The sequence below is a fragment of the Onychomys torridus genome, chromosome 19, assembly GCF_903995425.1.
Source record: "Onychomys torridus chromosome 19, mOncTor1.1, whole genome shotgun sequence".
Taxonomy (NCBI): Eukaryota; Metazoa; Chordata; class Mammalia; order Rodentia; family Cricetidae; genus Onychomys; species Onychomys torridus.
Window position 1 is genome coordinate 30,916,985 of NC_050461.1, and position 141,892 is coordinate 31,058,876.

Here is a 141,892-nt window from a genome sequence, read left to right on the forward strand (position 1 = left end):
TATGCCTTCTTATACCATTTTATAACCTGTGTGCCAGACATTACACACATAGTTCTTTTTAAAGCAGGACCTCCATATCCTTAATCTGGGGAAATTTTCTGACATCTTCTATGCCCTTAGTTAACACATATTCAATGAACTAATTATGTCAATATTTTAATAAATATGGGGTGATTGGGTGTGTGATTTTCCTCTTTCACAGGAATGAAGTAAGAATCAGATAGGAATTCTGTCTGCTTAGATGAGTTACTGCTAATTTGAGATCACAGAAGAAAGGATATTCTAGTAGGTGTGTTCCATGAGCAGAGAATAGCATATATATATATTTGGTTTTTTGAGACAGGGTTTCTCTGTGTAGCTTTGCGCCTTTCCTGGAACTCACTCTGTAGACCAGGCTAGCCTCAAACTCACAGAGGTCCACCTACCTCTGCCTCCGAGTGCTGGGATTAAAGGTGCAAAGCAACACAGAGAAACCCTGTCTCAAAAAACCAATACATACATACATACATATATCACATATATCATACATACATACATACATACATACATACACACACACACACACATATATCTTACTCTTTGCTCATGGAAACAATTATTATTATATTTGTAATATACTCACATCTCTTGGAGACTTTTCCTAATTCACTCATTCTGAGTATGGTGACACACTTTAAGTTTCCACCACCCCCTCAGTTGTCACTTTGGATAGTTCACAGTATTCGTTATGCTTTACCAGAAGCTTTGGCTTCCATGTGCCTTAATACATCACAGAGGCCCAGAGTCTCTCACAAGGCTCCACCAGGGATACATCTTAATTGATGCTGTGTTTAGCATCAACTTCAAAGCATTATCCAACATGTAAATATTATACAGGGTTGATGGGGGGTGATTAAAGCATGGATAAAGACTGATGGGTTAGGAACAAGTGCTTCTGTCAATCATCCAGATGACAAGCCCATCACCAAAAGAATGTGCAAAATATTTTGAAATTCTAGATCAAATATCATTATCCATTTCCATGAATCCCTGGAACCTCCTTGCTACCACGTACACACACAAAACAAACAAACAAACAAACAAACAAACGTGTTTGAGCAGGCTCAGAAGCTCTTCAAAAAGCAAGCTAGAATCAACCATTCTGCTGCCACCCGGCAAAATATGTCAATCGATGGATTATTTGGGTATTTGAAGATAAATGCTTATCAAATATCACTTATGAAAGACTAAGTTCAGATGAGAGATATTAAAAATACCTTCAGGTATCTATTTTTACAATGGCTGCACAGATGTTCTCCAAGGGAAATATAAAATATGTCATTGGCGTCTAATATCCTAATAGTGAAGTCCAAAACAGCACACCATTGGATTTAGACAGATTAGTTGCTTTCAGGTGTCACATGACTTCCTCTTCACCCTATGAAGCTTCTAGCACCCTATGAAGCAAATGACATTTAGACACTGAGAAGAAACCTAGATTCTTAAAAAAAAAAGTGCATATGATTAAACCACAGTCTGCAATAGTATATTATGACTTTAACCTTATGATTATAAAACTAAATTTAGATATTCAACAATAATGTCCAGTACTTGAAGCCAATTGAATTGAATTTCTGAGAACTAAGAAAAATTAATGAAATAAAATGGGTCACTTTAAGAGAAATAACTTCTGCATCATAAAAGACAGCTGCTTTTTCAATTATACCAATTGGATTAGCATTTTGTTCTCTGCCTTATGAAGGTGGTTTCAGTTAAATATAGTAACCAGAATCTACAGTTTGGCTTTCCTGCCTAAGGCATTCTTAGGTTCAGTTACCACTATTTTTAGTTTTATACAGTTGTTCCAAGAACATACCTTTTCTCAAAAGCCAATATGCTCTCTACCTTCAAAGAGACAATTTAAGAAAAAGGTCAGCAAAAACAGACTCCTTAAAAATGTACTTAAATTGTTTCTCAGAATTTGTACACAACTGACTTTCTTTAGCTCAAACTATTTCGGGGAATCCAAGGAACAAAAGCCCCAGAGGAATCCATAGCTATAACTCCAAAATTTAACTCTTACAAACTATCAAACATAGACCATAATCTGCCAACCATTACATCTCTGCTGTTAACTACCTTGCTTGGTGTTTAACCTGTGCCTAGTCAATCATCTATGTATGTATGTATGTATGTATGTATGTATGTATGTATGTATGTATGTATCTATCTATCTATCTATCTATCTATCTATCTATCTATCATCTATCTATATCTCTCTCTCATCTCAGAGACCTACAATATCACCCAGGCTGTTCTGGAACTCATGATACATGATCCTTCCAAGTTAGTCTTCAAGTGCTAGGATTCTATAGATGTGATACCATGATTGGCCATTAGATATCTTGTAGTTCAAAGTAGTGTTGAGAGCCTAGATGACATTAGCCACAAAGACTCAGTTAATCCTTTGTGAGTCACTCTGATTTGAAACATTGGGAATTCAGCAGTGACATCCTAACTGTACAGTCTCCCTAGTAGGATTGGTTAGTATAAGATGTACTGGAAGGGTTTGTAGTAATCACATTGGTGCTATGTTATGGAGACAAGTTGAAAAAAAATATCAAGAAGTGAACACCTAGAATAACAAGAGGTCAAAGGTCATGATGCATAGGGACTTTCACTGGGGAACATTATTAAAACCAAAGTTGACTCTGGTGACGTCCATAAGTTTTGAATAGTTAAGATATTTGAAATTAATAGTAGAACAATACACGTTTTGTGGAATAGAAAAACTGATGAAATTTTCAAAGTTCTAATCTATGCCAAGATGTCAGCGGACACCACTATGTTGGATGGTGCAAATTCATAGGGTCTATGGACATGAAAAGTGGGCTGAGACGTGAGTGGAGTTTAAGGCAATGTAAGGTCACAAGGAAAAGGAGGCACGGGATAAAATAAGAGAAGGCTAAAGGAAGGAGAGGGGACCGAGGAGTGTGGCCAAGATTGTCGGGGCAAACTAAAATCTTAGAACACAAAATGGGAACTGTTAACCAGGTGTGCTGCAACTTATACCTGTAATGTCTTACTATAGTGTGCCTAAAATTCAGAAAATTTGAAATAAATATTGTTACTTGTGAAGTTTTACTTAGCTATTTTCAAACATTAGCACAAACCTCACCCCTCCACTCAGTGATCTCATCTAATCATCATCCATCTCCCAGAAATGGTTGTTCATGCTCCCTGTTTCCTCCTACAAACTTCTGGAACTTACCACCTGAATTATCATGTTGATTCAGAGCTCTGTCTCACTGGTTAAATGGCTACTGAACAAGGACACTTGCCATTCAAGTCCCCCAGTGCCTGAATTCTACCTCTAGATTTACATGGTCAAAGAAGAGAACTGACTTCCATAAATCATCCTCTGACCTCTTCATGCACACACATGAATGACCTCCCACAAATAAACAAATAAAAAATATTTAAATCCTCTAATCTATAATGCCATGTGCTTTTTAGTCAAGGGACTTTCCAATTCAGTTTTGTAACCCCCCAAATCCTAGAGCTTTGTAAGAACAAATAAGGATTTTAGGAATAAAAAAAATAATAAAGTGAAACCTGCTAATCAGGTAGATAGACTGAGAGGAAAATCAATTTTATCATCGTAGCATTTACAATATAACTTTAATGGTTTGTGGATCATTAAATACATGACATTAGATACATGGCACTTCATACATGAGCCTTTCCATGGCCTTTGCATGGTTGTGTTGCTAGTCATTATTTCCTATGAGTCTAAGTACACCAGCACTGAGGCTGATATTCCTTTTTTATGCCTATCAACGGCCTAGTGCCCACTATGGAGAGTGAGAATCTAGAAAGGGTTTGATAAAGGAATTAGAACTAGAAGGAGGATGGGGAAGAATAGGAGAGAGGAGGAAATCAATATTAAAATTTGAGACTGTGGTAAAGAAAATATTATTAAAATGTCTTGGGATATGTTGATGGAGTTGAAAGTATCTAGGTCAAATAAGGCTCCCAGACGTGTGTTTCCATGTTGACAGTGAAGGAGCCAAGTGAGACGCTGATCCTTCCTGGTCTCCCTGTTAGTCCTCAGGTGCCACATACGCATCTGACTGGCGTCAAAACAGAAAGCTGGATTCCTCCTCTAAAAATGTTCTGGCAGGCGATCTGGGTGACCTTTAAGAATCAATCATTCCAAATGGGCATTTAAGCACAGGGAGTGACCGTGGGCAGCTTCTCTTCCACAGATGCTGGCAAGGAGGCAGACGTCCAGTTACAAGCACATTTTTTTTGTTTTGTTTTGTTTTCAGACTGCCTGCCCAAACCTTCCAGTATTTTCCATAGACTTACTGCAGAAAATAACTCCAGCCTCAATCTGAACAGGATGTGAAAACTCTCCCTCCCTCCCAGGCTACAGCTCGGGCTATTGGCCTCCTTTACTCAGCCCTGTGTGATTTGCGTAAATTGTTTTAGCAGCCAGGTATCAAGAGCAAATACTGGCCTGTCTTCTTCCTGTGTCAGTGAGTTACTCCTTTACCCCAGTGCAGCTGGCACAGGACCGCAGTGGGAGCTGGTCCCTACCTCTTGCTTATTGGCTCACTGTGGGTAAACACAGCTGACCATCTTCTGTCCTTACTCAGTCTTTTTTTTTTTAAACTGTTCCCAAATTAGGGTCCAACTGCCTATGCTTTGGTGGTTCATTGGAGACCATGTGGAATGGGGGGTTGTAAATACAGAACCTCTGTGGATTTTCAGAGCTAAATTGAAACTATGATTCCAGGATAGGATACCACTTTGGTATTTCTGAAAGCTCCTATAGGTGAAATGTCAAGGTTTTCCTTTTGAAGATTAGTGGGAATAGCTTTTATTTGTGCGCACACCAGCACAGGTGCACACCCACACACCTGCACACACACATACACCCTCACACTCTTTCCTTGTGGATTGCTTATTTGGAACAGAGGAAGGAGGTCAGGAGAGGCTGTTGCTTTCTTTATGGTACACAGTATGTGTGTGTGTGTGTGTGTGTGTGTGTGTGTGTGTGTGTGTACAATTAAGGATTTTTTTGTAAACTCACACTTGCACACAATGCATTAGGATTACATTCACTTCCCATTGCCCTCTGTCCTCTCCCTCCCGCTCTAGTCCATACCTTTCTTCTTCCTCTTCCTGATTTAATGTGCCCTCATTTCTTTTCTCAGGCCCCATGCAGCAATGGAAGCTGCATGTGCTTGTGAGTGTCACATCCATGCTGTATCCAGAGCACAGTGCACCAATGCACCCCCATCTTGGTCCCCTAGCCCTCCCACCTCATCTTCCACGATGTTCCTTGAACATCAGAAGGGCTGGCAGAGATGTCGAATCTGGGGCCAAGAGGAGTACACAATTTTTAAGGTTAAAAAAAAAAAAAAAGCCTGTTGTGTTGGCTTTCCAAAGCCACAGTGTCTGAAAATGTCACCATCTAACCAGTGTTCTGACCCTCCAGGACGCTTTGTCACAGTCTACCTGATGTTTACATAGTACTCAGTGGTGAAACTAGTTCTATATGAAAGACTACTGGTCAAAAGGTCTTTTTCCATTTGAATACATCAGTAGACTATTAATACATGAACTACTCATTTATACCTAGAATGTACTTATGCAAATGCCTTTGGACAGAATTCTTCCAGTATTGTTTCAGAATGACCTGTTTATTGGCAACACTTGGTCATTATATCATATGGGAATAAAACTGGGGGAGCCTTAATGTTTGCTCTTTCTTAATAGTTCTATGTTTTGCCAAGCACTTGAGATCCTTTACCTGGTGTTCATCTGGCTTCTCCCTTTATGTGAACCCCTGGACTCTGGCCTCATATGATGGTGGCACACACATTGAGGTTGGGTCTTGCCACTTCAGTTCACCTAATCTAGTTACCCCTCACAAACATACTCAGATGCTTGTCTCTTTGGTAATCTGAGATCCTGTCAAGCAAACATTATGAACCCTCCTGTATGTCGTTTGGGATTCCACTAATCCTCAAATCCTCACTCAACCATAAAACAGTATTTATGCCCTTCTTTTTTTATACATACTATATATATTTTAGGTTATATATAAAATATACAAACCATACATAGTGTGGTATCATGTGACTTTTGAGTCATGTAACACCTATATTAAGTCAGATTAAGTGTATTAATCTCAAATATTATTTTATAATTTATAGTGGAACATCCTGAATCTATTCTTATTTTTAAAGATGTACATGTAAAGATGTATATCTTAAGTCACCCTATTTTGCAATTGCACACTAGAAATTCTTGCTCCTTCTTTCCCTATAGTCTATGATCCTTTGATCAAGTCTTATTTTACTAAAGAAAGTCAGGATTGATTCCACGCATCTGTCATTCTCTTTGCAAAGTAATAGATCTACCACAAGAGGGCACCGTGCTCACCGTTCACTCAAAACGAACCTAAATTCTCACTAGCTTAGAGCCATCCTGGATCTTTCCAGAAAGTTCCAGGTATTGCAAAAGACAGCTCTTGCGCCTGTCTCTTGTATTGGGACGAAGTTGAAACAGAAGAACCCATTTTGAGCTGGCTCGAGAGTTCTAACAGTAAGAATACAAATGTGACCATTGGTTAAGAGAGTCATTTTTGTCAAAGCCACACGATGGCGCCTCGTCCTCAATTACAGCTGCGCGGTAGCAGGGAGCCAGTGTTCAGTTTTTTATTTTTCCTCAGAACCCTCATTTTGAAAACAGAATATTTCTTCAAAGAAGATACTTTTTAAACCTTGCAACTTTTAGTTTTGTCTTGTTTTCTTAACTAATCACAGAGATCTGTTACCTCTAGAGAATGTTCCGCTAGCAATGACCAAATGTTTCAAGTTAAATTGAGAAACTGTTCCCATTTTAACTTTGGGATCTTCACCACATCATGGGCAGGCGCCACTCCGTGTAACAGTGTTGATTTCCGGCGGTCACGTGTGTCCTGTGCCTCTTTATTCTCTTAATAAAAGTGAAAATCCATCAACCATAATTCATCTACCTAACCATGAAAAAGATGTTTGTTGTTGAAAACCTAATGTATAATGGTGCACACCTTTAATCCTATGATAAAAGTCTTGGATAGGTTAGGGACACAAGAGACTTGCCTCAATATACTAAGGCAGTTTACAGCAAGCCCACAACCAACATCTAAACAGAAACTCAAAACATTTACACTAAAATGAGGAACAAGACAAGAATGTCCACTCTCTCCATAACTTATCTGTATAGTACTTAGAATTTCAGCTGGAGAAATCAAACAATTCAAGATCAAGGGAATGCAAACAGGAAAGGAAGAAGCCAAAGTAGCATCTCTACTTATAAGTGAAATAATTTTATACATAAATGACCCTAAAAACGCCACCAGGAAACTTGTGCAGCTGATAATCACTTTCAGGAAAGTAGACACAAAATTAACACACAAAAATTAGTAGCCTTCCTATATACAAATGACAAACAGACCAAAAAAGAAATCAGGGAAACAACATCCTTCACAATAGCCTCAAAAAAAAAAAAAAATCTTGGCATAACTCTAACCAAGCAAGTGAAAGATTGTATATAAAAAGCTTTAAGACATTAAAGAAATAAAATTGAAGAAGGTATCAGAAGCTGAAAAGATCTCCCATGCTCGTGAATCCATAGAATTAATATAGTGAAAATGGCCATTCTACCAAAAGCAATCTACAGATTCGATGCAATCCCCATCAAAATCCAATGCAATTCTTCACAGGAAAGAACGATTTCTAGCTTCATATGGAAACACACACATGTATGCACACACACACACACACACACACACACACACACACACCAGCAAAAAGCAACAACAACAAAAACAAAAACTGAAGACAGAAACCACGATAGCTAAAACAATTCAGAATGATAAAAGAACTGCTAGAGATACCAAAATTCCTAACCTCAAGTTGTCCTACAGAGCTATAGTAATAAAAGCATCATGGTATTGAATAAAAGCAGACATGTTAATCAATGTATTTTAATTGAAGACCCAGATGTAAGTCCACACACCTAGGGATGACTGATTAACGACAAAGAAGCTAGAAATACACAGTGGTTAAAGGAGAGCATCTTTAGCATATGGTGCTGTTCAGACTGGATGGCTTCATATAGAAGAATACAAAGATATTCATAATTATTATCTTCCACAAAACTCAACTCCAAATGGATCAAGGATCTCAATGTAAGGCCAGATACATCAGACATAATAGTAGAGAAAGTGGAAGGAAAATAGTCTTGAACTCATTGACACAGGAAAAGATTTTGTGACTAGGATACTAATAGCACAGGCACCAAGAACAACTAATAAACAAGACCTCATAAATTTAAAGCTTTTGCATGGCAAAGAACACCATCGTTTGGACAAAATAACTGGTTAAAGAATGGGAGATGATATTTACAAATTGCACATCTGATAGAGGGTTAATATCTAAAGTATATAAAGAAATAAAAATCAAGACATTTAAGGAATTGTTCAACATCCTAAGTCATCAGGGAAATGCAAATCAAAATGACTCTAAGATACCATCTTACACCTGTCAGAATGGATAAGATCAAAAACACTGATGATAGCTTATATTGGAGAGGATGTGGAGCAAGGGGAACACTCTTCCACTGTTGGTGGGAATACAAAATTGTACAGCCACTTTGGAAATCAGTATGACGGTTTCTCAGAAAATTGGCAATCAATCTACCTTAAGACCCAGCAATACCACTCTTGGGCATATCCCCAAGGGATGCTCCATCATACCACAAGGATACTTGCTCAACTATGTTCATAGCAGCTTTATTCATATTAGCCAGAACCTAGAAATAACCTAGATGCCCCTCCATTGAAGGATGGATGAAGAAAATGCGATATATATAGGAGTACTACTCAGCAGTGAAAACCAATGACATCATGAAATTCGCAGGCAAATGGATGTAACTAGAAACTATCATCCTGAGTGAGGTAACCCAGACTCAGAAGGACAAACATGGTATGTACCCACTTATAAGTGGATACTAGATGTTAAGCAAAGGATAACCAGACTACAATCCAGAGAAGCTAACTATCAAGGAGGACCCTAAAAGGGACACATGGATCACCCTGGGAAGGGGAAATAGATGAGATCTCCTGAGTAAACTGGAAGTGAGGGAGGAGCAATAGAGAGTAGGGGATGGTGGATGAGAACATAAGGGAATGGGATGGTTGAGCTGGAACAGGGATGGAGTGGGAGAGCAATGAAAAAGAAATCTTGATAGAGGGAGACATCATGGGGATAGGAAGAAACCTGGTGCTAGGGAAGTTCTCAGGAATCCACATGGATGACCCAGCTTAGACTACGAGCAATAGTGGAGAGGGTGCCTGAGTTGGCTTACCCCAGTAATCAGATTGGTGAACACCCTAACTGTTATCATAGAGCCTTCATCTAGTAACTGATGGAAGTGGATGCAGAGATCTACAGCCAAGCACCAGGCTGAGCTCCAGGAATCCAGTCAAAGAGAAGGAAGAGGGATTCTATGAGAAAATGGCCTCAAGATTAACATGGGGAAATTTACAGAGACAACCAAACCAAGCTAGTGGGAACTCATGAACTTTAGACTCATGCTGTGGAGCCTGCAAGGTACAGGACAAACACCTCTGCATAAGCAAGACAGTTGTGTAGCTTGGTCTATTTAAGGGGCCCCTGGCAGTGGGATCAGGATCTATCCCTGGTGCATGAGGTGGCTTTCTGGAGCCCATTACCTATGGTGGGACACCTTGCATAGCCTTGATGCATCAGGAAGGGACTTGAACCTGCCTTAACTGAATGTACCAGGATTTGCTGACTCACCATGGCAGGCCTTACCTTTTTGGAGGAAGGAATAGGGGGTGGGTTTGGAGGGAAAAGGCTTGGGGAAGCAGGAGAGTTGAGAGGTGGATCTGTGGTTGGTATATAAAATGAGCAAAAAAATTTCTTATTAAAGAAAACAATACAATTAGAAAATGGGGTACAGATCTAAACAAAGTTCTCAAATGATGAAGCGTAAAGAACTGAGAAACACTTAAAAAATGTTCAACATACTTAGTCATCAGGGAAATTCAAATTAAAACTTCTTTGAGATTTCCTCTTATACCATCAGAATGGTCAAAGTTAATTAAACAAGAACATCTTATGCTGGCAAGGATGTAGAGTAAGGGGAACACTCATACAATGCTGTTGGGAGTGCAAGCTTGTACAGCCACTATGAAAATCAGAGTGACAGGTCCTCAGGAAGCTGATAATCAGTCTATCCTAAGATCCAGCTAGACCACTCTTGGAGTACACCCAAAGGACACTTCATCCTACTACAGAGACACTTGCTCAACCGTTTTCATTGCTTCTCTGTTCATAATAGCCAGAAACTGCAAACAGCCTAGGTGTCCATCAATGGAAGAAAGAATCAGGAAAAATGTACATTTATATGATGTCATATTAGACATGCGCTTAAAAAAACAAACATAAAATTAAAAGGTAAATGGATAGAATTAGAAAAATAAAATCATCCTGAGTGAGGTAACCCAGATCCAGAAAGACAAATATGGGTGGTATTCCCTTGTATATGGTTGTTAGCTTTTAAGCCTTTGATTGTCATGCTACTATCTGAGTAACCACAGAAGTTAGGTATAGAGTAAGGAACTAGGGCAGAAGGGAAGGATCTCCCAAGGAAGGGGAAATAGAATATATAGTTATTATATATTCTATAGGAGGGCTGGAATTGGAGGATTAAAAGAAGAGGCTGAGAAGGGAATGTGAAGAGGGACAACTAGTATTCAGGGTTATTTGAGGGGTCAGATGGAAACTTACTATAGTAGAAGCTTCCTAAAATCTATCCATATATGAAAGACATCTAAGCACAATCACCAAATAACAGGGTACACAGAACCTAACTAATCATCTCTCACTACTAAGTGAAACCTCCAGTGCCAGGAATGGGCTACATCGATTAGAGTTGTTGGCCAAAAGACCCCATGGAAACACCCAAACATCTCAGGCTATTGCCAAGGCTATTGGTTGCCTTCCACAAACTAATGGTCAAGCCCTATTGTTGAAGACAACCCTTACATATCTCCTTGAACATGGAGAAGTTGTCCTGGTGCCTAAGTAGAGTCTTCATGCTCACTGACTAGTGCCCATGGTACTGGAAGGTACTCTGCACCTTACCAGAGGAGAAAGGTAGACACCAACCCTGCTACAAATCCTTCAGTCTATAGTGATGACCTTCCTGGATGATATGCTAGTGCAATAGTGGCATAAAGTTGTGCACATAACCAACCACTATCTGTTTAGAGTAAGGCTCACTTCATGAGATGGAATACATGCTTGACACTGCTAGTGTGGCCAAGGGTTTGAGACTAGACAGATCATGGGTGTAGAGAAAAACCAAATATTACTGTTCTGCTAAAGGAGTGTAGCAATGGAATGACTCCTAACAACACCCTGTTACACCCACAAATCAGGATCTCACTCAGCCATCAGAGAAGATTCCTCCTGCTGCAGATGGGAACTGATACAGAGATCCACAACTGGACAATGTAAAGTGAAAGAATTTGAACACCCAGTCCTAATGGGATGTCTTCTTCAACTTCCCCCTCCCCTGGGACCCAGGGAGATATGTGGAGAGGAGGCAGAAATATTGTAAGAGGCAGAAGGGATGGATGATACCAATAAAACAGTGTCTGAGACGCAACAGGACTGATGCACATGTGAACTAAGGCCATGGCAGGATGCACAGGGCTTGCATGTGTCCAAACCAGATGGTGTCACTGTGCAGAGAAGGGGAAATAGACATGAGCTCCCATCCCCAACCAGGAAACTACCTCTAATTAACAACCTCTTGCAAAGGAAAAATTAATTTCTCCAATGGAGTTTCACTGGGTATACAAACCACACTTAAAAACAGGCTCTCCACAGTAAATGGCCAACACAGAATGAACTCAATTTTTGAGACATTTTTTTGTCTTGTGTTGCTTTGTTTGGAGTTTTTTTAAACTTTACTGGTATTTTGTTTATATATTATAGTTACTGACTTTGAGGTTTTATGAGTTGTGTGTGAATGTATATGTATGTATTTGTGTGTGTGTGTCCTCATGTGTGTGTGTCATTGTGTGTGTGTGTCCTCGTGTGTGTGTGTGTGTGTGTGTGTGTGTGTGTGTGTGTTCCATGTGTCTGTATCCACATGTATATCTGATGAATATTTAAAATGTAGTTGTGGATTATGCTGGTTTAGTGAAGTGGTGGTTGTTAGTTCTACATGACTTCACCAGCCCTGGATAGTTGGCTAGGCTTCCAGTACCAGGCTTTGTTTTGCTCTTGTTGAGAAAGTCTTATGTCTAATTAGAGAGCTATTGGTTTCTGCCAAGATATGTGTGGCATGACTGCATCTTTAGTGTTTTTGAACCATGCTGTTCATTGTTGTGGTTCATGGGCATCATAGCTAAGTAGGACTGTTGGGTGCTTCCTTCCTTTGGAAGCTTGAATGGCATCTTCTGGTACCATGAAAGCTAATTCTCAGGGAGGATTTTTCCAGCTGAGGGGTTTCTGGACCCTGCATCTGAAATATATGATGTCTTTAGCAATAGGGACTTACTTACCTTTCACCTCTGATCTTCCTTTGATGTAAACACTCTCCCCTCATCCTGTTTGCCTGGTATCTTTCCCTGTTTGTAGTTATTAGGCAATCATTTTTACTGAGAAAGATTATTTGGAAATGTCTGTTTTTCTAGGCATACCCTAATGATTGAAGGCAACTTATGAAGAAGTCCAAGTTATGTACAGACATAAATCAAATATGCAAGAAAAAAAGCTCACAGAGAAATAAAAGAGGAAAATGTAAAGCAACCACTATAAAAATAAATCAGACAAAAGACAACGGGTATACTGGTTCTATTTAACTCTCAAGTTTTAGTATTGTTAATGAGATTGGACTCCTTACAAGAGGACAAAGAGAGCAAAGGGTGGTACATATTTTCTTCTCAGGTGCATGAGACCTAAAATGCACAGAGCCAATCATTAAATACTCTCTTGAAAGTGATGGTCAAATTCCCTTGGACCTGATATTTATTATTGTCATTGGCTCTGCAATTTTCACTTAGCTTCTTTCAACCCATAGGTTGAAAAGGTATTAGGACTTAAGTCTCTCTCCCTTTATCACTACAGTTCAACATGCCATATGCTGTGTTTTTCTTGTATAAACACTCATTTAGAAAAGCAGTGTTAATGTTAAATGAGAAACAATGAAAAATCACTTTGTGGATTCTGAAATATTCTACACATATATGTTACTTTGGTGGCAATGAGTAATGAGTTATTGGAGAAATTGATTTAGTTCACATTTGTTCCCTCTGTCTGTAGAATATCCTCCCCAGTATCTATTTGTTTTTTGTATTACATCTTCTCTTTTTCAAATAGTGGAGAAAGTGGGACCCAAATGATTTCACTAAATAAATCTTAAGCAGAGGCCACAAAGTCCTCTGGGCATGGTTAATTAAAAGACAATTAGTGGAATTCTAACCAAGCAATGATCATCAATGGCTACAGCAGGGCTTCCTTATGGTAAACTGATTCAGCTACTCACTGTCAGGTGAACCACTGGAAACATTTTGCTCTAAGTGATGGAAGACTGACAAAATGTCAAAAGGAAGAACAAGTGAAAGAATTGCTTAAAATAGATGTCCAGGCATCTGTTTCCTAATATTCCCCTTCCACTGTTGGGAAATAATGCATAATTTTAAAATACAACTTTCTCTTGGGAACTAAGATTAATCAGTGAATGAAATCAGTCTACTCTCTACATGTTTTAGCCATATTTGTCAAATTTCTTGATACCCCATTAATATCATATAATTGCTAATATGCATTCTTCTTAAAATATTCTTTGTTGCCCGGCAGTAGTGGCACATGCCTTTAATCCCAGCACTCGGGAGGCAGAACCAGGCAGATCTCTATGAGTTCGAGGCCAGCCTGGTCTCCAAAGCGAGCTCCAGGGAAGGTGCAAAGCTACACAGAGAAACCCTGTGTCAAAAAACCAAAAAGAAAAAGAAAAATTTCTTTGTTGTTTTCAGACATGTATATGTACACAATGTATTTAGATCATACCACCTGCCTCTGGACACTCTCCCTCCAACTTCTCTAAGTTATTTGTGGTGATAGTGTGTACCACAATATATTGTGCACCCTAATAAATTTATCTGGGGTCAGAGAACAGAACAGCCACTAGACAGACATAGAGGCCAGAAAATGGTGGCACACATGCCTTTAATCCCATCACTTGGGAGGCAGAGATCCATCTGGATCTCTATGACTTCAAGGCTACACTGGAAACAGCCAGGCATGGTGGCACAGACTTTTAATCCTAGAACTTGAGATCTCACGTCTTGCTTGGGAAAGACACACGCCTTTAATCCCAGGAAGTGATGGCAGGAAGCAGAAAAGTTTATAAGGTATGAGGACCAGGAACCAGAGGCTTTTAAGCTTTTAGGCTTTTAGCAGCAGTTCAGCTGAGATCCATTTGGGTGAGGAGCCCGAGGCTTCCAGTTTGAGGAAACAGGATCGGCTGAGAGGTTGGCGAGGTGAGGTTAGCTATGGCTTGTTCTGTCTCTCTGATCTTTCAGAATTCACCCCAATACCTGTCTCCTGAGGTTTTTTTCTTTTAATTAATAAGACCTTTTAAGAAGCGTCTTACAGTGATTCATCTTTGTCTGCTTAAATCCTCTTCCTCCGTCTCCGTTTCCTTCTTTTATCCCATCAAATCCAATTATATGCAGCCTACAATGGGCCACAGCCCTGAAGAAAAGTGCCTCTCCCTCCCTAGCAGCCATCAATGCCAATAGCTATTCAACTATGGGTGGGGGGCATCTTGAGTTGCTCTTTGATCCATACCAGAATCTTCGTGGGCAGGCAAAAGGGGTTGTTGTGAGTATAATGGCTCTGTCACGTCTAGAAGACAGTATTTTACAAGGGTCCTCTCCAAACTCTGGTTCTTATAATATTTCTGCCCTCTCTTCCTGAATATTTATTGAACTTTGGGGAGAGAAGATATGATGTAGATGCGAATTTTAGGGTTGAGCATTCCATTGGTCGCTTATTTTCAGCACTGTTACCAGCTGTGAAACACTGTATTAACTACCATCCACTGCAAAAAGACTGAGGGCTAGCACTGTACTAATTGATGAACATAGGGATAGATGTTAGAAGGCAGCTTGACACCATGCCAATTTAACTGAGTAATAATAGTATGTTCTCCCTTTGGGACCATGAGTTCCCAGATGTAAGTTTTTGGATAGATTACAGCACAAGGCAAGAGTTCTGTGCTTTGGAGCAGACTTTAAATCCCTATATGTTGGTATCCCTGTGACATTCTTTATTAGAAGGTCAAGTCTTTTCTTTATTTCTGTAAATCACACCACTCTAAATTAATAAACAATAGGTTATTTAACAATTGATAAAACAGAGTGGCAAAGAACCAGCTTAAAAAGTTGTGTCCCAGAGAGTGTTCCTTTACAAATGTCTTACTGCCATTGACACATTGGCCAGTGAGTCTGGGAGACCTTTCATACCAGACAAATTCTCTTGGATTTCAAAGGCACAATTAGATATTCAGGAATTCTATAATCAGTGTGTTGTACTTGGCATCAATTTCTGCCCTTCTTATTTTCCATAGAGCATAGCCCTCACCTGAGCAGTAACAGATTCTTCCATGAGTCTGTTTGATTGAGAATTTTCTGCTCATAATGTATCAATTTGACTCTGTTGGATTTGGACTGCCAATCAAGATCTTTGCAGGGTATGGGTGAAGATGAAAACGATATCAATCAATTGAATAGTTGAAATCATCTTTGGAAAAATTAATTGTCCCTAATGATGAAGTAGACTGTTCCAAAAGCTGTGTTTATTTAATTTAAAGGACTCACATCTGTTCTGAATCTATCCATTTTCAGAAATGAGCTGTTCATGGTAAGTTTTGATTTACTCAGTTATGAGCTTCACCATGAAACTCTGCTTCTCATCATGGTACAGACAATGCCTGATTTTGCTCATGTTTTAAATGCAACACTCATTGAGCATCTATATCTAAGTAGGCATTTAATGCAATTAACAATAACTATTATTTCTCTTGGCTACTATTTTGCAAAATGTGCAGTTGATATACTCTGGTAGTTATCTCTAGAACTCAAAAATCTCAGAATTACCAGACTAGATAAAAATAATTTTGCCAATATGTATACTGCACCCATGGAGTCTTTCCATCAGGCATCATCATTGTCAAAGTACCAGAGATCATATTCTTCACCAGTCTTCACATTCCAATGAGGCTGCATGACTAATTTTAATGAATAAAGTGCAAATGGAGTGACTTATGTCCCTTCTTGGTAGCCTTTCTCCAATATTAGCTTGGATGCAGAGTACCCTTGGGTGCTAAGGATGACAAAACCACAGGATTCTAGGGCCTTACCTCTGCCCAAGAAGGACAGAAAATCACAAAAATGGGCCATGCCCACTAAACTATTGAATACAAAGTAAACTTTTTGCAACTAAACTGGAAATATTTTGAATTTATTCTGTATTTTAGTGTTCCTTCACATTTCTATGAACATCTACATATGGATACACACAAATACATACCTTCCTGGACATATAGTAGAGGCATGTACATCTGAAAGTTAGAAGTGGTATTACCTAGCCAAGTATCACCACATTTTCTGTTTTTCCCCAGTAGATAGGCACTGCCACACATTAGATATACAAGCAAAGGGAAGCCTTTGCTGTGTTTCCTTTGTAATGATCCTTAGGTGTAATTCTTCCTTCATCTTTGCTCTTGGGACTCTTCCTCTCTCTTGATTATTGTTCCCATCTCCCACTGTGAATTTAGAAACTGGTAACAGACTTATTTAGTGACAACCGGGAAAACTGGAAGTCAGAAGTCATCTCTCCTTCTTCCTTGTGCATCAGGGCACAAAGACTAGACACAGCCTTTGTTATCAGTTGTGAGTCTGATTTAGCAAACTGTACAAACTCTTTCTTTGTCACCCCCAAATGTAGAGCTACTATATAGGGCAGAGGGTCCACTTGAGTGTCTGTGCCTTGGATCAAGTCAACATTAGCTGTTTTATTCTCTCCTTTCCATTCTCTCCTTCTCATTCTGAAATATCTTCAAACAAAAATCATTGCAAGAATAATACAATGAACCTCCTTCTAGCTCCTTAATTGTTACCCTTTCATTATGCTTAAATAATGTATTCTCCCTGTAAATAGAAGATAAATAGGATGATGTAAAAAAAAATTGAAGAAAAGTTAAAGACAATTTTCAATATTCATCAGCATTCATGGAAATGCATGTGATTATTTCCCTAATTCCTCATATATTGGTCAGTTGTAGAGACATGCTCAGAGGTATGAGAATTCTTCTTATAAGAAACTTAATGATACTCATCATACAGAAAACCAGAAATGGTCTACATGCTGAGTAGTGAATTTGATTAAAGCAAACTGCACAACATGATTATTTCTGCTTCCAAATGTTCTTTCACTGGTGTCTACAGCTGTTAGAATCAGGGTCAGGTCAAAGCTGCTCAATATATTTGCCTCTGCTGAGTGCATTGGTCTTATCAGTGCTAGGACGTTGCCTGGACCCTTTCAGAAAAGCATGACTATCCAAGCCTCCTGCCCCCCAACCTTGGTGAATTCTGAATTTCACCATACATATCTCCCTTACATGCCCTGCAGAGGTTATCGCATTTGTTTGGATTCCATTTTTCCTCAAATGTTAGGCTTCTCTGCCTGACAGCCTTAGGAAGCAGCTAATGTGTTGACTTAGTCCAAGGCAGCATCACAAAGACCATGAAGAAGAAGTGCAGGCAGTATAAGAAGGTCTACTTCATATCAGATCAAACAACTTAGGATGTAATGAGCTCTGTGCAGAATTCTCACTACATAATCTCTCCTATTACCAGCATATATGTGATTGCTCAAAGCCGTGTGTAGTCATAAAAGACCCTAGCAGAACAACAATGCCAGCTTTGTGGCCAGCAATGCCGGTGGAAAGAGGTCTCCTGGGTGGGCTCCTCACATGCCAGCTTCCAAAGCTCTTCACTCTTTTATGGTTGGGTGTGCTCATGTTTCTTACAGAGAACAATGACAGTAAATGTAGTACTGTTTCATTTACAATGGAAATAATTTGGTTTTGATACCTCAGATCCAGAAATTCTGAAGTAAAATTATGCATAAAATTTCAAATAGGGGTTATCTGAGGTGATCATATTTCTTATGCCAATAACTGAATGGAAAAAGCACTGATATAAAACATTCACACAAATAAAAATAAGTAATATCAGCCACAGAATATATCAATATTTTCAAAATGGAAAATTCTTTAAATCAAGAAGCAAACACTCTAAAACATAATATTTATTCAAATGACAATATAGTTTATGTTTGCAAGACACAAAGGGCTTAGGGTGGAAAAAATACAGTTTCCCAGCTGATTTTATTGACATCAGTATACAATTACTTAATTCTCTCAAGGGCCACATAAGATACTATACAAAAACTTTAATTCCATTAAGTTTATTAATATGATCCGAACATGGAATATATGAATAAAGATAGGACATAAAACAAAATTTAACTAGCTAATCCAAAGAGAACCAGAAGTATGATAAGATTTTCAGTTGGTGGGAATACTATATTGGAAGTCAGTTTATTAACTCATATAAAAATAAATCTATCATAGAAATATGACTCAGGGGGAGGCGGCTTGAAACACCCAGTGGTGAGGAACATCACAGACCCATGGCTTCCTGCCTGCTCACACTGTGGGGGGGGGGAGCTCTGCTTTGGAATTTCATCTCATCTAGGACCCTTCACAGCAAAGGGTTTGCAGCCATCTGCATTGTTTTTCTCAGCCTACAATCAGCAACCACCATCTCTGCATTTATCATAATCTCTTTCTTTTCTTTTTGAGCTGAGGATTGAACCCAGGGCCTTGCACTTGCTAGGCAAGTGCTCTGCCACTGAGCTAAATCCCCAACCAAAATCTCTTTCTTTTAAGAGAGTGACAGAGCTTAATAAAAAAAAAAAAAAAAAAAAAAAAAAAAAAAAAAAAGTCAGCTGAACAGTCCTGAGGAAACAGGGAAATACTTTGATCTGGGTTTTAGACGCAGACTATCGAGGAAATCCAAGAGGTACCACCGAAAAGCACTGAGGTCAGAGGTCATAGAAAACCCAGGGACTGGGCAATGTCAGAGAGAGTAGGGCTATGCTCACACTTGCAAGTTACACCTATGAAGGAAAATGGAGTGGAAAGTCATCCCTGTGATGTTGTGTGTGAAAAGAAGGAGGGGTGTCAGGTTGAACAGTGGACATTGAGTAACACAGAATATAGAAAACAATTAAACATTCTTTTCTTTCTGCTTGTCCAACTTTCAAAGTGGTTAAGTCAGGTCCATTTTATTTTACTAATCATAGGCACAGAACATGAATTTTTTAAGGAAACTCTTGAGAACCCCAGTGACATAGCTCAGGAACACTGGGGAGCAGAATAGAGGGTGTGAGTGAAATTGAAGTTTCCATGCTCGTCACACCCATCTCTTCAGGCCCAACATGAACACAGACAGTCTTTAACCTGACTTTAAAGGACAGTCTCAGATTCCAGACTCCAGTGTCACTAAGTACAGCGGTCACAAGCCCTGGGTGCTCAGCATGCTTCCAAGAAGCAGAGAGTACACGAGCAACCTGAGGGAGAAAACGGCATGCGGAGGAGAGGAAGCTGGCGTCCCACACACCAAAGGTTCTGCTCTATAAGGCCTTTTGATATCAGGAGGTAATGCTGTCATCCCTTGAATCTGAAAAAGAGAAAGGCAGTTCCTGTGAGTAGCTGTGTTAGGGCTGTGGCTTTGCTCGCTTCAGGGGCTTGAAAGAGAATGGCCCCCACAGCTCATATATTGGAATACTTGGTCCCCCATTGGTGAAGCTGTTTGGGAAGGGCTAGAAAGTGTGGTTTTGTTGTAGTCTGTATCAATGGAAGTAGGCTTTGAGGTTTCAAAAGCCCAGGCCATTCCTAGTTAACTCTCTCTCTCTCTCTCTCTCTCTCTCTCTCTCTCTCTCTCTCTCTCTCTCTCACCTATTTCCCCCATAGGCTGGTATGTTTGAGTACTTGGTCCCCAGTTGGTAGAACTGCTTGGGAAGGATTAGGAGGTGTGGTTTTGTTGGAGTGTGTGTTACTGGGAGTAGGATTTGAAGTTTCAAAAGCCTGTGCTATTCTCAGTTAGCTCTTTCTCTCTTTCTGTTTCTCTCTGTCTCTCTTTGTGTCCTCCCTCTGTGTGTCTTTACTCTTTATCCCTCTATCCCTCTGTTTCTCTCTCTCTCCCCTTCTTGGATAAGAATGTAAACTCTCAGCTACTGCTCTATTACCATGCCTGACAGCCTGCTGCCAGGTTCCCCACCATGATGGTCATTGGCTCACCCTCAGGAACTGTAAGCCCCCAATAAACTATTTGTTCTATGAGTTGCTATAGAAGTGGCGTCTTATCACAGCCATAAAAAAAGTAACTAAGACACTTGCCGATCCACCTCCACTTCTGGTGGAGATTAGGGGATAGACTGTACTTGCTGAAGAAGCCAAGCATCAAAAGATGCAGAAACTTTAGCTCTGGACAGGAGGGAGGGGGAAAAGGACTAGACACTACTTGGAAGGTGCTACAAGCAGGTCCCCATGGTTTCTAAGCTGCCCATCTATTCCACTTCATCACAACTAAAGTTTGAGAGAAAAAAAAAATTTCTCTTCAAACAGAGTTCTCAGGAATCTGAGGTTGGTTGTCTGCCAACTCCAATGATCACCAAACAAGATCCATGACCAAACATGGAAGCACACTCAGACCAGTGATGGATGGGTGGCTACCTGAAGCTTAGAATTTCCTCTTTGGGATTCAGGTGTGACAACCAGGTTCCTAGAAGATGAAAAGCAGGGCTTACCGACCACTCTGCATTGTCTGTCTTGGAACATCTCACATTCACGGGCAGGCTGAGGACAAGCTTATTGAAGGATAGCCCTTCTTTTCTTAGTCCACTTAAACTTGTTCATTGCATCCATGAAAGAAAGGTTTCTATATTGCTTCGGGCTTTTGATAATGAAAGGCCATGTCCTGAAATTAAATAATCACAATTACATTTAGTACCTCACATTGCAGTATATTACATTTCATATTTCCTGCAATTTTCAACATTCTAACATAGACTTCATGCAATTATTATAAAAATAATTCCATATAAGGCATTTACGGACTCATTAGTTGTTACTGGAAATCTTCTCCAAATAAGGAGTCTTCCTCTTTCTTTCCTTTGACACTTATTTACTTTATGTGTATGAGTGTTTTGACTGCCTTTATGTATGTGTCCCCCATGCATGCCTTGTACCAAGGGAGACCCAAAGAAGAAATCAAATTCTTTGAACTTGGACAGTTATGGATGGTAGTGAACTGCCATTTGTGTGCTGAGAACTAACCCTGGATTCTCTGTAAGAACAAGTACTCTTCACTGCTGGATGATCTCTCCAGCTAACAAGTAAGGAGGCTCTTAAAGGAATGATTCATCTTCTTTAGATGCAAGTGGTTATTACTTTAATTTTTACTGCTTTAGTTGAAATCATAGTTAACCTTTATTTATACTTTTCAGTTCCATACACTGATCAAATTTTGTTGCTGGGTGGTTTGTTTTGTTTTCAGAGAGATTCTCTTCATTCAAATTCTCTTTGTTCTTGAGAATTTCATACACATATACAACAAAATATGACCATATAAATACATGGTCACACCCATGCCCCCAACACACTCCCTCCCAATTTCATGTCTTTTCCTTTTCTTTTTTTGTAACCCACCAAGTCCAGTTAGGGCCGTGCATATGAACACAAGTGTGGGGCTATCCATCAAAGCATAGGACCTGGCCAGTGGTTATTAACTTTTAGACAAATAATTTTGCTTCAGAACTCTTTCCCAGGGTTTGAAAGTTCCAGTTAACATTATCACATAACTGGTAAGTATTAATGTCTGAACTGGACGATGCTAAAGAACACTGCGGGTTCTTGAAAGTTACTGTAACAGGTGTAAACTTCAGAGTGTCCTGTGGAAAAGCCACCCCAGAGTGTCCTGCTCTGGTTGCTTAAGAGGATAAACACTAAAGATTTAGAACTGAATCGGTGGCTTAAGATGACACTGAAGCTGTATATGGTGGTCTCTGCTAATAACCCTAGCACTCAGGAGACAGAGAGGTGGATAAAAAGTTCAAGGCCAACTTTTGCGACCCAGTGAGTTCAAGAATAGCCTTGGTTACACGTAACTCTGTCTTAAAAAATCAGTTTACTGAAAAATTATATTTCACACTTAATATACTCAGCTTCCATGGGCACCCTTTTAAAATAAGACATGTGAATTTAAATGCCAAAGAAAGAAGAGATAACCCAAATGTGTCTTAGTCAGCTTGAAAGGAGACTGCTTCCCCCAATGCTGTATATTATTGATTTCTAAAAAAAGAAAGGTATAACCATTTACATGTCCAAAACTTGACATTAACTAATTCGTAGTTGTTATACAAGATTATCATGAGTGACCAACAGCCTGTGACAGCCCCAAATGATGATTTAGTGATTGCCAGTAGTCACAGCCCAGCTGCTGAATCCACAGTTTCAATGCTGGGTCCTCACATCTGTTCATTGGCTTTTTTCTTTCTCTCTGTAACCTGGGCAGCCCACTTAGGCACCCTGGATATTATCTTTTTAAACAAGATACACAAACCATAAATCTGAGGGGCGGGAGGTTATAAAAGTAATGTTTTCATGACAAAGTTGAAAATTATTTTTCATCTGTTCTTAGAACTGAGAAAATAAGAAAAGTGGGTACTATTTTAGTAGGCTTCGGTCCTTCAGCCCCAATCTCTCCCTCTCATTCAAGTCAATATAACTTTGTGGAGTCTTAAATATACTATTTCACACAAGCTCTAATGTTGAGTGCTGTAATAGGAGCAGTCAGCATCACATTACGTTAAATGTGCCGTGCAGTTTTCTAAAATCTATAGCGTTTTCTAACCAAATTGTGGTGACTTATGGATATGACCCAGAATTGCCATAGAGCAAAACTTGACTAGAAATAAGCCTGTTAAATTTGCATATTCTGCCATTTAAAACTTGCTGCTAGTTTTTTTATATGTAGGGTAGTTTATATTCACTATTAAAATAACATTTACCTTTACAGAGACAAGGTGTCTATACTGAAAAAAGAAAGAAAGAGAGAGGGAGGGAGGGAGGGAGGGAGAGAGAGAGAGAGAGAGAGAGAGAGAGAGAGAGAGAGAGAGAGAGAGAGAGAGAGAGAGAGAGAGAGAAAGAAAGAAAGAAAGAAAGAAAGAAAGAAAGAAAGAAAGAAAGAAAGAAAAAAGAAAAACCAACTTTGTAAATGGAAATGGAGGCGGTTCAGGGGTTGTATGGGAAGTATCTACATGCAATCTCCTGAAACACCACCAGGCGTCGCCTGGACTTTTACCTAAGGGGTTCAGTGTGATTAATGTGGTGGTCAATGTGACCTTTGTGCAGCTTTGCTGGCCAAAGTGAACACTGTAAGCATTCTGCAGAGCTGACTCTAAAAGCTTTGATACTATAATAAGCCAGTAAGTTAATATTTATGGAGAATTCACAGCAAAAAAAAAGTGAAAGCTGTAACTACGTGTGTTGGTAGGGCAGCCAGGAGTCGAGAGCCAACCAAATGGCCCGTGTATTGGAGACAGGGCTAGAGGATTGGGAACCTGAAAATGCAGTACCGGCCCCTCTGAGCCTCTCTGCTTCATACTCTGTCTCTTTCGACCCTTCATAATAAATGTCCCTTTTGTCTCCTCTAACCAAAAACCTTCCAAGTTTTCTAACAACACAGCTCAGATTACTCCCTGGAGAACTGAGGAGAGAGGACAGAAGCATTGCAAAAGCAAATGTGCTAATTATTCATTTGAGAAGGACTAAGCTTTCCATCAGAAACAGTGGCAGGATTAAATAAATTAATTAAATTAACATAAATTAATTAATCAAAATAACAAGTAACCTTGCTGTTATTGGGACTAGGGTTCAGTTGGAGGAATTTAGAATGTTATAGAAGCTAAAGCAGTATATTTCCAGTGTGCCTATGCAGACATACATATAAATAAAATGATATTATAAATAATCACTGTGGTTGATTTGAACAAATTGTGTTAATATCATGCTTTAATACTGATGGATAATTTTTCTTTGCAAATCAAATTTAAACTCTGAGATACATTTTTCTTATAACCCAGCAAAATATACCCACTACCCAAAGTAGCATAGAGTGTATTTTAATTTTCTTTGCAAAAAATAAGCAATTTCATCTGTAAATTCAGTTCATCCAATGAATCATTTCACATGTAATGACTTTAGACATGGCTCTCCTGCTCTGTATAATGTAAAACCAGATGGAAGAAAGTAACTTGTAGTTGTTAGACCTAGTATCTGCCTGGAACCCCATGGCTGTTTCAAAGTCATTGCTGCTAGGGTCATTCTTGGGAACAGGAAGAGGTGTGGGGAGGAGGAAAGAAAGTAGGTAACTTCAGCCAAGAAGCAGGGCCAGGTCCATACAGTGGAGTGAATAGCTTTACAGATTCAACCTCTATCACACAAATAAACATATGGTTAAAAATTAGTAAATCAAACAACATGCTCCTTAACGGACTTTTACTCCCGGCCATGAGGAGTAACAGACACCAACTTACTGTGATAAATGCCAACATCATTAACAAAGCTGTACAGAGCATCTGGGATAGGAGAGTGGAAAACAGGCAGGAAAAAACTATGACCCCAAAGGAAATGAACACAGGTCATATTTGAACACTGTGTTCACCCCAGAGTTCTGCCTGTGAGCACGCCCTGGGTCACAATGCCGAAAAGGAGAATTTCCGAGCCATAAAATGACCATCACAATGAATTAATGAGACAAGAGTCTGAATTAAGGGAGTCTGAAGTTCTGCAAGTTGCAAAGTAGAGTGCTACAGAGGAATAGATCACAGACAAAGAGAGCTCTTTAAGTCTGTAGGAGGGGTAACTAAATACGCACTTGATTAATGAGTCAAATAGATTTAAGATAAAATGGCACAAAGTTAGGCAAAGAGTAACTGGGAACTATTAAAAAAACAGAAACAAACAAATAAACAAACAAACAAAAACTACGATTCTGAGAGCTAGGCTGGTACACATTCAAGTTCCAAATAGCCAGAGCAGAGAGTCTTTGCTGATGGCACAGGCATTCAGTGACATCTAGGAGATCCATCTTGGAGACCTGAGAGTGGACCAGGCCTTAACAGTAAAGATCAGTGGCCCTAAACCTTTATTCTAGAGTCACACTGACAGGGATATTAAAGCATTAGGGACAGTGTAGTGATCATCAACACAAAATACATACATACAGCCAAAAAATGACTAAGCACATGAACAAGTATGTAAAGATGAACCCTAACCTACAGACAAACTGGAGAAACTCCAAGATCTGGAAATTGCTGAGAGACAGATTACAAAATTAACACACAAAAGGTATTAAAAAATAAAAGATAAATATTATTAATAAAACAGGTGAAAACATCTATACTAAAAACTATAAAGAAAACCACACTAAAACCTACTGAAGAGAAGGAGAATATGTTTTCATGAGTGACACATTCTATGTTCATGGAGTAGATTGACTATGGTTAACATGTCAGTTCTTTCTAGTTGATACAGGGACTCCATATCACCCATATAAATCTCATTTTGTCCTGATGGTTTTTAAACTTCTTGTCCAGGGATGGAAACAGGGGCTGTTATATTGCTAATTGGGGTTGTCTAGTTTTTATTTGGTGGCTAAAGGGTTACTTCTGCATGCCCTGAGCTTTCTGTAGCATTTCCAGTCATATTATCTTAGGTTTTTTTGTTTGGGTATTTGTTTTAAGAAACTGACAATTTGTCTTAATCTTATATGTGAAAATATAACGAGCCTAGATGATCAAATTAATTTGGGAAAAGGTAACAAGAAGTGGGACATTACAGACTGTGTTTTGCTATTTAGTCTTCCTCCAGGATTACACAAATCAAGTGTGTACCAAAGTAAACCTAGGTATATAGCCATAAACAGAGTCCAGCCATAAAAAGGCAATTTTCAGGCCTGCAAGATGGCTCAGCAATAGATGCCACCGACAATCTATATTCTATCCCTTGGGACCACATGGTGGAAGGTAATAGCTCACTCCTGTAAGTTGTCCTAAACACACACACACACACACACACACACACACACACACCACATATACACACACACCACACCACACACATACACATACACATACACACACACCATACACACACACCCACACACCACACTACCCCACACACACACACCCCACACACACCCCACACCACACACACACCCCACACACACCACACCACACACATACACATACACATACACACACACCATACACACACACCCACACACCACACTACCCCACACACACACACCCCACACACACCCCACACCACACACACACCCCACACACACCACACCACACACACACACACCCACACATACACACACACACACACTACACATATACACACCACACACACACACACACACAAACACACATATTAATAATATAAAAAAAAATTTAAAGGCAGTGATCTTTAAGCAAATTGTTCTTGATATGTATTTAGAAAACCAATGAGCTTTGGATTTGTCTTGTGCTACAAGAAAAATCTATTCAAAACGAATCATCAATCTAAACATTAAAGTTCCAGAGGGGAAAATATTCACAATGTATAGTTTCCAAAGATTCCTTGGAGGGGATTTCAAAAGTCAAAACAAAGACAAAATGACAGAAGGAACCTCAGGCAACAGTGAAACAATGAAAATCAAGCTATAGATTGAGAGAAATTATCCATGGCTCAGTATCATCAGGGGATGAATATCGATAATATAAAGAGCTCTTACCATTCAGTGAGAAAATAAGTGACACCGTTTGATAATATATGAAATGTGTGTAAAAGTAAAAAGGAATCCCACAGACACACTCACAGATAACATAAGGGAAGTTCTTTGCTGTCATTCTGAAGATTAACTGTAGAGTGTTCTGGGAATGCAAAATGCCAAATGGAGGGATTTACTGGAAATGTCAGGGTTGGTCCTAGTACCCCTTGCAGTGGTCTGAATGTTTGCATCTCCCTGAAGCTCTATTTCCATAGGGATGAGCCTATAGGAAGTGGGTCTACCCAGGGGAACATTGCTCAGCGAGAAAAAGGCATTGAATGAAACAGCCACAAATACAAATGAATTCTAGCATCATTACTAATGAAAGAGCCAGACACAGAAGCACATGCAACAGCCACACTTATTTTAAAATTCAGGAAAGAAAAAAATTAACATAGAGTGACATGTAGCAAATTTCCAGTTTCCCGGAACTTTATGGAGGAGGTGAGGTTGCCATGCCTGGTTATGTTCTGATTGTGTAGGATAGATGTGGCATTGATGGAATTTTCCAAAGATCTCATTAAAGATAGGTACACTTAACTTGAAATTATGACCCAAGCAATTGACATAAAGGTGAACACAGCAGCTGGAAGCAGATCATCAAGAAGAAAACAAAACAAAATGTAAGATGATGTTGTAACCTTCTGATTGTTAATGAAGGACAATGAGGAATCTGTCTCAGTAAAGCACAACCCTGATGAAGTACTGGAAGGAACCCAGCCAGATGGAGTCTCATAGACAGAAGGTCGTCTCCAGGGTGGCAAGAGACTGGACATCCCCTTCCAAAGCTGACACATTCCTCCATGAAAGTAACTCAGCCCTCCAGAGAGAAGGTGGCTTCTGACAGCAGTAATAAATCCAAGGCAGGAACAACACACACATTATACCAGGGAGCATCCAGTCTCACTCTACAGCCCTTTCCTCTCAAAATATGTGTGCAGAAAATGACTCATCTAATCCTCCAGCTGTGGTGTGGCAAGAAGAAAGCCTAGGTTCAAATATGTGTGATGAGGTTTTGGACAGAAGCCCTCAGAATAAGCAAGAAATGAGATGGGACCCGTGAAACCACAAGGCTAAAGACAATCACATGGTGCAACTTGTAAAATACTTATAAAATATGAATCAAAGGAGGTTGTAGAGATTTCTAAGTGGTCAAGAGCATTTATTGCTCTTCCAAGAGGACCCAAGTTCAATTCCCAGCACCCACACCTGGCAGCTCCCTACTGCCTATAGCTCCAGCTCCAGGGTATCTGACACCTGTGACCTCTGTGAGCACATACAGTCATGTGCACATACCCACCCCTATACACATAATTAAACATAATAGAAATATCTTTAAAAATATAGGAAAACTGAGTTCAGACGAAAATAGCAATAAATGAAACTGGGAAAAGTTATAGAAATTGTTTCCTCTTGGAGTTTATTATTATATGAGTTTAATAATACAGATTTAATTAATTTAATTTAATGATTAAAATCTCAAGTTCCACCTGGCGGTGGTGGCACATGTCTTTAATCCCAGCACTCGGGAGGCAGAGGCAGGCAGATCTCTGTGAGTTCGAGGCCAGCCTGGGCTACCAAGTGAGTTCCAGGAAAAAGGCGCAAAGCTACACAGAGAAACCCTGTCTCAAAAAACAAAAAACAAACAAACAAACAAGAAAAACCCCTCAAGTTCAAGGTAATAAAGCAGTAGAATAAGATGAGAGGCAGACTACAGAGCAAAGGAAATAAAGACAAAATAAATTAAAGTGTGGAAGATGAATACTGAGAAGTGTCAACGTTGAGAGAAAATATTTGAAGCCAGGTGTGGAGGTTCACCCCTATAATTCCACTACTTGAAAAACTGAGGCAGGAGAATTGTCATGGGTATGTGGTCAGTCTGGAAAACACTCTGTTTCAGCCCCTGCCTCTTAAAAAGAAAATATTTTCTTAAATAAAAAAGAAGAAAACAAAGCCGGGAGGTCGTGGCGCACACCTATAATCCCAGCACTCAGGAGGCAGAGGCAGGTGGATCTCTGTGAGTTCGAGGACAGCCTGGTCTACAGAGTGAGTTCCAGGACAGCCTCCAAAGCTACAGAGAAACCCTGTCTCAAAAAAAAAAAAAAGAATAAGGGGTTGGGGATTTAGCTCAGTGGTAGAGCGCTTGCCTAGCAAGCACAAGGCCCTGGGTTCGATCCTCAGCTCCAAAAAAGAAAAAAAGGAAGTAATTGTTTGGGGGCGGGAGAGATGGCTCAGAGGTTAAGAGCGCTGACTGCTCTTCCAGAGGTCCTGAGTTCAATTCTCAGCAACCACATGGTGGTTCACAACCATCTGTAATGAGATCTGGTGCCCTCTTCTGGTCTGCAGTCAAACATGTGTATACATAATAAATAATTTTTTTTTTAAAAAAAAGCTTTAAAAAAAAGAATAATAATAATGATAATAAGGAGAAGGAGGAGGAGGAGGAGGAGGAGGAGGAGGAGGAGGAGGAGGAGAAGAAGAAGAAGAAGAAGAAGAAGAAGAAGAAGAAGAAGAAGAAGAAGAAGAAGAAGAAGAAGAAAACATCTGGGGAAAATTCTAAATAGATTAGAAAAATTATACAGCTATAATAAAAGAAAACAAAATACTCTTTTTCTGGGTAATGAGAGCCCACAGTTAACCTAGTTTTGGAAATCAGTTCTTCCTGTCGTCCCAAGTGATGAAGGCACAAATGTAGCATTTCCTGGGAAGATAGAAATTAAGGACACTGGCAAAGCCCATCAGGCAGTGAGAGGAATCTGTAGAGATGCCCAGCCCAGTCCATGGTGATCATAAGGGATGAAGCAAGGTACATCTATTCATTTGTAAACATACAGCCATTTGCTAATAATCACACAATTAGGAAATTTCCTGTCTGGGGTGTAGAATATATTCTAAAGAGGAAAATCTCCTTGAAGTAAGGCACAATATGATAGGAATATTTGGGAAGCTAGAGGTATAACTCAAGGGTACATCACTTGCCTGCCATGTGCCAGGCTCCAAGTTTGTTCTCCAGCATTGCAATACACAAGCATGCATGCATGAACACATACAAAGACATACACACACATATGTGCCAAAATCCAACCATCCAAATATTCAAACATGTCATACCCTTATGTTTCCAGGAGTTGAACTTAGGTCCTCACCTGCCTGGTAACAAGTGCTTTTTCCCACTGAGTCTCCTCATTGTGCCCTGTCCTAGTATTTTTTTTAGAATTACATTTTATGTATTGTTTTGGTGTCTATTAATAGTTTATTAACCCTGTGTACTTTTGTCTAATCACATCATACTTTCATTTTAAAAGGTCTGAACTTCTGGAAAATTCTTCCATGTGTAGGTTGTGAAGAGGATCTTGGATTGTGAACCCTAATTTTCCCATTTATGATATACTGTGTGGTGTCAAGCAGTTTCCTAAATCTTAGTTTCTGTTTCCTCCCCTATAGAACTGAAGTCCCACTCCCTGTTCTCCCAACTGGGATGATGTGCAAGAAGGTTAAACTAACTCATGGATGTGAATAGACTTAGTAACTGCTGCTCAGTTCACGTAAGTGTTTTGTGATCAGTATTTAGTGATGACTAGACGATGCTTTCTGCACTCATGGTCACAGCAGGGCTTAGAAAGGAGCAGAGGAAAGCATATATACACACGATGAACAAGAAAGCACTTAGTTTACAATTTCTAATTCTTGGGTTATTTGGAACATAAATTATTATATGTTTTCTTTTGACTATCCACATTTTATCATGTCTTCATTAAATGGTTTTTTTTTATCCTATTCTTAAAAGCACTCTCAAAAATCTCTGTATATGTTTGTCCAATTACATCAGTCTTTTTCATTTTGTAAATTCTTAATTATCAGAAAGATCTTCCTGTTAAGACACATTAAATCATACATAAATTTCTGCCAACCATCCTTACGCTTTGTGCCACTGTTCCTGAGAACATAAACTCTTTTTCAGCATCTCCCATAACGCATCCTTAGCATGATGTCATGCCTAGGTCCAAGGTGCCCTTGGCTTTCAGTGGACAATCACAGTAATTTCCTGATCAGTACTCTTTCCCCATCTTATCCTCCTGTGGTCCTTCCTTCTCACCCTCGCCAAACTGACTTTGCCACTATCCCATGGTGACTTCTTTTCATAATACTCATAATGGCCTCTGTGGTCCAATCTACTTCGGACACCACATCCTCACACATTGGTCTCTGCCAATCTCCACTCTGCCCTAGCCAAAGGCATCCTCTTGTTCGTTCTCAAACCCAGCAGGATCATGACATACACACACATCACTCTCTTTTCTCTGCATACAACATCTTTCCATCGCTGGCTCTTCAGTCTGTAGGTCCCTGCTCAAATGTTACTTCCCAGAAAGGTTTTGAGTCTTCTGCTGGCAACAGTTACTCACTTCCTTATTTTTTTTCACTGTTTTTTATTATTATTTTCACTGTTTTATAACAACCACTACTATTTAATGCCCATCTGTTTGTCTATTAACCCCTTAAACTCTAGAATATAACCCTAAGAGGAGAAGAAAAAAAATCATTGTATCTAATTATACTAGTTTCTATGATATACAATCATACAGTGTTTACAAAATAGGTCTGAAACTGCTCTACATAAAATGCTTGATTCTTACCTGAACATGGAGGCACATAACCAGAATCCTAGCACCTGGGAGGCAGAGGCAGGAGGATCGAAACTTGGAAGTCAACCCAAATCATGCAGGAAGACCCTGTCTAAAGCCTGACCACACGGTTCACTTTTGGTTAGCAACTTAAATAGTTGACAGTTTCTTAGATTGGTATAAAACTTCCTCTAAATGATCAAAAGGCTCAGCACTATAGTCAATATGCTTTGTGCTGAACACTTGCTTTCTATTGGCAAGTCTGCAAATTGGGCATGCATTAGGCAGACAGCCCTACAGGAGCATCTCCAGTAAAAAGCCCAGGCATATCTGCTCTATGGAGCTTATATAGGAGACCTCCATAGAGACATTATCACAATTGGATGGGTATTCTGTATGGCTACCTGGAGATGCCTCTGGGAGCTTGGGTGCTCTGAACTCTGCCTTTTCGTTTGTTGATTTCCCTTTGTATCCTTTCCTGGTAATAACTTTATCCAAGAGTACAGCTAATGGCTAGATCCTTTATGTCTTCCCAGCCATCAATGATCCCAAGGGTATTTTGGAGGAACTTGGACATAGCAACCAAGACGCTTACTTGGTCTCCTGAGTTACAAGCAATTAAAAAGAGCAGTACATAAAATAGCCCATAATGCCTCAGTATGGAGATAAGACCCACTCTGGGATGTCTATAATTCACTGCCACTCACGTGACGGGTCTGTAGATCTCCTTCACACCAATGAACTGTAGCTGTTCCATGATGTCTGGGATGCTGGCGCACCGGGTCAGGTTAATTCTTGGGTAATAAAGAAGGTAGGAGAGACACATTTCGTTTCTGGTGCTTAATCCTCCCTGAAAATAGAGATGTTTTATTTTGCAAAGTTTCCCCCAGCTCTCACACACATAATACAAAGCCAAAAGTATCATGCAGATCCCCAGTTCTGAAAGATATTTGGTCTTTATCATTTGTAAGTAACAGCTTATGATTATTTCTTATGGTCCCAAGGATCAAATCCAAGTCTCAGAGTTGGTGGACAAACCACTACCACTAAGCTCTAGCCCGAGCCTCTCTTTAAAATGCTTTAATACTGAGTCTCACTAAGTTACTAGGGTTGGCCTTGAACTCACAATCCTATTGCTTCTGCCTCTTTTGAAAATTATTAACTTAAAGGACTCTTAACTTTCAAAAAATATTGAAACATTAAAAATTAATATTATTTATATCTCTTTAAAGGGTGCCTTTCTAACACAAACAAAACAAAACAAAAAAGGGGTGCCTTTCTTAGATAACCTATTAAAATCCTGAAGGGTTCTATTGATCTGATATAAATTTGTGTCACAGTAGACATTTCAGAGGTTCCTGGTGATGTTTGCATGTTACAAATCACTTTGTTGGAATCACTCAGGGTTATGAGGGTGAGAGAGAGTCTCATGGAGCTCAAGCTGTTTTTGAATTCCTTAGCCTCTTGCCTCTCCCTCCCATGGACTTTTGGAGTGTTTTTTCAGCTGACCTGAATTTTCTATATTATTTTTAGGTCTATAAATATCAGTAGCTATGTGCTACGGTGGCAATGCGCAACACCTTTTAACTATAAGCAGGTAATATTCCACTGTATCTGAGTAATCTAGAGTTGCTTCAACAATTTTCACTGCCCAGTTTTCAAACAAAAATTATTAAGGAAACAGTGAACTGTTAATTTTACTCAAGAAAAAAATGTCACTAGTCACAAACTGAGAGGATACAGATGTGGATGAACAAAGGCTGTAGAAGTCAAGCAATTAAAGGCAAATATGATCAAAATGTGGGAAGAGTTTAGGAGTGGCAAAAGAAAGAGAAAACCCAGAAAATGGATGTTTAAGAGCTGAAAGTCCACAAGATGGCCTAGGGAAGAATTAATAAATTTTAAAACTGATTGATAGAAATGATCCAAATAACAGAAAGGGGGAAAGTTATAAAAAGACAAATTTATTTTTCTCATTATAAGCAGTCGATCAGGTCAGCATTAAATAAAAACACCCACAACGCCTCACTTATCCGAATGCCCTGACTTATCCACAACCACATTTCCAGATGTAGGATGCATAGGTTTGTTGCTGGAACTCTAACTGTGGACCCAAACCACCCTGGATTAGTTGCCACAGCTGTAAAGTAAGGTTTGATTTAGCTCACTTCCCATCTGACTCTCGTTAGCAATCTTTCCTATTCTTGACCCTTTGATCCTCCAAGTATATTTTGGATGCATGTAAAAACTAAAACAGCAAACACCTTTACAAAAATGAAGAAAGAGAAGCTCTTAGTGGTGACTAGGCAAAGGTTTATTAATTAGCATACCAAACTCCCCAAATCATGAAATTTCCCTAAATTTCTTTTACTGGAATCACATACATTTATAGACCACTATAAGTAGTGATAGATAATTACATGTCCACGTGGTTGGGCTTGCCCGGCGGACCGCCTAACTATTTCCGGTTCAGAATAGCCATCTCCAGGTCAGACATCTCTCAGGACGGGACTCTGTGGCTTTACATGGTTGCGTAAAGCGCGCCTGCAGCCATGTAATCTACGCGCATGCGTGGAGTACCCACAAGAGTTCCTGTACACATGCACGGCCCAACCTTTAAAAGCCAGTGCCATCTTGCATGAATCTCTTAGTCTCTCTCTCTCCCCCACGTGTGTTTCACACAGGCCTGTCATCTCTATCCTCTTTAATAAAACTCTTCTGTGGTCTTGTCATGTTCGGGACGTGTTCCTAGCGCCAAATAAATACTAACAAGTAGGTTTTTCTTCATTTTACTAAGTTTTTCCTTTTTTGGTCTCATTGATTTTTTTTTCATTGCTATATATTAAGTTATAGACAATACTGGATTCAGTAGGGATCTTTTATATAAATGTGTAGTATACTTTGAGCATTCTATACATAAAGACAGTTTCCTAGTGAGAACTTACTCAGGGTCTGAGAATTTGAGCTTGCTTTACCAAGCAGGGCTGCATAAGGGGATGATTTGACCACGAGCAAGCTTACCAGGTATTTGGAAGGGTCTGCACTTGGCTGTGTGGTGTGCTTTGATCTAGCAAGAGGGAGGTCATTGCACCAGAACTAGGGACTTGGGTGCAGAAGAAGTAAGTGAGAGTACAGAAATACCATGGGAAGAAGTTGGACATGTCTGGTTTTGTATTAAGGTTAAGGCTATGGTATTTTATTCTTTGTGAGCAAAAACTATATAAAAAAATTAGGTTGCAGCAAGTATCTATCCCTGTTTCTCTCTCTCTCTCTCTCTCTCTCTCTCTCTCTCTCTCTCTCTCTCTTTTATCTCTCAAATTAGGTGAAAATATAGGGTTTAGGTATAGGAATATTATGTAGGAAGAAACTTAGGGTAAGAATAGAATTTCCCTAGTGCTGGACCTGAAAATAGCATCCAGGAATAAAGACCCACCACAGACTTAGAAGTCTGAGAAAGAAAAGCTGCTATAGGACAGGGAAATAGTAATCAGATGCTTGTAGAAAGTTTGAAAACTAGGGGAGTTAAGGTAGAATTGTAACAAGTACAGAGGTTCCTGGAGTTCAAAGAGGAATTGTTTCCTTGGTTTTCCAACTATGGGACTCTGGACACAGACTCCTGAGAGAGAATTGGAGCCAAAATGCAAAAATATTATGAGGAACATGGGCTAGAAAAGATTCCTGTGGAAGCTTTTGGCCTGTTGGCATTAATTCAGGACAGCTTAGATCTAATCCCTGAGCAGCAGGGGGTAATTTTCCCTGAGGTGGACATGAACAGAAGAAAACCTTCTGCTCTACTGGAATTGCCACTAGATGAAAACACTTTTACAACATTGTTCAATCAGAGTCAGTTCCCTCTTGGCCATCAAGTTTAAGGAACCAAAGTCTTGGGATGAGACAAGGGAGGAACTAACATGCTTGAAAAATTTAGTAATTTCCCTTTCTCAAACACTGGATACACTTCAAGTTTCTCCTTCCCAGATCTCATTTTCTTCTGTAGGGGTGGATTAGACTCACCTAGGGGTCATCTGTGAGAATGGAAAGGTCACCCATAATTGCCCTGGCCCAAAAACCTCCCAGAACATGGCAAATCCTCACTGCTAGCACTGTGCCTCCTCTTCAGGACAGTATTTGGGAGGCAGCTAGCAGAAGGAAGAGGTGCAAGGCTTTCGAATGTTCCCTGTAATTGAGCAGCAAGTCACCCAGGGAAATATCATGTGAATGCATGGTCCAATTAATTTTAAACAGTTTAAGGAGTTAAAAACAGACCCAATTGTCACTTTTTCCAAAAGCTTTGTTAGAAAGCTTAAAAATCTTACGTCCTGGGGACTGGAAATGGATGACCAGGGTTACCTGTCAGGAGGCAATTAAAATGCTAATGCCACTTGTCAGGCTGCTTTGAGACCCTTTAGAAATCAGGGCTAAGTTGCTTTGGGTGTGGAAAAAGCTTAAGGGCAAATAAAGAACCTGGGTTGAGCCTGAGATGCAAAAGAGAGAAACATAGGGCTAATAAAAGTCTATCAAGGATAAGGCATCATTGAGAGAGCTCATGGCAGCCTTAAGATGTAGCTTCAAAAAAAATTAAGAGGGGGGAATTGTACCCTCAGTCACCAAATTAAGCTTGATGGCTGCCTGAGCACTTGGTGCAGTGCATGGAACAGAGGAATTGCCAGTCAGCTCTGATGACACTGTAGCTGATGACACTCCCCCAGAGGATTTGGAGTGAAAGCAGCCAAACTGGTATTCCTGACATATTAATGTTCCATCCTGCAATGTAGGGAAAGTAGGAGGCTAAGGGGTGATATGAATTCACAACATGCCCCCATGGCTGGGCATGCCCAGCAGACTTAGACACTTCCGCCTAGCCATTTCTGGGTCAAAATAGCCATTTCCAGGTCAAAACGTCTTGTGTGACCAGGACCCCGTGGCTTTGCATGGTTGTGTAAAGCATGCAGTACAACCATGTGATCTATGCGCATGTGTGGAGTAGCCACATGAGCCTGTGTGTGAAGGCATGGCCCAGCCTTTATAAGCTGGCGCCACATTCCCTGGCTTCTCTCTTGATTCACATGTGTTTTTCGCAGGCCTGTTCACCACTGTCTCTCTGTTTCCTATCTTAATAAAACTCTTGTTAGTGGATTCTGTCGTGTTTTGTGACATTTCCTCACAGGGTAAGAGTGCCGCCAAAATAACTAACCAGGGTGTCCCCCAGACTTCTGAGAAGGAGTTTGGGACAAAGGTTTTGTCACTATTTGGTATTCAAGGACTGAGACTGTAAAAGCTGGAATGAAACAGAGCCCAGAGCCACACAGCTTCTGATTGCTAGTGGCAAATCAGTGCATGGTTCCTTTAAGAGACAGTTCTTGACTCTTACTAGCTGAGCAGAAAGGCAGCTCAGTATGATAATTCCACCTTTGCTCTAGGGCAGCTCTCCTAGGAAAATGCCTCTGTAGTTGGAAGTGAAAATATCAGCACCATTTATTTGAACTTAGTTGAAGTGTTACATTCAGGGGAACTGCAATGAATTTGGGTAAAGGGACTGAGCTAATGACCATCTACCACTGGGCACACTTCCACTGGCTCCAGAATGGCTGGGAGGGCCCAGCAGAGAAGGTGGCTGGGAAATGGTGGGGAAGAGCAGTGGTAACCTGAGTGTTACAGCCCCCTAGCAGTGGCACTCTCTGAATACCAGGGTTGAGGGAGCTGTATTCAAAGACTCTAGAGCCGCTGACAAATTAGCCTCTAATTTCAAACTTTCAGGGGAACTACAAGACGGTTATTAGAACTGACTTTCTGAACTTTGAACTTCAGAAATGAAACAGTTTTGAGTTCACTTACAATTCTAACTGTGGTGACTCACGATTCATGTATTCTTTGTCTTGTTGGAAGAAAATGTAAATGTTCTGTTAAGAGATCTCTTTTAGATGTTTGCTAAAGTTTGTAAAATGTAAATAGTCCTATACAGAGTTTGTTTTTAATATAAGTTTGTAAGAATTGTAAATATGTATAGTAATCTTCATGCTACATGTAATGTGTATAGTAATAGTCATACTAGAATTATGTTAATCTGTTGATATTAATGAACCATGTTTTGGTGAAGCTAAGGGAATCTTTAAGTTTGCATCAGGAGTTTATTGATTTATTTGATGTGTTTGCATCAAGAGTTTATTGATTTAAAAAAGAGCTTGGCACAGCTTAGATCCATTCAAAAAGGAAATTCCATCGTGGTCATTCTCTACTCCTTTATTGGTCAGTGTGGCAGTCCTAGGGATTACTGTGGTTGTTCCAACTATTTGCAAGCTCTTAGTAGGGACCTGGCTCAGAGCTCAGTTAAGCCCTGTAACTCCCCCCTACCAGAGGCTGGTAGTCAGGGATGAATAATGTTCTTCTTGCTAGCTGCCAACTAAGGCAGAGTATACTTGATGGAAAGCACATCTCCATGACAAATAAGGCTAATTAGGGAAGAAAGACAACTTAAGACAGACATAGTCTATCTGAGGAGTCTGAGAGGCTCTTCAATACATTAAGAAGGGAGAGCTGTAGAGACCCACAGAGGTTTCCTAGTGAGAACTTACTCAAAGTCCGAGAATCTGAGCTTGCTTTATTCAGCAGGTCTGCATAAGAGGATGATTTAACCACAGGCATGGTTACCAAGTGTTTAAAAGGGTCTACATTTGGCTCTGTGGTGATCTAGAAAAGGGGAGGTCTTTTGCCCTGCCCGTTGGCATTGTTATAAAAAGCTCTTTTAAAGAGGGACCATTGGATTTTGATACAGGTCCTCCCAAAGCTATCCTGTTTCTGTCTTTCTCCTCTCTGCTATCTTTCTATCTAAAAGTTTCTTACCCCTCTCACCTCCTCATAGAAACCCTTTAAAAGGTGGGAGCTGGCCTCCCACAACAGTGTCTATTAAATTCTCTAGCTGATATTTATTGTCTCACACAAATATTTATATTTTTATCTACAAGATTAACCATGTCTAATGTTGGATTTTATTTCTAGATAACTTCTTATTTTCAATTATTTAACTTCAAGATTACTCTTTGATGTTAAACTGCAATTACTTTAAAATATAAACTTGGGGAGGTTTGGATGTATTTTACTCTTCACCTTTTCCTTCTTGATATTTATAATTCTTTTTTCATTCTTTTACAGTAAGACAGAATGAAGTTTCATCACAACACCCAATAAAGACAGTGATAAAAAACGTCCCTACATTCTTTACAAATTCAAAGAAATATTTTAAACATTTGATTTATTATTAGCTACAGATTTGACCATAGCTAACTTTGAAATAGGTAAGGCAGTTCCCTCCTATTCCTTACTACTGCCTTTTTCCTCCCCTTATGATAGTCTTAAATTTTAGGGGGTTTTCTCTGCCGCTTCTAGATAAGTTGTATCTTTTTCCTTCAACCTCTTAATTAGCAGGATATATTTTCTGACTTTTCAGATTTATATATCTCAACTCTAACTGGTTTTAACACATTTACATATAAAAGAGGAGGCAATCTGTCAATAATTTGCCAAAAGTGCATATTGGCCTACTTCATGCCTTGTGCACAGTTTTAGAGTAAAGATTGTCTTCTCTTAATAAAATAGGCTGGTGGGAAATGACCTCTTTTTGTGTTCTTAGCAAAGACTGAGCAAGGCATGAAATACCTATTTCTTGAGAGTTTGGCAGAAGTCCCCAGTAATTCTGTTGGGACCAGATTTCCTTTTGGGTCTGAAGCTCTGAGTTCATGTACTTCATTTTTCCTTTTGAAGTGGATTTAACTAAGTAAACACCCAGGCAGACCCAAGTAATGTGGAGACAAGCTAATTCCTTGTCTATCTGGTGAGGACAAAGATAAGGAAGGGTAGATTTCCTGAAGCACCAATAAATTACAAGCATAGTCAGTACTGCAGTTCCATCAGGGTTTTGATGTCTGATAAAACACTAACACAGCTCTTGCTTCACATCATGCTGAAGACTTTCAGAGTTTTGTTTCAACATAGGAGCGGACTTTGCCTTTTAGTTTTGGTCTTTAAAGGCAAAGGTTATTTCTTCTTCTCTTTAAATGAAGTTTAAGAATAATATTTTCTTACCCAAGTCATCCCAGATCTGTCCTTGGTGTTGTACCGACATTCAGTGATCAGGTTATCTCCCTAAAACAAAAGCAAAAGCCTTCAGGTTAGAGTTTGAGGTCATTTTGTTTATCTAACACATCATTAGACCAGCAGTTTGTAGTTCTTGCATTAGGAAAGCACCAGGCAGTTGGATTCAGAAAACTTGGATTTGCTTAACTCCAGTGTGTTAACATAATCAGCAAGCAAGCAAACAAGAGGGCTAAGTTCACATCAGACTACAGTAGTCTGCACCTATGACACCTAGGTAAGAAATTGAACAATTCCGAACACAATTTGTTCATCTGAGCATAGTGATTAAAAAACAACACTCTGCACAGCTCTTATGAGGAGATTTAATGACATAATTAGTATTCATTCTTTAGTAGAAATGAATTATTTAATGAAACATTAGTCAAAATCCTACTGTGATTACTTAGGCACCCATGATTATCCTTAAAGCTCTTTAGTTATGTTCTTATTTCCTTATAAATTAATAGTAATTATTTGTTGTAGTGCTTTCCAACTTTCTGAATGTTACAGCAGACATGAAGAAAGATGGTATTTTTTTTTTAGCTTTCCACCATGTAGATAACATATTTCTGCTGGTGTCATTTCACAAATTGCATAAGAATCTAACTTTTGAGAGCAGATTTAAAGGGCCAGTGAGCTGTTTCAATGGATAAAGGTTCATGCTATCAAATGTAACAGCTTAAGTTTGATTCTCAGGGCCCAGGAGAAGAAGGAGAAGAAGAAGCATCCTATTGAGTGCATAGAACAACTCTTCATGGGCTGGAGTCTAGCATCCCTGGCACTAGCCCCCAGGTTTTCCTCCCTGCACCTGAAGATCAGTATCTCAGCTTGCATATGGCCCTAATCACAGCACACCCATTAGAAAGTGATGCACTAGTAGTATAGAAAGAATCACAACAAACTACTTTTTCTCAAAATATCTTATGTCTGTCAAGGTGTATAAAAATTTCTAAAAGGAATAATGAGTCAGAGCTATGAGTAAAGTGTGATCATTAAAAAATAGGCCCCCTTTCTCTTCATTTATTACTTCTTTTTTTAAATTTTCTTCCAACAGTTTATCATTTTCCTGACAGTTCACTCCATCTAAAACATTCTACTGCAAGCCTCACTCACCTAGAGAAAACTCATATGCCACTGTCACTTCACAAACTGTATAAACACTTAATTTTTAGTGGTCTATTTAAGGATAGGAAATTGTGTGACTACTGAGCCTGACAGGCATTGGACAATATTTGAAGGGAGACAATGCATCATAAAAATTAAAGAAAAATGAAAGGTTTCACTACTGTAAGACATATAATTCTCTTCTTCCACCCTAATCCCAAGAGCTGATATAAGTTGGCTCATAAAGCAAAGAATAATTAACTATGTCTAATACCTTTTCTTGGGTTTGTGTGTGTGACATGTGTGCATCTGTCCTCCAACTCCCAGCTCTGTTCCCCAACATGCCAGCCATAGGCATGCAAGGCTACTTCCAGTTTCTACAAGGTTGCTGAGGACTTGAAGGCAAGTCCTCAGGATTGCACAACAAGACTCTTAACCACTGAGCCATTTCTCCAGCCCTACTCTTCTGGTTGAAGAATTATCCTGGGTTCATTTTTCACAAAAAGGAAAGCAGTAAAATGTGTTCCTTCTACAAGAGAACATATCATAACATGCAATTTCACCATTATCATAATTGCAACCCAAAGAATCACTAGTCAGTGATCTGAACATGTGCTCTTCCGTTGTTTTGTTTTGTTTTTTCTTTCTTTCTTTAATCAAGACCTTGCATTGCCTCCAGGGGACGGTAGGAAAAGTGAGTTTCCAGTTTGGGAAGCAGATCAAACGCATTCCCTCTGATGTATGCAACACCCACAGTGGGTGGCTTTTAGACTATGAACTTGATGAGCAATTCTCTTGGCTAGCAGGATCCCTACTGCATCCTGGGAGATAAACTTCAAGACACAACAGTCCCTGAAAAAGACCATGCATGCATACTGGTAAGATTGTTTGTTCTTCCTTCAGATATTGAAACTCCTGGAAATTGAAGTCGAAATCATCATCGTAAGCCAGCAACTGCAATTCCTCCCCATTTCGAAAATGACGCAGCCTGACGCCTCTGCCTGCTAGGTGAGCGTGGAGAAGAACCGCAAACACGTGGATTCCATTTGGCCTCTCAGCTCCCAGGGCCTGTGGGACAGAGAGGAGGACCCGATTAGCCCATCAAAGGCATGCTCAGACAGTTCAGGCATACTTGAAGTATAACTGACAAAAATAGATGAAGCAGTGTAAGTGAAAGCCTGAGCTGCCAAATACTTCTAATTTGGATAGTTGACGTTTTTGGGCTCATCATTTGCCAGGAGAAGGAAGAGAAAGGTACCAGGCCACGGTGAACTTGGCTTTCTCTTCCCTTCTATTGAGAGGTGAAGAGTCAAACAGTGGTCCCGTGAAAAGACTACAGCAGCAGGTCAATAAGGGGAAAATGCAAACTCTCAAGAGGAAAACCTGTCCCCACTTTCCCAGATAGAAAGGGACATTGTCTCCAGTGGAATTAAATGATTCACCCTGGTTCTACAACTGATACATGTTGTCATGGTGATTTGAATCAGGGTCTCAATGACTCAGCAGAATATAATCATTCCACTTTGCTAGTGAACAATCACAGAATCCTGTATTTCAGAAATAACATGATCCACATTGAAATACTTTGATTCAAGAGAAAAACTGTTAATGAGAGTGGTCATGAAATGCCTACAGTTTCCGGTTTCCTTTCGGCACCATCTATTTCACATTGCTTGTTTGTATTAAAGGAAGACTACAAAGCAGAGGAAAAGAGAAAAGCCAAAGTGAAGAATAGAAAAGTACAGAAATAACAGGTAAAATGGTAATAAGAAAAAGAAACTACACAAATGGAAAAAAAGACATCAAGTGCCCAAAGGAAGTAGGAACAAAAACAGCCAAGAAAGGAGAAGATGCCTCAGTAATTCTGCCCACCCCATCATTCTTCTCCTGCCTTTGAGAGTTAAGAGAGGCAGTCAAAGGTCCTACTGGAATTACACCAACAGCTTTACAAGATGCTGTTAGTGAACGCATCATAAACATGCAAGGAAACTTTGACAACACAATATCTAAGACCATGTGCTAATCTGAGAGGGCAGCTCCTGAGTTGTGACACAGCTTACCTCCTCCAGGCACTCCAGAGCACAGTGACCCTCAGAACGAAACTCGGGCATCCCTGGAGGGATTGTATGGAAGAGGCTCACCCAGAGGCCAGCCTCAATCACTCCTGCGTCATATTTTCTAATATCGGTGGTATGGAAAAACCTCAGCCCAGAACTGTCTATTAAACCTGTGACAACAGCAAATAACAAAGAGTGAATTGGAATACTTTTAAAAAAGCTTTCACATTCCTCTGAAATGGGCCATTCATGGGTTGATTTAATGGAAATTAAAATCTCATGAGGAAAAGGAACACAAGCAGCAATGATGAAAGACAAAAGTAAGCTTTGTGAAGAGAAGTCACCATATTGTCTGTGATCATTGTAGACCCATACAACATGCTATGGAGGATATATTTGAGTTATCTGGTGGGGATGTTTCACAATTATCTAACACAATGGCAGAAAAAAAGGTTTAAGTCATTCATTATAAGATTGAATAACATAGAAATTTTATTTCATATTGTTTGGGGGTGACATTTTCCTCTTACAGGCATAAACCATTCACCTTAGAAATCATCTATGGATAGAGGAAACTACTAAAAGTTAACTCTAGACAGTCTATTAACATTCTCTTCATCCATAACAAACTCATCAGATGGTTCAGGGTTGATACAGGAAAAGTTATGTGGTGGGCATTGTGGGGTTAAAAGACAAATAACACATTCTTTGCCATGACGTGTTACCGAAGGGAGGGAGAACATGTGACCCAGATACTATAAACCTGTAATTAATTTGATTAATTTAAACCTTTCCCAGAGGTACCTCGACATATATCTTTGAAGAATCTGTTTTTACAAGGAAAACTTTATAGACTTCCACCACATCCATCTGACTTAATTGGGTCAACAATGAAATACTCTCATACTGCCAGATCCATCCCTTTTGTATCAACTGGCAGAAACATATAATGTTATTTCAATTGTTTCCCTTGCCTGCTAGACTGTAACTTTGGTTTGTGTCATGTTGTTTTGTTTTGAGTTGGGGTCTCACTATGTAGACCAAACTGGCTTTGAACTGCTGATTTTTTTCTCCCAGGCCCCAAGTGTTGGGATTAGAGGCATGCACTACTATACACAGCTAAGACTATAACTTCTACAAATCAGAGAGTATCTTTTTCACTAGTATTAATCTTTAAGCACAGATCAAGCACATAGTTGATATTCGGTGTTTGCAGAAACGTTGTGGATTAAAATAATTAAGATTGCTTTCATTGGAGAACTCACATTGACTCTACTAAGTGTTTCAGAGGGTTAGTCCATGCCTGTCCCAGTAGAGAGCATGGTGACAGGCAGGAGAGCAATAGCTGAGAGCTTGCATGTTGAGACAAAAACCATGAGAAAAAGAGCTAACTGGGCTTCTAAAGCTCCAAAGTCCACCCACCTCCAGGGACACACCTCCTCCAACATGCAACAACTCCTAATCCTTTCCAAATAATTCCACCACCTGGGGACCATGTATTTAAATGAGCCTATGGGTGCCATTCTCATTTAAACCCCCACATCCTGTTGCAAAAAATGAGGTGGAGGGCAATTGAGGAAGACACCCAAAATGGATCTCTTGCCTGCATACGAGAGGGAAACGGGGGAGGGAGGAACAGAGGGAGGGAGGGAAAATTATTTTAAGCACCACATATAATTGGAACTAATTTATATCACAAAAGGTACTTCCATTTTCCTACTTCCTGGTGGGAAATAAGAGAATGTATTCTTAGGATATGTGACCATATGTGTCCGTTTGTCTAGACGCCGCTAGGCCATGGTTACTGTCCTAGTGTAATTCTGAATGGCAGAATTCCTGTTTTTCTTCAAAAAGCATCTTCATTTGGATGGTTAAGACTTTCTAATATCAAGCTTCATATTTCACTTCAACTATGTTACAGACAATAGTCACAGGACATTTGACAACTGGCAGTTGAAAACAAAGAAAGAACTTACCTTTCTTATGTGTGGGATTATCATAATGGACTTCTAAAAGAACATAATGAGGATCCAGTGGCATGCCCAGGGATAATCCAACATGAGGTGGATAGGTAAAGCCCTAAATATGGAAAAAACAAAACAAAACAAAAAAAACCTTAGGGGATGATAACCTGTGGAAGTCCCTAAGAGTTCTGGTTCTCAAACCCAACCACTTCCACAAAACACTTCATGTTTGAACAATACCATTCATCAAGCACAGATGAAATATAGTTATTTAAAAGAAGAATCCTTTCCTATAAAAGCATAAATACAAGTCAATCTTTATGTATTCTTGTGTGACAGTGGTGTTTTTCTACTACAACCATAAATGTAGGAGAAGCACAATCAAATAACTGGATATAAATTGTTCAGCAGCAGCAGCAGCAGCAGCAGCATTACCTCTCCGCCAATGGCCCAGGCAAAAATCACAGTTTCACAGGTCAGGAAGGCGTCAGGCATATTTGGGTGGTAGCACTCGTGGCCGTAGTCCAGAACACTGTCATTAAAGTTGCTGCTACATTGATAGAGCAGAATATGATGGACCAGGCCCTCATGGCCCCTTTCTATCACTGGTTCAACCTACATAAATACAAGTAAGAGGGAGCGTCTCATAAACGGCAGCACCTTACAACATTCCAGAGCGAGCAGGAAAACAACATCAATGATTGCTCAGTCTTCAAAGGAATATCCCTCTCTGTTACATAAAGGGCACCGAGACCCAAGTTAGCTTCGTCCGGAAGATGATGGTGATGGTGGTGATGCTAGATGGAAGGATGGATAACAACAAAGATGAGACAATCATGTATTTCAAAAGTTGCCGGGACTTCACCAATTTTCTCTTTTCATCATGTTTAACTCATGTCTACATCCATTCTGTAATAAAGCTTACTGTCTCCCAGGCCCCTCACTTTGCATTGTTATTATTCCTTCATATGTTTCCCCTCACAGAGAAAGTATATATCATGGCTACTGGTACAAACTCTCTGTCTCCCTCCTCTCCGCCTCAAATTGTTATTCTTACCTTACCGGAAGTAACAGATGATATCTTAGTAATTTCTATATATACATGGGCTGGGCATGAAATGGGGGCTCAATAATAGATACTTTTATTTTAATGATAAAGGTTGCATTCTAACAACAATTTGGTAGGCTAGAATTTGGGAGTCAAAAACCCCAACTATTAGTGATGGACTACTATGACATTTTTTGAGTTGTGAGGGGGAATCTGAAGCCGGTTAAAATGGAAAAAACAATTGGAACTGATGGTGAACATGCTCCTTTCCATCGGCTTCTTTGTAAGTCTCCAAAGCACTTGTGTCCTTCAAGATACTTGTGTCCGTTTCATCCAGGAACATGTGAACCCAACCAGAACAAGTCATCAGGTCACCCTTGCAGAGATTCCCCACACTCAGATGAAACAGGAGCTTGGACTGTGGGTGTGGGCATCAGCTCCAGAGGGCTTGTGATGCTCCAGGAGTTCTGGCATCCTCAGAGCTCAGCAATACTTCTGCTTTTCTTCTCAGTCCTCATGTGCAGGCACTGCATTCAGAAACCTTTGCTCTCCACTTCAGAATGCAGATGTGGATGAAGCATCTTTATCCTTTTTCTTCTAGGGCATTGCATGTGTTATTTCTGTAGATTTTCTCCATTTGGTAGGAAGATCTGAGCAGCTAAAGGGGCAGGGGATGTAGTGGGTAGGGATTTGAAGTAAGCTGCTACTAGAGCCAACCTTTCAAATTAGATTCTGTTTGGTATTACCCACTTGCCCACTGATGGCCCACATTTATGGCAACAAGTTAGCACGTGGCTTTGTTTGGGCTTATCTTTAAAGGCCACAAGACCTGAAGTCATAGACTATTTTTTCATTTGCTTGAAAATGACAGTTATGGTTTAAGCATGATACAAAATTAGCCATGATTTCACAGAAGTCTACTTTAGAACTTCTATCAAACTTTTGTTTCCATATCTAGTCTGAACTGTCTCTTTTTTTGAGCTGAGGATCGAAGCCTGAGGATTGAATCCAGGGCCTTGTGCTTGCTAGGCAAGCGCTCTACCACTGAGCTAAATCCCCAACCCGCCTGAACTGTCTTGTAATACTATAGACTTACTTGGATGCTTCGGTCCAACCACAAAGACAAAACAAGGATCTCAACAGCCATATATTCAAATCCATGTAAGGTTTCTGTTATATGCCTTGGAAAAGTTCAAGCAGAGCCTGGAGTCTGCATAGAATTCTGCAAAATGGAACTCAGAAGGGGCCACAAGGACAGGGAAGAGTTGGCTATCACCAAGACAGCTCCATCAAGGCCTAGTGAGAGGGGCTAAGAGTATGTGATGGAGGGTGATGGTTGAGTTTAGGGAGCTCTAAATACCTCTTAAAAATCTTTTAGGAGCAAATCTTCATTGTTGCAGGAAGCATTGAAACACATACCAAGCTTCTAGATTACAATGCCTTCTTGGAATAACAATATCTCTCCTTTATCCAGCAACTGCCATGGATCACTCTTTGTTTCTGTATCTGGTCTACACACTTAATATTAATTGCATAGCTATATGCTTACTGTCTCCACCTCATCAATGAGAAAACTGAGATTCTGAGAGAGTAAGCAACAAGCCACAAATACTGCAGTTATGGAGTGGGAGATAAAGATGAGAAGCCCGACTGCTCTGACTCCAAAGTCTCTTCTGATGAGAACATGCTGTGGCGGGAAGGTGTGTTGGAAAGTCACCAATGCTACAAGCCACTACCAGTGGGACAGAGATGAAAGGCTACAGTAAGCCTAGCTGGAGACAGCTGGTAGGAGAGAAATGGCACCACAGCTTAACGCCAGGAGGTTCTTTGGGGCACAACTAACAAGAGGCACCACCCAAAGCTCCCATCAGAGAAGCTCTATCAGGCCAGAAGTCTTATGCTGGGGTCTACTGATCTTCTTACTGCCCATCCCCTGGCCTATTAATATATTCTTTTCTTAAAGAACAGAAGGCAACATGTCTGCAGTGAACCTGCCAGAGCTTCAAGGAGAAATTGATTATGATTCCATCTATACATTACAAATTGAAGGTACAACCTAAAAAAAAATTAAATAAGGATTTTTTTTTGAGGAGTAAAAACTACTTATAAAACAGAAAGGAAACTTGATGCAGACCTAGGTACTGACTGTGAGGAAAAACAAAAAGAAGTTTGGAAGGAGCAAAATCCTTTGGAACATAAAGGGGTGAGAGAGAGAAGGGAGAAAGAGAAAGAAGCATTCTAGCCCTGCCCCCACCTTGAGCTAGGATAGAATGTCCTTGTGGTTTCAAGATGGCCTGCTTGCAACTATTTATTCTAGCATCCCAGAGAGCTGATACATCACCTGTTCTAAACTTTGTACCATAAATTAACAATTTTTCAGGTCTGTACGTTTATATAGCGGCCGTGACTGCCCCTGCAATTGTTTGGAACACAGAGAGCACGAGGATACACGTGTCCCTTGTGACTAACACTACCTTTATCTAAAGCTAAACCTTTGTGTATTTTGCCTTAGTTTTAATGTGGCAGTAAAAAAAGGGAGAAGTACCTTTCTTGTCCTATGGGACTGGGCTAAGCATAACCACAGGGCACTGGTGACTCTAGCTCTTTGGAGCGGATTTCCATTTTCTCATTCTTCCAAGGTATCTGCCCCAGATGTGGTTCCTTGCTTGCTGGAACATGAGTAGAGGAGTGGAATGAAGCTGTCCAAAAACAACTTGCGATTCAATAAATTAAAGTTTAAAACCAAGGGGAGAGGCGATGGGAGGAATCTGGGATGAGCTGGAATTTGTGTAAACCCCTATCGCCTTTCTTCTTGTTCCTGGCGCTCCCTACATGTATCCCTCTCCCCACCCAGCCCCAAGTTAGTGTCCATGGGAAAGTCCATAAACTCTCTGGCTCTGACAAAGGGCATCCAGAGGTTAGCTGGCTCTTAAAGTGGTGCTACCTCTGAGGTCCCCAGCAGAACTAGCACTGTCGGTAGGTCTCTGCATGATCTCATTGACATGCTCATCTGAAGATGGTAGGAGAAATGTCTACCCTCACCTGCCCTGGCCTTGCCCTCCTCTCTGCAATGGATGGCATGAGCATAACAATGTATTCAACCGGATTGAGTATGGGAATGGAGTCTTCTTACCACAAGTATTCCACTGTGAAAGCAAGTCAGGGATCAAAGCAAAGCATGAACTGATGTGGCTTCTAAGACCCAACAAGAATGAACTTGGCGGCTAAAGGAGGTGACAATAAGAAGGGGTCAAACTGGGGGTAGACATGGGGAAAAAAAGAATGAAGAGACAAAAGTAGGGAGAGGAGAATTCTGGGAAATCATTCACTCCCTATTGCAGTCCAGAATTCTCATGAGAATTACCATCTTTTTTTTCCTTTATTATTATTATTATTATTATTATTATTATTATTATTATTATATTTGTGTTTTAATTTTACACATTAGCCATGGGTTCCCCTGTCCTCCCCCCTCCCACCCCCACCTCCACCTCCTTCTCCTCATCCCCTCCCCTCCATTCCCATCTCCTCCAGGGCCAAGACTCCCCTGGGGATTCATCTAAACCTGGTAGATTCAGTACAGGCAGGTCCAGTCCCCTCCTTCCAGGCTGAGCAAAGCAGCCCTGTGTAAGCCCAAGGTTCCAAACAGCCACCTCATGAACTAAGGACAGGTCCCAGTCCCACAGCCTGGGTGCCTCCCAAACAGTTCAAGCTATTCAATTGTCTCACTTATCCAGAGGGCCTGATCCAGCTGGGGGCTCCACAGCCTTTGGTTCATAATTCATGTGCTTCCATTCATTTGGCTATTTGTCCCTGTGCTTTTTCCAATCTTGGTCTTAACAATTCATGCTCTTACAGTCCCTCCTCTTTCTCGACAATTGGACACCTGGAGTTCCACCTGGGGCCTGGCTGAGGATCTCTGCATCCACTTCCATCAGTTATTGGATGAGAGTTCCAGCTCTACTGTTAGGGTGTTTGGCCATCTGATCACCAGACTAGGTCAGATCAGGCTTTCTCTCGACCATTGCCAGCAGTCTACAGAGGATGTATCATTGTGGATTTTTGGGGACCTCTCCAGCACTCTGCCTATTCCTGTTCTCATGTGGTCTTCATTTATCATGGTCTGTTATTCCTCATTCTCCCTTTCTGTTCTTGATCCAGGTGGGATCTCCTGCTCCCCTAAGCTCTCTTTCCCTCAAATCTTGCCCTTCATTACTCCCACTTTCGTCAAGGTTGTTCATGTAGATCCCATCCATTTCTCTGTCATTGGGTGGTCCCTGTGTCTTTCCTAGGAGAATTACCATCTTATACATACCACAACTGACCAGTTCAGATCTGTCTATCCTTGTTTTCTTTTGAACTATAAGAAACAATCTGCTCCCCTTAAAAGATGGTCAGTATGAGGTCAGCAGATACCACAAGTTATGTGCTTCTGCACGTGGGAAGAAGCCCCAGTGCAGTTGGTACCACAAAGTCAGCACATAGAGAAGAGATGGACCCAGGGAAGCTTTACTATCTAAGGCTTCTGAATTCAGTTCCTTCTCTGCCATTCAGAGGTTTAGTCACCTTTCCTCCTAAGCTGATATATTCCTTTTCCTCCCAAGCTGGTTCACTTTGTTGTTGTTGTTGTTGTTTTGCTTTTTTTGTTTGTTTGTTTGTTTGTTTGTTTTTTGACACTGGCAATCAAAAGCTCTCAAAACATGAATATAAATCACCAATTCTCTGTGTAAGATGAATCTTAAAAGGTCTTATTAATAAAAACAAACCCACAGTATTGGAGTGAATGCTGAATGATCAAAGAAACAGAACAAGCCACAGCCACCTCACCTTGACAATTCCTCAGCTGATCCTGTTTCCTCAAACTGAAAGCCTCTCTGCCCTTATCAAAATGGATCTCAGCTGAACTGCTGCTAAAAGCTTAATAAGGCTCTAGTTCCTGGTTCTCACACCTTATATACCTTTCTGCTTTCTGCCACCACTTCCTGGGATTAAAGGCATGTGTCACCATGCCTAGCTGTTTCCAGTATGGCTTTGAACTCACAGAGATCTGGATGGATCTCTGCCTCCAGAATGCTAGGATTAAAGGTGTGTGTGCCAACATTTTCTGGCCTCTATGTCTCTCTAGTGGCTGTTCTGTCCTCTGACCCCAGATTAGAGCACACAATATATTGGGGGACACAATATCACCACATCCATGTGTCCTGCACACATCACCTTGAAGTTGTCTTTTTTCTTATCTTAGAAATACTGGCACCTAAAGTTGTTCTTATTTACTATTTTAACTAGATCTGGGCAAGTTATCAGTTATTTCAGTGAATTCCCTGTAAAAGCTGTAAGAGAGAGAGAAAATAAAACGCAGTCTCTTGCTGTGGGATGTCTTTCTGTATGCTGTGAATATGTGTAGCTTCCATTGGATAATAAATAAAGCTGTTTTGGCCTATGACAAGAAAGCTTACAGCCAGGCAGGAAATTCAAGCAGAGATACAGATAGAAGAATGGTGGAATTGAGAGACATCAGCTGCTGCCAAAGGAGCAACAAGATGCCAACAGACCAGTAATGCCACGGCCACATGGCAACATACAGATTAATAAGAATGGGTTAATTTAAGATGAAAGAGCTAGCTAGCCAGAAGCTGAAGCCTCAGGCCATACAATTTGTAATAATATAAGCTTCTGATTGATTATAAGCATCTGAGGGACTGAGGGTGAGAGAGATTTATCCAGACTGCAGGGCCAGGCAGGACTGAGAAACATTCTGGCTACAGCTTCTACTGTACAGATCTTTATCTTTTGCCTACTGGATCCTGAGTTCCCACACAGGCTCTAGCATTTAAACTGTTTCACTTGATGAACATGCAAGTTCCCTTCAGAAAGGTAATGCATTGCAACCAATAGCCATTTATATCCGAAGGCAATCAAAAAACCTTATTAAATAAAACAATGAATATTGAGAACATACTGAGAGACATCTTCAGAAGGTCTTTCATGTTTCTTTGCAATCAATTATCCAAGCCCACACTTTCCATGCACACATACAGAGCAAGGATCTCCTGTGAAAGCAGGGAGCAACCCTGAGCAGTTATCAGTGCCAATATTTGGTTTTCAAATACAACTTTCCTATATTGACAGTACATGTCTTGGAAGTTTGATGTGATAGTTCAACTCATGTGTACAACACAACACTGACCAAATCTAGGGAGTCAGGAGGTCCCCCTCTTTATCATTCATGTTTGGACCCACCAGGGGCCAACCTTCCAGATCTTCACATTAGTGCCTTTATTTTGGACTTCCCAAAGGCCAGAATGATAGTCAAACTTACGTTCTTTATAAATTCCAAGGTCTGAAGTATTTTGTTATAGCAGCATAAGCAATCTAAGGCAGATATTTGGACACCTGCCCTCTGACAGCACTCCAGGTACTAGCTGGTCTCCCCAGGACAGCACTTTGCACATGGCAATCTGAACCATATCTGGCAGCTGATCAGAGGAGCATTCTTTTCTGATATTCATGGCCTTCTTTCCTTAACTAGCTGCACATTACCCACACGGTCCTATTAACACAATTGTCCAGGCATTGAAATTTCTTCTTACACACATCTATTCTTGCCACGATAACCCATTCCTTCACTCCCCACTCCGTCCCATCAGTCTCCTTTATTCAACTTACTAACATCTTACTCCTTTTTGGGACCCATTTTGTTTCTTTGGATGTCTCCTCTGAATCTGGATCATATTTGTCACGTTTCTCTTAGTTTATCTAAGGATGCAGTACTGTGTTCACAGACTGATGCCAAAGTCTGAGTTTTGAATCCTAGGTCTGCCACTCACAGGGTTTGTGATCTGATGCCCCTTTCTTTACCTTGGCAAAACTCAGTCTTCTTTTTTAAGAGTAGAAATCCAAATCCAATTTTAGTCTATTATAAAAACTGAAGGAGAATTGCCTCCAACACATAGCTTACAGTAAATACTAGTAAAAACTGTTCTGAGTTCAGTCCAACTTAGCAGATTAGCTACATTTCTTTCATTGAATGCACTTATTTCACAAGTTTTTTTCCTCCCTTAGAGGAGCAACTCACTGTTTTGCTCATGCTGCCAATGGAACAGAGATTTACAAAACTTCGTGTGTGTGTGTGTGTGTGTGTGTGTGTGTGCAAGAGAGTTAACAAAATACATCATGGAGACAAACTTCTGCACACACATGTACACACATCCATACTAACAAGTATGTACAACACACAGAGAGACACATATACACAAAGAACAAGCTAGATGTTCTCTGACATGATATTACTTAAGTCCTTATAAGTGTGCATAGTTTTTGAAAGATGTATTTTTTTGGTATGCTCCAGACTCTGACAAAAATAACATTTCAAATGCTGAGAACTTACAGAGCTAACTGTGTATACAGTTCACATATATGTGGTTTGAATCTTTCATGCTATAATAAAAATGGTTTAGAGAACATTCAAAGAATTTTATTTTAAACAATATATGGTCTTTGGTGCAGCAATAAGTCAAAGGGATGAATATAGCTAGATTTATGATGGACCTACCCAGAATGGATAGACAGACATGGATCAACTTGGTATATGGTTCTTGAACACTGTAGAAACAGGGATCCTTTTCCATAACTACCTATCACTGAGTGCCAGGGAAGTCATAGCTATGCAATGACATGCATGCATATACCAGCTTTATTTATTTGTCCCACTCCCCATCCTGGAGAAGAAAATGAAATGTAGCAGAAGAAAGAATTGGAAGCAGCGCTCCACTGAGCAAAGATAAGTAAAATAATGGAGAATGTATTTGCAAATCTGTGCCAAAGAGAGGGTGCGAACCTTACTATAAAATAATGACAAGTCAAGTGGACAAATTACATGAACTCAACGTTTATGTAACCACATCTCTGGTTACAGAGAAAAAAAGAGGTCACAACTGAGTCATGATTAAGTATATGCAAATGAGAACAAAATAACATGTTCATTTACCTACCAGAGTAGAAACACTTAGCTATGTTAACTGGTAATGTTGGCACAAAAGAATGTAATGACAAAAACCTAGAAATCACTTCAGGGAGTTAATCAAATTAAAGTAAATTCGGATTAACAGATATACTCATAAAAATGAGATATATCTCGGTTTAGAATGTAACACTTTAGGTGACACTTCTAAATTTAAAAGGCAAGCATCAAATACTCTATCAGAGTCTGTGTTAGTCAAAGTGTTCGTGACTGCTACAGAACACCCAAGGAAAGAACCTAGGTGAGGGAAGATCGCTATTTACTCATGACTTCAGTCAGCAGTGAGTGAGTGGCTTCTGTGCTCCAGACCTGCAATGAGTATTTTGTGACAGACAGGTGCGATGTAGATAGAGTTCCTCAACTCATGACAGCCAGGAGGAGAGAGTCACTGGAAGGGGTACATTGACAGGATATGGCACAACCAATGACCTCTCTCTAATTAGTCACCCCTCTCTCCCACAACTCCAACACATCCCAATAAATCTTTTCAAATGCTGAGTCTGCCAAGGGATTAAATTGTTCATTAGGTCAGAGCCCTCCTGACGTAGGCTTCTCTGGAAAACCCTCATAGACACACCAAGAGACAGTATAGATACCTCTCTGCTCTGATAATTGATAACCAAGATTAACTAAAGTCTAAAAGCCAAGGGGAAAAAAAAGTGTGTGTGTGTGTGTGTGTGTGTGTGTGTGTGTGTGTGTATGTGTGTATGTATGTAAAGAGCAAAAAATATCATATAGATATAGATACATAGAAAGAAGTTTTTTTGAGAAATACAAAAAGATATTAGTGACGTTTTGTGAAGAGCTTGGGCAGCAGAATTCAGGGTATTTTGCTGTTTACTTTAACAATTTGGTTTTGCTGCTCAGAAAATATTAATTCGCAGTACATGTTTAAAATTCCAATTTCGTCACAGAATGCCTATGACGTTTCTTAACATTATGATTCTCCATTTCCTATCTCGTAAGATGGTCATGAAGACATGCTGAATTAGAAATATCCTACAGTAGAGAGTGGACACCAAAGCATCAACCCAGCATTAATGTTCATATTTCTCCCCATAACTTATTTCTTTGAAAATTAAATTGTATGTATTACTGGCTACCATAGTTAATTAGGAAGAGTCTGTATAAACCTTCAAAAATAGTTATGTCTATCCACCAAACTCCCCACATGCTAATTTACAGTTTGATAGAAGCAGGTTGTGGTGTGCTATGGCACAGAAGGACTACAGGAAATAATAGGCATTGTATCTCTCAAGAACTTAAAAGAAAAGATTTCAAATGTCTTCAGCATAAAAAAAAAATGAGCAGTTTTGAGGAGACAGGCATATGTATTCTGATTTCAACATTATTCAACATGTACATATGCACTGAGTCATTACGTGGTCTTCATATATGCACAATTTTTATGTTTTTACATACCAGCTAAACTTTCTAACTTAAATGTTGTAGATATTTACTTTCCAAATACTGAGTTAATACAACAGAATTAATCTCATTTTATAATTATTATTTAAATTTTATCTTTAGAATTAATTACAGTAGATTTGGAGATAGGCTTGTCAAACAATGTATACATTACTTTTGAAGACTCAGATACGGCCCCTGAGGCTTTTGTCTCTTAAAATATCCAACACAGTTTTCTTATTCAAGCCTGGTGTCAAACCTTCCCAATCCAAATGTGCCGATTCCTTGACAGCTTTATCCCCCATGAGAGGAGGCCAGCATGTCTCCTGGATGCTACATTGCATATTTTCTCATTTCTGAGCTATCATTCACTTCCAGGTATCCTTTGAAGATCAGCCTATTGGGCTCCATCTTTGCTGTTGTTGGGGGTATATCTTTATTCTATTTTATTATTTTTTAAATGTATGATTTCAGGGTCTTAATGCCAGTCATGATGGAATAGAACTTAACAGATGACTCTCATGATAAAAATGTCAAAGCTCCAAATTAGAAGTGGAAAAAGATTTTCATTTAGTCCAATCTAACTTATAAACAAAACCAAATTGAATGTATCAATTAAATTTTTCGTCTTTTAAGTCTTGTTTTAACTTCCTTGTAATATATATATATATATATATGTATATATATGTATATATATAAAACAAATAAATATGTATATAGAAATATATATTCCTTGTAATATTTTATATATATATATATATATATATATATATATATATATATATATATATATAACTTTTCCTCCTGGAACTTCAATTCCTATATTAAAATAATGCATCATAATAATTTTGGAAGTTTTAAATAAAATATACTATTTTAGTATTTATTCATCATAATTTAACAATGAATTTATTTGCTGAGGAATTCAATAACTGAGGTGTCTTGTTTTATTTTCTGAGAACAGGGAAATAATACAATGGCAGATTTTATTCCTTCAGACATAATCTATAGATTAGATCTAATTGTACCCAATACAAATTAGGAACATTGCTTCATGCAGAATTCTGTGCTGGATTTTATCCCCAAACCCCAGAATTCCTTATTCTTTTAAAGGCTTTCAAAGTAAATTCTGTTTTATCAGTAACAAAAGCAGGACACTGATGTTGTTTTTCTCTAAGATTCAAAATAAACTTGCTTTAGACCTGATAACAAACTGGCTCATTGACTATTAGTTTGCTTTCCTGAACTTTGGTTTCATCTGTGAAGTGTCTGTAAGCAGTGCAACACAGCTCATCTGGCCAGCCTTTCAGTTAAACACAGACTCCTCCTCAGATATAGGTCACCCCTTTAAAGTTCATTCATTCTAAAGAGAAAACAGATGTGCTGAACATTGTTAGAACTCACCATCACTTACTCCACGCAGTCTAGATCTAAGTCATTGATTCTACAAAGATTTACTAAGCTCTTGGGACCTGTGCCCAGTGCTGAAGATCAAAGATGGTATGACAGTTATCCCAGGACTAAAGGTTAAGACAGAGATGCTACGATGATGATCGTCATTTGTGCATTGGTACACATACACACACACACACACACACACACACACACACACACCACTCCACATGTTTTATCTGCATTATCTCATTTAATTTCATGTAATATGTATGCAACATCAAGATTTGTATTTACTATTTTCCCTTTATAAACAAAGAAACTGAGGACCAGTTAAGTAATGTGAACACATTGACACAGCTTCTAAGTTCTGACCTGAATTTGCTCTTGGAGGTTACTGGCTTCGGTCTCATTTTGAAGACGATACAGCTCTTACCTGTCCAGGCTGCTGGGGAAGAGCAGAGCGAGGAGTGAGGTCAGGAAAGGATATAGAGTGGGACCCAAAACAACTTTGTATTCCAGCACTATTTCAAAAAGTCATTTTAGTTTATGGGATATTTTTTGGCTGAAAAGGGGAAATACTTTTAATTAGGGAGGTCCTATTGTCTTTTTTATTAATTTGTGGTTCATCATTCCTAGAATGGAGATGGACAGTGTAGGAGTGGGGAGATGGTCTAGTGGGTAAAGTGCCTGCTGTATGAGCATGTTGACCTGCGTTTGAATGCCCAGCATGCAGGCAAAAGCTGCATGCACGAGTGTGAGTCTCTAACCCCAGCTGTGGGGATGTGAGGAGAAGAAGATCCCAGGTGCCTGCTGGCCAGCCAGTCTATCCCAAACACGACAAACTCTGGGTTCACTGAAAGACTCTTTGCCTCAAAAAATTACGTGGAGAGCAATTGAGGAGGACACCCAGTATGGATGTCTAACCTCCATACCTACACACATACACACACACACACACACACACACACACACACAGGTCTTTGGGATTTTATAAAAGTCGATAAGGTGATAGATTTTTGTTGCTATGACTTTATGTGTTTAAACAGAAGATACCCATTAAATATGTCACCATCCATAGGACAATTACCTAAAAAGGAGAAAATAACAACCTCAGTCATCTGAGATCATGACTGGGTTAAACACTGGTGTCACTGCCTGTGGGTGACTCTCCTCTCTAGATAGTCAATTCCCACTCTAGTAAGTCTGTCTGTCTTCATAAAAAGGCCCACACTGAATTTGCCTTCTCAAAGCATTTAGGGGTCCTGCTGCTTTTCAGGTATGCGAATATTAGTCTTTTCCCATAGATGTCAATGTTCTGAGAGCATGGCAAATGTCTTATTAGTCTTTGCAGTTGTTTGCTTGCATTATAGTTAATAAACTAGTGCATAGAGAAAGTATTTTTAGCATTCCTCACATAGCAACTTCCTGAAGTGAATTCACACTTTGTAATGTTTATTTAATCCCTCATCACCCCCACTGAATCCAGCAAATTTCTGCATTCCCTCCAGGTACTTCCAGTGATAAACCCACTTATCACTATGAGTCTCAAGCACAAACTTGAGTTCATTAGTCTCAATAGATCTAATCTTTTTTCCCCTAAACATATCGCCTCCTTTTTAAATAAAGCAAATGTAATGGCTTTGCCAGAATTCAAATATTCTTAGAGTGTGAGCCATAGAAATTGCATTGAGAACTGGATCCAGTTACAAATGAAACCTAATAAAATGGGTGATTTATTCTATATTCGGGTATTTTCCCAGGCAGATAAAAGCCACAGTCCATTTAAAGTTTGCAACTCAGAGTCTCCTTAGGTGCTCAAAGAAAAGGTTTCCAGTCTTAGAAATGCGGTTGGTCTCTTTTGTTGGCAGAGGAGGAAGAGATCTGGGGAGCTGATGAATTGAGTTATAGCCATCATTCTAAGAAAGAAGTTACCGTCCCTTATCCCCTTCAAACCATGACTTCATTTTAGATGTTCATTACAACCCTATCACCTAACACTGAATGAAGTGATACACCAGCCTCCTCCTCTCCAACAGCTCTCCTGGGCATCTCTCCTGGTCCTCAAGGCTGCTTCCTTCCTCTAACCCTGCCCTGTCCTGATACCTCTGGCTGAACTCCTAGAACTGGAGATCCGAACTCTAAAGTCTACAGCACATCACTCCATTTCTCAGTCCAAACACAGTAGTTCTGGCTAGGGAAATGACTCAGTAGGGAACGTGCTTGACTACTAAGTATGAGGACCCCAGTTTACTGCACGGTACCCAAGAAAAGACTGGGTGCAGGAACACATGCCACACCCATCATCCCAATACTTGGAAAGCAGGCAGGAGGAGTCCCAGTCTTGCTGGCCTGGCAGTCTGGACAAGTCTTTGAGCTCCAGGTTCAGTGAAAGACCCTTTCTCAAAAAATCAGGTGGAAAACCGATGGATTCTGCTTGCTGAACTTTTCCTCCACAGTCTCATGTTTGTACACATGTGCTCACACAGATGTGCTTGGTTTTTGCTCCAGAAAAACTCATTTCAGAGACTGGGGAGATGTCTCAGGGGTTAAATGTGCTTGTTCTGCAAGCATGAGGGTATGAATTTGAATCCCATGCTCCATCTAAAAAGCGAGACATGCCTGAGTGTGCTTATAGACCCAGCATTGGAAGACAGCAACAGGCAGATACTAACAGATCCCCCAAAAGGTTATGTGTCTGGCTCAGTAAGAGACCCTGTCTCAAGGCAATAAGCAGAGAGCTATAGAAGACCTCCAATGCTCTGTATGTATGCATGGGGATACATATGCCCACACATTTACATGCAACACACTCATACATGTACAGAGAGGGGAAGAGGTGGGGAGAGAAACACACACATACACCTCTCTCTCACCCCCACCCTAAAATACAGACTTTATTTTATGGCCTATCATGCATTATCTTTCTGGTCCTTTTACAAACCCTTCAAATACTCCCCAAACTACCTTTTCCTCTATGCCTTTGGCCATGTCTTTCTAATCTTCTAAATCCCAAGTCTGAGAAAATGAAGTTGGAGCCCCTTAAAACTTAAGCTTCTGACAGAAGGATGTTTTCTGAACATCCCTTACAGCTATCCATGTTTTTAGCCATCATTTGGCAATGACCAACATACTCAGTGATAAAAGGATGTGGTGATATATTGTGTACCCCAATAAAGCTTGCCTGAGGATCAGATTAGACATAGAGGCCAGGCAGTGATGGCACACACCCTTAATCCTATCACTCAGGAGGCAGAGATCCATCTAGATCTCTGTGAGTTCAAGGCCACACTGGGAACAGAGCCAGGCAGTGGTGGCTCACAACTTTAATCTCAGGAAGTGATGGTAGGGTGGAGAAAGGTATATAAAACATGAGGAAATAGGAGCTAAAGCCGTTCAGCTGAGACCATTTCAGGTGAAGACTCAGGATTTCAGTCAGAAGATTTGTGGAGTTGGTGAGGTAATAGATGGTGGCTGTGGCTTGCTGTACTTCTCTGATCTTTCAGCTTTCATCCTGATATCTGGCTCTGGTTTTTTTTATTAAAAGACCACCTAAGATTTGAACAACAGAGAAGAGAGTCTCACGTCCTGCTGGAAATGTGAGAGATGTGTTAGAACCTGACCTGATAAGTATATTTAAATGCATAATGTCTACACCCTTGACCCAGTGCATCTTGTAGTCCAACCTACAGAAATGAAACGATCAATGCTTAAGGTTATGCTTATAACAGCAAGAAACTCAGGTCACTTTGACCGTTTGTCAGGGAGAGATGATTCCAGAAACACGACTTAAAAAGAATAGAGGAATAAGTTAGGAAGTAAAAGCTGTTATATTTTAATCTGTAAAAAAGAAGGGTGGAGCTGGAGAGATGGCTCAACAGTTAAGAGCACTGGCTATTGTTCCAAACCTGGGTTCAATTTCCAGCACCTACATGGCAACTTACAACTCTCTGTAACTCCAGTTCCAGGAGATATGACACCCCTACAGACATATGCGCAGGAAAACACCAATGCACATAAAATACAGTAAGTAAGTAAGTAAGTAAGTAAGTAAGTAAGTAAGTAAGTAAGTAAGTAAATAAATAAATAAATAAATAAATAAATAAAAGTGTGGTAATTTTATTCAAATTTCAAAGTAACTTTACAAAAAAAAATGGGAATTAAACCAATAAAAATCCGGATAATATTGTAAGTATTTCTTTGAGTATAAAATTATAAAGAATACACACACATGTTATCATTGGTCAATTTCCTCCTGGAAGTGGAAACAGGAGAAAGACCTCACTAATTTTTTTTAAATGCTTCTCACACTTACTTGTTTTAACAAGTATATAGACTTTGGATTTGGTTAATTTTGGTGTGTTATTCTTTTGTTTGCAAGCTTTTTGTATTAAATTAATGAAATTAAAACACAAACTGGAAAATATTTGAGGAATTAAAATAAAAACAAGTTATCATTGCGTTGGAGATGAAGCAAGCCCAAGCAGAGAGTATTCTCAGGCTGGAAAATAGAGTACTGAATTAAGAGCTGAGGACATGCTCATTCATCCTTCCAGTGGGGAGTGATCAGAGTAAGATTGCTTTGACCTCTTTTCAAGACCTTCAAAGGCCAATGCAGGAGAACACGGTGTGACATGGGGAAGATTTCCCATTATTAACTCAAGCTGAAGATATAAATTATTTCATAAATGCTAACTTTTGGCACCTCAGTCAATAGTATTTGGAAATATGTGACCACATCACCAAACTGTTGGAAAATTTTAATAGCTATATAAGTGGAAAACATTTCTCAGAGAACTGCCATTCCCTGTTTATCGTTAACAAAGATGAGCTTAGTTCTCTGATCTCGTAAGTTTAGTTTGGTTGTAAATCTTACAAACCAAACCTATCCCAGGAGAGAGCTTCCCCAATAAAGTGTGTTGGCAGTCATCTCTAATGTTTAGAATGGAGGAATGAAAAGCAAAGATAGTCAAAATACTGAATTCCAAGACATAAAGGAATTGACACATCTTATGGAATCCATCAGCTGTAAACAAATACATTTCAATTTTCTAGTCTGAAATGTCTCGAAACAGTCAATGAAATCAAAGCGAAATTCCGACTGCTTTGAATTATTGGATAATTACACCCAAGCAATTAGAGCTTTTTCAAAAGCTCTGAAAATTCTTTAATTGTAGGTTATTAAAAGATGACCCAGTAGAAAAGACTATAAATATTCCATATATATGTATATCATCTGGAAATTCTTTTAAATTTCACATGTTAAAAAAGAGACACAGATGAGCAAGTAACAGCAATGTATGACTTAAATTTAAATCCTAGTCTAATTAACAGGTTGAGGAAGTTTTGTTTTGTTTTTTTCTTTCTCTCACTAGACTTCTTCACTTTTAACAACCATGAGATAAAATGCTGACAAAAGCAGACTGCTAGTTTAGACTGTCAGAGGAACAAAGGTGACAGTATTCCATCTATCAGCCTCGGGTGCTCTCTAAGGATTTTCAAACAAGTTCCAAGATCATCTTGTAAACAGGTGTCATACTTGTTTTGCCAATACAGAAACCAAGACTCAGAGAAGTTACTGAAGGTCAAGGGTAGGGCAAGCATTTTAAGCCATCTCTGTGAGCTGCAAGTCAAGGCCCTTCAACCTCAGCTAAACTAAATAAAATTAAACAGATTCAGTTCTTGGGGTTCATTATGCTCATATTACCTATGGATAGAAGTATGAATATAAGGAGACCTGAGTATTAAACTCTGACAGTCTTCCTATCCTGCCTCCATCTCTGTGACTTGGGAAAAGATGCCTATCATATCTGAGCTTTGCTTTGTTCTTTTGGAAAATTCCTGGTGGTTAAGTAAAACAGTGTCTAAGGATACAATGAGCAATCATAAGTGTGTATTCTCTAAAACTCAGCCCTTTTTATGCATTTGCATTTATGTATGGATATGCACACTAATATCATGGTCATGACTGTTAAAGGAAAAGCACAATGGCGCTTTGCCCCCATGGGCTGTTGCAGCCACTGCCGTGATAAGAAACTTGTGTTGAACTTCCCCCGAAAAGGGATGAATTTTACCTTGAAGTCATGGGTCAAAAATCAACTACTTTGGATATAATAACCAGTTTCATAGTGGAAGTGATTATAGAAAAAAGATGAAAGGGACTGGGGATATGGTTTAGCAGTTGAAGTACTTGATGCAAAAGCAGGATGGCCGAAGTTCAGATCCCCAGAATCCATGCAAACATAAGTAGGCATGGGCTTCATTTGTAACTCCAGCCTAAGAAGGCAGAAACAGGGCACCCCTGAAGTATACTGGCTTGAGAGATAACTGTATGGGTTAGCTCGAAGGCTGATGTTTCAACTCAAAGGATAAGGAGGGAGAATGGCCAAAGAAGATTCCTGAAGCCAACCTCAAGCTTCCATATACCAAGGGCACACACACACACACACACAAACACACACACACGGAAACGTACATGCACATGTGTACATATACCACACAGTTATACACGCGTGAAATGAAAAAAAAATACATGGAGGGTTTAATATTTAAGAGAATCAAATGTATATTTCAGATAGGTGTCTTTAACATGATAAATTTTCTTTTTCTTTTTTGAGACAGAGATTTGCTACAATATCAAGGGCTGCTTTCAAACTCATGATCCTCTTGCCTCAGCCTCCAGAGTGCCAAGGTTATAGAAGTACACCAGCATGTCTGGTTAAAGCAATATTTTTTCTTAAATGTTGGACAAAAAGCAAATAAATAAATCACCTTGGCATCATTTTAGGTTCGCATGTCAATAAAACAGAAAGCTGAATTATACAAACATCTTCTGCACAGAAGCCCACAGGTATCGTACATATTTAAACTGTTATGAAAGGGTGAACAAGACTGAGATGGGAACAGACATTACTCCAATAAACTCAAGTTGTAATAGCCAAAGAAGATCCCTTCATTTCCATGAGAATCGAAGGGCTATTACCCGAATCTTAGGAACAGTCACAGCTTCACTTCTGATAGTTATATGCATGTGCATGTGATTACAGGGTAGCCTTGATATCTGTTATGGAAAGTATGATGCAATTTGCCAAAATTTTAACACTAAATGAAGTTGTGAAACTCACACAATGATATCATTCAAAACAAAAATTTGTAATTCCATTTAGGTATGAAAGGCCACAGTATGCAGCCCCTTTCAATATTTTACAATTTTGTCTTGCACGGTTAGGGCATTCGATGATTAAAAAAAAAAAAAAATGTGGCTTCCCTGACAAGAATTCACTGTGCATTCAAATTTGACATATTTAGACTAAGAATCTGAAACTTAGCCAGCAGCTGCTTGCTCCTTGGCTCTGGTACAAGCAGATGCTGGTTATAGCATCAATGCTTCTTTGCCACATGTGGAACCAAATGGAGCTTCCTCCATATTGATGTGTAATGTTTCAGAATGCTAAGGACAAAGCAAAGGCCTTAGGTTTTAGGCAACAGGTGCTGTTTTCTACAGATACAGAAGTCCTACTTAAGGCTAAAGCAGCCACAGTGCTGTTCACAGTTGCTTTTACAATGACAGTCTTCCTCAAGGGAGAGGAATCCAAGAGGAGAACGATCAGCCACAGGCAAGTTACTTAACTTGTTGGGCTACAGTTTCCCACCTGTGAAATGAGGTGACATTGTCTCCTTTGTGGGTTTTTATGTGAGGATGGACAAGAGCTCTCAGTGAGTCTTGAAACTTATGATTTTATGTTGATACCAAGTCTGTCCCAGACAGCTTGCTTCTAGTCATTCACAGTATATCACCACTTCTTCCTACTTGAAGTCTGTCTCCTTTGTATCATCTCCAAATTAGTGTTTCCATAGGACATAGAACTGTACCCTGCTATGGAATAATCCTTCTGTATGTTGTGAATATGTACTACTCTCATTGGTTAATAATAAAGCTGACTGGCCAATAGCAAGGCAGGATAAAGTTAGGCAGGACAATCAAACTCAGGACTGGGAAAGAACAGCAAAATCAGAGAGATGTGAGTCAGTTGCCCAAAAAAAGCAAGATGCTAGAGGACAAGTAAAGTCAGGAGCCACGTGGCAATATATAGATCAATAGAAATGGGTTAATTTAAATGTAAGAGCTAGTTAGTAATAAGCCTGAGCATTCAGCTGATCATTTATAAGTAACATAAGCCTCTGAGTGGTTATTTGGGAATTGGAGGGCAGGACAGGAAATGTCTATTTTACAGTATTCAAACTCTATTGCTCTTCTTCTTTTACTTCTTCTACCATGAAGTTGAGCACAAAGGTCTACTAGTTAGTTGTATGTATGGGCTCTCTTAACTTCTGAATATGTACATTTTCTCCTTATAGGAGCTATGAGTTCCTTCATGTAGATGGCTATTACATTACATGACTTTTATGGATAAAAAGACAGGGCACTGAATACTGTCTGAAGTAGACACTCCATAGGCACTCACTTATCCCTTGCAATTTAAAGGTGTCAGATGAAAACATGGTTCTGGTAGTTGAGATATGTACTGGGCTAGTAAGCATGTATCTAGATTGTACTGTTAATTAATGTTGCATATATTTCAGGGCTTCTTCAAGCTGAGAAACTATAGATATCAAGCACATGCTAAAAGCTATTGCCAGGTGATGGTGGTATACACTTTTAATCCCCACTCTTGGGAGGCAGAGTCAAGAATATCTCTGAGTTCTGAGTTCAAAGCCAACCTGGTTTACAGAGCTAGTTCTAGGATAGCCAGGGGCGATACAGAGAAACCCTGTCTCAAAAAACCAAAAGAAGTTATTTATTTAGTCTTGCTTTTACTTAACATTTAAAATACAGATACAGTGATTCAGTGAGAATTTGGTTTCAGTGATGAAACAGTTTCTCTAAGATTTGGTGAGATTTTTGTGTGATGAAATGATTTAAAGAAATTCACCTCTTAAAAGTCTGCTAGGCAGCCTTCAGTATTGTTTCTAGAATATAATTACATTATAAACATTACTGTCTCCACATAATGTCAGTACATCATTTTCACTAGAACATAAGACTTTTTTCTTCATGAACAAAAGCATCCTCGAGCTCTGAAGTGGCTCAGGTTTTATAATGGAGTGCAGCTGTGGCTCCAGGAAGCAGCTGGGTTTCCAGCTTCTCTATTTCTGCAAATAAATATACAATACACCAAGGAATAAATGATGCCAATACCATAGAATTATAAGATTTGTTTTTAATATTGCTATGTGTATGTCTGTGCCTGCCTGAGTTCATATTTCCTTCATCATCCCATGTGTGTGCCATCCCACAGAGGGCAGACAATAGCACTGGATCCCCTAAGCTGAAGTTAGATGGCATTGTGAGCCACCATGTGGATACTGGAAATAAAACCTGGGCCCCCTCCAAGAGCATCAAGTGCGGCCACCTGAGTTCCCCTTGACCAGCAGACTACAGCATTCTGATAGTAGATGTTCAACATGTGCTCAACCTTCCATTTTACTACTATAAAATGGACTCTTAGTGTTACTATGAAACACACCTTACTGAGTGCTAGAAAATATTAATATAACAAGTGCCATCTGAGAATTTTAAATAAGTACAAAACAGTAATTCTCAAAGAGTAGGCTGGCATCAGGGTTAGTTGGGGAACTTTTCCCAACAACATCAACAATCACCCCTTCACACAGGAGTTGGCACCATCCATAAAGGTCTAACTTAAATGATTTTTAAGCTGTCCCCTAAGGATATGAACTAAGCAGAGCAATAGTTACTCAAAAGAGCAAGATGTATCCATAAGGTTTTTAAATTTGGTGTGATTTCCCCTTTCTAAAATAGTTATATTATTAAGCTTTTATTTTGACTTTTTGGTGAGTAAATAACCTTAATAGTGTCTCAATTCAGCTTTGAGAATGTAATTTACAAAGTTGTGAAATATAGTCAATTCATGAACAAACTTGAATTTCAAATATCTCACTTATTAAAAGTCAGTTTTTTTTACTAATTTTTACTAATTGTTAAAATTTCCAACTATAAAATCTATAATAATTTGACATCAGTTGGGTATGATGTATACTAATATGATTATTTACACTGAAGATTGTAATATAATCTGTTTTAGGAACACACAAAAGTTATCTGCATTACTTTTGTAATTTTAAGATAATTTTGTATTACAACATAATTTACAAAATATGTAAAGAAGCACTTACAAATGTAGGTATTTATAAATGCCCAGGTTTGCCAATTACACTACTTAGTGAATGAAGGCACACCATTCTTAAGGATTAATAATAACGTGGAACCACTTCTCAACATCACAGATTTACAGTGTTTTGGGTAACATGAATTTCATCTCCTAGAGGCACCATGGTATTGGTTTTCAAGTGGCCTGTGGTTGGGGTAGGATTAGAATCTAGGATCCCAGTGGTTCTTAGGCAACTCTGAGATGTCAGTTTTCCCAGCTTTCTTCCCAGTGTGTCCTTTTCTTGGTTTACAAGTACTACAGGGGTTTATAAGGCCATACGCAAATTTTAGTATTTCATCTCAGGGGTCACTTTATATAAACCACTGTCAGGATGGGAATAAAATGGCCCATTATCATTATTTTCATTTCTGAGGAAGACTTTTAACTCAGCCAAAAAGCTGCAGACTTGTTTCCAAGGACCTTATGCTACAGTGTATGCCCAATAAGATTAGAGCTCATCACCTTCTTGTCATTTAAATTATTGCTAATTCTTTTCCCCCAGCATCATCTCAGATTCAACATTCTGTCCCTTTCTATAGCCATATGTATAATCTTTAGTCTAAATATCTTAACTCTAAACTTAAACAACTTCCTAAATCATTCACGAAGCTTTATATGTATCATTAATCATTGGTAGTTTTCATGTGGAGCATTGAAACTCCAGGCCTCTGTGTACTCAGATGCCACACAATGTCTGCCAGTTCCCAGGATCTTTAAGCTGAAGTTTCTGAAGTTTCTGGTTGGGATCACCTTATGTAGCCTGAGAAATATGTTTACATTCTATGGAACTTAAAAGCATCCTTGCCCAATATGGTTCTGTATACTTCAAAGTTTGTTAAAATGCCACAACTCATGTTAAGTGTTCTTACTTCAACAAAAGGAAAGCAACATTAGCAAACTTTGGGAAGTGGTGAAAATGTCTTTTACCTTGGCTTTGGAAATAAGGTCAGGGGGATTTACATGTGTTCAAGCTCATCAAATAGGGCACATTAAACATGTACAGTTCTTTATATACCATATGTCTCAGTAAAGCTGTCAATAACAGAAACTAAACTAGCCTGAGCTCTGAGAAGTCTACTGAAAAAACTTGGGCTGAATGTGTGCTATCAGACATTCCCCACATGGATCTTTTTTTTTCATTGTAATACAAATATCTTGTGTATGTTGGGGCCAGGGATTTGGAGTCAAAAGGCATGAGTTAGTAAGACTATACAGAGAAAGGTCTGTTAGTTTTTCACTGAGGATCTATGCTCAAATCTTGGCTCTGTTTCATATGCATTGTACATTGTTGACTATGTTACTTTGACCTTGCCTGACACCAGAAAGTTGTAGAAAGTGAGTTTGTCTTGTAAGGAAATATGAAATCCTGATGAGATGATATATCTAAGTAGCAAAAATAAGCAAAGGTTTTACCTAAATACTTCCTTGTGTCAAGGTAGTCATTCATATCTCAATATCACCAACATCTACTAATCTGGCTGGACCACCCATACCTAGAATTCAATATAAATTTTTGTGCTCTATCCATAAAAGTGATGATAGAGTCTTTTGCCAATTTTACAGACATTAACTTCCATTATATGTGCCAATGCTTTATCATGTTTTCATCCAACCTCTGGCACTACCTGAAATAGATCCACTAGATAGGTGGTAGAACATGAACCGAGGAAAATAAGTATCCAATGTCTGTCGAAAATGTCATTATTTAAAGTCAGCATATGCAAGACTAATGGGAGAGCTAAGAATGTCCAAGAATGTCCCAGAGGAGAGTCACCAGCTGGATTTTGTCCTTACTTAGACAAGAGTAGGGGAGAGTAGCTTACATTTCACTTGGCTTAGAGTAATGGGAGCAAGCAATGAAATCTAACTCGTCGGGAATCTTTCTTTCAAAATAAAATAATGACTTACTGCCTACCCTGTCCTCTGTGCAGCCTATGAGAAAATACTAGAAGTCAGTTTTTGTCATCCCATCGCTATAATCCCCTTCGAGGGAAGAAAACAAGCAGTTACGAGCTTGTTATGCAACAGGTGGTTTCACTTGTCTTTATTTAATCTTCACTGAGAATGACTTTTCCTACTTTACGACTGAAGAGGCAAGCTCTGATAGTTTACCTTGCCCAAGGGCACTTAGCTAATGAAAAGCAGAATCAGGATGCAGTCACTGTGAACTGTTCCAGCCCATTTCAGGAAAGCCTTGCCTCTGTCTTATCCGAAGATTTAAGAGGTTTGAAAACCATGGTAAATTGGTAACATGACTTAGCCCGTATTAAGCCAATCTATGTGAGACATGTAAACACTCATTTGATAATGACAACCAACAATTGAGACAAGCTCTTTTACTAGCCCTGTTTGTAAAAGGTAGCCTAAGACTTAAAGAAGTGAAGTAACTTGCCTGGGATCAACATCTAGTGGCTAAGGAGCCAAGATTTGAATCAAAGACTCTGCTTGAGCCAGTACATAATAGAGACTGTAAATGTGTGTGATTTCATTGTTTCATTTAATGTAAAACCTTTATATGTTCATAAGAAATTGTTATAGAAATGAAGTAGTCATTGAATAATAATAGCAGCAAGTTCAGTAAGTTATAGGTATGAGGATTAAAAGGTGAACAGTTGATAGCCCAGACAGAATGAAGTCTCCTGATCTCTTTTTTACAAATTGAGTCTTTCTGTTAACATACTAGACTGCCACAATTGTGTCTACACTTCCCAGAGTCTTCTGGTGGAATGCCCAGGAGAGGATTGAGATACATCAAAATCTATGGTAAAGGAACCCCTACAAGGTCTTTTAACTTCAGGGGGAGGCATTTGCACTCTGGACTGCTGCAGGGTTGTGAGAAGCCAGAGTATGGGAATCTCAGACCACGGGACATCTGGTCTCCCACACAGACTTCAGCTTTTGTTTTCAGCAAGTCATAGATATTTAGAACCAGAAAGAGCCAATTGAGATCATCTGGTCAAATCTCTTTATCTGACTGGGGAGGAATTTGAGGAGCAGGCAAGGTTAAGTGTTTTCTCTAGGGTCGGAAAGCTAATTAGCAGCAGAGCAATAAATCATGCTCACGAACAGACATGCTTTCAGAGTGAACTCAATAACTTGTACTCTGTGTGACCATGAAGAACACCCAGGTAGCTAGACAAATCCCCAATGTAGCTGTGACACAGATGTATCTATGACATATACATAGATCTGTGACATAGAGGATACAGAGCAAAGTCTTTAAAACCGAGCACTCATATCAAAAATACTTATGTGCTACTTCGAGTCACATAAGCAGGGCTGGTGTTGCTGCTAACATCTTTCCATCCAAACTTTTAGGTTTAGCCATAGTAAATACTCTAGTCCTTTCATCTCTTTCTTCACACACACACACACACACACACACACACACACACACACACACACACACACACACACACACACACACACATTCCTGTTTATATAAAATCAGATTACTTAAATATTAGGGATATAATTATCTTACACCAATAATCTTTGTGACACAAATTGTCAAAATGTGGATTTTTGAAATTTTATATTGACAGCATTAACTTTTACTAGAATAGTTAGTGTTGCAAAGTTTTTAAAAGGAGTGAAAGGTGTTTTCACATGAGGCTTATTGTGAAAGTTCATTTGTCTCAACTTGTTAAACAGATCCATCTAAAGATCCAAAGATTTGCCTCCAGGGACTATGGTAAGAGCCAGGGATGAAAGGGAGACAGCGGTGAGCAAAAACCATCTTCCAGGATCAGAGAAGATCTGGGAAAAGCACAAACAACCATTGAGTCAGAAGTCGATAGCAAACATCGAGTTTCCCACAGGAGAAAATGAAACAGGAGGTGGACACATGAAAAGGAAGCAAAGCATGGAGACATCCTGATAACAAGATCAAAACCGTTTCCATGAGGAGGAAAGCCAACATCAATTAAGATGTCATTTCAGGGGGAAAACAGGAATGAGATGTCCTGTGAGAAAAAAGCTGATTCTGCAGCTCACAAAAACAAGTCATTTTATACCAATCATGCTCAAATTCTCATGATTACTAATATTTACTCCAAAAGTTTACCTATTACCACATCTGGTGTTTTTGACATGCTTTAATGATGAAGTTCTCCATACAACAACATCCTTTTATTTTAGGAAAAGTGTGAACGCAATAGGGAAACTGGTCAGCTGCATATATTTAATAGAGGATATGAGGACAAATATTTAAGCTATATGCCCAGGGCAGGGGATCCACTTTCTAGTAACTCTTTATCATTATACAGTATTCAGCTTTCAAGGACTCTTCATGCCTCTTTAATGGCAGTTATGCTCATGTTTTCCTAGGAAGCATTCTCCACAATCCATCATGTGGATTTAGCAGCAATATTGTCCGAAAAGCTCAGAAGTATGTCTAATCGCATGGAAGGAACTGTGCTTTGTTCAGGAACACACACAGAGCATAGATTTTCCTCCCAGGGTTTATTGAAGATGACAGTGTTTCCTTTTACCTCAACATTTTTTTAGTGCATTCTCTAAAGCACACATTTTTCAAGGTGATCTTTCGAAATGAAGTGACTGATAATCTAGGGACTCATTGTTGTTGTGTAGTGCATGTGTTCATGCAGAGGTCAGAGGTCCACACTGGATGTCTTCCTCAATGGCTCTCGCATTGAACCTGGAGTTCAAATTCAGCTATACTGTTTAGCAAGCCCCATGGGTCCTCCTATGTTGGTTTCTCTGGAACTGAAACTACAGGCATTTTACATGGGTGCTGGAGATCAAACTCAGTTCTTCACGCCTACTCAGAAAGCACTTTACTGACTGAGTTATCTCCCAGGCTCAATTATGTAGGTTTTATTTAAATCCCTGAATATCTAAAAAGGCTAATGGAAAACCTCTCAGCAACTCAGACACCTAACAAGATGTTCATCAAACTAGCAGCTGTTTGTTGCAAATGATGTATTATTTGACAGACTAGGTGTCAGTTTAGTCATGGTTCTAAATATTAAACCCATTTGATTCATTCCTTTGTCATAGTAACATTGTTAATAATATCTACCCCCCAATTTCTAGGAGGGGAAATTAGTAGAGAAAGGTAAACAGTTTATCATTAGTCAAAGCAACCCTATCTTAAACCTCAGCTCTGGTTAAACTTTTAGCATGGCACTTGTCCTTTCTTGGGCTTTCAGTAAATATAGTTTTCAGTGAAAAGTCATTCCAGGAGAAACCTAAACCTAAATTGCCCAATAACAACAGTCAGGTTGATGAAGAGTTTCTGTGTCTGATGTTGTGCTGAGAAAAAAAAAATCAAACTGCCCAAACTCTAGTTTAACTCTCAGTTTTAACAACTCCTGAGGTAGGTATTGTTTCCATTTAGTGAAGACTGGGATGTGAAATAGCCAACACCTTTACCAAAGACACGTTGCCAGGGTTCAGGTTCAGTAAGGCTTGTGGCTCCCTGTAGGAAACCAGTAAAGACAGGCTTTGAGGAGATGCAGGAACCATGATTATTCTGAGCTACACATAGACTATTTTCTTCTCTAATAGAGCCAGCTATCAATGAATACGTGTTGGTTAAATGATATTGTGAGATATTTGATCTCACCGCGAAACTCCAAGAGTGTGTTAATAAAATTAGCCTTGGATCAGGGGCGAAGCCAGGGACTAGTTGACAGGAATTAGCCATAGAGAGGATGGAGGACCAGGGAGATGGATAGAGAGATGCACAGGAAGTAGTAGGGAGGGACTTAGAGATTTGAGGTCTTTTTTGGTCTGGGACCTATGGAGTGATGCACTTGCTGGGTCTCAGGTAAAAAAAAAAAAAAAAGGATAGACCAGCTGGTCGCTGCTCTCACCACCTCTTTGATCTAACAGGTTTCCACTCCCAAGTCTTTATTGGTAATAGAACAACTCAGATAAAAACAACAAAATGATGTACCTGTTTGAACAGAAAAATTCAAGGTGCAGATTACCCGTGAAGAGAATTCCCCGATGACCTGATGATAAAAAACCTTAAGGGATACTGTATTAAACCAACTAACTCCAGCTTCTAATGCAACATGTTTAAGTGTTATTTGTCATGACAATTTTTTTTTTTTTTTTTTTTTTTTTTTTTTTGCTGTTGAGCAAACCACATGAAGAAATCATTTATTAAAAGGAATTCCAAGCTGAAGGTAAGGACACAATGTGGAAAAGCTAAATAAAGCAGCCCACGCTGAACTGTGGCAAGATGGGCTGGAACATGGGTTACCAGTGTGGGGAGCAGATGATGTGAACAGATGATCCCAAGCAAGAAGAGTGGGCTTAATAGAAATTACCAAAAACTTTCTACAATTTCCACAGTCACTTGCAAGAATGAAATGCTGTCATCTAACACACACATTTTTAAAGTCCTAGTATTTTACAAGTAACCCAGGCTTGCCTTGAAGGGACATTCCTCCAGCCTTAGCCTCCTGAGTGCTTGTAATACAGGGATACCATTATGCCAAGTTTCAATTCACAGTTCAACCACTGTTTTTCAATAATCAAATCAAAATCACTATATTGAAGTCATAAGAGAATTTTAACAAATAATTTTTGTTATAATCCCATCTTGCTCCAGAAAAATTACTTATTTTGTGATTTTAGTAATTTTCAATATCAATTTACCTTATCATTTCATAATCCTTATAATAAATCATTTTACATGTTAAGGTTAAAATTTTAAATTTAAATAATGTTATTAACTTTAGTCACTCCCATAAATTAATTCATGATTGGGCCACTGATATGATTTATCTGTTTAGTTTTGTTACTGTTTACAGCCATAAAATATATAGCCTCAACATTTAAGCTACAAATAAGAAACTTTCTTTGAATTATAGTGAAATTTTTATCTTACAAAAATCAATCTATAGTCAATATTTTAAAAACTCAGTATAAATCACATACTTGATAATCCAAAAACTATCTTCCGTAAAAGTACTTTGTATCAGAGAAGGACCAAGGCCTAAATTTTCTTTTAATATTTTGTGCTGGATAGTTTATATCAACTTGACTAGGCTCAAGTCATCTGAGAGGAGGAAATTTCAATTAAGAAAATGCCTTTATAAGATCAGACTGTAGGCGGGCTTGTAGAATATTTTCTTAACTAGTGATTGATGTAGTAGGGCTAAATCCCTCGTGGGTAGAGACACCTCTGGGATGGTGGTCTTGAGTTCTATAAGAAAGCAGGCTGAGCAAGTAATGAGGTACAAGCCAATAATTCCTCCATGTCCTCTGCATCAGCACTTGCCTCTAGGTTCCTGCCCTGCTTGAATTCCTGTTCTGACTTCCTCCAATGATGAACAGATGTGGAAGCATCGTCAAATAAACCATTTCCTCTCTACTTTGCTTTTGGTCATGGTGTTTCATTACAGAAATAGTAACCCTAACCAAGACATATTTGTTTGTTTATTTTGTGTGTGTTTGGGAGGCATGTGCAGGCACCACAGAGGAATGCATAAATCACATATAGAACTTAAAGAACAACTTGTGAGAGTTGGTTCTCCCCTTTGACTGTGTGTGTTTCAGGTTGTCAGGCTTCCCAGCCAGTGCCCTTACCTGTAGAGCCATCTCTCCAGCATGGTGGAGCCCTGTTAACACATTTCATTGTTGGGCAAGATGCTAGGGAAAATGGGAAACACCCCCACTTGTGACTTTTCAAACAAAGCAGGAAACTTTGTTTCTATGGGAAGATTACATATTGCCCTTAAAGTATTAGAGATCATCTCTTCCAGGACAAAGAGGCTGGAAAGTAGATGATATCTCTAGGAAAGTTCCAGACCTTTGAATTTTTTGTCAGAAGCTTATTAGAATTTTATTATAGCATTTAGTAAAAATAAAACAGCTTTTGAAATATGGTCTGTAAACAACTTTTACAGCACAAATATTTTGACCCTGTTCCCAGTAGGGCTTGATTCTTTGTATGTTGTCTTAGTTGGATGATTGTGCTCCAACTAAGTGAACTTTACTTTGGGGGCTGTGAGATAAGATCAGAAATCGATCCTGTGAGGGATACTGTGAACTGATTAATAGAATTTGAAGTGCTGTCACTAAAAGTCTTCTCATTCACAAACTTGACAGGAATGGCCTTCTACTTGGTGACCCTCTTTCAAACTCTGTCTTACTCAAAGTAAAGATTGATTGGGTTTTAGTAGAACTGCAAATACTACAATTGTGTGTGTGTGTGTGTGTGTGTGTGTGTGTGTGTGTGTGTGTGTTTGTATACATATGTATGCATAGAGTCTTTCATGCAATTGATTTTTCTTGCTACAAACATGTAGTAAAGGCATCAATGGGTATCTTACTTCAAGGCTCTCTTATCTGTGTGTTACCTTGAGAGGCTTGTGACAGAAAAGCTACCTAAGAATTCTCAGTGAGGTGTTAAGCAAATGAAAGCCATATTAACATTCCACAGACAGACACGATTTTCTTTATTTCATTCAATTCAATCTTTAGCATTAACGATGGTAAGAATAAAGTATGTGAGTGGAAGCAGTTAAGGATTTTACCATCTATCAAGGTTTAAGATGAATGAAGGACCTATTTTGTGAAATGTTTGTTTTCATTTTGGGACCTAGTTTTACATATGTTTCTTAAGCCAGAAGCTTGTAAATGGTGCACAGTGTTCCTGAATATTCTGTTCACTGACACGAGTAAAGAGCTCTGGCCCTGCATTAAGTACATATTTGAATCCACCTTCTGCTTACACATGCATGAAGTAAAAAATGGCTTCTTTTAGAGGCAAGCAATGCATTTACTGTTGTGTGGTTGCTAAGACAACTGTTGGCAAAATACACCCTGTAAATGTTTGGGACTATCTATTAACTCATACATTCCCCACACCCTACACAGCTGTGAAGCATCCTAGAAGCAAAGACAGATCTGGGCAACTGGATGAATACATTAGAAATCAACATATATAAGTCACTCTGGAGGGTATGAGAATTTCCTTATCTCAGCTTAAATGCTCTGAGCTTGGTAGGGGAATGTTATGATCAAGACTGTTTACAGCAGAGAAAATTGAGGCTACAGCATATTCAGAGTCATTTACCCAAGCATACAATATTAATGAATGGAAGAACCAGTTTAAACTTATGTGTCATCTAGAGGCCAGAATCTAGCCATGTGCTCCTCTTTTACATCCATACTGTTTTCATTACACAATCTGGGTGCCAACAACAGGTAGCAACATCGGGCGTTCTAAGGGTTCACTTAGTTGGCGATATTTTACTCTACCTTATTCTGTAATAGCCCTGTGGGGTTTTGGAGAGCATATAGCCTAATTTTCAATCTCCTTGGAACTGCCAATAATTGCCAGAGCCAGAGGTCTGTTCATTCATCAGTTGGATGTTCAAGTTTTGGGAGACCCAGTCTCTGGGAATGGGAAGAGAGAACTACATGTCAAGGGCAACTCGAGCTTCTCCATGTTTTGAGCTTTGTCCAATTTTTCATTTTCATCAATTCAGTAGCAATCACTAATTATCTTTTTTCCTTTCTTCAAGCAAACACCACAGTCTTTTTTTTATGACAACATCTAGTATTTTGAATGAAGCAGATATTCTCAAACAACATAAGTGGGAAATGTCAATTTCCTGCTTAGGGTTTATCAATATGTAAACACACTATTTAAAATAGCAATTCCTACTACAGCAATATTGCCTGCTTACTTTAGATGTGTAAAACTGGAAGATACCTGAAATACTAACTGTAACCCAAACTTTCAATATCTGAAAACATTGTGTGGATCAGATAAAATAGTTTCTTCTTTCTCACTAACTTCCTTATACTTAGAAATCATTTCTATATTTTTTACTATTTTCCAATTTATGAAAATTTTTTTCTTCATTCACATCAATGAAATTTGGCCCACATGAAAGTCACATACCTTTATTACATGATGCTTTTCCTGGAATGCAGGAATCTTAAACATTTGGCACCAGTATGTTGTGCCTTTATTTGGAATGGGGACCTGTCTTAAGAAGAAGGAGAAGAAAATAAAAAGTCACATTCAGTTGACATGGCATTAAACTTAATAAGATAAGTAAACAGTCTCTCATAAACTTCCAGTTAACTCATCTCTTTGTTGAAAAAAGAGAAGAGGAAAGAAGAAACTTACGTCTTGATTTACCAGATCAAAGTATGGTGAGGCTGCAGACAGCACACTGGCTTTCTCAGGGTTCAGCAACCGCAGACTCCTTGTGCCTCGATTTGAGTCATGGTACTTGGGACCAGATTCTCCGGGATCTTCGTGGTGGTATGCCCAGATAACTCTCACTGTGCTGTCCTGTTAATCAGACATAGGTACATTATGTCACATAATGGCACTTTCCTTGCCGTTGAGTTATGTTTAAATAAGTTAACTTAAAGCAGTGTATAAGAATGAAGAACTGAGAATAAAGATATATAAAGTATCCAAAGAGTTGATTCTAATCTCTCCTAAAGAACCCTAAAATGATCTAATTCTAGCCAAACTAATCAAAATACAAAGCAAGAATATTCAATTTAACAAAATTGGAGATTATGAGGGGGAATGTTATCAAGATATAATACAGAAACTCAGTAGAGAACCCCTTGAAAACTGATATTCGAATAAAATGGAAAATTAGAAGAAATGGTAAATTCCTAGATATACATGTGTTGTGTAGAAATTTCCTCTAGAATAAAATCTTCCATCTTTGAGGGACACTCACTAATCTACAGGATGTTATAAAGTGAGGTGATACATTCTGTCCTGGAAGTAACCTTCTTCAACTCAAAAAGTAAACAATTCAACAGCTTCAGGAAGTCCCTGAAATTGACCAGATACTCCAAGCTCCTCCTTCCCCAAGTGTATATAAGCACTAAGGACTTCTGAGAGACACACTCAGACAAAGGGAGGCTCTGAGAATACTTTCTGACCAGCTGAGCTATTTAAAAGATTCAGACAAGCTGAGCTGTCTAGAATAGGCTCAGTTCCCATCTGCCTATGTAATTGAAAGAAGCAGAGAGCAGTTGAGCTGCTTAGAAGATAGAGTCCAACCTGTCCAGCTGCCTGCAAGTTGTAGAGTGTGCCCCAGGTTTCCAGCTTTCATGGGTCATACTGTGACCCATGCTGAGGTGAGCTTTTGGGAACGCAGCTGCCTGAACAACCTCTCACCCATCCTCCTGTTAGTAATCCCAAGTTTGACTTTGATACTATCTTTACTTTGACTTGTTGCTAGTTTTTTATCAGGGTGAGTAGATGTTTGCTCATGCCTACCCATGACTATGTCACAACCATATAACCTACCCGAATTAAACTAAGAGGCTATAATCAACTTAAACAGATGTGTAACAATCAACAAGACTGAACAGTAATACAAAGTCTCACAACAAAGAAAAGTGTATGACTAGATGAATTCCTTGCCAAATTCTAACAATTCAATTTCAATATGAATATGCAGGCAAAACTTCTCATTAAAATACTAGCAAACCAAACTCAAGAGCATAATAAAAAGATCATACTCCATGACTAACTTTATCTCATTCCAGGGTTTTGAGGTTGGCTCAACATACACAAGTCAGTAAATATAATACAGCATGTGGACTTAAGAAAAGAAATCACCTAATGATGTCAACAAATTCAGCATAGGCTTTCTAAAAAGTTCAGTATCCCTTTGTGATAAAAATCCCTGAAGAAACCAGGAATAAAGACCATAAATGACAAAACTGTAACTAAATTCAGAATATAGTGAAAATCTAAGAACATGTTCTCTAAAGTTTAGAATGAGATAAGGGTGCTTCTCAACTTTTATTCACTGTAGTGATTGAACTCTTAGAGTACTAAAAAAGGAGGAGGAAATAGTTATACAAATAAGAGAGAAAAAAAATCAACTTACTGCAATTTGCTATTGACATGATTCTACCTCTTAAAGACCCTAAAGATTCCACCAGGAAATTCTTACACCTGATAAACACATGGGGTAAAATAGCAGGATATAAAATTCATTTACATAAATCAATAGCTTTTTTATAGATCAATCAACTTGTTCTGTGTGAAATTGGGGAAAATATCATTTGCATGGCTTCAAACCAATAAAATGCCCAAGAATAACACTAAACAAGGACATGGAAGAGTTCTACAATCAAAACTTTAAGACACTGAAGAAAGAAAATGAAGATAGTCACTAGAAGATGGAAAGATAATCCATACTCACAGTTGGCAGAATTAATATGAAGCAGATAGGTAGGTCAATAGAATATGATAGAGGGCCTATAAATAAATCCAGGAAGCTACTGACAGCTACTTTTCAACAATGTCCTCAAAGCACACCTTGAAGAAGAGACAGTGTCTTCAATAAACAGTTCTGGGGAAACTGGATTTCCACATGAAGAAAAAGAAAGCTAATATTTTACCCTGAACAAAAATTGACCCAAAATGGATCAAATAGACTTTAATGTAAGACCTAAAACTTTGAAACTGCTAAGGGAAAACACAAGGGAAACACTTCAAGAAGTAGACATAGGTGAGGACTGTTTTTTAAATAGAACTGAAATAATCCCAAGATTTGAGAAATGGGATGACGGACAGTATCTGCATATCAAAAGAAACAATCGCCAGGGTAAAGAGACAGCCTGACTACACCATGGAATATGTCTTTCCCACCAGCTCAACAGAAAGGAGAATATTATCTGTGGTACATAAGGAATTACAAAAATTAGTTACCAAAATTCCAAATCATCTAGTCAACAAATGGGCTATTGGACAGAATGATCTATTCTCAAAATAAATACAAGTGACCAATAAATATAAATAAGTGTTTTAAATCCTTTGCCATTACAGAATTTCAAATTAAGCTTCAAGATCTTCGGGGTTCGCTTGGCAACCCTTTGGCTAACAAATCAACTAAATGAGATCCAGTCCTGGTAATGAAGGTTTCACTTGGTGGCATAAGATGTCCACTTGAGCTTTTATCCCCCACTGTTTGGTACCTCCATTTCCACTTCTTTTATACATGTATATATTTTCAGAAGCTTCTACAGTAGTAGGTTTCCATATTGTCCTTTAAATGGCTCTTAATGCCTGTTGTCTTTCTCCATATTCCCTTCCTCACCCTTCTCTTCTCCTCCTTTTAGTCGTGAGATTCCATTTCTCCTCAGTCAGAATAGCCATTGCCAAGAAAACAAATAACAACAAATTCAGGTGATTGTGTAGGAAAATTCACCCTTAATTCACTGCTGCTGGGAGTGTAATCATGTGCAACTACTATAGAAATTAATGTGGCATTTCTGCAAAAAGTGAAAAAATACAAGCATATAATCCAGCTACTCCACTTCCGGACATATCTCAAAGGACTCCATATCCTACTACCAAGATACTTGTATATCCATGCTCATTTACAGCCTACTATACAAAATAGTTAGAAGATGAAATCACCTTAGATGTCTATCAACTGCTGGACAGATAATGGAAATGTAGTATATCCAGACAATGGAACAGTGCATAGCTATTTATAAGAGGAAATTGTGATATTTTAAGGAAAATGGATCCAAATGAAAATCACCATGATAAACAAAATAAGCCAGACTCAGAAAGCATCTGTATGTCTTCTTTTTTAAATGAACCTAGAGTTTAAATCATATGTATGGGTGAATTTATGACTGTGTGTGTGTTTGTAGGTCCTGAAACTAGAATGGGCATCATGAGAGAGCTAGAAGAGATCTCCAAGAAGAGAGAAAGACAGACAAGAAAGTGGGGAAAAAAAACTATCATGAGAAAGAAAGGCACCAGCCAGAAAGATCTGGAGGCGCAGAAGAGGGCTATCGTGGAAGGGAGCAAATAAGACAAAATATAATGGCCTATTTGTATGAAAATGCTATAATGAAGTCCACTACTTTGTAGGCTAACTTAAAAATATTTTAAAAATAAAAAATACTGTTTTAAAAAACATTAAATTACTCTACGGCTGTTTCCCCCACCCCCACCCCCACAACAGATTTTGCTCTAGGCACTAACTCAGTTATGGGCTTACAGAAGAAGGCAGTTCTATGTCTGGGCTTGTTTATTTTATAACTCAAAGCTGTACTCAGTATAGGAATACAAGGAATTTCCAAGGGGGAAGTGAGCGAAACTGGCTTTGACTGAGCCACAGAGGAAGACTGCCTGAGGGGCTGTGGGATGGAAGAAGTTTGCAGGAGTATAGAAAAAAATGACTGAATCCTTCTACAGATAAGGGTGTTTTTCCAGCTCCATGGAATAAGAACTCGGATTGTAAATAATTTAGAAGAGCTACTTGTATTAAATGTTCTCTTTGCTCTGTTCTTTGCATGGCTGATGATGACAGCAGTATTCCAACTGAATTATCATTGTACTGTGTGCTACATGAAAAGTGATGCTGGTCTGTTTCTGTGTGTTCTTCCTCCTTCACGCCTTAGGCTGAAGGGTAATCAGAATGACTTCAGAGCTTTTACATTCTCTTTTTGGAAGCTTTAGTGGGTTGAATAAAAAGGACAATTTTATTGGTCTATACAAAAATGAAATGGTAAAAAGCAAACATGGAAGCGCCACAGGAGTGTATTTCCTCTAAATGTTTAATTTGCATATTCATGAAGATAATTTTGTGTGAAATCTGAAAATAAGAAACCTCGTATAACTTGCCAATAGGTGATTATAATCAACTGACTATTCATCTGGATTTCAGAAATTTACAAAGCCAAATCATTTACAAATCAGATGAATTACGCCTTCATATTCAGCATTATGACTGTCTTTTGTGTAATACATTTCTTTAGACGTTTATTATTTATTTTCAAATTTTATAAGGAAAAGGCTAAGATGTACTTTTGTTTTTTTTAAATCTACTGACTTAAAAGAGAGCTTCCAAATGTTATATTTGCATAAAAATACCTTCAATGAAATTTATGGTTTTAAAACTGTGGGAGTTTGCAAAGAAGAATTTTTAAAAATTCCCAAGGATTGTGTGTCTTTGCCAGTACCGATCATTTTCAGTGTCTCCTCCTTTGACTCTATCAGCTGCTTCATATGTGTAAACACACGTTACCCATGAGAGTGTTCATGCTCACGCTCATCCTTCTTACCGTGATTCTCTTGTCGTTGGCATCACACGTGTGCAGGTCTCTGGTAAACTCAATTACCGTGTGTGTGCTGTTTTCCATGGCATAGTCTAGGTGGTAGTCTTGCTGGGCGTCTTTTTCCAATCCTCTATTTGCATTTGTGAAATAGTCCTGTCACAAAAGGGAAAAACAAAGATCAGGATATTCTAAAAAGCAGAAAGAAAATAACATAAGAGAACGTAGGGGAAGTTCCGAAGTCCATTTTTGGTTTGTTCACAGTAAAACCCTTTTATATAAACCAATTTATGAATCTTGGGATGTTCCAATGGACTGGATTATTACAAGTCAAGAGTTGGTTATCTAGGAAACTGGTCAACGTTTACACAATTGGTCCTTTTGGGGAAAAGCAGTAAAGCTTTACACTGTTCACTGACAGTCATTCATGAATGACTATTTGAGGTTACTGAGTGGATTTCTTCTGGTGTACAAATGAAAAGGGGGAGACCAACACCATGCGATGGCTTGTCCCCACAAGAGCCAGACAGACATCTATTGCTTACAGCATCCCTTCACTCATGAAGTCAGAACACCGAGGAGAGTCACAGGTAATTCCAATAGAAGCTTTAACAGCACATGCTTATTACAATGAAATGCAGTGAGAAAATAAGCAAAGAAATGAAATCACTAAATTATACAATACTGACCGACTGAGAAAATTCTGGTTTTGTAGATCATTTCTGGGAGGTGGGCAAGAGCAGTGTGGTGAGCTTGGGCTTGAAACCAGGTGCCTAGATCCTGACCCTCAGCTGTCTGGTAAATGGCTTTGTAGGATATTAGAGATCACATTTTGAGATCTTCTATTTGGACACTAGCAAAATGGGGGTAGCATGTATTTCTGTTGTTGATTTCTAAATAGTATTTTGCTTACTACACTGAAAAGGATGAAATTGAAGGTGTTCATTTTTTGTCACAAAAATATCAAATTTTATACACAGTTTGTTTTTCAATATCTAATGTACTTTATTTTTGAAAAAAATTATACTGTGTTAGAATGTACATACCAGAACATAATTATAATTATTATAACCAATGTTAAATTATACTTAAAGCATTGGTTGCTGTGCTGGCCTCAGAACACACAAGAAAAGTCTTTAACCATGTACGAGAGCAACACTTGAGTGACATTTGGCAGTTTTATTCTTAGTATACTTTAACACAATTATCAAATATGTACGAATTCAACATCCAAGGTCTAGATATTTTCAGTACAAGAAAGCCTCAGATTACTGACAGCACACAGAGCCTAACTAACCTATCTCTACCCTGGTAATAACAATTGCAACCTATATGTATATTATGCCCTAGGCACTGGTGCAGTGTGGTACATGTACTCACTCCTTCACTATATGTCAAATCGATGAGATGGAACCATTTTTCCATTTGCAAACAATGCTGAAGCAATGGATGCCAGATAATGCAGTTGGAAATGGGAACAGCAACATTCAGATGCTGTAGCCCGAGCCCACAGTCTGTATCCTTCTTCACTGTGGTGACTGCTGCTGGGATGTGCGTCTTTTTTCTTTTCCCTGCCTGTAGAAACTCACTGCATTAACTTTTACATAAAATATTACCAGTATGTGCTAAACACGAGGGCTGACCATTTATTCTGAGAACTAAGTTATAAAAGTGAAAGCAATTTAAATAACATATCCTGTGATGACACCTATATGTCTACTGGTTTCTATCATCATATAGATTTGAATCCTCCAGTGAGGTCCCACCACCTATGGGAAGAAGGAATAGGGACCAACTGTGCCTTCACACTCAGCTCCTATTTCATTACATCAGCCATACAATTCATTTCATACAAAATGAATACAGTATAAAATATAATCGGTTCAAAGCACAGAATGATTATCCTGATCTTGCAAATGTTTCCCAAACCCATAGCTGCATAAAATATCTCACTTGCTTGCCAAATTTCCATTCATCTTACTCCTGCTCACCGAAACTAATTCCTACCAGCTACTTTTCTCTGGCTTTTCAGAGAACTTAGCTACAAGAAATTGGGAGAAGCTTCACTTAGCTACTACTCTGGATCCCTTCACTCTTCTGTCATAAATAAGTCAATAAGGACTATTTATGTGTTCATGGACATATAATGAATTTTGTGGTACCACATGTTAGGCAAGCACTCTACTATGGAATTATGTCCCTGGGCCTTTTTTTTTTTTTTTTTTTTTTTTTTTTTAACATTATTTATTTATTTATTTTGCAACAGAGTTTTACTAAGATGCCAAGGCTGACTTTGAATTTTTCCTATAGCCCAGGATGGAATTTGAATTTGTAATCCTCCTGCCTCAGCTCCCAAGCAGTTGGAATTAAAGGTCTATGCAACCATTAATGTTTAGAAAAGTCTGGAGTTGGCATTGTGGCTTTCATCTGTGGGCCCAGCATTCAGGATGAGACAGGAGGAATCTTTAGGGAGTTCACGATCTAAATAACATTGTCTAAAAGAAGTTGATAATCTCAACATTACTGAACTAAAATATGGCTGAATGTTATTAAAATTAAATTGATATGTAAAATAATTTCACCACCATGGTGATTTTTCCCCTTGCTTACTCATTTTTTAGGCTTATTTAGGCTTTGTACCTTAGCTATCCAAAGGGTGTTAGTGTTTATATATTTAGTTGAGATCATCAATGACTGAAGATCTACATGTCTTCAGGCCTCCCAACCAATGGTATCTTTACAAGATGTCAACATTTCTCCACCCCAACCCTATATATTTTCTGTCATTTAGTGAGAATTTCAGGCATGATACTTGAGGGCTCTTTTCCTATCTTCTTTCTATCCTAGAAAATACCAACTGTGCTAAATTGTAAAATACACTAAGTCTAAAGAAACACATAGAACAGACGAGATTTAAAAAATGAATGTAAATGAAATTTAGGGGAAAGGTCAAAGGTCACATCATATTGTGCAAACATTCAAAGTTTATGACATCATGCACTTCTTAGTGAAAAAATATGGAATTATTTAGACAAAAGTCAACAAAAGTCATTCAGAAGAACACAGAAAGTCAAAGTGGTCTCATAAGTGAAATGCCTCCCTACAAAGAAAATTCTAGGCCATGATGGTTTCACTTAAAATTTTATCAAATATTTTAAGGAAAGTTAATATCAATCCCTCCTGAACTTCTCTAGAAAATAAAAGAACACTTTCCAAGTCACACTTTTAAATCTCTAGCATTATGCTGATACTGATGTGAGGCATTATAAAGAATTCCAAATTAGTATCTCTCATAGTGGTAGGTACATATTTTCTTAAAAAACAAAGACAGAAATAATTAGAAAATAAATGGCAGCGGTTGAAAAATAATATATCATGAATATAGAGCCTTGAGTCAACAATAGAAAAGCAGCCATCCAATCTTCCTATAAAATGTCTAACCATGAAAAGCCAGATTTAGTAAATGCCTTCAAGTCACTAGAATAGATTATTCACCGCCCAACTTCAATGATCATGTGGTAGAAGGGTAGTACTTACAACTTTCAACTATAGAAAGAGAACCCATGAAAGGTTCACAGATACCTTTATAGTTAGTGATGAGGTACTGAATTCTCCTCCAGCCCATGGTTGGGAATGAGTTTTGGAAGCAAGGCAAAAAAAAAAAAAAAAAAAAACAGACACACACACACACACACACACACACACACACACACACACAGCCCCATAAGGATATTGACAGCCCCACTGTTAGAGGTCTAGTCTACACCTGTTGTTCTCTGGCCCTGTTGCGTCCTCCTGTGTCCTAACTAATGGCTTCAGAGTGTCATCTTTAGTTAGTATCACCAAAGCCCATTTCACTGACAAGTCTTGCTGTCATCTCAAATGCAACGAATCCCAACTTGTACTCCCACTCTGGACCCCTTGTATATGGTTTCCAGATTGTCTTTAATGACTGGACACTCCTCCAGCTACCTGAATTCAAAGCTCGCCTCTTCTTTAAGTTTTCCCCTAAGACTCCTCTCCATACAGACACTTCAGCTCCTCTCAAGTAGAATTTAAAAAAATTATCCACCTTGTTCTATTTCATGTCAACAACTCGTTTTAGACTCCATCGATTCCACAGCTCTGTTAGGGTTTTCTTTGAAATGTCATTGTATTTCTCCCAATATGTCATTTTGCTTTATATTGTATTTTATTTGACACATGTGCTACAATATACTAAAATCTACATTCCAGGGTCATTGTTCCCTGAAACTCAGCCTAACCTGGACTTCCATAGTTGCTATGTTTAATATTACTATATGCTCCCTGTGTATCATTTCCTTTAAATATTTAACCTTTCCTCATCTTTTTTGCCTTGTTTACATTCTTCTTTCTCATCTCTCTGAATAGAGCTGAGATACTCCCTTCACTAACTCCACCCACTGATGCTATCTCTTTCCTTCATGTGTTTTTCTTTTCCTCTCTGCAGTTTTCATTGACCATTGCTGCAGGAAGTGACCACTGCCACTCAGAATCTTCATTCCTCTGCTTACATTCCTGTAACAAGTGATCAATTTCCACAAGTTGCAAAATTGTCTTGAGCCTGGAGGCAACCGCCAAGAAATGGACATCTAATCCTCTTAATCCAATTACATATTTCTACATTTAAAATAGTCAATTATATTGTCAATGGAACCACGCAAAGGTGATCCAATCGATTAATACATGCTCTCAATTACATTGTGAAGGTCTGGTGTGGAAGATGCTGGAATGGATTTGGATTCACATGATTGACTATAGAGCCCAGCTTTCTGGGACACTCTGAAACACTGTCATGACCCCTCAGCCCTTATATGAAAAGTATCTTGGGAGACTGAGCTCATGATTTAGGGAGAAAAATCGAGAGAAATTACAAGGCAGCTACTTAACACAACGAGGACATTTTAAATAGGAAATAAGAAAAAGGTGAGTCTGGTTTGTCTCTTCGCTGTAGAGGAAAAACTGAACTTGTGGGACACAAGGAAGTGTGTGGACAACCACCAAGCACAGCCTTGATGGTGTTGGCAAAAATGGCACACTAGATAATCTTCAAGTGCAATTAATTAAGGGAGAGGAAGGGGGAGGGGGGAAAGAGGGCAAAAACTTGTCTCAAATTTCACATCCTTCAAATTTCCTAATGGGAAAAACAAAGGAAAAAGTAACGGAGAGCAAAGATCAGTACTGAGAGTTAGACTGGTTAAGCTTTAAAAAAAAAAAAGGTTTAATAAATTTGTTTCCTGACAGTTTGAGAAAAGAACAAATTGTTGTTCAGTGGGCTAATCAAAGGGGTAGTATTGTTTCACTATCCTCTAGAGAGAAGAAAATGAAACCAGAACACTAAAACATTAACCGATTGAGAATTCAAATATTAATAAAGTGTCCTAGACATTGAAATTAACAAAATGATACTGTATAATAATTACAATATTAAATTTCCCAGTTCATTTCCACTGTATCTTATTTCTACCTAGATAATTAAGCCAAAGGATGCCCTGACCACTCCCTGTTCTACATAGCAAATGGAACCATACACATCTGCATTTGCACAGGCAAGAAGAACGTCATGTCTCAGCCCTCTTCCTGCAGTGCATAATAGTCTGGGACTTTAAATAAGAATAGGAATGTGTTGCCCGGTGGTGGAGTCAGGCGGATCTCTGTGAGTTTGAAGCCAGCCTAGTCTACAGAGTGAGTACCAGGAAAGGCGCAAAGCTACACAGAGAAACCCTGTCTCGAAAAACCAAAAAAAAAAAAAAAAAAAAGAATAGGAATGTGGCTCACAGTGCACAGGCATTGTCATGGTAGAATACTGAAGCCATTATAAAACTTATCACCTATGCACTAAGTGAATTTATTGTAAATATAACATAAAATAGTGATACGTAAAAGTTCCAATTAAGATTAATTAGAAGCAAGTGGTTCAATTAATAAGCGCCTGCTGCACAAACGTGAGGACCAGAGTTCAGATCCCTAGTATTCCTGTAAAAAGCATGTACCTTTAACTCTACTACCATGGCAGGATGGGGTGGGCAGAGATAAGCAGATCCCTGAAGTTCATTGGCCAGCCAGCCTAGCAGAATCAATGAGCTGAATCAATTCAGAGAGAGAGAGACTCTGAATAACAATTAAAAAACAATCAAGAAAAGACACCTGATGTCACCTTCTCACCTGTACACCAACTCATACACATACACATCCATACTACATACACACACACACACACACACACACACACACACACACACACACACCCTTTATTTTTAATCCATTAAAAGTGGATCTCATAACACAAGGGAGGCAGAGAGGATAGAAGAAACCATAACTTCACAGAAACTTCAAGAATTTAGGAATAAAAACATGCAGATGTCATTAATAATGCCAACAGAAGAGCTGGTGTACAGAAGCCAAGCTTGGCTGTGCTCAGTTAGTCCTAATGTTCTACGGAACAAACATGAATTGCTGATACTCACCCATTTGGTTGCGTTGGGTGGGTCTTCATTGATTCTAACACAGCCCCCCAGCTTGGCTTCTGTACAGACTGTCATTGTTATGACTGTGGACTATTTTACTGATTATATACTGACCTTGTCTATATTTTCCCAATAAAATATCACCCAGAACCCTCAAAAGTGAGTTAATAAACCTCAACAATGATGATACTGTTTGACTGTATCATGGAAAGTTTACCTCTTGAAGCATGTTCTAACAGAATATTTCTCCCTGGAATGAATGCATTACACTTAAAAAAAATGAAATGTATAATTGTGGTTTCAAAATTCTGTGGGACAATAATAAAGTAAGGTACCCCCAACAGCAGTTGGCAGGGAGTTGACATGAGGGACTGGCTGTCATTTCCAAAGTAAGATAATGTACTCTGAAAGCTAGCCTTGCTAACTGACAGGATCACTAAGGTCTCTTGTTCAGAAACATGATCACACAGATGTTCAGTTGCTTCTCGCTCATTGTTCGTCTTTTTCCTCCTTTCTGAAATGAAATCTCTGCTACAGAATAGAGCTGTGATGGATGCTGTGTGAAACAGGATGAAGCAAAAACTCTGGTGGGTGTAATAAAAGATATGAATAGACTTTGCATCAGCTTGGGGAAACTGGATGTAAGCACAGCTGCACAGAGATCTTGAGAAAAAAAAAAAGACTCCATCTGTCATCATCTTCTTCAACAGGTGCCTGAAGCTTCCCTCCTGTTTCTGCTTTTCAGGCGTCCATTCCATCGCACATTTCTGTTCATGGCATTAACTATCACATTGACGGTATAATAAGCATTGCTGTATCAAAGAAGCACCCTTGATCCTAAGCAATCGGGAGGCTGTCCAAAGCTGTACCGGCAGGTTCTATAAACAAAAATCTTTCCATTCCAATAACCTTTGTAGGAATCTCTTCACTAAGAAAGCAAACTGGAATTTCAATGTGCTTAGGAAACAGTGTCAGACAGACTTCTCTCTGCGTCTCATCAGAGTTGTTAAATGTTTATCTGAAGTCCAAAATATCAACTCTTCTGCTTCGTTAAAGGGCTCTTGAGGAGTGTGCTGTCCTGTCGGTACTTCACACTGACACACACACACACACACACACACACACACACACACACACACACACCCCAAGGTCAATAACGGCCAATCATTTCAGCTTTCATAGAAATAATCTATACAATTATGGGAAATATACAATAAAGTTAATTGTTTCACTCTTCATTCGCAATGATGTGCTTTGGGAGGAAAAAAAATCTCATTTTACCTTCATCTAGGTCATCTTCTAATTTGTGTAAAAAAAAAATGATTTTAGATGATTTCACTTAAGAGCCCACATCTATTTTATCCAGTGATTTAAAAAAAAAAAAATCTTTAGAGAAACAGGCTTATTCTTTCTTTCAAGGCTTCTTCCCTCCTTTCCTGCCTCCACCCCTAATCTCCCTTTTCCCTCCTTGCTTCCTCTCATGCAAGTGTGTGTGTGTGTGTGTGTGTGTGTGTGTGTGTGTGTGTGCACCTATGTATAAAGCATTTGCAGATTACTGTGGATTCTGTGTGGAGAATGATAAGACGAGAATGGTGGCCAGGAGATCCAGAAATCTCTCAGTAATCCCACTGGATTCAGCTGATGAGAACTGAGCGGATTTGAAATTCTCATAGGAAGGACAGTAGGACCTGAAGATAGGGTTTAGATCAGGGGTAGAGGAAAGACAAGAAAGATTGCTCCTAATTTTTAACTGGAGCTAGCAAAAAGGCTGCCATTTACTAAGACAGAGAAGGCTGGCAAGGAGACAGGGTGGGAATAAATCACACTGAGTTTGAGTAGCCTATCTCAATATCATGGTGGGCTGGCCAGGGGCCAGAAAGTGCTTCAAGAAAGGTCAGGGGAGACCTTGCCTTGGAGGAGGTGGGAATGGGGGGGTGGATTGGGGAGGTAAGGCTGGGCGTGGGAGGAGGGAGGACAGGGGAATCTGTGGCTGATATGTAAAATTAAAGTAATTATAAAATAAAAATATTTATAAGAAATTTAAAGAAAGGTCAAAGAAATTCAGGGGGGAGGGGAGCAAGCAGACCTCAGAATCTTAACAAATTCGTGTTTGACTTTGCTCTTGAAGCCATCCAAATACTGCTTTGAAAGATAAATGTTCTTATTTGTATGTTCTCCAGATTTAAAGATGAACACACCATTATACATATTTAAACATACTGAAGTTTATGAAATTGCTAGAGATGACCTACTGTCATGACACTGTACCTGCCTCATACATAACTATCCACAGAAATAAGGAAACCTGTCATTTAAAAAGTAACATGAAGTTAAATACTCCTCTATTCATCTCTTGGATTATCGGAAAGCATGTGTGTGGAGTGAAGTTCTCTTCAGCATGAGGCTGTAGCTGGAAGCTATTTCTTAGGGAAACCTAATCCTGGCTGGCACTTAGCAGGCTTTCTCTCAAATGCATTCCTATCACATGTGTGTACATGTCTGGGAGTGCTTGGATATCCTTCCTCGGGTACCATCCACCTCTAAAACTCTCCAATGAGACTCAATTGGCTTGCCACAACACCCCTCCAGTGTCCACCTCCCCAGTTCTTTTCCTTGGTTCTGGAGATCCAAACTCTGGTCCTCATGCTTGTGAGGAAGCACTTCATTGCCTAATCAATCCTTCTGTCTCTGCAGGTCTTCAGAAGTATATGGCCACCCAGTACTGAACGCTTGCAGTATCAAGTTCATGATCTTACAGTCTCACGAGGCCACCCTCTCCTGTTTATTGCCTCTCATCAACAGAAACACACTGATGCTAATCTAGAGCATTCTTCTACTTCAAAGGTGTGCCAATTGGATCTTTATTTTTCTGGAACATAACAGGTGATGTTTTACCCACATTTCTGGAGAAAGTCTGTCCACGACATGATAATGATCATGTCCTTGAATCATTCTTTCTCCAATGAAAACACTGCCAACTATTTGTCTGTCCTTGGGCATCCAAATTTACAGAAGTTTCAGTTACCTTTAGAATGCTCCCATTTATCCACATGTCCTTGGAAAATGCTATTCCTAGAAAGGACCTTTTGGTGTGGTCCACCTGGGACACAGTACAGTGTCAATATCTCATCCTTTGATATGAACAGCTCAGATCACCAACTAATACAACCTCTCAGTGTTTACCAGCCACATTATAGTGAACTGAAATGTGACCTACTGAATTAACTCTTTATCACATGAACCCAATTTAGTACAATTCTACAAAGCTGTACGTCATACAGTTAGCTTTATTCAACTAAATTGTTGATCTTGATTTGTATTTTCAACAAATGTTTAGCCTTTGCTTTCCTTGCATTATTTTAGTGTACCACTGTTTTTAAGCCCTCATCTGAAACCTAAGATGGCCACTTTGATATCCTGTTTTGGTATGGATATTAAATATTTATGATTATAATGAATTTGATATTTTAATCCATCTTCTACAATATAATGAGAAACCCTGCAAAATGCTGTACTATATCATTCAGATATACTATTTGTTTAAGACCCTAAACTATAAGAACAACAGATCAAATACAAAGGAAAATATAGTTGCTGCCTATAAATTATGTTTATGGAAATAAGCTGGCCTCTAGTCATTAAGAGTTCGAACAATCACCACCCAACTGCTTGAAGTTTGTCCTAAGACGTTCTCATGATTTACTACCCAAGCCCCCCATCTGTGTATTTAGTGAATGCTTTTTTCCCCAAGCTGAAAACCTGGGATAGTTGCCTCCATGTGGTCTTCTGTTTCCACAGTTCACAACTTCATTACAGTCATGTATCTCATTTATAGAGCTCTGCGTGTAACATGCTCTGCTCAGAGCTTTAATGCCTATGTTGCTTAATCCTCACAAAACCCAGGAGCTAAAGAACATGATCTACCTTCTGCATGGAAGGAAACTGCCACTTAGAGAGGGGTAAGAGTTTGCCAAGGCCACACAAGAAATAAGCAACAAGCATTGGTGAGGCTCTCAGTCAGTCTAGAAGACTCCCTGCTCTTAGCTGCCATCTTTCTTGAGGTCCTGCCAAGAGCATGGAATTGTTCCTTGGTACCTCAGGGAGGTTTGGCAGCGAGGACACAGTCATCAATCTACAATGTTCCATCCATGCCCTAATAAGATACTAATTATCCACCACTCCTGTACCTCTTCTTCTCCTTTCGCAACGATAGCTTGAGGGCATTTTCATGGCTTATTAGCAATTTTGCAGAATGGAGGAGGGAAGGGAATAGTATCTCTTTATGTAATGAGAAACAGGAGAGAATATTTCCAAATACAAAAGAAAGCATTAATCAAAAGTTTCTAGCCAGAACCCTTCTCTTGGTGAAATGATAGATCTGAGACCACCAATTAATAATGAAAGAAATGAGGTAGCCTGTGGCAACACATACCATGCATTTCACACTGTGTGTGGGTAGATATTGCTGTTGCTTAGAAATACAGCAACTGGTACAGGCCAGCAAAAAGTGTGTAGTTAGAAAGACGTCTGTGGGAAGGAAAGAAAGACTCCTTGCTGAGCATGTTTTCAAATATGCTTCTGTTCAAAGGGTAAAAATCATTGCTCTTGCAGCAGCCTGTGAATTTGAGGGAATGCTTAGAACTATAGACAGGGCCATTAGATGCATCTCATCAGTGTTCCCATGCTAAGAACAACAGCCTTATGTTTCCATTTTAAAACATAGTGTTAAAGGGCCAAGCCATCAAATGGTCACTGTGAAATGGCTTTATATGAACTTTTCTGCCTGGAATCTTCCAAATGACTGCAAGTTGATTTCTATTATGGAGCTTGACCACAGAAAATCAACAGTTAGCAGACTTGCCTTCATACTGGAATTACTTCAGGAATCTGAAACATGGCTTCACTGTATCCATATGTTATCTTTATCAGTTAGGGGTGAGTAGAGAAGGGTACCTAGGCCTTGGATACTGTGGTGAGAGTGCCTTTGCAAGTGTGTGCACATGTGTTTGGAGGCCAGAGGAAAGCCTCAAGGGTTATTCTTCCAGAGTGCCCACTTTACTTTCTGAGATGTGATTTCACATTGCGGCCTAGTGCTCATAGACTAGGTGAGGTTGACTGACCAGCAAGCCTCAGGAATCTCTCTGTTTCCACTCCCCCAGAGCAGGAATTACAAGCTTGACACCATGCCTGACTTTTTCACATGGGTTCCAAGGAACAAACTCAAGTCCTCGTTCTGAGCAGCAAGTACTTGACCAATTGACGATGTCCCCAGTCACTGGAGGACATTTTAAAAGAAAATCAAAGCACTTCATTTTTGATGCGGAACTAGGTGATAGCCTTTCTGGTTCTCAATTATCTGCCAGCTTTATCACAGCTCTGTAATCTGCCATAAATGAATCCCTCTCTGTTATGAACCACCATTGCACCCAGCATCTGTAGGATGGCATGGGCCACCAGTTCCCTTGTTGTGATAGTTTGAAAGTAATTGGCCCCTATAAAAGTCGCAGTATCAGGAGTTATGGCTTTGTTGGAGAAAATGTGTCCTGTAAGAGCGGGCTTTAAGTTTCCTATGCTCAGGATACCACCCAGTGTTTCAGCTGATTTCCTGTTGCCTGCAAGATGTAGCACTCTCAGCCACTACTCTAGCACCACATCTGCTGGCACGCTGCCATGCTCCTTGTCATGATGATAATGGACTCAACCTCTGAAACTGTAAGAGAGACACTTCACTTAAATGTTTTCCTTTGTAAGGGTTGCCATGGTCATGGTGTCTCTTCTCAGCAATAGAAATTCTAAAATACTTGTGTTAATTGGGTTTCAGTGCATGACATTTTCAGAGAGACTTTTAGTTATTTCTGTTATAATGTAATTATATCACTTCTCTACTGTTAGTTTTTTTCACTATTTGGTCTTTTTGGGAGCCCACCACCCAGCTCCCAAATAAATCACATACAAAGGCTTATTCTTAATTATACATATCTGGCCTTAGCTTGGCTTGTTTCTTGCCACCTTTTCTTAAATTATCCCGTCTACCTTTTGCCTCTGGGTTTTTTCCTTTTCTTACTTATGTATATCTTACATTCACTCTTACTCCATGGCTGGCTGTGTGTGGCTGGCCTCTTCTTTTCATGCTTCTTGATCTCTTGCTCTTTCTGTCTTTCCTCCCAGATTTCTTCTTTTGTTTATTCTCTCTGCCTACCAGCCCTGCCTATCCTTTCTCCTGCCTTGCTATTGGTCATTCAGCTCTTTATTAGACCATCAAGTGTTTTAGACAGGCAAAGTAACACAGCTTCACAGAGTTAAAAAAAATGCAACATAAAAGAATGCAACACATCTTTGTATCATTAAACAAGTGTTCCACAGCATAAGCAAATGTAACACATCTTAAAATAATATTCTACAGCACTTCTTCCTCCCCTTTCCTCCATCCATACCCTCCCATACACTCCTCCTTGCTCAGAGAAAGACTTATAAAAGCAGAAATTCAGAATTCTTCTAAGATACTGAGATTCCTACGTTTTCTTATTAAAATTTCATATAATAAGGTGAAAATCTTCCTCAAACACATTGATGTAACTTCTCAAGGGTTGTTAACTCTCTAATTTCATGTTATCAGCTAGAACAAATATTAAACATAAACCTTCACACCCAGGGCTAAGAGAGAAGCTCTTACAGAAATACCATCTCTAGAGCTTGGAAGATCCTGAATAAGCTTCCCCAACATTCTCTCTCTCTCCCTCCCCCCCAACCCCACACCCCCCACCCGTGTGTGTGTGTGTGTGTGTGTGTGTGTGTGTGTGTGTGTGTGTGTGTGTGTGTGCACATTTAACTGCTTCAGTATTTAACACAGACCTCAGAGCAGAGATAGAAAGAGAGACCAAGCAGTTCAGATACCTTTGTGTGTGTGTGTGTGTGTGTGTGTGTGTGTGTGTGTGTGTTGCAAATAGCTTCTACAGCATGTTTATCTTTGTTTGTTTTGTTTTTAATTTTAACATACTTTAACAAATTTATTTATTTTATATCCTGACTGCAGTTTCCCCTCCCTCCTCTACTCTCAGTCCCCCCCCCCGCCCCCCGCCATGAAGAGCAAATTCATTACATTTTTTTCCAGGTAGATGGTTTCCTACATTCAAGGTCCTCTGAGTTCTTTATTCACATGCAAGACCACCTTCTTCCCACTATGTGATACTTTGAATTGAGAACACTACAGTCAACAGCCAAAGACAATCCTTAAAACTCAGGGTGCTTGTTTTCCTCCTGTTTGGGTCTTTTGGCATTATGGGGGGAGTTGGACACACAGCCACATCTTTTTGCACCCTCCCCCTGAATTCTCTGCCCAATATTTCTCACTTTCTGATAATTTTTCATAATTATTTGTTTCTGGAAACCACTCTACCAAAACATAAACTCATAAGACCCCTGATGCCATATGGTTCTATGATGTGCACCCCCCCCCTCCAGCATCTAGAACTGTCAATCAATATTGCCTGAATGGAAGAATGAGCAGCCCACCGTCTTTGGCTGTATGGAAACCACAGATGATTTCCAAGATGTGTAAGCAAGAACCCAGGGTTCATATATATTTGCCTCACATGAGCCATTTGAGAGTTATATGGATAGCAATCTAAAAGACTTATCACAACGAGGGGCATACAAAATCCTATCATCGAAATGCACGTCTGTGACATTTAAAATGGAATAAATATAGTAAGAGACATACTTCACAGCACATATATTTTCACTATTTAGAAAAAGAAACTGGAATGTGTTTTTATGGAGACTTTTTATGGAAGAATAAATGACAGCAAACCAGGATTCAGAGGAAATGACTATAGGCTCTGAATCCATATGACCTCCAAAAAGTCACTTGACAATTACTTAAGGCCCTACTTTCCTCACCTACAAAATGGAGAGAGAAGGATGTGGGGCAGGAAGTTTAAAAGGAAATTATCATACTCTGAACTCACAAGAGGCAATGATTAAACACACAAGCCACTAACATTTAAACCTGCAAATGCAGTGAGATGCCATAACTTTTGGGCATACTGTGTGAACACACAAGCAAACAATACCTTCTTAATAAATTATTTATTTATATTGCACTCCAATTGATGATCCCAGGACCACAGTCAATAAAGTTATACTTTTGCTATATTTTTAGTGGGAAGGGAAGAGGTGTGTACGCACACATGACATGTGTAGGCCAGAGTACAACTTTTGGGACTTATCTCTTTGCACCATGTGGGCTCCAGACATTGACTTCAGGTCATCAGGCTTGACAGCAGCATGTTCATTGAGCCAGGCTCCCTGCAACAACTTCTGCAACTTGTATTGTCTTTGCTTGTATGCTTGCTGGATGCTGTACTTCAAACAGATTGTTATACTCTAGAATTTAACAAGCTAAAAAAGGGATACAAATTTGAAGCTGAGTGTGTGGCACACAGGACTTGAGAGGCAGAGGCAAGTGGATCTCTGAGTGCAAGGCCAGCCTGATCTACAGAGTGAATTACATGATGGCCGGGGCTACACAGAGAAACCCTGTTTCAAAAAACAAAACAAACAGAAAATTCTAGATTCGAAAGAAATTATGCTTTCTGTGTTACTTTCTTTAGTCATGTTACATGCTCTGTGATTTTGTTCTCCCGGGCATGGAACAAGGCAGTTAAATACACACACACACACACACACACACACACACACACACACACACACACGATAGGAATTTGGAAGGATCTTCCTAAAGAAATCATTTTTTCCTACTTTAAGGTTCTTTCAATTTGAAAATTCTTTACTGGTGATTAATTTTATATTACAGGAAAGCATTGTGAGACATCTGTGTGCATAGTTTTTATTATTATTATTACTACTACTACTACTACTACTATTATTATTATTTGTGGATCAAACATTTCCATAAACAAAGTAGTGTATAATGAATTCATCTCTTTTGTGAGAAACTTTAACAGCACTCTTTTACAAACTGTGCATCAGTCAGCCACCATTCATTTTCTTTGAAGTGGACTCTGGCCTCTCCATCCAAGATTCCCCAAATCTGCCTGTGGTAGCCCAAAGCCTTGAACTCTGTCAATCTGTTATTTCCTTGGCTGTGAGGTCGGCTTGTTTCCCCAGGCTAATTAGGAAACCTTCTGTTCTTGCCAGGAGAAGTACACAGCTTCCAGCTGAGGACCATCATCTTGGGTTTGAACAGTGGGGCATGTGTCCCTGTTCCTCAGGCCCAGAGCAAGAAGCTCAGAAAGGTCCCTTCCTCATCTGGTAATTGGTGGAGGGAGGGCATCCTCCCGAGATTTATAAATATCTCTTAATGTTGCTACGGCTGAGCTGTGTAAGGCTTGGGCGCTTCCAGTGTGCTTTGCCAATGTTGCTTTGTTGCAGTTGGCTGGTGTGAGCTTAAAAAGAAGCACGTCGTTAACCACAAAGAATGCTTACTGTTTTCTGTGATTTTTAGATCACTCACAGGCACTTCCTCAGCAAGGGGCCCTGGCAGCAATTACCCAGATGCTCAAGACACTGCTTTGCACAGAAAGCCTCCAGTTTCTGAAGGGGCTAACAAGCGAGGCTACCACCAAGGATGACATATGTGTCGGGCTCCATTCACTGGTGATGTCTATCCCCTTCGGAAGGGTGAATCCATTTTTGTGCTAATCAAGAGGACATCCGACAATGATGCTCTCTTCTCTCACTCACACAAACTGGGCATTCATCAGCGGGGTTCCTAGCTTCCAATGGGCACTCACAGTTGCTAAATGGTTCTGACTCGGGTCGGGTTGTCGTGTCAAAGAGGCAAAGCACAAGGGAAGGACAGAAACCCATCAGAGAAATGAGAGTTGGGCTGATTCAATGAGACAAGATCCTGTGGCTCTGAGACAGAATGTGTCTCCCACCCCCCACCCCCCACCCCAGCCTGGGTCCTGCTGTGAAAGACGGGATAGAAAAATGACCTGCTCCGCACCCCGCAGGGGACATTTCCATGAGTGTAAACTACCCAGCTCATCCCTCCTACAGTTTATCCTGAAGATTTCCCAGAGGCAGGCTTCCCTTCCCAGCAATCCTCCCTCCTCTCCTCCCCATTTTGATTGTAGTTGGTGAAACATAAATGAAGACTCCTCTCCAGAGGGTCAAAAAACCACAAAACGGGCAAAGTCAATTTCCATAACTAACAGGTCTCTTGGTGTAGGTGCTGTTCATTCTTTGGTTGGTTTGTTTTGATACAGCGTGTTATCATGTATCCCGAGCTGGTTTCAGCCTTGGGATCCTCCTGCCTCCACCTCTCTGGTGCTGGAATGACAGATGTGTGCCACCTCGCTGAGCCACCGCCCTGAGCCTCGGATGTAGTTTTAAGAGTTATGAAGCCTGTTGTTTGGCTGACTCACGGGAATCCAAAGGTTGATCTTTATTTATTTATCTTTAAACGGTTGTAAGCTAGCCAGCAAATGTTACCCTGTCATCTACAGGTCTATGCTAAATAAATGATTGGTAACCATAGAAACAAACAAACACAGGATTGCTGAGGTTCAGAAATCTTATACTGGGGAGTAGGTACACAGAGAGGAAATCGAGTGGTTAAACAGGGCAATGAGAAAATTACCAGTAGTTCACCAACTCCTGGTGACTGGAAGTGGGGATGGGGTGGACACAATGAGAAAGAGAGGGAATGGTCAATAAGTGAACATTGTCTCCTGATGGAAGTAATGTCAAAATTGAGGAGGTATGCACACTTAAGGGTTTAAAGTGATGGTGTTCGATGGGAGGCATGGCAAGTGGGGATAGACATGGTAGAGTCGATTTTACAACAATGGCCACACTAATATATTCCATTATCAAGATAAAGTGAGGTCTATGCTCTTTCCTGACTCCATGAGCCTGTGGAAACAGCAAAAGTGCACCAATGACTCAAAAGCAAAGTCATAAAAGGCTATCCATATACAGTTTCTATGTGGGCCTCTGAGGATGTCCAATCTGAAACCAGCCACTATGCTGTGAGGAAGCTAAGCAGCCATGTGGAGAGGCCACAGTCACACCACAGAACTGACTGAGTGAGGCCCCAGCCATCGTCCCAGACGGACATAAAGGTGAGTAAGCCTTCAGATACTTCTAACCGCATACCTTAGAATTGACACAAAGTGGAGAATAGCAGCTGTTCCCACTAATTCCCTCTTAAATTACATACTTTTGAGCAAAATACTGGTGATTGTGTCAAACTACTGTTTGGGAGTTGTTGTTGTTGTTGTTTAACTTAAGAATAAATAGTCCAAATAATGGCCAAGGCCCCCAGATGCTGAAATCATTTCCTGTCCCATAATAAGCCCTCTGAACAGAAATCAGGCTTGCCTTTTTGTCTCCCATGGATTTTCATAATTTGTATTGATAATTTATTCAACTTAGTTTTTCTTTTCCTTCTTGGTCCAAGATTATACCCTCTGTAAGATAGACCCCAGTTGAAACTGTACATGTATGCACACTTTGTCCACAGTGCTGTGTACAGACTTGAGTGGGAAGCAGTGTGGATGGGTCAAAAGTACACACACACACACACACACACACACACACACACACACACAGAATTTCTGTCTTCTCTCTTAAACAAAACAAACAAGCAATCTGGCAATACTGTATTTGTAACCCCCTGAGAAGGTAACTCTGGCTTTCTGCTATACCCCAATTGTTGCTGCATTCTGCCTGTTCTCCCCAAGCATGCCCATGCTTAGACTGCTGCCTTCTTGACTTCTCCAGACATTTGGGTTTGTGGCATCCACTGAGCCAAAAATTCTCTGCCTGGTTGCTTAGGAATTACTCTTAGTCATACCAGAGTCAACACCCATCTGCAAAGACGTGTTTAGAGATAATTTGTTTAAAGGAAAAATCGAAACATTAACAAGTCGAAAGTGTACATTGCAAATGACATTGAAAAGGCTGAAAGGTAAGGGGAAAGCCATAAAGTGAAATGGCTGGGATGTCAACTTAGGTTAACTCACACAGCCTGATACCATTGTCCAACGAGTGGTGTCTGCTCTACACACACTAACGCCCCCAGGAACTAATGCTTTCTATGTCTTTGTCCCATGCAAAGCCTCTTCTCGCTGGAAACAGAATGGCATAACATCCAAAGTCTACTAATAAAATCATATACGCTTCATTGAAGAAGCTCGTTTTGCTTTCAATATAGTTACTTAAGATACTCTTATCACACCAGTGTATGAGAAATCTCAAATAATATCTAGGGAGAAGAGTCCATTTCAAGTATTAGAAAATGAAATCTCCCATCCAGCATTACTGGCTCTAAACAAAATATTTCTTTTTAATTAATATATATATATTTTTTTACTTTTTAAGAAACATTTTGAATAGTCTCTCTTGCCAGTTAACTGACGAATAAAGTAAAATATGTCCTAAAAATCAGTAGAGTCTCTAAGGAAATGGAGTGATAAAGGGTATCCTCCATAAAAGAAACTGAGTAGCCCTTATATATGAAAACAAAGAACACATTTCTGGACCAACAGAGAGTAGAACAATGCTATTTCTTGTTCATTACATATACAGTGTGTATTTTTAATTCATCTCACAGTAGTATGTACCCATTGCTTTAGGAAAATTTCAAAATTTCAAAATCGATCTGAGGAACCCTTAATTCTTATGCAATCTTAGGATAGCCACCCACAAGATGGAAATATTCTGTGGTTTAGCAAGATGCTTGTGATGGGCCCATTATGACAAGTTGGGTCAGGATTCTTGCTTCTGACTTTCATTTGATATCTAATTGTGTGGGCTTTCGAGAAATGCTGCTCTTTTGGCACAAATAGTGTCGGGTTGACTTTTAAAGTGTACCCTAATGCTATTACAAAGCAAGATGCCTCAAGCCCACTTCTACATCGTGTGCAGGGGTGTGATGCTTACTCTACAAAAACAGCTTTTTAAAAAACCTTAGCTGCGAGAGACATGAAAATAGGTAATGTCTACCTCAGATCATGCATGGGAGACTAAGCCAGTTGATTAGTGAGGCCTGTGCGTGGGATCAAATCCTTAGCTATCAAGTTTCAGATCTGAGATGATGCAGCAACAGAAAATTCCCACGTGGGGAAGTCCGTACTGTGAACCTCATCAAGCTTTATTCTGTCAGAGTGCGTAGTATTTATACGGAGAGGAAGCCATGAATTGGGGATAAAAACGTCATGGGGTGGCTTGAAAATCTGAATTGCTGTCATATTATTTCTAGCCGAAGTCAGGGTCCGAACTGAAGCTAAAATGTCAGGGCACCTGAGTCAGAATGCGGTGAAAACCCAGCTTAGAAGTCGGGAGAAATTTCTGAGTCATACACGTTGAGATCCACGTAGGACATTTTCATGCTGCCCAGGGGAAGACAATTTCAGAACAACAAGTTTTCATGATGTTTATCAAAGGACAGTATTCTTGGATGGAAGTTGGCCACTAACGAAGTGTATATATCCACTATAACCCAAAAGTTGTTCGGTAGCAAAGGATCTGAACCTGTCATTTCACATTTTCCTCATACATAAAGATACCCTTATCAGGTAGCATCTACCCCTCCCCTGCACCCCGAAGAGCAAATGGGCAGCGAGCGAATCAAATGAACTTTGTTGCCTATGAACGTGGAAAAATATCCCTTAATAGAGGATTCTGCGCCGAGACTCTGGGCTGTGACGGTGGCTTAAACCTGGCTTCCTCAACAATTGTCAACAACAAAACTTCCTTAAGCAGCTCTTCGGGACCCTTCATTCATCTTGTCCACGATGTCCCAAACCAACCACTAGAAACTTCCTGCGATTCCCAACCCTAAACAGCAAGATCGCCAAGTGCACCCCGCCCTTCCTCCCAACTTGTCTGTCCAGTTAGGTCTCCAAAGCTGTGGTCCTCTTTTTCTGAGGAGTGGAAGGGAACGCGTGGCGGGTGCGCGGCGGCGATCTGTTAAGTGGGGCACTAAGATGCGAGAGCGTCCTCCGGGGAGGAAAACTTTCCGGGATGGAACTGCAAGTGGCTTAGGCAGGGACCCCAGGGCGGCAGCGAGTGGGCCCCTGGGCAAAAGGTGGCAGGAAAGTGGAGAGAGACTCGCCAAGCCAAGCCAGTGTCAACCTCGCGCTTGAGTGGACTCCGCTGCCCATCCGCTCCTGCACCATGCTCCCGGCGTGAGCCAGGACGATCTCTGCTCAGGGGGGTCCTCGAAGGGACCCAAGCTTACCTGGAGGTACGGCCGTCCATGGGCCACGCCGCCCACCACGATGTCTGCCGAGGCCATGGTCCCCGTGGGCGAGAAGCCGAAGCCCACGTAGCCGGTGGTGCGCACCTCCAGGCGGAAGGCCAGCCGTCCGCCTTGCCGGCCCCAGCGCAGCCAGTACCTGCCCTCTGGGTCGAGGACCGTGCTGTGCGGGTACCAGCGACCCGAGCTCCCCGCAGCCGTCGCGGGGAGCAGCGCCCACAGTACCAGCAGCTTCCAGCCGCACATCCTCCTGTCCCGCCGCACCTGGGCTGCAGCCACTTGGGGGCGAAGACCCGCACCGCTGCAGGAGCCCAGTTTGGGACCGCCCCGGGGCTGGCTTTGCTCGCCCTCTGTCCCCGCCCCGCTGCAGCCGGGTCCTACCAGTAGACTTCCTAACCTCTCTTCAGGCATCCACCTGCTGCCACCCATCTCTGAAGTCTGGGCTGAGAGGAGTGGAGTGCCAGGAGCTTCCTGGGAAAAGCGGAGATAAGGGGACCCGTCCCGGCAGAGGGAAAGGAGAGAGGAAAGACTTGAAGCGCAGACTCGGAGGGACAGTTCACACATGAGGGAAAGAAAGTGATGGGATAGAAGGAAAGCATCCTGCTCAGGACCGGAGGAGAAGAGAGATGCTGAGAGAGTCGGGTTCAGTGGAAAGAAAGTGAAAGCACACACACACACACACACACACACACACACCACGGTAACTGCACAGTCTGCATCCCTGGCTGTGGTTGCTCAACAAGGGCATCTATCTATATGTCTGCTCTCCAAGGAAGGCACAGCTCACCCCCACCTCTATCTCCAGTTCTTCAGTCTTTCTTCCTGGCTGGGGGGGGGGGGGGGGACGGGGTGCGTGGCGTTCTGGTTTAGAAGCTTTCCCTCAGGATCTGATTTGGTTTGGTTTGGTTGTGAAGGGGTGGTTTCTGCCAACGCATCAGAGGAATAGGTCAAGGTCAACTTCCCTTTGAGACCCTTTACCCTGATGGTTTAAGTCCTGACCATGGGCCTGTTCATCAAAAACCTTGTTTAGTTTGTTTGTCTTTGAACACAACACTGCTGTATCCCAGATGCTCGGTACTCATATTGGGGATAAATTAGATTCCTCATTTATGTACACATTACCATGTTTCAAAAGCAAATTGTAGCTTCACTTAGCAAATACAAGGAAGGGTAAGGGTAAGCATCACTGCTCTGGGTTTGGAGATGCTCAAGCCAATTGTGCTTCTTATTCTCTCCATGTGTGTTAAATGTCAGCCTGGGGTGTATGTGCATGAAACACCAGGACCAAAAACAAGTTGGGGAGAAAAGGGTTTATTTGGCTTACACTTCCACATTCTAGTCCATCATTCAAGGAAGTCAGGACAGGCACTCATACAGGGAAGGAACCTAGAGGCAGGAGCTGACGCAGAGGCCATGGAGGGGTGTTGCCTACTGCCTTGCTCCACATAGCTTGCTCAGCCTACTTTCTTAAAAAACCCAGGACCAGCAGTCCAGGGATGGAATCACCCACAATGGGCTGGGCCTTCTCATCAACCACTAATTAAAGAAATGCCTTAGAGGCCAGCCTACAATCCGATCTTATGGAGGCACTTCCTTTTTTCGAGACAGGGTTTCTCTATATTGTTTTGGTGCCTGTCCTGGATCTTGTTCTGTATACCAGGTTGGCCTTGAACTCACAGAGATCTGCCTAGCTCTGCCTCCAGAGTGCTGGGATTAAAGATGTGTGTCACCACCGCCAGCTGGAGGCATTTTCTAAATTGGGGTTCCCTCTGTTCAGATGACTTTAGCTTGTGTCAAGTTGACATAAAAGGTGTGTGTGTGTGTGTGTGTGTGTGTGTGTCTGTCTGTCTGTCTGTCTGTCTGTCTGTCTGTGTGAACCCTGTACATCTCTAAACTGTTAGAAGGAATCAAGCACATTTCCTTTTGAAAACCAAATTATATTTATATGAAGCTAATTTTCTAGTTTGGAGCTAATTATCCAGTTTGGAGCTTAAGTTGTGGAAAATTTCAAAATATTAAAACTGGAGCTCCAATCTAGAGATGAAATAAAATCTTGCAGCATGGGAAATAACCATACATATATTTTACTTCTTTATACCTGTGTTGACTAGAGTACTTTAAAACCATAGCAGTCATTTCTCAAATATGCCCTGACTCTGCCACTTTCCATATGAAAATAAATGCTTATTGTTCTAGTTTTTCCTTTGTTTGTCATTTCTAGAAATGGCCACAATGATGTCAATTGAATTTTTTGTACTAATGTATTAATGACTGTAATAGTGTCAATTGGTGTGTGTGTGTGTGTGTGTGTGTGTGTGTGTGTGTGTGTGTGGTCTTTTTTAAAAGTAACTTTGAGATGGAACTGCCTCTTGAGGGATTTTTGCAGTTGTCTAGAGAAATGATTTGTTTCCAGAAAAAAAAAAGGGGGGGGGGACTAAAATCCCCAGGGCGAGCCACTGGCAACAGGACAGCAGAGAAAAAAGTGTTGTGACGATCTTAGGTCAAGTTAGAGCTAGCAGGGCCTTGAAAGAGGTGGAGAACAGGGAATGGAACTCACAGCCACTAGATGGGTGCCTGTGCTACCACAGAGCCCTCCGGGGAAATCCTGAGGGCAACAACATAAGGCTCACAGCCTTAGTACGGAGTTTCTACCAGAGCATTGGCTGATGCTGCTGGATTCCATCATGAAGAAAGAGGAATGTGGAGAGAAAGAGCAAGAGAGCAGACACTGGACGCAAGAGGAGTGGACTACAGTGCCACCAGAGGCAGGTGCCACCAGAGGAGGACTCACTCTGTTGAGTAGTCTCTGCCTCTAATGTCAGGGATGTCATGATGAGCATCCTCTTTTGTGACTCTTCCATTACCCTGATGTCTTAGTTGGGTTTTCATTGCTGTGAAGAGACACCGTGACCATGGCAACTTTTATAAAGGAAAACATTTAATTGGGTGGCTTACAGTTTCAGAGGTTTAGTCCAGTATTCTCATGATGGGGAGCATGGTGGTGTGCAGGCAGACATGGTGCTGGAAAAGGAGCTGAGAGTTCTACATCTTTGATGTGCTGGCAACAGGAAGTGGTCTGAGACACTGGGTGTGGCTTGAGCATATATGAGACCTTGAAGCTCACCTCCACAGTGACACACTTCCTCTAACAAGACCACACCTCCTAATAGTGCTACTCCCTATGAGCTTATAGGGGCCAATTACATTTAAACTGCCGCACCTAGGAACCAACACACCAGTTTTACCTGACTCCTGGGGATCCCTATGTAAATCCTAAATTCACATCTACCAGGACATTTCCTATCTTCTCATGATGCAGTGATGTCATGCCTTCTAGGATTTGATTGAGATTTACCGCTCTAGCTTCATCTTATCACTTGCCTCATTGACTCATTGGCCTTTGGATATATACAATGCTTTCTACCACTCCCAGAGGACAGCCATGTTGGCTCATGTCCCATCACCTTTTCCGATGCTTGCTGTGCTAAGTTTGTCCTTTTTCTCCTCTGTCCTTGCAAGTATTTCCTGACCCTCTTTGCACGCTTCTCAGTCAGGTGGTGTTAGTTCCTCAGTGACAGTGCAAGATCCAAGGATAATCTGCCCAGATTTCCTATAGCATCCAGGACATGTGAGTGCATGGACGGTCTAGTGCTTGCTTTCCTCTAGTAATTTCTTTTGGGCTGGTGGCCCCTTAACTGCCCCATTATCTTGCACACAGACAGGCACGAAAGATATGCTTAATGGGCATCTGTAGGAAGACCAGATCTAAGCATCTCTAGGTTACCCTCAAAGAGTCCTGGTAACTATTTGGGTTAGCGAGTGCAACTGTGAGCCTCAGTTGTGATCCAATGTTATACTGTGCATGGGTATTAAGGCAAACTATGAGACCACACACGAATACACCACAGAGAAAAGTATGAGTTGGCTTCATGAAGATCACTCAGTGTGAAGTTACTGTTTCCAAGAAGAAAATAGACTTTAATGATAATGTTAACTGCTAATGTTATCAAATAAATGATGAAAACAAAACTACATAAACTGTTGTAAAATACATGAAACAATTTTACAAATAATCCACAGACAAGAAGAAAGCTAGTAAAAGTTATATGTATTAAATATCTCCTTAAACAACACTGGGTTTGTAATAGATGTCATTCAACACAACAGCTCATACTAACCATGCTGATTGGAATGCAGTGATGGGATGGGCTTCTACATATTTCACCAAAAGATCGGTTTGACAACATGAATTTTTTACAAAAAAGAGATTATTGCCTTTTGTCTGTCATGACTGGTGCTACGAGAAATGTCAAAACGAATGTATTCATCTTGAGCTGAACACACAGAAAGCTATCAGAACAACTCCTACTCAGGAGACATACCCCACTTTGGCCTGATTAACCTAGTAATTTAAGACAAAATAGAAAATTATGTCATGTTCCCTTTGTGAGGGCCCGAGTTCCCTGGACCAAAAGCCTCTTTTCAGCTCGTTTGGAAATCCATTACCGTACTAATGGCGGCCTTCAATTTATAAGGAAATCAGGAGGCGGTGGTGTGGCTCAGCAAATGCTTAGTGTGGATAACTCGACTTGATCTTTAGCAAATAGAAAAAAAAAGTTGAGGGTGGAAGGAGGAAGGCTTAAGCCCATTAAAACCTGGTTTATGACAGGGAAGAGAATGAACTCAAAGGTGAAAGAGGGTTCAAAGTCATCTTTAAGCTATTGGTTTTGTAAAAATGAAATGTATTGTTTTAGAAAGAAAATAGTCAGGAAACTCTGAAAAGCATAAGTAAGAAAGTAAACTTGAAAAATAAATCACCTGAAAGCTCTATCATCCAAACATAACCCTGTGGGCATTCCTGGACCTTGTCTCCAGGACCTGGTTACATTGAAACATCCCAGGAACAGCCCATGGAGCAAGAATGTGCCAAGAAACAAGTGAATTAATTCTGTGAAGACTCCGCTTGAAATAAACAGTGACTGGAAACTTTGGATGGACTTATTTTCTTCCCATGTTCCTTGGAACACATGCAGAGACAGACAGACAGAGAAACAGAGAGACAGAAAGAGGGAGAAGAAAAAGGAGAAATAAAGAAAGGAAGGAAGGATAAAAGAAAAAGAAAGAAAGAAAGAAAGAAAGAAAGAAAGAAAGAAAAGAAAAAGAAAGAAAGAGCTAGAAATCATATGAGATCCTACATTCAGCCAGACTATTCATTCTTAAAATGAATCACTTTCTCACCCTTTTCCTTGAGGAACTCAGGATTTAATGTTTATGTTGACTCCCCTCTTGTGATGATGCACAGCTTGACATCAGCCCGCGTGACTGTACCCAAGCTGAGCTTCCTCGCTCCCCCCTACCAACCTCTGTTGCTAATATTTATTTATACTGCTGCATTAATCAGCTACACTGGTTTAGGGTGGTAGAGCCTGCAGACAGACAGGTGGGGGCAAGCCAATGTAAAGTCTCTTGGTATGCACTAGCAGGGTCTGAAATAGTTCACTTCTTGGGAGGATCATAATTTTCCTGTCTCCTGTATCTAAGGTGCAACAATACTACTAAATATTTATAAATTTCCTGTCTTCCAGGGAGCACAAAGAAAAATATTTATGTGTCAGCAGTTCCTCAACTCCAGAATCGGAAATTTGAAGTATTTCCTCGCTTCACTCTGTATAACTAAGATGTGCTTGTGGGTAGGTGACTAGTCAAATTCATACTGTGAGTCAGTGGCAGAAAAGACTGTAAGAGAAATGTAATGTCTCTCTGACTACATACTTTCTGTAGCTCTCAACCCATCTCCAACAAAAATAATAATAAAACTTAAGGCTACAGGTTCTCGCTTTGGAGCATTCAGCAGGGCTGATAGTTTCCTTATGAGCAGGGAGCTGCATGGGTTGATGGCCTTCTTGTTTCAGTCAAGGATGCTGTGACTGACAGAAGAGATGTGCAGGGAAATGGATGAGGATCAAGTACATTGTCTTCTACAGCTGGGCCTAGAGGGGACTTTGAAATGGGTGCCAGTTTACAGTGAAAATCACTTCCAGGCTCTGCCTGCTGGAAGTCATAGAAAGCAAACCGCTACAAGCAAAACACACTTTAGTGTTACCTCTGAACCATGCTTTAAAAGTCAACTGCTTGAATTTTAAAAGGCTGCAGGGGTGGTGTAGTAAAACTTCTTTTACTAACACTGTCTGTTAGAATTTCCCTTTACAAGAAAGCATGGTTGAAAAGCTTCTGCAACCCTATAAACCTCTCTCCTCCATCCCAGCAATCCAAATTAGACCAAATTAGACAGGGCAGTGGTGGCACACGCCTTTAATCCCAGCACTTGGGAGGCAGAGCCAGGCGGATCTCCGTGAGTTCAAGGCCATCCTGGTCTATAGCGCAAGACCCAGGACAGGCACCAAAACAACACAGAGAAACCCTGTATCGAAAACAAAAACAAAACAAAAAACGGAAGAGAAAGGAAGTGCCCCAGTTTAATGGATAAAGCATTCCAGATGATTTTCTAACACCCCCATCCCCTCCCAGAGGAGACCAGGAAGAGAGACCACTGAAAAACTGTTTTCTGGGGTGCAGTTTAAATACCCTGTGGGAGTGGTCTTGAGCATCTCTGGAGGGGGATAAGCTGAGTTTGGAGGGACTTCCTGAGGGGCGGGGTCTGGGCAGAGAGGTGGGGCTTCCAACAGGACAGTGGTGACCTCAGCAATATGTTAGGGCAGAACTGATTACCGCCAAGCCCTCAGCTGTGTTAGCATGAAGCCATGTCTAAACAGCTGTCTGAAGGCAAGCCTTGGAACTGTGCTTTTATCAGAATAACCCCTAACACTGGGGAAATGCCCGTATCTTTGGTTTGTCAGAGCTCACTTCTGAGGGGACCAGACAACTCGAGCTGTCAGCAACTACAGGAGGACAGGTGAGGGACGGGGAAAGGACTGGGTTACATACAGAATTGTCAGCTTTGCAAAGAACCACAGAAACTTTTGCCCCCATACTCTTATCTTGCAAATAAAGGACATGAATATTGTGGAAAAGTGAATTGTTCCAGACTGCAGTTGCAAAAATAAATAGACAGGAAAATGGGTTGTCCGACACAATCAGCAATGTCTGTCTCCTCAACATCCTCCCATTAAAGGACAGATACTCTTGAGTCTCTCCAGTACACCATTGGCAGTGGTTTAGCAGCTTGGAGGAGATGTGTAGTGAAGAGCAGAGAGGAAAAAGACATAGTGTAAGCATCGGAACCTATAACTCCTTATACACCACCCTTTGTGCTAGACCTGACACTTAAATATTTTGATACTTTTATATTTCTGTGGCCATCCATTAAAGAAAGGCATGCGTTTCAAATGGGATAATGACGTTAATTCAAAGTTGAATGCAAATTTAACTACACACTCAGAATGACAGGCAGATTCAGAGTAACTCACTTGATTCCAAACTTCCACAAGTGGTTTTGGAAATTTTACTGAAGTCTATACTATACTGAAATAATATACTATAATCCATATTGCAATAAAAGAAGAATGTCAAGACCAGAAATATAAAACTAAATTTTAATATCCAATAACTAAATTGAAGTCATTATGGCCATTACCAAGAATAACAAACAATGAATAAAGTTTCCTCTGAAGAGGAAAAACTGGAATTAAGCGTTTATCTTCATATGGAAAATGACAGATTTAGGGAATATTTGGGGGATGAGTGTTGAGACTTTGAAGCACTCTAGTCAACATGGGGATGAAGGAGAAAACTATGTGTCCCCATTTCTTATGTTGCAAGATTTTATTTTATAACTAAATCTAATCTCTAGTCTCAGTTTAATTTTTTGAAATTTTTTACTCTTTCAGATCCAAACTAGATCATTGGCTTCATATAAATACAGTTTGGTTCTCAAAAACAACCATTTCCTTTCCTTTGATAATTACAGAAAAGAACTCTTCAAATAATCTGATTCAACATCACAACTGTAACAGGCTATGCTGGTTGTTTTTATCAACTTGACACAAACCTAAATGTATCTGAGAATAGGGAACTAAAGATGAGAAAATAGGGCGAGCCTGTGGGGCATTTTTTGTTTATTAGTAATTGATATAGGGGCAGTGCTTAGCCCAGTTTGGGTGGCACCATCCCTGGGCAGGTGGTCCTAGGTTGGATAAGCAAGCCAGGGAGAGCTAGGCAGGAAACAGCACTTCTCCATGGCCTCAGCTTCAGTTCCTGTCTGTAGCTTCCTGCTATGAGTTCCTGCCTTGACTTGCTTTGGTGATGGGCTGTGATGTGGAAGTCTAAGTCAAATAACACCTTTCTTCTCCCAAGCTGTTTTTGGTGATAATGTTTTTAGAAACCTTAAGTAAAGCATCAGCCAGATACTCACTTTTACTTTGTATAAAACAATGCTTGCCCGGATGGGGGTCTATCTAGAAACCAGGCTACTCCAAGATGACTTTAAACAGCAAAATATTCAATTGTGTCTCACCAGCAGAGCAGAGCTTGAGGAGTCTAGGTTTTGGGGGAACATACTCTATGCACAGTTCCTTCTTTCTCTCCTCTCTTTCTCCTCTATCACATTTATGGGAAGTTAATATGTGATCAAGACAATCCAACCCTTGCCTGAGACACCAGGAGCAGAAAGAACAATTGCTACAAGGAGGTGAAAGGAGCCAGCTGCTGTTAGTATTTAGTGTAAAGCAACAATTCAGCATCCTCAGGTGTAATACACAAACTATCTCAAACTTCATGGAAACCATTTGGAATCAACAGGAGAAGAAACAATTTTCCAAATTCTGTAAGAACATGATCATCTACCTATCCACTGTGAAGGAAGAATTTTCCTACAATGATGCTTATTAGACTCTCAACTGCTACCTCTTTTAAAACTGTTTCATATCTCTCATCAAATAACTGTATGGACACTATTTTTGTTAGGTACAGATTAAGTAATTAACAGAGGACCAATTTGCTATGGATGTTAGGAGGTATTCTTGATATAAGTTATTAGGATTTTATATGGTTGCTGAATTCACAAGGGAGTGGATATTATTAATTAATCATATGGCAATGGAAATAAAAAATTTAATGTGAAAAAAGTCATGTTGGGGGAAAAAAGTGAAGAGCAAAAATAAGTGAAGCTGAAAAGTCTCTGTCTCTGTCTCTGTCTCTGTCTCTGTCATCTCCCTTCCTACACACACACACACTCACACTCACACTCACACACGCACACACACACACACACACACACACAGAGGGGGGCATGCTACTATTGAATCTATTTTGTCCCATTTTAGCTGTATTAGGAATAGGAAAATGTTGAAAATTCAAACTTTGTGCAGCATAAATGGAGAGAGACTAACTTGTAAGATATAACTTTGAAAACAAAAGTAATCCAGCTCTCCTTTTCAAGTATGTAATCACTGCTTAGATTTCATAGCAGCAGAACATTATGGAGAAAATTGCCAGGATCAAATGTTTTTAATTATGTGTTTAACTTGTGACCTGCAGTGACATCAGAAGGCAAAGGCATTTAGTTCATTCAGACCATAACTGCAGATATGCCTTAACCCATCACTGGCTATAATATATTTTGAAATTCTGTTGCATTATAGTTACCTGATTATGTTAACTGTGTAGATCAATGGGTTTCTCTATGGCATTTCCTCATGTTCACATGGCCTACTTTGACCATACCTACCCTCACTCATCTCTCCTGCTCTCTTTTCTCCTCTATCTCCACTCTATCATCTTTCCCCCCAAGTGAATGCCATGTTTGAACATCTAATTTAAAAAGAAAAAAAATCTTCATTTTAATGGACCTGAATGACAAGGTTTTATTATTGATATTTATATGGCAGGTCTATAAATAAGAAAAAAAAATTAAACTTAAGCAATAAAAAAAATATCCCCTGAGATATAGCTAGGAAACCCACATAACTTTTATATCTCCAATACTGTTAAAGAGTTTTTCCCCCAGTAGAACCAAGATTTTGTTTTGAAAAAAGACCAACTATTGTAAGATTTATTCATGTAGAGATCATTAGATGCATAAATATTCAAGGCAGGGCTTTGAGTTGCTGTGTGGGAACTGCTCTTTCTGTTTCCCACAAAGAGGAAGCCAAATAAATGATCAACATAGTCAAAACAGTGCCTGCTCCCATACTCCCTTCTTTAAAACTCATCATGATCATGCAGAAATTTGTACATCAGTCTAGGTCCTACAGAAATAGTAAGTAGTTTGAGTAAAGAACATTGACCTTAACTCTTTAACACATGGCGAGCAAGGGAAATGAGCAGGTGAACTGCATGTTACTTCAAAATGGCAAAGCCTGACAGATGATTACTACTATCGAAATCCTTAAAGCATATATAATAACTAACGAGGAAGAAGAGCCTTTTAATATGGAGAAAATGCTGGAAACAGCTAATAGAACCTAGTCGGTGAGTCTTCACTGCCTGAGGACAAGAAAAGAAAGAACTAGAAAGTAGTAGGTGAAATTCCTCTGAACAGGTTGGAGGATTGAGACCTGTATAAAAATGGAAAGGGAAAGGGTGACCCTAGAATTTCAGAGTCCTGTCAACGTGAATCTGCTGGCCTTGGGCCCATGAACTTCACCTCCCATGGTATCCCATTTCAAAGTAACTCTATTCACTGTAGCTGCTGCCTTTCTTGGCCATTTTATGAAATTTTGCCACTAACCCAATGAACCAGTAGAACAAAGTAGTTGGTTCCGGCCAAAGATACAACTCACCTTGGGTGTGTTTCCCAACATATTTCTGCCCAACTGACAAACGGGTATGAAGGAGACAATGGCGCAGCCTGAAAAGAAGTTAAAGATTAAAATGGAAAAGGAACATATATGTGTGTAGTAGATGTCTCAGATGTGTGAGAAATCTCTGTGGCTTGGACTATAAGAGAGAGTTCCATCTAAAGACTTCAACTGTAGGAATAATTTAAAAACATAAAGTCAGATTTTTGTAAAAAAGAAAAATTTTAAACTAACATACATCACTCCAACACTTAAATAAGAAACATTATCAACAGATATTCTATAATAAAAAATTATTTTAAAAATCAGCCCTGTGGATAGCTACCAGGGTTTGCAAATTTCTGTATTTGTGGGTAGCTGATTTTTCAAATAGGTGAGTTATTCTAGACAGATAGTTTATAAAAATAAATCATGCTAACAGTTCTGTAAGAGAACGTTTCCTTGATTCATTGAGACTGATGCTTTTATGTTTTGTTTGTTTAAAAACACACACATTTTTCACTTAGCTTGCATCCTGTGAAGTTGCTTTGCTCATTGATTTTGCCAGTTTTTCTGAGAACCTGCCATGTACCTGTGTGTGTTGTCTTGAGATATTGTGCTGAGCAAAACTCATCTCATCTCTACATGGTTCTTGCATTCTAGTCTTTGGGTGACTTAAAAAATAGTGGAGATGGGCAGTTGGGTGGTGGACGTGGCACACATCTTTAATCCCAGCACTTGGGAGGTAGAGAAAGGCAGATCTCTATGGGTTCCAGACCAGCCTGAGCTACAGAGAGAGTTCCAGGACAGCCAAGGCTACACAAAGAGACCCTGTCTCAAACCCTGCAGAACCCCCAAAAGACGTGTGAGTCAACACACTAGCAAAGCTTTCAGCCGAAATAACTCAGTTGGGATAGCAGTGGACTGAAAAGGTATTGGAGAAAGAATATAGTTGCTGGTTACAAACTTGACAGCATCTCCCCCTTTAAATATGGGACATAATTTTCTTTGATATTAAATAATTTTAAAGATGTTACTCACTTATAGCTAGAAGAGGTGGTGCATACCAGAAATTTCAGCACTCGGGAGGTAGGGGCATGAAGATCAGGTGCCAGCCTTGGCTATATAGCCATTCAAGCCAGTTTGGAAGATGTAAAATATCTCTGTTTCTCTGTCTCTGCCTGTCTCTGTCTCTATCTATCTATCTATCTATCTATCTATCTATCTATCTATCTACTCTCTCTCTCTCCGTGTCTCTACTCATCATCTATTTATCTACCTTGCTTTCTATTTGTCTTTTATTTATGTGGCCTTTCTTAAGTTTGAGCTCTACAAAACAAAAGTACAAAATGAAGCCTCCACTCTCCTAAATAAAGTGTTGGATTGTTTTGTCCATGTGGTAAGAATTATCAGAACTAAAACAAAACAAAAACTGTGGGGAAGAGTATTTACATAAAATAAAACTGCATCAAGATACTCTTCATGAAGCCAAGACACAAAGTTTTAACCAGCAAAAGTCATGCACTCAGGCTCTAAAGAAACAAATAGAAAAGTGTCATTCTGGGTAGGGCTTTAGTTTACTAAAGTCAGAAACAGCTATGTGTTTTGTTATGTGTCATCCCAAAACACAGCTGTTTAACTTATCAAGTTAAATGCATTGGAAAGCAAATTCAGCTGAGCAAATGATTGGTTGGGTATATGTGGAGTGCTTTATCATTAACCTTTAGGGAAATAGAAGTGGTCTCAGCTTCTCTCCTATATTCATTCAGGTGGGTGCATGTGCCTGTGTTCGCTGTCATTCTGTGAGACTCCCCACCTCAGCTTCACCTCCCAACTCTTACTTCCTGCACAGCCTACATCACACTGCAGACTATGAGCCAGCAGAGGGACAATGTGTTTACAAAATAGCTGAATCTCCCTAGAAAACACACACACACACACACACACACACACACACACACACACACACACCACATCTATAGCATCTGGCTAAGATCAATTAAATCCATTTTTGCAAGAGTTAAAATTCAGTCATCCAGTCTGCACTTTAAAACAGAATCTTATACTTAGGAAAAATGCTGAAACTTAAACTTTTTCTTCAGTTTTGATCAATACGTATAATATATATGACAGAGACTTATCATTGCCAGTTAAGATTTTCCTTCCTCAGAGAAATGGATGAGATCTTCATGAACAACCTGGATGACAGTGGGAGTAATGAAGGGCAAGGTTTGAGGGAAAGAAAGCTTAGGGGAGCAGGAGATCCCAGCTGCATCAAGAACAGAAAGGGAGAACAAGGAATAACAGACCATGATAAATGAAGACCACATGAGAATAGGAATAGGCAGAGTGCTGGAGAGGTCTCCAGAAATCCACAATGATACATCCTCTGTAGACTGCTGGCAATGGTCGAGAGAAAGCCTGATTTGACCTAGTCTGGTGATCAGATGGCCAAACACCCTAACAGTAGAGCTGGAACTCTCATCCAATAACTGATGGAAGTGGACGGAGAGATCCTCAGCCAGGCCCCAGGTGGAGCTCCAGGTGTCCAATTGTCGAGAAAGAGGAGGGACTGTAAGAGTGTGAATTGTTGAGCCCAAAATTGGAAAAAGCACAGGGACAAATAGCCAAACGAATGGAAGCACATGAACTATGAACCAAAGGCTGTGGAGCCCCCAGCTGGATCAGGCCCTCTGGATAAGTGAGACCATTGAATAGCTTGAACTGTTTGGGAGGCATCCAGGCTGTGTTACCGGGACCTGTCCTTAGTGCATGAGCTGGCTGTTTGGAACCTTGGGCTTACACAGGGACACTTTGCTCAGCCTGGAAAGAGGGGACTGGACCTGCAGGTACTGAATCCACCAGGTTTAAATGAATCCCCAGGGGAGTCTTGGCCCTGGAGGAGATGGGAATGGAGGGGAGGGGCTGGGGGAGAGGTGGGGGTGGGGGCAGGAGGGGGAAGGACAGGGGAACCCATGGCTAATGTGTAAAATTAAAACACAAATATAATAATAATAATAATTAATAAATAAATTTAAAAAAAGATTTTCCTTCCTGTCCCCTTACATTCTCTCTCTCTCTCTCTCTCTCTCTCTCTCTCTCTCTCTCTCTCCCCACCCCACCCTCCTTTTGCTCCTCTTTTCTCTTTCCCTTCCTTCTCTGGCTTTCCATAACCAGGTAAACCTTTAAGTGACAATACGGCTTCAATTCAAATTTTCGGGCAGGTAGAACATGAGTGTTGGGACAGGGAAGTGAAATAATGGAATTGAGCCTCAGCCCAGCCAGCTACACTTTCTGTAACTTCAATTAAGTTAGTTGATTCTCTGTGCTTTGTTTTTTATCATTTGTAAAATGTGGGTTAAAGTAATCAATATCTCAGAGACTGTTAGGAAAAAGGAAACTTACCTGGAATAATCTCAGAGTTTGACACTAGGAAATAATATGTAAGCATGTAGTCAATAAAATTAGTAAATAACTCTAAAGACAAAATTCATATTCATTCCTAGAAATAGTTTCCCTAGAACAGAGACATGGAAAGTTCCAGAAGATGACAGATTTTTCCATTGACCCACCCACATTAGTCCCCTTCTTGAACAATAAATACATTGTTTCAAGAAGCTGAAGTTATTTCTTTTTATCCATTGAATTCACATTTGTACAAGCTCCATGAAGTGCCTACTGCTTCTGTTGCGTAGGTCATGGCTGAGAGGCGGGGGCTCTTCTGAAATTAGATGGAGTAAGAGATGAATGCACCAGGAGTACCTAAAGATGCAAGAAAAAATATTTACAAGTGCTATAATTAAAAGCATTCAGAGTCCTGTTAACCTTGGCTGGCTCCTATCATACAGCTACAAGAAGAGAAGTAGCCACTTTCCTGTGTCATTAGCCAAAAATAGAGAGGTGAAGAATTGCAGAGCAAATCACATCAAAAGGGAAGGGAAAGTGTTATGGGCCAAGGGGCCCCACCCATCCCCCCTGGACCAGCTAGATTTTCCAGTGCACTAACCAAATCTGCAGCTTTGATGCTAAGTGTGAATTTTTTCACCAGCCCTGCCACATGAGCATGCAAGAGGCTTTATAAAAGTCACTCCTGGGGACCAGCTAAGAAATCCTTGAAGTTGTGTACCAGATGTCTCATGAGCCATGAGACTACTGTGTGGTTTCCTTGAATAAGGCCCCCTTAGACTGGCAGACACCCCTGAGGGCTTTGACATTCACTCACAAAACACTCACACTCTATGAGCTGCATCAAGCTGACCTTTGACCAAGTGGAAAGATCTAGTTCCTGAGAGTTCTAAGATAGCCATTCATTTGTAAGGCAGTGAAAACACAAGTCTCAGGAAGTCATCTGAAACTACTCAGCAATCCTGAGAGTTTAAAGTGTGTACAGTTGGTTTTGTATTGCTAAATTTATATGTCACTCTTCAGTATCTTACTCTTTCAAAAATAGGTAAGCAAAAGGAACAATCAAATGTTAAGACACAGAGTAACTAAGTGTTTTGATTTTATTTTATTTCCCTGTGTCTAGGGAAGGACAGCAGGTTTTCATGAACAGAAGAAAGGGCTTCTTGTAGGGGGTGGGCTATTCTGGTGACTGAGTCAAGCAAAGATGACTACTGGGCTTATCCTGACTTTACCTATTTCTAAGCACCAATGTTTCCAATGAATTAATTTAAATTACAGAGACTTTCTGGCATGTGAAAAGATGTAGTAAATATGATCATGCCTCTGAATGGAAGAGGCAGATTGAGTTACTTTGGGGCTTGCTTTACCTGGATTCCCCCCATACCCTCATTAAGCTGACTTCACAGAGCCAGAAACCCATGAGGAAGAGAGCAACACACTCTGGATAACTATGATGTCTGTAGAGCAATGTTCACTTGCTCCCCAAAGCTGGGGAGACAGTCCTAGCCAGGAGAAGGATGACTTCGTAAATCAATTCCACACCCTCCAAATGATGCCTTAGCATCAGGGATTCCAGGAAGTGCTCTGAAAGATTATGAGTGGAGAGAACCATCAAACAGGACATCTATGAAAACTCAGAAAAAAGACTACTAAAGCCTTCCTGCACACTCCCCTCCATATTCCACTCAGCTGCACCTATAGACCCTTGTCTATTCCAGCCCCAAACTAAAGGCTGTTCTTTAGAAAGAGTGGCAGAAGGACTGATGGGACCAGAGGCAGCTTTGATGGAAGAAGGCCTGTGAAGAAGAGAAGAAGTGATGCTATGGGATGTCTGCATGCTGTGAATATAGGTTGCTATGATTGATTGATAAATAAAATGCTGATTGGCCAGTAGCCAGGCAGGAAGGATAGTTCAGGTGGGAGAAGGAGAGAGGAGAACGCTGGGTGGAAGAAGGCTGAGTCAGGAGACGCTGCCAGCCGTCGCCACGAGGAGCAAGATGTAAAGAACCGGTAATCCATAAACCACGTGGCAAGGTATAGATTAATAGAAATGGGGTAATTTAAGATATAAGAACCAGACAGCAAGAAGCCTGAGCCATTAGGCCAAACAGTTTAATTAATGTAAGTGTCTCTGTGTGTTTACTTGGCCGTGGGACTGGCAGGTGAGAGAGATCTGTCCTGACTGTGGGCCAGGCAGGACCAGGAGATAATTCTAGCTACAAAGTGAAGTGTTGGGTGTTAGAGATGTGTGCCTAGATTCCTCGGAGGGAACTTAAACCCTTAGGATGGGAGACTGAAGATTCTTCCTTGGAGGACCCACTCAGCCTGAAGACTGGATGTAGGGCTCCTCATTAAAACTGCCACCTTAGACCTCTAACGGCATGACAGCTCTTGCATGAATCCCTCCAGGTCCCTGGGCTTCCTATTCTCCCAGCTCTCAGAGCATTAAAAATGCAAGTATTACGAGGTGTTGGAGGGAATCCAGCCACTCCAAAATGACAGTCAGGGATGAAAACCACAGCAAAACCGATGAAAGGAGAGACAGAGAATGACTGTTTTATGTGTTGACAGTGTCCAATATAGTGTTGAACAGAAATAACAGCACCGGCTAGCCCTGCCATGGAGGTGATCTTTAGGAAGAAACATCCAGTCATTCACAGTTACTTAGGATGCTGCTTAGACATTTTCACAGGTGCACTTTGCCTCTTCCAGAAGTTTTTTCTGATCTCTGTCTCACTGAGGTATTTTTATCATAAGTGAGCAATGGTCTTGTCAAGCACTTTTCTACACTTACTGAAATGAACAGGTGTTCTGTCCAGCTTCACAGGGAAAGAATTTATTTCCTCACTCCCACATGCTATGAGTAGGGTATCCCCACAAGATGACCATACTGATTTTATCACTTATTACTAGTGTTTTGTTCTTTCTGTTTTGTGTTTTTCTTTAAATTGGGTGATCTTTTTTGTATGTGTTTATTTCATATTTATCCCCTTAACTCTTTATACAGTTACATTATTATTTTAATAATTATTAATTCCAATTTTCTAGTGTTTGATCTGTTATTTATTATTCCTGTGATTCTCACTCAGAATGCCTTTTTTGTTGATGTGTTTTATAATTCTGGGACTTGTTCTCAGGTTTACTATGTATACATTGCCTAGGAAACCATGGAAGCCATGACTGAAAGACTTGCTCCTTGTGATTTGAGTGAGGAAAGTGCCCCAAGGGCTCATGGATTTGAACACCTGGTTCCCAGTGAGTGGTACTGTTTGGGAAGGTTCAGGAAGTCAGCCTTGCTGGAGGAAGTAATCACTGGGAGTACAGGATGAGAGTTTGTAGCTTCATCATACTTCCAAGTCACTCTCTCTGCTTCATGCTTATGGTTAAAGATGTGGTCTCACAGCCTCCTGCTTCTACCACCACACTTCCCACTCATTGCCATGCCTGCCACCATAACAGACCCAGCCCTCTGAAACTATGAGCCAAAACAGACTCTTCAATAAGTTGCTTTTAGTCATGGTATTTCTTATTGCAGCAATAGAAATGATACTTACACTATACTCTTTCAGAGATGACTTACAATTGATGCTTCCATGTATCTCAAAGCTACCAACTCAGGACTACTTTATGCTTTTTTTTTTTTTTTAAAGTATTGGGCTTTTGGATTCTTCCTGGAGTGTAATTGCAAACCCAGAGTCATGTGAAAGTCTATGTGTACAAGTCCTTAAGGAACATTTCCACCTACCAGTACCCAGGGCAGTAAAGATGATAGTTTCCATTGGGGTCTTTATGTTATTTTCCTTTCTCAGTTGTCATGTGTTTCAAGTCCCCATTTTTCTATGGATTCAGCATTTTGAGGTTCTCACCACACTGTTTTTCTTGTTCCAAATTATTATCCTTCTGGGATTATTATTAAGTGATATTGTTTGCAAGTTCAGTGATATGCTGTCTATGCATTAGACCCAAGACATGATAATTATTAATTACATGTGATTTGTACAAAGGTTTTTCCCTATGATTTTCTTATTTATGAGTGCACACCTATCTAGGTATTAGTTGTATATGGTTTTGAAGACAATCTTTAATACTCTTTTTCTGTTGGTCCTGAGATCTTATGTAGCTCCCTCCCCTTTGAATGTCAAACCCTGTGATCATTTGGGTAATGGGGAAATGACAGTCTGATTTCCAAGTTAGGTCATCTTACAGCTTAGTTTTCGCCTGGCTTTTGTGCTCCTGTTTCTAAAATTTCAATCTTCTTTCCCCTTTATTCTCTTGCCCTGATCCCTGTCACAGATTTTTATCACTATTAAAGATAGTAACAGCTTTCAACTGTCTGCATTTTACTAGAACATATATGTTACAGAGGCACAGATTTAGGTCTGATAAGTTTGCTGCTATGCTTTGTAACATTAAATGGTGCCTGGGAAATCGAAAGTATCCAATAATGTGTCCAGAATGAGTAAGTGAACAGGAGAAATTTTAACATGAGCCTCATTCAGGTTATTGTGATAAATCTCTCTCTTGGGAACTCTGATGTAGCCCCAGAGATTTCTAGAAAGATCGAATGTGAAGCCCCTGGTCTCCCAATTCAGGGTTGTGTGCACTGTGCTATCTCCCATATTCATTTCTACCTCCTCTCAATGCGTATAATGCTCACTGGGTTCTCAGCCACTGAAAACGTTCAGCTACTCAGTTTCCCTGAGTTTCCCCTTTCATTTTGGCCTGTTTGATAATACCTTCTTTGCTTCTTAAATCTTGTTTATATGTAACAATCACTCCATATTGAAACTAACCCTTTTCAGATCTCTGAACTTGGAAAGGGAGTGAGTCACATAACTCTTATCAGGGTTCAGTATTGCTTCCATAAACTTGCCAAAAGTTTAAATGTGACAGTATGAACCCTACTGTTCATATTCAATTGAAGAAAAAAAAAACACCTATGCAAAATAACATTGGAAAATTCTAGGGAGGAAATGAATATAAATAATTTTAAGAATTTTATTCCTTCTTGCATTCTGATCCAAGATGATCTTTTTGTTTTGGCATAAATATCACAAAAATGTATGATGATTTGATTGCTCTTCACAAAAAGAAGGAGGAGGAGGAGGAGGAGGAGGAGGAGGAGGAGGAGAAGAAGAAGAAGAAGAAGAAGAAGAAGAAGAAGAAGAAGAAGAAGAAGAAGAGAAAGAAAGCAAAGCTGTGATTATTGTTATAAATACTGAAGAATGGAAGAATGTGGGTTACCAAATAAGAATGTAACCTGATTAGGCTCATTCCTCCCTCTCCCCTTACAGATTTCTGTTGTGCCAGCAGAACATGATCAAAGCATGGCCACTTTTGCATTAAAAGCAATACAAAGGAACAGTTGTTTTAACTTAAGCAATGCTTCTCTTAGAAATACTACTTGGAAATAATTACTTGGCCAGAATATGGAAGGGAAGTTATTTCTGGTTCTTTAGAGCATATGGATGTTTGAAGTATACCATAAGCCTGCCATTCAGCTGACTAAAGTCAGATCTCCACATGGCAAATGAACCAAGCCAATTACATGTGGAATGTTCATCGTTCTGAGGTTAATTCAGCTGTCATAGAGATGAAGCTCTACAGGAGGAGGACCAAAAGGCAAGCAAAGTCAGCTGTGTATCTACCAACCTAGGAGAAAGTTCCCTGGGGGAACTGTCATGATCATGTGACAATTTAAGGAGAAAATATTGGTCAAACATAATCCCGAGAGGAACTCAAGATGTTGTTTTCCTGTTGGGAAATTTTTCCAGTACAAGATAAGATAAGATAAGAGAGCTGACGCTTTCTCTAATACCTTATGCCTATTCATAAGTGCATTCATAGATACTTACTCCTGGCTCTGCCCCCTCTTCTCAACTGGGACTTGTTATAGTTTAGATATGAAGTCCATCCCATGTGGTTTTTTTTAGACACTTGGTTCTCAGCCATTGTCACTGTTTAGAACAGGAGTTCTCCACCTGTGGGTTAGGGCCAAACAACCCTTTCACAGGGGTTGCATATCAGATATCATGCATATCTGATATTTACACTATGATCCATAACAGTAGCAAAATTATAGCTATAAAATAGCAAAATAATTTTATGGTTGTAAGGGTCACCACAACATGAGGAACTGTATTAAAGGGTTGCAGCATCAGTGAGGTTGAGAACCACTGGTTTTGAAGGTTATGGAACCTTCAGGTATTGGAGCTTCAATGGAAGAAGCAGATCACTGGGTCCTCAAGATTTATGACCCAGATCAACTTCTTGTCTTGTCTCTGCTTCCTGTTCTCCCAGCAAGTGAGGAGGTGAGAAGTTATAGCTGCATTCTCCTGCTCCCATGGAGCCACCAGCTACCCCTGACTGCTCCACTGTGATAGGCTGACTGTATTCCTTCAAACTGTGAGCCAAAGTAAATTCTTCCTCTTTTAAGTTGCTATAATCAGGAATTTTATCAAGGCAAGAGAAACATGACTAATACAGGGGTCCTGGATGTGATTACCCAATACATTTCTTTATTGATTATAGTATGTCAACTATTCTCTCAAAGCTGAAAATAATAAATATGTAACAACTAACTGCAAGTTACTAAGTCCACAGTTTGGGGGATTGCCACAGATGAAAATGCAAAATATAAGCATGAAATTCAAACTCTAACTGAAATGGTTCTCATTCTGTTGAACTGTTTAAAAGTTCTCTGGTCAAAATGGTAAAACATTTAGCTATATGATGTGTTCTGTTATACATATTTAATGCCACATAAATTTTCTTTCTTTGAATCTTGGATATAAATTTTCAGTTGGTTATTTGATTCATATCATTTTTCATAACTATTAATCTAGTATCTTTTTGCCTTTATGTTAACTTGTAAAGTCATCTTTCTTCTGAAGAAAGGCTTTGAACTTAAGCATAACATAAATGAGAATTATGATCATTGCCTGACATGAACAGGTGGCTTCATTTAGCTTGTTTACAGTTGTTGAACTTTAGGAAAAATATAATTGAAGGACAGTAATATGAACATACAACACAATTTGCCCAAGTGTTTATAAATCTCTTTACATTCATGGGAGGAAAAACTTCAGGCAGATTATCTTAAATGTAAACAGTATTGATTTTTAAATGTCAAAAGTTGCTACTCAGTCATGTTCTTTGTTCCAATGGAGCCAAATTAAATAGTAACTGCCACAGCACAGATTGTTTTAAACAAAATACGAGGCTGGAAGCAATGAACACCTAGTTTGCTCTCCTCTTTCTGAATTGTAGAACCATTTCAATGGCTGCTGACATCCTATATCTGGGTTACTATAGGTACTTAACATCTGTCATATATCAGTGACAATCTTAAATGATATTCGATGTATTATTGACTTGATTAATCTTACTGACTTCCCCCTGTGGAATATCTTGTGTACCAATCTTCATGTCTCCTCTAGTCAACTGATTCAAACTAGATGCCAAGTAATGTGGATTATTCAGTTTTTAAATAGTTTTCTAACTGAGAACAACAAACATGCCATTCAATCTTTCAAGCTCTGTCTTAGAGAAACCTTGTGATAGTATATTTGAAACTATTTCAGAGTTATTTATCCTTTAAACATTAATGTTTAAAAATTATAATACCACACAAATACTCTCAAAACTATCAACCAGTTAAAGCAAGTTTTCTTACCTACCTAAGATTGTAAAGGAAGCTCTGTAAGCATGGCTAAATGTAGCAAGAGCCACATGTACCCACAACATCCAAAAGCATACTTCCAAGGGACCGAAATGACCACAGCAAGCATAACACACAGCCTGATCAACTAATATTACTTGCTGGCCTTCAGATAGGAGGAAGAGTCATCTACTTGCTGATACTTCCCATTAAACCTATAGTCTGTTTAATTATAGTGAGACCTCCCCCAAAGCTCAGAAGAGAAAATGATCCAAGCACAGGGCCTTCTGTCAAGTGGGAAAGCTTGCTCTAGAGGGGAAGTTCCTAGTTTGAAAGAAAGAGAACCACATGTTCCCTTCTGATCAAGGTGTTGAGTTAAAACTTTTTAAATTATTTTTTATTTCTCAAATAAAACAATGTGTTTCATTGTGGCATGCTCAGATATAAATGGTTGTATTATGTTCATATCCACCTCCTCACATCGCCCCTCCACATCCCTCTTCTCACTCTCTTGCTGTCTCCTTCCCTTCTCCCAACCTCTCCACTTTTATGTTGTGTGTACACACACACACACACACACACACACACACACACACACACACAGAGTGAGCGAGCGAGTGAGCGAGCGAGCGAGCGAGAGAGAGAGAGAGAGAGATTCCATAAGAGAGATAATACATATTTCTGTCCCCCATTCCCTTTCTTGATTCCCATCTCCTTAGCCCTATTCCTTCCACATAACAGCATCCCCCCTGACCAGATTCTATGTATGAGAGAAAGTGTATTTGTCTGAGTCTGACGTATTTTGCTTAACATGATGATCTCTAGTTTCATCCTTGTCTTGGTCACTGTTCTACTGTTTGGAGAGACATCATGATCAAGGCAACTCTTTTAAAGGAAATGTTTAACTGGGAGCTTGCTGAGTTTCACAGGCTAAGTCCATTATCATCATGGCAGGGAACATGGCAACATTCAGGCAGGTGCTGGAGCAGTGGCTGAGAGCTACATCCTGATCTTCTGTAGAGAGAGAGAGAGAGAGAGACAGAGAGACAGAGAGACAGAGAGACAGAGAGAGAAGAGAGACTGGGCCTGTAGTAAGCCTTTTGAAACCTCAAACCTCACCATAGAGACACACTTCCTCTAGCAAAGCCATACCTACTAATCCTTTTCAAATAGTGCCATCCTTGGTGACAAGAATTCAAATATATGAATCTTCAGGAGCTATTTTTATTCAAACCACCACAATCCTTTTATCTGAAAGTGATGCAACTGCACTTTTTTCTTTATTGCTGAACAAAACAGTGTGTATGTATCCCTTTGTGCACTGATCTGTTGGCCGGTGGCTACCTTGTTCTCATATCTTAGTTCTTATGAATTCAACCCCCTTTTTAAAAGCTGCTATGCTGTCATTGTAAGGGAGACGATGGATTCGTGTGACCCATGAAGACTTCAACTCAGGCATGACACATGGGTGTTGACACTTGAATGCCCACAGAATGTACAGATACCAAAGCTATGCCATAAAACCTAGGTGTTTCCAACTGGTAGGAGAGCAACAGGAACACTTTGACCTTAGGAAAAGAACATCAAAAGTACATCAAGAATACATTTTGGGGAAGTGGAGGGAAAAAGCCCTCAATTCATGTCATCTCTGGGGATCAAGTTGATAGGGAAATACGATCTCTAACCAGCCATTTAGTTCCCAGAGTCATGAGCCATGTGTGGTGGGTGTATGCCCACAGATTGAATGCTTGGGTGAAACAGAAAGTGCTTGTATTTAGAAGTGGAACACACAGTGGGAGCTCACCTTCTGTTCCAATATGTGCCTCCACATCTGGACATGTGTGTTAATTGATTCTTTTGAGTCAGGTAAGGTCTTGTTGTGTAACACTGACCTGTCTGGTCCTTATCGTGTATTGTGTAACACAGGCTATCATCATACTTACCAGAATCCTCTGCTTCTGCTTCCCAGTTGCTGGGATATAGGTATGTAACACCACTTCTGGCATTATTTCGGTTTTTAAATTTTTTTTTTAACTTTTCATCTTCCCAAAACACAGACGATAGCTGTAAAACCTCAACGTCAGAATTTTTCTAACTTTTAATTCATTTGTTTTATTCTAAGAGCTACTTAATAATAGCTTTTTTTTTCTCTAAAGAATCTATACCTAGAAGGACAAATTGGAATTTACAGTGTGTAATTGAAATTGTCTTTAAATCAGGTATTGGTGATTTGTCCTCAATGGGGACAAAAGAAAATCTTTCTTTTCTGGATGTTATATAAATCTATCAAACATTTTAACAAATTAAAAACAAAAGACAACTTTGTTTTTACTTTCTTTAACTCTATAAAATAGAAGACTTAAAAAAGAACCCACAAAATCCTGTTGGCATATATTCATTGCACAAAGCGATGAGTTTCATAAAGACATTTTCATTTAAATAGGGTTTTTCTGTTGTTTTATTTTGTTTTTTCCTGTACTGGTTTAAATTGGAGGGGGGACTTCAGTCAAATTTCATCAATTTCATGAAAGGGATGTGAGGTTGGTCACATTTTGAAAAGAATGCGTTAGTGACTGTTACTGCCCCTACCTCTCACATTCCCAGTTTCTCATGCCTCTTCCTGTGAAGACTGGGCTCAGGACAAGAGTGAAGAGTGTTAGAGGGTTAGAGGGGACAGGAATAAAGTGCTGAGCATCAGAGTTTCAGCAACATGCTCCTCAAGAGCATAGACAAACAAAGCTGTTACTCCAGGTCATACACATCTAAAGACGTGCAGCTAGGGATGCTGATGAGAAAGGACATGTGAGTCTGTCTGTCTGGTTCTGTGTTACCTCACTCAATATGATCTTTTCTAGTTCTGTCCATTTTGTTATGTCATTTTTCTCTATAGCTGAAAAGTATCCCATGGTGTATATGGACCATTTTCACGTTGCACCCATCGGTGGAAGAACAGTCAGATTGTTTCTGTCTCTTAGCTATTGTGAGTAGAGTCTCAGTTATGATGGCTGGACAGGTAACCGTGGACATAGTTGAGAATAGCTGGGTCGTATGGCAAATGTCTTTTTAGTGTTTTGAGAATTCTCCACACCAACTTCCAGAACAGCTAGACCACTTTGTAGTCCCACCGACAGTAACGAGGGTTCCCTTTCCCCCACATCCTCTCCAGCATTTGCTGCCAGTTGTTTTATTAATCTTTGCCGTTCAGATGGGTAAGATGAAACCTCAAAATGTTTTGATAAATTTGATATTTGAGATATCTCTAAGCCATTTTTATTTCTTCTTTTGAAAACGCTCTGTTCAAATCCTAAACCTGTTGCTGGTATTTTACTCTTTTGGGAGGCCCAACAGCTAACTCCCAAATAAATCACACATGGAGGTTTATTTTTTGATTATGAATGCCTGGCCTTAGCTTGGCTTAGTTTCTAGCCAGCTTTTCTTAAATTTAAATTATCCCATCTACCTTTTGCCTCTGCACTATTCCTGTTCTCATACTTCTGTAAAGCTTACTCTTAATCTGTGGCTTGCAGTGTAGCTGGGTGGCTGGCCCCTGAAGTCCTCCTCCTTCTCTGGCTCCTCCTTCCTCTGCCCAGATTTCTTGCTCAGTATATGTCTCATTAACATGGCTATCTAAACAAGACCTGAACAGTGACACTAGAGGACATGCTAACATGGAAGGAAATCTTGCAGGACCTCAACCCTAGACAAATAACTACTGTCAACTGAGTAATGCTGAGAGCTGAAGAAATGAGCTTCTCAATTGGTTATGCAATACCAAATGGTCAGCCCTGAGATCGAATACATACAGGTAACATATGGACCAGGAAGATTTTACATTTGCATTTATGTATTTAGAATATGTACATATATAATACACATAAACACTATATATGTGAAACAACATATTAACTATACATGTATGTAAATATATGTGTATATTTACACACGTTCATATGTGTATATATAAAATACATACATATGTATGTAAATATATATATATATACACACACACACACACACACACACACACACACACACACACATATATGAAACAACAAAGCAAGAGAGGCCACGAATTTGAGAAAGAACAGGGGGGAGTGTATGGGAGGAAAGGGAAAGGGGAAATGATGTAAGTATAACAAAGAATTTAAAAATATAGGACGTAAAACAAATCAGTATTTTATAGTTACGAAACAACAAGAAAGAACAGGCTCTCCTGAAAAGCAAATGGAAATTGAAGACCTAAGACCCACAAATCTCAGGAATCATGTGGATCAGACATCTCAGAGTAAAGCTGAGTGGGGGACTGGGGACCCAGGGCCAGTAGGAGCGGCACTAATGAACCAGAGCTGGCAGAGAAAGAATGAGGTAGCAATAGCACAGGGCAGTTCTCTCCTGAGAATCCTCTTGGAGATATAGCTGCGTGCATCTTCCCACAAACACAGAGACTTCTGATGCTGTAAGTTGAGTCCACATGTAGGAATCAATAAAATGTATTGAATTTGTTCCAATTCAGCGTCTACTGACTGTACTTAAAAAAAAAACCCTAATTTAAGAGTTCAGAGGCCGGGAGTAAAGAGCTGCTCAGTGGTTAAGAAGCATACACTGAGTTATCATGACCAACATAGAATCAACAAGAATGTTTTGGGGATCATTGTTTTCATGCATTGGTACAAAATGACAAGCCTGTGATAATTGACCTGATAGTATTATGTAGAAGATGTAAGCTTTATCCTTTGTACTCTCTGCTGGCTGCCCATTTGGAGCAGGGAATCACTCTCCTATATCCCCCACATAGTATAGGAGATTCTTGTGAGGAATGCAATAACAGAAACTCCTTGCTGGCCAGCTGCTAAGCAGGACCATGCAGATGCATGTTTCCAGGTCTGGAAGGGAGGGGACCAGATGGCAGTAGAAGAGGTTCTTCTGTAGCTGGAAGTTTTCCTGTGTCCCACCTGGGCCCTGTAGTCAGGATGAATCTTTCCCACTGCAGCCACTTAGCCCCAAATAAACACACAGAGGCTTATATTATTTTTAAACTATATGGCTCAGGCTTCTTGCTAGCTGGCTTATACATCTTAAATTAACCCATTTTTATAAATCTATACTTTGCCACGTGGCTTGTGGCTTACCAGTACTTTTACATCTTGCTTCTCCTGGTGGTGGCTAGCAGCGTCTGCTCCACTCTCCTTTCTCCTCTCACTGTCTCCCTTGGATTTTCCCGCCTGGCTCCATCCTGTCCTGCCATAGGCCAATGCAGCTTTACATATCCACCAATCAGAGCAACTCATATTCACAGTGTACAGAAAGACATCCCACAGCACTCTTCCCTGAGAAGTTTTAGTACAAAGGCAGTTCTCCTAATTACATTCCCTTAAGTTCAACCAAGAGCAGCTTTTAAATTATAGTGTAACCCTAAATTTAATAGAGTAATAGTTCTGGTTGGTTAGATGACAGAACCTCAGTCCCATCCATCTCTCTCTCTCTCTCTCTCTCTGGAATTCCTCGGGGAACAGAGAGGTGTTTCCTTCGGTCAGTAGCCCCCTGTTCCCTTCCTGCCAGCAGATGCTCTGCCTTTCACAGATTCTCTGCTTGAATTCCATCTCCTCTTTTACAGAGTCCACTGGATTTTCTGCACAGTGTTACCGGCAGGTCATGAAGCTTTGCTTCATCATTTCCCACTTGGATATTTTGTGTTTCCTTTTCTCAACTGAAGCCTGCTCTGTCGTCAAATGGAAGTGGCGAAAACGGTCTGACTGGTCATTTCCACTCTCAATCTCAAACATTTGGTCCCTCAACCTTATGTATGGTATTTCTTCTGAGTTTTCCAACAATACTTTGTCAGATTGTGTTTCCTTGACATCCCTGTTCATTGAGAGCTTTATTATGAATGGATGTTGGATTTTGTTAAGCATATTTCCACATCATGTGGGAGTTGCTTACTCTATTAGAATTGTACATTACAGTGATTACTTATTGCCTTTTAGATGTTATCATTCTTTGTAAATGACACAGGGTCTTACCATGTAGCTAAGGATGGCCCAGAACACACTCTGGTTGGCTTGGAACTTGAGACTTTCCTGCTTTACCTTCCCAAGTGCAGGGCTCAAACTCACATGCTAACATTTTTTAATACAGACAAATAGTTTTTCCATCATTTTTCTTTTACATTGGTGAAAAAGACTATTTACAAACAGAATTATCATCACATAAACTTTAATTATGCTGTTAAGCTTACATAATTTCAGAACCATCCTAAATAAAAATAGGTAAGATGTACTGAAATATAGGAGAAGATGAGGGAACAAGAGATTTTGTTCCTTTGCCAAGAGCAATACTTCTACTTTCTTCAAGATCTTGCTCTGTCAAATGTTTCCCACTCAACAATTCATCCAAATTTTCCCCATACCTCTATGCTTTGTTGCAAAGAGCTCAAGCTAAGGTTGTTAGAAAAAAATAATAATCGAGTATCTATGGGAAGCATTAGGTGGGAGCAGTGGATCTTTTAATATGCTCTTAATACTAGGATTTTTTTTTTTAAAAAGGAACAGAAACAAAAGGCAGGAACAAATGTCTATAACAAATCACAAACAGCTTGGAGGATGAGGAAAGACCTTTAAGCATTCTGCTTTACTTGGTCATCTTCCCTGAGGCCCATTCAACCACACCTAGGAAGTTAATCTTGCAGATAAGAGGCATGCACTGAATTGGAGTGATCCTTTCCCACCTGTGTGTTGTTCATGACCACACTTGATCTACACATGGATCTCACACCATGGACAATAAAACCTATGGAATGCTTTGGATCTTACATGTCCTCCTGAAGCTCTTCTGTTGAGGACCTTTTCCGAAGCTGGTGGCACTACTGGAAGACAGTTGTTCAGAAGGTTGGGTTGGAGGGTACAGAGGTATGTTCCTAAAGAATGTGTGGGGACCCTGGCTTCTTCCTCTTTTCTCTCACAGTTTTGCAGCCACCATGATGTAAGCAGTTTTGTTCCATGTGTTCCCTGCCCCAAATGCCAGCCTGTCTCAAGCCCTAACTGACAGGCTCAAGGGACAATGGGTTGAACCTTTGAGAATGTGGGCCAAAATAAACCTTCTCTCCTTTGAGGTGATTTATCTCAGGTGTTCTGTGACAGCGATGGAAAGCTGGCTGGCATACCTACACTGTTTTTTCTAAACCCATATCTCTTGATCATTGCAAAAACAATGATGTATGTAAGGTTGAAGGGTGTTCCTTATTCTACCCATTCAATACAATAAGCCCAGAGGAGCCCAAGCCAAAGCATATTGTTTCCTAAAATATTCAAACTCCTTTCTAAATAACATTACCCCTCTCCATATAGATTTTGTAAAATTATGGCAAAATTAGTAGGTACTTGAAATATAATCAGTGCTAAATTAGCCAACAGACTAAGTAAACACCCACAAAGGGCACCCACAAAGCAAAGGACTCAGAAATAACAAAGAAAGGCTTAACTAATATTTTATTCATTATTTTGAAATAAGGAAGGGTCACTTGAATGTCAGTATTGGTATGAGTTTTACAACATTGTGGATTTCTAGTGGAGCTTGAAATCACAGCCTTTACAGTGTTTGGGAGCTCTAAAATTCTCAATCTAGCCTCTGAACAGCTCTAAACCTGAGGGCAAAGGCATCACTGACAAAAGCTAGCTCCCTCACTGCTGTTTTTATTGCAAGAGCTTTGCTGGTCTCCAAGAACATGCAGTTTCCCTGACACCAACCTCTCTTCAACAGGGTTATGCTTATTCGCTAATCCACAGCTCAATAGCAACACTGTTCATCCTTGCTTCGATTCAGATTGTAATTTCTTTTTAAACTACCTGACCCTTATAATCATATGGTGAGTGGGTCTGGTCATTCATCTTCCCAGGGTCAAGTACTCAGTCTGAACACAGCATCATTTGTGTTTCCGAGGTCTCTCAGCATCGTGGTGAGCAGAGCAGGAAAACTGTCGATTGGAGAAGTTTGAAAGGAACTTTTTATGCATTGTTTTCATTGTCTTGTTTTCCTCCTGGAACTAAAATTCCCCGGATAGAAAAAGAAGTCTTCTTAGACACCAGGATGAAATTTTAAAAGATACACTTTGCTTCTAATTAAGTATGGAAAATGATCAATTGCTTTGTTGCTGCCACTATTAGAAACTATTGCATGAGATTTTGCTCTCAATCAGGGCCCAGCATTCAGGAAGCACCCAGCAGATGCATTCTGGGTGAACACAGGAAGGAAGGACTCTATGAATTCATGCCTTTGTGTGGAAGATGTCATTCACCATAGGATGAAAATGTTTCCTTTGGGGTCTGGCTTCACCACCAGAGAATGCTGTTCTACATCTTGCTCAATGTGCATCACAGGTTGGAGGGAAAGCCACATGCTGATTGATCACTGACACAGGGTTTCTGTCTATCTCTGAACCAACATGGAAACAAATCATGATTAGACTTGCTGGTTCAAGTAAAGCCGTGTCTGTAGTCTTGGCAGTTCAGATCATGTCAACTACACCTATAGCCTTCCAGATGAAGTGCCTACTCACCAAAAGATACGGTTCCAGAAAAGAAGCCTGGGTGCCATTGAGAACTGACAAGTTGTGACTGAGGAGATGGCTTAGTGGGGAAATCACTTGACCCAGAAGCATGAGATTGGAGTTTGGACACCAGCGTCTATGTGAATACTATGGGCAGGCAGGATGGCAGCCTACAAGTCAGTGCTCCAGAGGCAGGATGGGGATTCTCAGAGCCAGCTGGCCAGCTAGAATAGCCTAATCAGAGAACTCTGGGTTCTGAGGGACCCTGGGTCAATACAGAGGTGGAGAAAGATTGAGAAAGACACTCAGTGTTGACATCTGGCCTCCACAGGCACCCACACCCATATGCATGTACAATCACACACCCGTGAACACTCATACATATCCACATACTCACATGCATGCAAGAGAACCAGAGCCAGCAAGGATGCTGTGGATGCTGCACAGGCCACCAAGAAATACTGACAATACAATTTGTTATATGACTCAATGTGAAATTAAGGATGTGACATGAATGAGAAATAATCCCATGTTTCTTAAGTTTTAATGAAAATCTCATTCACATTGGTAAGAAGAAAACACTAAAAGGATTATTATGAAATTTAACACCATATTTCTGTTCTTAAGATAGCATGGTATCTTTTCTTTGTATAAAAGAAATGCTCTTTTTTAGACTAAATTGATGTTAATGAACTGACTACATTGTTACTTAACCAGTTAGCATTATTTACACAGAAATTTTAAGAAAAAAACTGTTTTATTTTATACAGGTGATGTTTGCTGTCTTTTGCATATTTTCTAAGAAATCTTTCTGAACACACTGTAATGGTTATTCTTGTTTGTCAACTTGACTATATCTGAAAAGAGCTACAATCCAGAAATGGAGAGTACACCTGTGAGAGATTTTCTGCTTGGTTTGAAGTGGGTGAATCCACTTCTAGTCCAGACTTTTGAGATAAGAAGACACACCTCTGATCCAAATATAGAGATGAGAAGATATACAGCTTTAATCTGGAACACACCAGCTGGAGGGTGTCTATGTAAGGACATCAGAAGAGGAAGTTTTTGCTCTTTGCCTGCTTGCCCTCACCTTGCTAGCCCATCCATTGTTTCACTATTATCAGATACTACTTATTTGTGATTCCAACATATACAGAAGACCAGTTGAGACACCCAGCCTTGTGGGACTGAGCAACTACTAGATTTTTGGACTTCCCATTCATAGCTAGCCATTGTTGGATTAGTTGGACTGCTGCCCGTAAGTCATTCCAATTATATATATATATATATATATATATATATATATATATATATATATATGACAGAGAGAGAGTCATTCCATAAGTTTTGTGGCTCTAGAGAATCCTGACTAATAATACACATACATTGCTCTTAAGCCTTTCAGGCATGCTTGAAGAAATGAGCAGTCTTTAATTTTTGGAGCGCACGAGTCTTTATAAGTTGAGTCATTTGGTTACTGTGATTTTATTATTATCTATTTATTGCTGAGCCCTCATCTCCCTGTCTGCCTTCCCTTGTCCCATCATTCTCCCTTCCATTTGGCTCTATTGCCATCCCCACCCTGTCCTTTACTGCCTCTTATTTATTTCCAGTCCCATGGGCCCCTTGCTGGTTTCTTGCCTTTCACTCATTTTTATCTCCACCAGGATACACATGTTTACCAGTTAAGAGACCGAAATTCACATGAGAGAGAACATAAATGGTACTATGATTTTCTAAGTTTTACTTTATTTTGCTGTTTGAACTGAAAGAAATTAAACATGAAACATGAGGCTTCTTTGGTTTTCTCTGTACTAATACTAATTTTTTTTCTACTCTGTTAAAAATTATTAATTCCAACTGAATTAATATAATGAAGTTGAAACAGCTACCCTAACATCCTCTTCATCCCTACTAATACTTTCCATTAAACTGATGGATTCACAAGAAAAGATGCAGAGGGGATAAAACAATAAATTTGAAGATACAACAATAAACATTAATTCCCACTCAAACACCAGGTAGAAGACAGGCAGCACCCACCAGACCTTGGAGACCTATGGGACTTCAGTAAGAGGCCTGGCATTCACATGAGAGTGCCAAGGAGATAACAGAGGGCCATTCTGAAAAGACTTTAAGAAATGAGGGCCCCAAATTTGGCAAAAGACATACATACACATATAAGTTGAAAACCCTCAAATAATGTAACTTCCAAAATTCCACTGAACCATACAACCATGTTCAAGTTTAAGTGTTTGAAAACTAAAGACACAAGAAAGAAAAGACAAATTAGATATCATATCTATAGGGAAAAACTTGAGAACTGATGACTTTCTTATGACGAGCCATGGAAGCCAGTAAGAAAAAGTGGGACAATACTTACCACATGCTGGCACATAAGAACTATTAACCTTGAATTCCACGTTTAGGAAAAAAAAGATGGCTCATCCAGCAATGAAGAAAGAATGGAGACAGTGATGGCGAAAACCTCATAGGATTGGTTGTTAGCAAAGCACTGACAGCGGTAACAATTATAGGCCAAAGGAAATTTGCCAAACAGAATAAAATGATAACTAAAGGAGTTTGGGCTCTCAGGAAGAAATGAACCCAGCAAAGAAAAATATGAGGAAACCACCACATCCCTTCCTTTTTAAAAGACTTCTAACCTGTGTTTGATGGTTGAGTTAAAAACTATGACCTTAGGGTACAGAGGAAATATTTGTAACAGGCATAGGAAAGGGTAAGAGACATGAAGGACAATACAATGTCTGTTCATGCCCACAGCTGGCAAAGTGGGGACACTACAGAGATTCAGAGTTAGACACTTAAAATTGGATAGCTAGAGCAACCATGAAAATAGCCACCTAGTGAGACACTCAGGATAAGAGTGGCCAGTCTCAGAAAGAAAGAATAGAGTAGAAACAATGCATCTATTTAAGTTCAAGACTCCTTAAGTTCAGTAACCAAGACTGTTGGCATTGCTGTGGGTATAGAGTCACAGATCAGTGCATCACAGCCAATAACCAAGAGGCTGACTCCCCCCCCCCCCCGCATTTTATTTGGAGATGATACTCTACCTCATTGTTAACTAACTGATATTGATAGAGAAGCAAAATCAACTCTGTTGATGGGGGATGCAAAGATAAAATTTTATACAAACACAGTTCTGGTGCTACTGGAAATCAACAGGCAATGAAATGGATCTAAATTCAAGTCTCACCCTATCTGTACTTAAAGGTAATATAAAGAGATATTGCTCATAAACACAAAAGAGAAAACCTTTGGAGCCAAGGGCTAGGCAAAGAGATCTTAGTACCAGAATCATGAGCAGCAAACAAAAACTTGATAAATGGGACTTTATCAGAATTAAAATATTTCACTCTGCAACAGGTGCAGTTGAGAGGATATGAGGGCAAGCCACTGAGCGAGAAAAAATATCCATGAGTCATATATCCAATGAAGAACTGTCTTGTGAATATATGTTTTTAAAACACAGCTTGATTAGACAAAGTGGCAAGACCTGAAGAAATTGGTCATTACAGAAGAAATATTGTTGGCCACAAATATAAGAACAGCATGTTCCACATTAGTCAGAGTAAAATGTAAACAGCAGTCAGTTAGCATTGCATACCTACTGACTAAAATAAAAAGCAAAGACATCATGGAGTAGAGGCATGAAGAATCGGGCTCATTCTGGACAATTACTATGGCAACCAGTGATTTTCACTTTTTCTTAAAAATTAACTATTCAGGGGTTAGCGAAGTGCTCAGTGACTAATAAACTGGCTGTTCTTCTAGAAGACCTGGATTCAATTCCCAGCACCTACATAGGGGCTCACAACCATCTGTAACTTCAGTTCCAAGGCTCCCAATGTCATATTCTGGCTTCCATGGGCATCAGGCATGCAGGTGGTACACAGACATATACACAGGCAAAATACACATTCACATTAAAAAAAATAATAAGAGTAAAATAAGAAAAAAGTAACTGTTCAACTAGCATACGACCTAATAATTGTACCTTGGGACATTTATCCCATAGAAAGGAAAATTTTACTAATACAAAACTTGTACATGCCTGTTCATAACTATTTCATTCATAGTACCAGAGAAGGTCAGATGTTTCTTAGTAGGTAAATAAACCAGGGTAAATGCACTCTATGAAATCAAACTCACATTACAAAGAAAATGCTGGCTGGGTCGATATCCTACCTGGGGTGAATCACCTAAGAACTGAAATTAAAAATGTCAACCATAAGGGCTGTGTCCTATTATATTATTATATTATATTATACATTATATTATATATAATAGTATACATATACTATTATGCATATATCAACAACAATGAAAACTTCAATGCACCTCAGACAGAACTAGGTGAACGATGTGTGACAAAAGTTGAATTATTAAATTATGGTGTGAAACCCACTGCATATTAAATCACATATTAAAAACATGGTAACCTTTGCAGATGTTACATTAAGTCACATATTAAAAACATGGTAACCTTTGCAGATGTTACATTAAATCTGGCACTAGAAAGAGGTCAGATGTGGCCAGTCATATCGAAAACAAACTGTGGCACCTTCAAACTAATTCAAAATGACCATAGCACCTAGTTTTGGGAAATCCCCTAAATCATAATACATTCCTCACTAAGACATGACTTATGTTCCCTGGACCCCTACTGATGGAAAGATTGGCATGGACATCAGGCACTCACTGCTTAGTCTTTAGTGATGCACTATTTAAAAAAAAAAAAAAAAATCTCCCACATTACTTGTGTTTCAGATCCCTGATTTTTAGACTATTTTTCTATGTCAAAGTTCAGGGTATCAGTTCTACTGTTAAGTCACTGAAAAGCAGGCATTCTGAAGAGAAAGCAGGACCAGTACATCTTAGCTGAGGCTTGGTGAGTTCCTCTCTCAACCTTCTGCCAATGCCCATAGCTTTTGGAATGAGCAAGGTCAATCCAGCGGTACTTACAGTAAACACTTAAAAATTTGTACTTTGGGTTGGTCCAAGTGGGAATTAATGCTCTTTCAAGTTTATTTAAAGACTCGGTTCAGTTCTAGAAGACTCCCTTGAAAACAAGTAGGGGTGTTATGCATGCAGGGCCTGCACAGGAAATCTGGTTTTGCCTTCTACCACTCACACGAAAAAAATGCTGTCACAACACAACCTACAGGAACCCAGTCTGAGTAACTAAATGACTGACTTCTTAAACCCTGCCAGAAGCAACAGTGTCTGCTCTTTAGCTCGATTTGAGTGTGTAAAATTAGGGTTATTTGGATAGTAATGCTCACTGGTTAATTTTGTGTATCAGCCATATTTTTATGTGTGTGTCAGTCACAACGAAATGATTATGAAGACAATGGTTTAGAATGAGCCTGTTGATGCAATATCTGAATTATAGGAAATTACTCACACTGGCATCAGCTATTAGAGGAGTCTTCATCCTCCCTTGTTCTTCCTGTTCCTGCCACCCTCCCTTACCTCTTCCCTTCCCCTCCACTTTTGTTTTTAAGACAGGGTCACATGTAGCCCAACTTGGCTTGGACCTTGCTATGTGGTCAGTGGAGGCTAGTGTTAAATCCCTGATCCTCCAGCCTTCACATCCCAAGAGCCAGTATTCCAGGGATGGATTACTACCTGCCTAAGGAGTTTCTTCTACACCTCCCTTTTCACTAAAGACAAAACAAAACAACAATTGTAGAGGGTGGGGTAAGGTTAAATTGAAAACATTTTGTTGTATTTTGCAAGGAGCATAATCAATCCATTTGTTTGAGGGCATTGTGTTGCAATGGATCACATGTTCCCCTTGCTTCCTCCTTTCTTTATGTAGCTCTGCCCTCTGCTGGAAAGCAGTAATTCTGTGACTGTTTGAGGAATGTGGGATCTGAAATTCAAGGCCAAGTCCAGCCTCAGACATCAGAACAACTCTGTTTGGAGACTTTTTGATAGACTGCCAAAATAGATTCTTTCCAGAAAGCTTGATTTTCAGAGGTCTTCTGAATGAGGAAAGAAAATGAAATCCAGTCATGTTGTGAATGGGAAATAGCAGCACTAAGAGAGATCAGTCCTTAGAGTGGTATGGCCAATTGTTTAAGTAAGTGCCTGGTGGTCCCAAAGTGAATTCACCCTTGCACACTCCCTTTCTCCCTTTCCTTCCTCCCATTTTCTTATGATACATAGAGTGTAGCCCGGGTTGACCTTAAACTCATTGTCATGGAAGATGGCCTTGAACTTCTGATCATCCTGATTTGACTTCCCAGAGCTCTGACTGGTTTATGCGGTGCAAAAGATCGAGCCCATGGCCTTGTGAATGCTATATAAGCATTCTACCAACTGAGCTACAATCCTGGACTCTATGCTAAGTGCTTTTTTTTATATGTCAAATGTCGAAGCAAATGCTCTCTGTGAAAAGGAACATATTCATTTGGTTCATTCATTATCTTGATGCCCAGACATGTAGCACTCTGGCAAAGCTGACTCCAATTAATGGCAAATTAAGTCAAGTGTTTATTAAGAAACAATTGTGGAGATGGAAGTGGGGAGGAGCAAGGAAGTAAAGGAGAAACTGCTGGTTGCTGCTGTCCTAGCCAACACACATCTTGTTGGGAATGGAGACAAAGTCACCGCTCTCTTCAACACTGAGGACAGTTCCCAGGAATGGCTTACTCACTGTCCATTGAAAGCCAAAGTCAAATGTATTTCTTACATGTGGCAGTGACTTTTTTATTTTTCATCACAGACTTCATGTCTCTGCATGAGGCAACAAAAATATTCTGAGTGATTTTTTTGTTGTTGTTGTTGTTAAAACCATACACCTGTTTCATGAGCCAAAAGCAAACAGAGTCACTTTTTTTTATTATAGATTTATTGAAACATATTGGTATTTAAAACATTCTGGGCACTAAAATGGGGCACTTTTACCAAAAGCAGAAAGGACCACAACTGACTGGCCCCAAAATTATCTTCAAGGTATGGTGTTAGTAGTCACCACTACAATCGTGGTCCCTGGCATGCTCCAGGGGCCTCCTCCAGCGAGTGCACACAGCTTCTTGTTCTATCCTGGGCCCTGTCTGTGCCCACATCTATAATAGAAGATGTCATTCCCACTAGAAAACATTGCACTATATTCAAAGGGAACAGTTATTCTTTTATTATCAACTGTTCTGCAAACGGATATCTCTATTATATTTTAATAACCTAAACACCTAATGTTAGGCTGTCATCCAATTTACAAAGCCAGTTAATCTCACTCAGTCCTGTCTGAGAACATTGAACAACACGGCACTCAGTGGGGAAATGTCTTCAGTTTTAATAAGATTCAGACATAGTCAGTCATAAAAACCTCTCACTTTATTTTCCTAAGGATGTGATGAGAGTATAGTGTTAGGGCAGTTCTTGCAGATTTCTGCAGCTGGTTTGATTCGGAGGATTAGCACTTAGCTTTAATCTGCCTTGTGTGACTGCTACTTTTTGTCTCTGGTACCTTCAGTTTGAATTGTGTAAATCTTATCTGAGAGTTTCCTAAGGGCTCAAAGCCTATGAAAAACTTGGTTCGGGAGGACTATGCAAACAGAGAATTTGTATTGGCATGATCTCTTTGGGGAGCTTAGATAAAAGGTTTTGGCATACGGAAATTGATTTGCTAAAGGTGTGGACTGCATAACACAAAGGTCCCTTGTAAAGCAGCAGTGAGTCAATCTGCCAGAGGCTGATCTTCTTGCATCTGGAAAGGCTAAACATTCATCCTTAGAGTGTTTCTGTGTCTTCTTTCCATGGACCCCAGTGAACCCATACCCCCGATACAGTGTGGGAGCCGGAGGATGGGGAGGGATGCTGGGGGATGCTGTCTTCTAGACATGGTATTGCCATCACACCCATGAACTCACAGCATATGGGAGGACCTGCAGAAGGCTGGCACGTGATCATGCCAGCCAAACTTCCAGCACAGGGAGGATGGTCGATCTCCACAGCCCACCCCTTACGGAGAAGTTAATGGCAGCTTATAGTTGCTCGCAGTGGGGGTGGGGTAAATTTTTTTAAGGATGTGGTCATGGGTAGAATTCCATGCTCCCAGAGGTGGCTCCACACTCATGTACATGTCAACAGCACTAATAGGACTCAAAGAGCTATAAAAAAATTAAAAATGAATAACAAAGAAACCCACATAAAGTTGAGATGGGAAGATGCTGAAAAAGATATGGGTAGACTGCTTATATAATATTCTCAATAATAAAAAAAATAAGATTTAAGATTTCATAGAAATTCTAAAACTGACCTGAGGGAGCCCTCAAGCTTTTTCTTCTCACCTGCTATTCTGTCACGTTTTGTTTTCAGTTTTCAGTCAAAAGTAATTTTCCTGTTCTAAATATCTTGTAAAAGTTTCCTCAAGTTAGTGCCTTTTTAAAAGAGTACAAACAGCTAAAGTTGCCATCTTAGATCACTGATCCATGATGCATCTAAAAGAATAACTTAAGATCAAATTTGAAGTAAAGTAGCTAAGGTGATGCCCTGATGTTTGAACATGCTCTGCTGTTACAGGGCACTCAGTAGGAAGGGACTGGGTAAATGGGCATGGCCGACGTGAGCACAGATGTGTTATTACGGATGCTTGGCACGAAGCTGTTTCGTAGATGTCACTGAAACTTTCCTTTAGCTACAAGATGCAGTGCAGTGTTTGACACCGCACATGCTG

General features: G+C 39.8%; 1 protein-coding gene across 1 annotated transcript; it reads right to left on the bottom strand.

Annotated features, from left to right (window-relative positions):
- Positions 1 to 19,157: 19,157 nt before the first annotated feature.
- Moxd1 (monooxygenase DBH like 1) lies at positions 19,158 to 103,180 on the bottom strand. The gene is given in 13 exon segments (XM_036168969.1): positions 19,158 to 19,888; positions 21,018 to 21,101; positions 21,103 to 21,187; positions 32,421 to 32,563; positions 39,793 to 39,852; positions 41,824 to 42,015; positions 43,008 to 43,174; positions 44,981 to 45,083; positions 45,404 to 45,583; positions 76,960 to 77,043; positions 77,191 to 77,358; positions 82,131 to 82,277; positions 102,822 to 103,180. Coding segments are annotated over 13 exon segments (1,842 nt in total). The 5' UTR covers positions 103,086 to 103,180; the 3' UTR covers positions 19,158 to 19,723.
- Between the last annotated feature and the right edge of the window lie 38,712 nt (positions 103,181 to 141,892).